Source organism: Panthera tigris, chromosome X, assembly GCF_018350195.1.
Source record: "Panthera tigris isolate Pti1 chromosome X, P.tigris_Pti1_mat1.1, whole genome shotgun sequence".
NCBI lineage: Eukaryota > Metazoa > Chordata > Mammalia > Carnivora > Felidae > Panthera > Panthera tigris.
In genome coordinates, this window is record NC_056677.1 from 79,447,155 (window position 1) to 79,591,333 (window position 144,179).

Here is a 144,179-nt window from a genome sequence, read left to right on the forward strand (position 1 = left end):
TGTGTACTCTTGGCATCCTTGTAAAAAACCATTTGGCTGTATATGTGGGATTTATTTCTGGACTCTCTACTACGTTCTATTGGTCTATATGTCTGTATTTATGCCAGTACCATTCTGTATTGATTACTGTAGTTTCATAATATGTTTTGAAATCAGGAAGTTTGATGCTTCCAGTTTTGTTCTTCTTTATCAAAATTGTTTTTGGCAATTCAAGGTGTTTTGTGGTTCCATAGAATGTTAGGATTGTTTTTCCTATTTTTCTAAAAAAATGCCTTTGGCATTTTGATAGAAATTGCATTGAATCTGTAAATTGTTTTTAGTATTATGAACATTTTATCAATATTAATTATTCCAATCCATTAACACAGAATATATTTTCATTTCTTTCTTTCTTTTCTAATTTTGGTAATTTTCATTGTACAAGTCTTTTACCTATTTGGCTAACTTTATTCCTAAATATTTTTATTGTTTTTGATGCTGTTATAAATGAAGTTGTTTTGCTAATTTCCTTTTTACATTGTTGTTAGTGTGTAGAAACACAACTTATTTTTGTATATTGATTTTTTATCCTGCAACTTTACTAAATTCATTTATTACTTGCAACATTTTTTCTTTGTGAAGTCTTTAGAATTTTCTACATATAAGATTATGTTATCTGTGAATAGAGATAATTTCACTGCTTCCATTTTGTTTTGGATATCTTTTCTTACCTCACCTAATTGCTTCAGTTAGGACTTCCAGGACTATGTTTACCAGAAGGGATGACAGTAGGCATACTTGCCTTGTTCCTGATCTCAGAGGAAAACTTTCCAGTTTTTCACTATTGAGTATAAAGTTAACTATGAGCTTTTCATCTATGACCTTTATTCTAGTGAGATATTCTTCTGAGTTTGTGAATTTTTTGTCATGAATGGGTGTTAAATTTTGTCAAATGCTTTTTTGTAATCTATTGAAACATTTATATGATTTTTATGCTTTATAAAGGTATATGTAGTATATTATTGGATTGAGTGATTTCATATATTGAACAATACTTACATTCCAGGCATAAATCTCACTTACCCATTGTGTATGATCCTTTTACTGTGTTGTAGAGTTCAGTTTGCTACTATTTGTTGAGGATTTTTGCCTAGGTTCATCAGGTATTATGACCTGTGGATTTCTTGTTTTGTACTGATTTTTTTTCTGGTTTTGATATCAGCATAAATATGGACTCATAAAACGAGTTTGAAAGTTTTCTAACAGAGAAGAATTGGAGTAATTCTTTGATTGGTAAAATTCATAGTGAATCCAGCAGATTTGGACCAGTTTTCTGCTCATACTTTTTGAAACTAGAAATTCATTTTCTTCCCCAGATTGGGAAAGGTTTTGTATGTTTGTATGTTCTTTATTTAAATGAACTTTCTTTGCCTCTTGCTCTTTTCTCCTTCTTGCACTTTCACTATATATATATATATATATATATATATATATATATATATATATATATATATTGCTTTATAGTGTTTTATTAAATTCCTTAGACTTTCTTCAAGTTTTTTCATCCTTTTTCTCCGTTTTGTCCCTCTGACTGCATAATTTACAATCATGTGTCCTTGAGTTCACTCATTCTTTCTTCTTCTTCTGCTTGATCAAGTCTGATGTTGAACACTCTGCTGAGTTTTTCAACTCAGTCATTATATTCTTCAGCTCAAATTAAAAAAACATTTTCTATCTTTTTGTTGATATTCATTTTGTTCATGCACGTTTCTTGTTGAGTTTACTGAGCATTACAATTACACTTATTTTGTATATTTTATCAAGTAATTTATATACCTCCATTTTTTCAATATATGAAGTTTATCATCAAATTGGTTTCCATACAACACCCAGTGCTCATCCCAAAAGGTGCCCTCCTCAATACCCATCACCCACCCTCCCCTCCCTCCCACCCCCCATCAACCCTCACTTTGTTCTCAGTTTTTAAGAGTCTCTTATGCTTTGGCTCTCTCCCACTCTAACCTTTTTTGTTATCCCTTCCCCTCCCCCATGGGTTTCTGTTAAGTTTCTCAGGATCCACATAAGAGTGAAACCATATGGTATCTGTCTTTCTCTCTATGGCTTATTTCACTTAGCATCACACTCTCCAGTTCCATCTATGTTGCTAAAAATGACCCTATTTCACTCTTTCTCATTGCCATGTAGTACTCCATTGTGTATATAAACCACAATTTCTTTATCCATTCGTCAGTTGATGGACATTTAGGCTCTTTCCACAATTTGGCTATTGTTGAGAGTGCTGCTATAAACATTGGAGTACAAGTGCCCCCATGCATCAGTACTCCTGTATCCCTTGGGTAAATTCCTAGCAGTGCTATTGCTGGGTCAAAGGGTAGGTCTATTTTTAATTTTTTGAGGAACCTCCACACTGTTTCCAGAGTGGCTGCACCAATTTGCATTCCCACCAACAGTGCAAGAGGGTTCCCATTTCTCCACATTCTCGCCAGCATCTATAGTCTCCTGATTTGTTCATTTTGGCCACTCTGACTGGCGTGAGGTGATATCTGAGTGTGGTTTTGATTTGTATTTCCCTGATAAGGAGTGACGTTGAGCATCTTTTCATGTGCCTGTTGGCCATCCGGAAGTCTTCTTTAGAGAAGTGTCTATTCATGTTTTCTGCCCATTTCTTCACTGGGTTATTTGTTTTTCAGGTGTGGAGTTTGGTGAGCTCTTTATAGATTTTGGAGACTAGCCCTTTGTCCGATATGTCATTTGCGAATATCTTCTCCCACTCCATTGGTTGCCTTTTAGTTTTGTTGGTTGTTTCCTTTGCAGTGCAGAAGCTTTTTATCTTCATAAGGTCCCAGTAATTCATTTTTGCTTTTAATTCCCTTGCCTTTGGGGATGTGTCGAGTAAGAGATTGCTACAGCTGAGGTCAGAGAGGTCTTTTCCTGCTTTCTCCTCTAGGGTTTTGATGGTATCCTGTCTCACATTCAGGTCCTTTATCCATTTTGAATTTATTTTTGTGAATGGTGTGAGAAAGAGGTCTAGTTTCAACCTTCTGCATGTTGCTGTCCAGTTCTCCCAGCACCATTTGTTAAAGAGACTGTCTTTTTTTCTATTGGATGCTCTTTCCTGCTTTGTCAAAGATGAGTTGGCCATACGTTTGTGGGTGTAGTCTGAGGTTTCTATTATATTGCATTGGTCTATGTGTCTGTTTTTGTGCCAATACCATGCTGTCTTGATGATTACAGCTTTGTAGTAGAGGCTAAAGTCTGGGATTGTGATGTCTCCTGCTTTGGTCTTCTTCAAAATTACTTTGGCTATTCGGGGCCTTTTGTGGTTCCATATGAATTTTAGGAGTGCTTGTTCTAGTTTCAAGAAGAATGCTGGTGGAATTTTGATTGGGATTGCATTGAATGTGTAGATAGCTTTGGGTAGTATTGACATTTTAACAATATTTTTTCTTCCAATCCATGAGCACGGAATGTTTTTCCATTTCTTTATATCTTCTTCAATTTCCTTCATAAGCTTTCTATAGTTTTCAGCATACAGATCTTTTACATCTTTGGTTAGATTTATTCCTAGGTATTTTATGCTTCTTGGTGCAATTGTGAATGGGATCAGTTTCTTTATTTATCTTTCTGTTGCTTCATTATTATGTATAAGAATGCAACTGATTTGTCTACATTGATTTTGTATCCTGCAACTTTGCTAATTTCATGTATCAGTCATATCCCTTTTCTTTTTGATAAGCATGGCTAGAGGTTTATCAATTTTGTTTCTTTTTTCAAAAACCAACTCTTGGTTTCATTGATCTGCTCTACAGTTTTAGTAGATTCTATATTGTTTATTTCTGCTCTGATCTTTATTATTTCTCTTCTTCTGCTGGGTTTAGGCTGTCTTTGCTGTTCTGCTTCTATTTCCTTTAGGTGTGCTGTTAGATTTTGTATTTGGGATTTTTCTTGTTTCCTGAGATAGGCCTAGATTGCAATGTATTTTCTTCTCAGGACTGCCTTTGCTGCATCCCAAAGCATTTGGATTGTTGTATTTTCATTTTCATTTGTTTCCATATATTTTATAATTTCTTCTCTAATTGCCTGGTTGACCCACTCATTCTTTAGTAGGGTGTTCTTTAACCTCCATGCTTTTGGAGGTTTTCCAGACTTTTTCCTGTGGTTGATTTCAAGCTTCATAGCATTGTGATCTGAAAGTATGCATGGTATGATTTCAATTCTTGTATACTTATGAAGGGCTCTTTTGTGACCCAGTATATGATCTATCTTGGAGAATGTTCCATGTGCACTGGAGAAGAAAGTATATTCTGTTGCTTTGGGATGCAGAGTTCTAAATATATCTGTCAAGTCCATCTGATCCAATATATCGTTCAGGGCCCTTGTTTCTTTATTGACCATGTGTCTAGATGATCTATCCATTTCTGTAAGTGGGGTGTTAAAGTTCCCTGCAATTACCACATTCTTATCAATAAGGTTGCTTATGTTTGTAATTGTTTTATACATTTGGGGGCTCCGGTATTCAGCGCATAGACATTTATAATTGTTAGCTCTTCCTGATGGATAGACCCTGTGATTATTATATAATGCCCTTCTTCATCTGTTATTACAGCCTTTAATTTAAGTCTAGTTTGTCTGATATAACTATGGCTACTCCAGCTTTCTTTTGACTTCCAGTGGCATGATAAATAGTTCTCCATCCCCTCACTCTCAATCTGAAGGTGTCCTCAAGTCTACAATGAGTCTCTTGTAGACAGCAAATAGATGGGTCTTGTTTTTTTATCCATTCTGATACCCTATGTCTTTTGGTTGGCGCATTTAGTCCATTTACATTCAGTGTTATTCTAGAAAGATATGGGTATAGAGTCATTGTGATGTCCGTAGGTTACATGCTTGTAGAGATGTCTCTGGTACTTTGTCTCACAGGACCCCCCTTAGGATCTCTTGTAAGGCTGGTTTAGTCGTGACGAATTCCTTCAGTTTTTGTTTGTTTGGGAAGACGTTTATCTCGCCTTCTATTCTAAATGACAGATTTGCTGGATAAAGGATTCTCGGCTGCATATTTTTTTCTGTTCATCACATTGAAGCTCTCCCTCCATTCCTTTCTGGCCTGCCAAGTTTCAGTAGAGAGATCAGTCACGAGTCTTATAGGTCTCCCTTTATATGTTAGAGCACGTTTATCTCTAGCTGCTTTCAGAATTTTCTCTTTATCCTTGTATTTTGCCAGTTTCACTATGATATGTTGTGCAGAACATCAATTCAAGTTACGTTTGAAGGGAGTTCTCTGTGCCTCTTGGATTTCAATGCCTTTTTCCTTCCCCAGATCAGGGAAGTTCTCAGCTATTATTTCTTCAAGTACCCCTTCAGCACCTTTCCCTCTCTCTTCCTCCTCTGGAATACCAATTATGCGTAGATTATTTCCCTTTAGTGCATCACTTAGTTCTCTAATTTTCCCCTCATACTCCTGGATTTTTTTATCTCTCTTTTTCTCAGCTTCTTCTTTTTCCATAATTTTATCTTCTAGTTCCCCTATTCTCTCCTCTGCCTCTTCAATCTGAGCCATGGTTGTCTCCATTTTATTTTGCAGCTCATTGATAGCATTTTTTAGCTCCTCCTGCCTGTTCCTTAGTCCCTTGATCTCTGTAGCAATAGATTCTCTGCTGTCCTTTATACTGTTTCAAGCCCAGCGGTTAATTTTATGACTATTATTCTAAATTCACTTTCTGTTATATTGTTTAAATCATTTTTGATCAGTTCATTAGCTGTTGTTATTTCCTGGATTTTTTTTTTTGAGGGGAATTCTTCCGTTTCATCATATTGGATAGTCCCTGGAGTGGTGTGGAACTGAGCACCCTGTGCTGTCTTGAATAACTTGTGTTGGTGGGCGGGGCCACAGTCAGACCTGATGTCTGCCCCCAGCCTACCGCTGGGGCCACAGTCAGACTGGTGTGTGCCTTCTCTTCCCCTCTCCTAGGGGCAGGATTCACTGTTGGGTGGCGTAGCCCTTCTGGGCTACTTGCACACTGCCAGACTTGTGGTGCTGGGGATCTGGCTTATTAGCTGGGGTGGATCTGCAAGGTCCACGGGGTCTGAAGAGGCAGGATCAGCCATTTTTCCCTCGGAGATTCGCTTCAGGAGGGGCCCTGTGGCACCGGGAGGGAGTCAGGCCCACACGAGGAATTGGGCAAGGGAGATGGAGCTGGTGAGCCCCTTTGTTCCCCGCCAAGCTGAGCTCTGTCGTCTGGGGCTCAACGACTCTCCCTCCTGTTGTCCTCCAGCCCTCCTGCTCTCTGAGCAGAGCTGTTAGCTTATAACCTTCCAGATGTCAAGTCCCTCTTGTTGTCAGAACACACTCCGTCCAGCCCCTCCGCTTTTGCAAGCCAGACTCATGGGCTCTGCTTGGCCGGCAGGCCACCCCTCCGCCCTGGCTCCCTCCCGCCAGTCCGTGGAGCGTGCACCGCTTCGCTGCCCTTCCTACCCTCTTCCGTGGGCCTCTCGTCTGCGCTTGGCTCTGGAGACTCCATTCTGCTAGTCTTCTGGCAGTTTTCTGGGTTATTTAGGCAGGTGTAGGTGGAATCTAAGTGATCAGCCGGAAGCGCGGTGAGCCCAGCGCTCTCCTACACCACCATCTTCCCAGGATCCTCTACCTCCATTTTTTATTATCATCTTCTTGGGCTTATTTTTTTCTTTGAGCCATGTTTCCCTGTTTCTTTGTTTTTCTCATAACTTTTTGTTGGGATTTTCACATTTGAAATGTTTGCCCCATATCCTCGTTTTTTACACCCTGTCTTTACAGGGAAAGACCTTCTCCAATCAGCTTGGATACATTTTCTTGGAGTCTCTGTGACTTTTTTTTGGAGGATAGGGCTGTGCAAGAAATTCCTTAATAGAGTATCTTGCTGTTTTTTTTTTTTCCCGCAGCTTGTATCTCTTGCTCCTTTTTTTTTTTTTTTTTCTGCCTGATATACTATTGATTATCTGAGCCTGGGATAAGCCACCCAGCTCTCATATGTTATAAGTAGATCCCACATTTCTAGAATATATTGGACTCCATTTGCACTCCATTCTCTCAGGCAGCCCTCTGAAGAGTCAGAACATTGAATGCGTGTTCCACTTTTCTCTCTCTCCTAGAGAGAGACTATTAAGCTGTATTGGCCTGTATCTGATGTATTGTGTATCCTCTGGAACAGTAGTAAGCAACCCACTCTTCCTTGTTCTTAGTGTCCCCCAGACATCCAAACTATACTGGGTCCATGCATGCTCTGAATGAGCCAAGATAGAAGCCAGTCCTTTGAGTGGATTTCCAAAATGATGCAATATTGGATGCACACTCCTCTCTTCTATGTCCTTTCTTTCCCTCCTCAAGGCAGAATTCATTAGCCAGGGTATTCTCTCCTGCTGGTGACCTATTCCAGCTTGGAGGAAGGCCTTATACAGGTGAAGTAAAATTTCTCTTTTTACGTGTTTCAGTGCAGCTGTTCTCATCTTTGTGCTCACCTGGGATATTGCCACTTCTTGAGTCAAGAGTTCTCATAAGGCCATTTCTGCCAATATATTGTTATGAAATCAATTTATCTGTGGAAAAACAAGATATAAGACTTCCTATTCTGTCATCTTGCTGATGTAACTATAGAACATTACTGGTTTTTATTTTTTTCAGTAGCTTCAGTACCCAATTTAATTTTTTGCACAAGGTATCAAAAAAATATTAAGTGTCAACCTACATATCTTCCTTTTCAGATAGAATCTACATTTACCCAGAAGTGAACCTGAATGTCTAGCCAATAAAAAAAAATAAGCTGGTCACTTTAGAAAACCAAATTGAATAACTAGTAAAAACAAAACAAAATAAAACAAAAACACTAACATATTAAATTAACTTAGTAGTCACTTCCATATTTTTACTTTTTTTCTTTCTCTGTATCCAAATAATATATGCACCAAATTTTGAGAGTCATATGGTAGAGTGACCATAAATCCCAATTTGCCTGGGACAATCCTAGTTTATATCTCTCACCCTAGTCTAATTGTTGAAAACTCTTCATTTTATTTTCTATGATGTCACTTTGTTATGATAAATTGCATGGTCATTTGGACAATAAGACTTATAATGAAAAATTATAGTTTCTGGCCCTGCAACTCCCTATTCCTGGTTATCAACTCCCCAAGGCAAAAACTTTCAGTTTTTTTGGATGTTTTTTTGGTATTTGCTTCCATGAACCAAATAATGTTTCCATTGCCATTGATTGATTTATTAATATTAAACATAATTGACTTTGTACCATAAACAATGTGTAGTTAACTTTCTCATACAACTTCCCTATATCACACATATTTCCTCTTTCTGCATCATATTAATGTAGATATATCAAAACCTGGGACCAAAATAATATTCAAAGTGTTCATATTATTATGACTATGCAAATGTTTTTCACACTGAGATAAGTGGTACCTAATGATTTCACTTCCTTTCTTATACAACATCTCTCCTGTATACATACTCAAAGTTAAGGATTACCTCTATTTGTTGGTTTAGTTTTATATTTAACTATTCTCAAATTCACAAAAAAATATTAAAAATAAAATACTCATATGTTGCCAAGTTTTATTCTAAACATTTTACTTATACTAGCTTGGTCCTCACTATAGCTCTTCAAGGCAAACACTCATACACAGACACACACACACCATGTAGTATACAGTTAAAAAATACATTGTCTAGTATATATTGTTTTTAAATTTAAAGAAGCATATGATGCTATTCTGTAATATTATATTATATCAATAATGTTTATAAATATTGATACAGGTATCTCATTTTTTCTCTCGATTACTGTATAATATTCTATTCTGTAAATAAACCATAATTTATTTACCCATGCTATTACTGATGGATAGTTGCATTATTTTCATAGTTTTGAAATTATAAACAGTTCTGTGCTATGAATAATCTTTAAATATTCTGTTCTGAACATATGTAAGAGTTTTAAGTCTATAATAATGAAAATGCTAAGCTCATATGATATGTGAGTATTTTACTTATAAGATAATATTAGTTTTTCCAAAGAGACCAAACCATCTTACAAATCCCAACAAAAATGTATGTGGCATAGTAGTTGATCCATATCTTCTGCAACACTGAATACTGTTAAGATCTTCTCTTAGTTATTTGTAGATATTAGAGTCTTTTTTAAATGTTTATTTTAATTTTGTTGATGGCTTCTTTTTATGTGGTATCCTATTTTTCTTAAAGATATAATTTTTTGGGCTTTTTGGGGGGTGAGATCCTTGAATTTTCTGTTTCCTCTAATTTTCCAGTTTTCTCTTTTTTGAGTCATGATCTTTCATGATGAAATCCCCTTTTTTTCAAATATACTATGAGCCTTGAGTGTCCATTTTTAGTTAAGACCAATGTAATAAAAACTTAATCAAAAGTTCTGTGTACTTGGGTAGAACATAAGTATTTGTAGGCCTCACCATAGTGAAAATTAGTACAAAACTGGCCATTTCACCAGAGACCTCCAATAATCATTTTTTCAAGGCTTCAGTTTCTTCAGAAAGGAATATTTTATACTTTTGAAATTGAAATCCTGACAATCAGTTTTCTGAGAACCAGAGAGTTGTCATTTTACTATTTAATATGTTGACTTTCACCAAGTTACGTTTCAGTACAGCACCTCTCCCCTCTCTTCCACTATGTTTGCTCTAGTGTCCCTAGCTTCACAGCCTCTGTAATTCTGTTGCTTCAAGAATGAGGAAGGAGGCCTGAAAGTGTAATGGCTCCATAGGCAGATTTTCAGGCATTCCTCCTGTTTGAATCTGTGCCTCACCCTGGCTTCTGAAGTAACTGATGACTTCATATTTTGAGACATTCTGGAATTCAGTAGCCCAAATATAATAGGTTCTGGTTGGCATTTCCCTTTGAAAACTCTTAGATTCTAATGTTCATTTATCTCTTCAGTCATCACCTCTCATATGTCCACTCTGTATCCTCTTCAAATATGTGGACATCTCTTATCTACTACTGTCATTTCCTTTCTCATTACTTATATTGTTGTGGATATATCCTCTTAAAAATCCCATTTTTGCCATTTTAACAGGTTTTCTAGGGGCAGAAAAAATTAACACAATCTCATATATTTAAATAAAAGACGGGGTGCCTGGGTGGCTCAGTCTATTAAGCCCCAAACACTTGATGCCTGCTCAGGTCATGATCTCACAGTTCATGAGATGAAGCTCCACATCAGGCTTTTCACTGACAGCACAGAGTCTGCTTAGGATTCTCTCTCCCTCTATCTTGTCCCTCCTGTATCCGTGCACACACACACACACACACACTCCCTCTCTCTCTCAAAAAGAAACATTTAGAAAGAAAGAAACAAACAAACAAACAAAGAAATGTAGAAATTTATTTCTTTTTCAATTTATATTATTCAGGTATAACAACACCATAGCCAACACAGAATTCTGCATATGGTTGCTTTGGTAGCTGCTGATAAGGTTCAACTGGTCAAATTATGAAATAATTGATTTGGTCAATTATAGTGGTCCAAATAAATGGATCCATCTTGACATTATTTACTCATTTCAAGCTATCTTTATAAAGACATTGAATTGTATTGTAATATTCGATTGCTGCTACAGGTAACCAAAACAAATCACCCTTACTTGATTCAAGTTTGTTATGCAGGCATGATTTTAATTTTATTTTTAAAACAGATTTGACAAAAAAATAACTTCTATCTATGACTGAATTATACTTATTTACCCTCATAAGATTATATTATTACCAAATAAATCACATTTTAAACTGTTCTGAGTATAATGTAAGAAAAGTAGTACATATAGGTAATTTTTGAGTTGTCCAAATGACTAACAATTACCTTTTTGCTCTTCTTATTAAAAAGAACAAAACCAATACAAGTTTTTTTCAAGCTTCAATGTCTGGTAAATCATTGACCAAATATTCAAAAGTACATTTGCATTTAAATGAAGTTAACCTTATCCATTACTGAATTTCTTAAAATTGTATTTAAATAAGATTTAGTAAACAATTGTGTTTTTAAATTCAATTGATATTTAAATATAATTTCTATGGTCTTCTAAAGAAAGGTTAAAATTAAGAGCTAAGAAATGGCTAATCTTTTTTCCTCATCTTACAGTGAGCATGGTGACTTAAGGAAGTTAATCAGCTGAATATATATACTTTTCTCAGTATTCTCTCTCTTAGATGGTTTATCATCTACATATGATATATGGAACATTGATTTTTATAATGATATATGCTTTCTGAAATTTGAAAAAATATCACTAAAAAAATTAAACAGAGTCTTCCAGTTTTGAGAGCAAGTCATAAAAAGAAGTTTTAAATTATGGTGCTGTGATGGTTATGTGTCAATATGACTGGGCCACAGTGCCCAATATTTGATCAAACATTACTCTGGATGTTTCTGTGAAGGTATTGTTTTTGGGATAAGATTAATATTTAAATTAAGGATTTTTTAGTAAATCAGGTTAACTTGTATAATGTGGGTGGGTCCCAATCAATTTATTGCTGGCCTTAGAAAAAACAAAGCCTAACCTGTCTATCAAACAAAAAGGAATTCTTCCAGCAGACAGCTTTTTAACTCAAACTGCAACTCTTCCCTATGTAAGAGTATGTATGTTTGTGCATGTGTGTGAGTATATTTGTGTGTGTATGTGTGTGTGTGTGTGTGTGTGTATGTGTACACATCTTTTTGGTTATGTTTCTCCACAGAGCCCTAACACAGGTGCTTTTTGGTGTATTTAACTTCCCTTTACTCCTGGCTAGCTCAGCTGGTGGAACGTGTGACTCTTGATCTCAGGTTTGTGAATTCAAACCCCACTTTGGGGACAGAGCTTACTTTAAAAAAAAGTTTAGGAAGGAGCCAAAATGGCTGAAGAACATGGAAGTTTTTTTGTGTTTCTAGCATCCAGCCAGACCAACACTAAACCCTCCTACACATCTAGAAAACTGGAGGATTAACACAACAATTTACACAGCTGAACCACAGAATTCATCAGGTATGCGGTGTGGAGAGATGAATTTGGGGAGCGAAAAGCCACAAAAGGTAGGGAACTGCTTTTGTGGGTGGAGAGAAGATGGAGACTGGGGAGAGGGCGAGAATATGGGAAAAGCACCCCACCCCAAAAGCAGCTGGAGAGAAAGTGGAAAATGGGAAACAGCCACAGGGACTAAACTAAAAAGGGAGAAAGGAGAAAGGAGAGGCTTAAATTTCATTAAGACTGTAAACAAGGGAAGCGCAAAGGCTGCAACTGCACAGCTCGATACCTGGCAGTGTTCTGGTGGGAAGGGCAAATCCCCAGGAACAGAGTGGGGTCCGGGAGGTTCTTGGCCCACATGGGGAAAAGCAGTTCCACTGCTGGAAGGACATTTGGTAAAGACTATTGAAGCCACCTGGTCCCAACAGACCCCGGAAGGCGGCCACATTCGTTGGTGCTGGGGCAAGGTCGTTAAGGGTGAAGCCTGGTGCCAGATGTGTGTTGTGATTTTCCATAATCCCTGAAATGCTGCTGCTACACTGTCTCATGAACTTTTTCTGTGGCGGGCTGGCACCTGGCCACAGTCTAGGGGCACTGGCAGCAGCAGGGTCCAGCGGGCGTTCCTGGGTGCAGCGAACATTTGGCCATCGCTCATTCAGCCATTGCTCAATGAGACCCAACCACAGAGGGGTGGAACGGCTCAAAGCCACAGTCCTTCAGAAGTAAGGGGCTGGAGAAAACAGCCGCATCTGAGACAAAACTCAGGAGAGAGGTACTGCCTGGGTCTTGGTCACAGAGAATGAAAACCTGGGAGTGAACAAGAGCTGAAGACAGAGGATGGTTCCGTGATTGCTGATATGGGAGAACAGACTGGGTAGCTAGGTGGCACCATTTTCACTGCTCCCGCACATATGCATATGCACCTAGGAGCCCTGCAACAATCCACCCCAGTAGGCTAGCAGCGCCATCCATGGAGAGCATAGATGTTACACTGAGTGCCGCCCAACTGTGCCTACTTTGCTCTTCAAGAACACAAATCTCACCACTGGCTTAATTTATGGACTATAAAGAGCTACATAGACTGACTTCTAGGAAAAAACAAAGCAATTTCAGTCCTACTTCAATCTGTTAGCAGGTTCATCTATTCAATTTTCCTTCTTTATTTTTTCTTCTTTCCTTTTCCTTATTCTTTGTCTCTTTGGCAATTCTTTTCATTCACTTGAATACAAAAAAATAAAAAAACTCGTTTTTACATTCAATTTTTATTAAAAATATTTTTCTTTAATTTTTATTACTATATTTTTTATTTTGTGTAAAATTTTTCAAAATCTACTTTACCTCCATCATTTTATTTAGTCTGCTTCAGTGTATTCACCTTTTCAAATTTTTAAACAATGTTGCTGTTTTTCTTTCTTTTTATTTTTTCTATTTTTTCTCTTGTTTCTTTCTTTTTTATTTCTTTCTCTTTTTTCTCATTTTTCTCTTGTTTCTTTTCTTTTTCATGAATTCAGAAAAAGAAAAACTTCATTTTTACATTGAATTTCTATTAAACATATTTTATTTAATTTTTATTTTTATATTTTTTGCTTTTATGTAAATTTTTTCAAATACTGTTTTACTTCCATCATTTTAGTTTACTACAGTGTATTTAGTTTACTACAGTGTATTCACTATTTCAAATTTTCAAACTATTTCCTTTTTTATTTACTTTTTTCTTTTTTATCTTTTTTCTCTTTTTTGTTTCTTTTCTTTTTTCTTAAATACAGAAAAAAATCATATTTATGTTTAATTTTTTAAAAATATTTTTCTTTAATCTTTTTCTACTATATTCTTTACTTTTGTATATATTGTTTTCAAATTCTTTTTACCCCCATCAACTCATTTTAGTATACTTCAGTGTATTCACTTATTCAAATTCTCAAACAATTTGTTTTTTCCCCTTCCCTCCCCCCCCTTTTTTTCCTCTAATCTGTCAAACCACTTTCAACACCTAGAGCAAAACACACCTAGGATCTAGCATCATCTATTCGATTTGTGTGTGTGTGTGTGTGTGTGTATGTTTTACTTTTTAATTTTAATATTTTTTAATTTTAACTTTTTTAATTTCAATTTTTCTACCTCATTAATTCATTTCCTCCTTTCAAAATGACAAAACGAAGGAATTCACCCAAAAAGAAAGACCACAAAGAAACGACAGCCAGGGATTTAACAACACAGATACAACCAAGATGTCTGAACCAGAATTTTAGAATCACGATAATAAGAATACTAGCTGGAGTCGAAAATAGATTAGAATCCCTTTCTGCAGAGATAAAAGAAGTAAAAAATAGCCAGAATGAAAATAAAAATGCTAAAACTGAGCTGCAATCACTGATGGATGCAGCGGCAGCAAGGATGGATGAGGCAGAACAGAGAATCAGCAATATAGAAGACAAACTTATAGTCAATAATGAAGCAGAAGAAAAGAGAAAGATTAAGGCAAAAGTGCACAATTTAAGAATTAGTAAAATCAGTGACTCATTAAAAAGGAACAACATCAGAATCATAGGGGTCCCAGAAGAGGAAGAGAGAGAAATAGGGTAGAAGGGTTATGTGAGCAAATCATAGCGGAAAACTTTCCTAACATGGGGAAAGACACAGACATCAAAATCCAGGAAGCACAGAAGACCCCCATTAGATTCAACAAAAACCGACCATCAACAAGGCATATCATAGTCAAATTCACAAAATAGGCAAGGAGAGAATAATGAAAGCTGCAAGGGGAAAAAAAAGCCCCTAACCTACAAGAGGAGACAGATCAGGTTTGCATCAGACCTATCCAAAGAAACTTGGCAGACCAGAAAAGAGTGGCCGAATATATTCAGTGTGCTGAATTAGAAAAAAATGCAGCCAAGAATTTTTTAACCAGCAAGGCTGTCATTAAAAATAGGAGAGATAAAAAGATTCCCAGACAAACAAAAATTAAAGGAGTTTGTGACCACTAAACCAGCCCTGCAAGAAATTTTAAGGGGGACTCTCTGAGGGGAAAAAAGATGAAAATACAAATAAATAAATAAATAAATAAATACCAAAAGCAACAAAGGTTAGAAAAGACCAGAGAACATCACCAGAATCTCCAACTCTACAAGCATCATAATGGCAATAAATTCATATCTTTCAGTACTCACTCTAAACGTCAATGGACTCCATGTTCCAATCAAAAGACATAGGGTAACAAAATGGATAAGAAAACAAGATCCATCTATATGCTGTGTACAAGAGACCCACTTTAGACCTAAAGACACCTTCAGATTGAAAATAAGGGGATGGAGAACCATCTATCATGCTAATAGTCAACAACTGAAAGCTGGAGTAGCCGTACTTACATCAGACAATATAGACTTTAAAATAAAGACTGTATCAAGAGATGCAGAAGGGTATTATATCATAATCAAGGGGCTATCCACCAAGAAGACCTAACAATTGTAAACATTTATGTGCCAAATGTGAAAGCACCCAAATATATACATCAATTAATCGCACCCAAATAATATACATCAATTAATCACAAAAATAAAGAAACTCCTCCATAGTAATACCATAATAGTAGGAGATGTCAACACCCCACTCACATCAGTGGGCAGATCATCTAATCTAAAAATAAACAAGTAAACAATGGCTTTGAATGACACACTGGAACAGATGGACTTAACAGATATATTCAGAACATTTCATCCTAAAGCAGCAGAATAAACATTCTTCTCCAGTACACATGTGAAGTTCTCCAGAATATACCATATACTGGGACATAAATGAGACCTAAGTAAGTACAAAAAGATCTAGATCACACTGTGCATATTTTCAGACCACAACGATATGAAACTCGAAATAAACCACAAGAAAAAATTTGAAAGGTAACAAATACTTGAAGAATGAAGAACATCCTACTAAAGAATGAATGGGCTAACCAAGCAGTTAGAGGAAATTAAAAAGTATATAGAAGTCAATGAAAATGATAACACCACAACCCAAAACCTCTGGGACGCAGCAAACACAGTCATAAGAGGAAAGTATATACCAATCCAGGCCTTCTTAAAGAAGGAAAAAAGATCTCAAATACACAACCTAACGTTTTGCCTTAAGGAGCTGGAAAAAGAACAGCAAATAAAACCCCAAACCAGCAGAAGACAGGAAATAATAAAGATTAGGGCAGAAAATAATGCTATTGAAAGCAAAAAAAAACCAAAACACACTATAACAGATCAATGAAACCAGAAGTTGGTTCTTTGAAAGAATTAACAACATTGATAAACCAGTAGTCAGTTTGATCAAAAAGAAAAAGGAAAGGACCCAAATAAATAAAATCAAGAATGAAAGAGGAGAGATCACAACCAACACAGCAGAAATAAAACAATAACAAGAGAATATTATGAGAAATTACATGCCATTAAAATGGGTAATCTGGAAGAAATAGACAAATTCCTAGAAACAAATACACTATGAAAACTGAAACAGGAAGAAATAGAAAATTTGAACAGACCCATAAACAGTAAGGAAATCGAATTAGTAATCAAAATCTGCCACAAAACAAGATTACAGGGCCAGATGTCTTTCCAGGGGAATTCTACCAAACATTTAAGGAAGAGGTAACACCTATTTCCAAAAAATAGATTGGAAGGAAAACTTCCAAACTCTTTCTATGAAGCGAGCATTACCTTGATTCCAAAAACAGAAGAGACCACACTAAAAAGGAGAACTATAGACCAATTTCCCTCATGAACATGGATGCAAAAATCCTCAAAAAGATATTAGCCAACTGGCTCCAACAATATATTAAAAAAGTTATTCACCACCACCAAGTGGGATTTGTACCTGCGATGCAGGGATGGTTCAATATCCGAAAAGCAATTAACATGATTCATCACATCAATAAAAGAGAAGACAAAAACCATATTATCCTCTCAATAGATGCAGAGAAAGCATTTGGCAAAATACAGCATCCTTTCTTGATAAAAACCCTCAAGAAAGTAGGGATAGAAGGAGCATAACTCGAGATCATGAAAGCCATATATGAATGACCTGACAGTAATATCTTCCTGAATGGGGAAAAACTGAGAGCTTTCCCCCAAGGTCAGGAACGAGACAGGGATGTCCACTCACGCCACTGTTATTCAGCATAGTATTGGCAGTCTTAGCCTCTGCAATCATACAACACAAAGAAATAAAAGGGATCTAAATTGGCCAGGAGGAGGTCAAACATTCACTCTTGTAGATGACATGATACTCTATATGGAAAACCCAAATGATTCCACCAAAAAACTGCCAGAATTGATTTATGAATTCAGCTAAGTTTCAGGATATAGAATCAATGCACAGAAATCAGTTGCATTCCTATACACCAATAATGAAACAACAGAAAGGGAAATCAAGGAATTGATCCCATTTACAGTTGCACAAAAAAAACATAAAATACCTAGGAATAAATCTCACCAAGTGGTGAAAAATCTATACACTGAAAACTATAGAAAGCTTATGAAACAAATTGAAGAAGACACAAAGAAATGGAAAAAGATTCCATGCTCCCGGATAGGAAGAACAAATACTGTTAAAATGTCGATACTACCCAAAGCAATCTACATATTCAATGCAATCACTATCAAAGTAACAACAGCATTCTTCACAGAGCTAGAACAAATAATCCTAAAATTTGTATGGAACCAGAAAAGACCCCCAAATAGCCAAAGCAATCTTGAAAAAGAAAACCAAAGCAGAAGGCATCACAATCCCTGACTTCAAGCTATACTACAAAGCTGTAATCATTAAGACAGTATGGTACTGGCACAAGATCAGACTCTCAGATCAATGGAACAGAATAGTGAACCCAGAAATGGACCCACAAACGTATGGCCAACTAATCTTTGACAAAGCAAGAAAGAATATCCAATGGAATAAAGGCAGTCTCTTCAACAAGTGGCGCTGGGAAAACTGGACAGTGACATGCAGAAGAATGAACCTGGACCACTTTCTTACACCATCCACAAAAATAAACTCAAATGGATGAAATAACTCAATGTAAGACAGGAAGCCACCAAAATCCTCAAGGAGAAAACAGGCAAAAACCTCTTTGATTTTGGCCCCAGCTACTTCTTACTCAACACATCTCCAGAGGCAAGGGAAACAAAATCAGAAATGAACTACTGGGACCTCACCAAAATAAAAAGCTTCTGCAGAGTGAAGGAAACAATCAGCAAAACTAAAAGGCAACTGACAGAATGGGAGAAGATATTTGCAAATGACATATCAGATAAAGGATTAGTATCCAAAATCTAGAAAGAACTTATCAAACTCAACACCCAAAAAGCATATAATTCAGTGAAGTAATGGGCAAAAGACATGAATAGACACTTCTCCAAGGAAGACATCCAGATGGCCAACCGACACATGAAAAAATGCTCCACATCACTCATCATCAGGGAAATACAAATCAAAACCACAATGAGATACCACCTTACACCTGTCAGAATGGCTAACATTAACAACTCAGGCAACAACAGATGTTGGCGAGGATGCAGAGAAAGAGGATCTTTTTTGCATTGTTGGTGGGAATGCAAGCTGGTGCAGCCACTCTGGAAAAAAGTATGGATGTTCCTCAAAAAACTAAAAATAGAAGTACCCTATGACCCAGAAATTGCACTACTAAGCACCTATCCATGGGATACAGGTGTGCTGTTTCGAAGGGACACATGCACCCCCATGTTTATAGCAGTTCTATCAACAATAGCCAAAGTATGGAAAGAGCCCAAATGTCCATTGATGGATGAATGGATAAAGAAGATGTGGTATATATATATAGAATGGAGTACTACTCGGCAATCAAAAAGAATGAAATCTTGCCATTTGCAACTACATGGAAGGAACTGGAGGGTATTATGCTAAATGAAATTTGTCAGAGAAAGACAAAAATGATATGACTTCACTTATATGAGGACTTTAGGAGACAAAACGGATGAACATAAGAGAAGAGAAACAAAATAATTTAAGAACAGGGAGGGGGACAAAACAGAAGAGACTCATATATATGGAGAACATACTGAGGGTTGCTGGAGAGGTAGTGGGAGGGGAGATGGGTTAAATGGGTTTGGGGCATTAAGGAATATAATCCTGAAATCATTGTTTCCCTCTATGCTAATTAATTTGGATGTAAATTTTAAAAAATAAAAAATAAAATTATAAAATAAATAAACAAACATTAAACAAATAAAGTGATACTGCATCTTGGAGGATGGTGCCCCCCCAAAAAAAAGAGTTTAAAGTTACTTAACTTCTATGATTCTCAGTTTAGTCATATATAAATAGGAGCTAACACATTTATATTGCAGGGTAGTTGTGAGAATAAAATGAGATATATATGAACACACTTCATTGAATCATAAAGTACTATTTTGTCTCTTATTCTTCCAGTTTGTCAATATATATATCTCATATATATGATGCAGTGAAATGTCACTACCACGAATTCACACCACAGTACAGGCCACTAGAACATTATCGAATAAATGTCCTTCTTGCATCTTAGTCATAAACTTTCATCTAGCTCTTGCCTCAGTGCTCTAGGATTCCTTCACACTTCCCTTTTGCACTGCAACAACATAATGCCCCAAATTAAGTGGACTGTGTATCATATCATCTTTACAGACAAGCCTGAAAATAAAAATTAACATGCAAACAAGTCACAAAAAGAGCAGTGTCCAAATTGTGATATAATTAAGATTATAAATCACTAAATTGTATACTACTGGTTGGAAAGTCATAGAGTGGTCTAGAAAGTTGGTCAGAATCAGGGGCAAATAGATCCAAATCATATGTAGAAAATACTTCTCTAGCATTACTCTTTAATTTTGAAATAAATTGTGGTAAAATTGAAGAAAGAGTAGTGGACTTAGATTCAGAAGACTTATGGTTGAGTTGGTTCTTCATTTACTAGCTAAGTGACTTTGAGCAAATAATTTCATCTCTTGAAACAACAGTTTTCTTTATTGGATGACTGTGGAGAGCAAAAAATGGGATGAGGCTTTATTTGACACTTACTAGTACATGGTGCATAGTAGGTAATCAATACATGTTTTTTGACATTATAAAAATATATTATATTTTGAATTACAAAAAATAATATATGCTTGCTCTAACAAATATATAAAAACATAGAGGGGTATATAAAAAAATCTCCATTACCTCCAAAAAGATTTATGCCCCACCATTTTTTATGGTATGAATATTTAGCATGAGATGGGGATGTTTATTACCTTCATTTTGGTGATGGTATCATGAGTGTGTGTATATATCTGATATCATCAAAATATATATTAAATACATGCAATTTTTACATATTAAGTATACCTCAATAAAGCTGAAAAAGATAAAATATTTTTCTCAATCTCATGCCTTCTCAGATAAGCAATGCTAAAAGTTACTCTGTTTTTTCCCTCTTATACTTACACAAACTTGTACAGACGTGTATATGTAATGTTTTAATTTTGTTTTGACAAAAATTAAATTATATGTATTACTTTACTTAACCATGTACCATTGCTATTTGTGTCAATACATGTAGAAATTATCTTTCTTTTCAATAACTAAATCATATGGATGCACTATGTTATTTCTAACTGTGCAAACTGTATTTTTTCATAGCTGTTGTATTTCCCTTAAACCCTGGCAAGAATGACCCCTGCTGAGGAAACTGCTTTAAAGGGCCTCTCTCTAGCACTCCTTCTGCCCTTCCACTCCCACAAAGACCATATGTGACCAAGGAGAGGTTCCCACCAAATTCATGAAACATCTTTTAGAAGAAACTTTGTTATTCAGTATCCCAAAATTCCCTTTCCATCTTCTTTGAGCTCTTTTCTGGTCTTGTCCAAGTCTCCACCCTAGATCTGTTCTCCCACTGTATACACCGCTGGGCCAAAGGTGTCCAAGGAACAACTGCTTTCTTCAAATACTAGAAGGAAAGTTCTGTCAACTATGAATTTTATATACAGCAAAAATATCTTTAAGGAAAGAAGGATTTGAAATAAAGACATTTGCAAATGAAGAAAAATTAATTCGTTGGCAGTAAACCTGCCAACAAGAATGGGTAAATGGAAGTATCTAAACAGAAAGGGTATAATAACAGAAGGCCTACAACTTCAGGAAAAAGAAAAATAGTATATTGGATTGAGTAAAAGGAGGAGTAAGTGGAATAAACTATTCTTATGATTTTCTTAAATAATATTTTCTTATGATTTTCTTAAATCACATTTAATGATTGAAATAGAAATTATAAAACCATCTGATATGGTGCTCAGTCTATTTAGAGGAAATATTTAAGATAAATTAATTTAAAATTGGGGAGGGATAGGTCAAAGTACATAAATATAAATAAGGTTTTCATATTTTACTGAAAATTGTAAAATATCAATACTGGTAGATCGTGATGAGTTACATATGTATATTGTACTAACTAGAGAAACCTTTTAGAAAACCATATGAAACATTATATCTTAAAACATTATAAATAAATCCAGATGATATGAAAAATGTTCATGCAACTCACAGGAAGGCACAATAAGCAAACTAGAAGAAGAAGAACTAAGGGAAACAAAAATCAAGTAATATAACTGGAGGTTTTGAATGCTCATATATCAATAATCACATTGCATATAAATTATTTAAATGTACCAATTAAAAGAAATTAGCAGAGTAAATAAATAAAAACAAAACAGAATATAATTTTTATAAGACATTGACTTCAAATATAATAACATAAATAAGTTTAAAGTAAAAAGATTTAGAGGCTCCTGGGTGGCTCAGTTGGTTAAGTGTCTGACTCTTAGTTTCAACTCAGGTCATGGTCTTGTGGTTGTGGGATCAAGTTCCATGTTGGGCTTTGCACTGCGAGTCTGAAGCATGCTTGGGATTCTCTCTCACTCTCTCTCTGCCCCTACCCTACTTACATGCTCTCTCTGTCTCAAAATAAATAAACTTTTTTTTAAAAAAAGATGTAAAAAATATATATGATGATGCAAACATTAATGTAAAAAGTAATAAGTATATGGATATCAGAGTAGATGTTAGAGCAAGAACATGATTAAAGACAAAGAAGAATATCTTATAATGATAAAAAATTAACCTACCATAAAGACTTAACCATCTTAATTGTGTGCCCACCAAACAACATGGATACATGAAACAAAATACATGAAGCAAACTCAATAGAGTTGAAGTGAGAAATAGAAAAATCCAAATTTATGATTATGGACATTAACATACTCCTCTAAGAAATTGATAGGACAACTGGATAGAAAATGAATAAGAATGGAAATACTTGAATAATGTAATGAAGCAGTAAGATCTATTATATATGTATGTATATGATACTAACATTCTGATATATTAATTAATATATAACAATTAATATATAATAATAAAAAAATATTATATAATATAGGAATATTATATGTAATATATATTAATTGATATAATCATATTAATACAATTGTATTGATATATAATTAAATGTTATGTATATGATATATTAATATATAATAATATATTAGTACATATTAATATATATACATACCATTACATCCAACAGCAGAATATACAATTTTTTCAATAGTCCACAGAAAATACATGAAGATACTCTATATTATGGCCCATAAAAATGAAACTCAACGAAATTAAAATAATTGAAATAATACACAGTGTGTTCTGTGACCATTATAATATCAAATTTAAAAAATAACAAGAAAATTAGAAGCATTTGTAAGTTTAAAAATATACTTCTAACTGATCTTTTGGTCAAAGAGGAAGCTTCAATGAAATAATAATAATACATAGAATTGAATAACAAAATCCAACATATCAATATTTTCAGGATGCCTCTAAAGCAGTTCTGACAGAACAATTTTAACACTAAATCCTTATGGTGGAAACCAGGAAATATTTCTAATAAAAAATTAAGATTCTATGTCAAGAAACAAACAAAAGCATAGGAAAATAAATATGTATCAAGCGAAAGGGAGGAAATAAAAATAGGATCAGGCATCAATAAAAATAAAACAAGAAAATGAAACAAGGAAACAAATAACTGGTTCTTCAAAAAAAAAACAGTAAATTTGATTACCCTTTAGCAAGACTGACAAATACAAAAGGAAAGAGAGAGCGGGAGAGAGGAGACAAAAATTACTGATTTCAAGAATGAGATAAGGGATATCATTTTTTAAAAATATTAATTTATTGGGGGTGCCTGGGTGGCTCAGCTGGAGAGACTTTGGCTCAGGTCATGATCTAATGGTTCATGAGTTTGAGCCCCATGGCAGGCTCTGTGCTGACAGCTCAGAGCCTTGATCTTGCTTTGGATTCTGTGTCTCCCTCTCTATCTTGGCCCCACCCCATCTCTCTATGTCTCACTCTATGTCTCAAAAATGAATAAACTTTAAAAAAATTAAATATTTATTTATTTATTTTGAGAAGAAAGCACAGAGGGAAAAGGGGCAGAGAGAGAAAGGGAGAGAGAGAAGACCAAGCAAGTTCTGCCCTGTGAACACAGAGCCCTATGCAGGGCTTGATCTCAGGAAATAGGTGATCATGACCTGAGCTGAAATCAAGGGTTGGACACTTAACCAACTGAGCAACCCAGGAGCCCCGAGATATCATTAAAGCTTCTTCAGCCATTAGAAAGATAATGAAAGAATATTATGAAAAATTATTCACTCATAAGTTCAATACCTTAGAAGAAATTGGACCAACTGCTTGAAAACCACAAAGTATTAAACTTCAAACAATAAAATAGACAATCTGAATAGTCCTATAACCATTATAGAAATTGAGTGTATAATTATAAAGCTCCTCAACAAAAGAAATTCCCAGGCACAGATGGTTTCACTGGAGAATTCCACAAAAGTATTTAGAAGAAAATTAACTCCGGTTTTGTACAACCTATTCCAGAAAATAAAAGATGAAGAAAAACTTCCCAGTTCATCTTTTGAGGTCATTATTACATGGATAAAAAACTACACAAAGATAGCACTGAAAAAGGAAATCTTTAAAAATTTTTTGAAGTTTATTTATTATTGACAGAGAGAGACAGATCATGAACACGGGAGGGGCAGAGAGAAGGGGAGACACAGAATCTGAAGCAGGCTCCAGGCTCCAAGATGTCAGCACAGAGCCCGATGCAGGGCTCAAACTCACAAACTGCGAGATCATGACCTGAGCTGAAGTTGGATGCTCAACCAGCTGAACCACCCAGGCGCTCCGAAAAAGGAAATCTATAAAACAATATCCCTCCTGAACATAAATGAAATGTTAATCTTTCCATAATTTAGATATTGTTGATAGTGAGCCCAAATGTCCTTTGACTGAAGGGGTGTGGGAGGGGTGATGGGCTAAATAGGCAGGAGGCATTAAGGAATCTATTCCTGAAATCATTGTTGCACTATATGCTAACTAATTTGGATGTAAATTTAAAAAAATAAAATTAAAAAAAAGAATGAAATCTTACCATATGGAGCAACATGGATGGAACTAGAATGTATTATGCTAAGCTAAATAAGTCAGTCAGAGAAAGAAAAATACCATATGATTTCACACATATGTGGAATTTAAGAAAAAATACAGATGAACATAGGGGAAGGGAAGGAAAAATAAGAGCAAAGCAGAGAGGGAGGCAAACATAAAAAACTCTTAAATATAGAGAACTAACTAAGGGTTGCTGGAGGGGAGGTGGGTGGGGTTTGGGATAAATGGGTGAGGTGTACTAAGAAGGGCACTTGTTGGGATGAGCACTGGGTGTTATATGTAAGTGATGAATCACTAAATTCTACTCCTGAAACCATTACTACACTATATGTTAACTAACTTGGATTTAAATAAAATTTTAAAAAGCAATAAAATTTATTTTTTTTTAAAAAGTGCAAAGTTACTCAACAAAATAATAGCAAATTGAATCCACTAATGTACAAAAACAATTATACAGAATTATACACCCTGACCAAGTGGGATTTATTCCAGGTATACAGGTCTTGTTTAATATTCAAAAATTGATTAATTCTCCATAACAACAATGTAAAGAAGAAAAACCATATGATATTATCAATTGAGGCAGATACTTTAACAAAAAGAAATGCAGATGGAAAATAAAATTAAAAAAAAATTGGCAACCCCACATTTTCATGATAAAATCTCTCACACTATGAATAGAGTGGAGCTTCCTCAATTTGATAAAAATTATCTACAAAAAACCCCCCATCCAAACCAAGAACTAACCAACCAACCAAACAAACCCTAGAACTAACATAGTACAAAAAACTTTTATGGGGCGCTCTCTCTGACTCTCTAAACAAACAAACATTAATAAGAAAAAAAAAACTCTTAGAATTCATATGTGATTTCATCAAGCTTGTAAGATACAGAATTAACCCACATATACAAAAAAAGAAGTCATTTACATTCAAAAACTAAAATCAAAACATTCAATACTATTTATAATAACTACAAAGATAAAGGAAATTGTTAGGTATAAAATGAACAAAACATGTACAGGACCTTTATGCTGAAAAGTATAAAATGCTGATGAAGGTAATAAAAATAATTAAATAAATGGAGAGACATACCATGTTTGCATATTGGATGACTCAACATAGTAAAGATGTTAATTGTTCCTTAATTGACCTATATACTAATACCATTTTTATCAAAATCCTAATAAGCTTTTGTTTTGTTTTGTTTTGTTTTTCAGATAGGAACAAACTTAAAATTTATACGGAAAGCATCTAATACACATGTACACCCAATTGCTACATATAAAGCTAAAATGGGAGGAATACTCTACCCAATATTAAGGCCTACTATATAGCTACTGTAATCAAAACAGCATGGAATTTTTATAGTGATAGACACATAGGTCAAAGAAACAGCCGATACAACCTAGAAATTGACCCACATAAAGATGCTTAGTGGATTTTTCACAAATTTGGAAAAGCAACTCAATGGAGGAAAGATAACCTTCTCAACAAGTGCTGCTGCAGCAACCAATTAAAAATTTAATCCCTAATTCAAAAATCGACTCAAATGAGTAAGAGACATAAATGCAAAGTTCAAAACTATAAAACATTAAGAAACAAAACATTGGAAATGATCTTTTAATTTAGAGCTAGGGAAAGAGTACTTAGACATGGTACCAAAATCATAATCCATAGAAGGAAAAATTGATATACTGGACATCATCAAAATTAACAACTTTTGCTCTGTAAAGTATCTGTGAAAAGATTGAAAATAAAAGGTACAGACTGGGAGAAAACATATACATATTGCATATCCAACCAAGGACTAGTATCTGGAATATATAAAGAACTCTTAAAATGCAACAGTAAAAAAAATCCAATTAGAAAATAAGCAAAAGATACAAACAGATATTTCATCAAAAGGATATATAGGTGTCCAATGAGCACATGAGGAGATGTTCAACATTTTTACTTGTATTAGTTAGGGCTCTCCAGAGAAACAGAATCAATATGATGTGTGTATACATAGAAAGAGTTATTTTAAGAAATTGGTTTACACAGTTTTAGAGTCTGGCAATTCTAGAATTGGCAGAGTGGGCAAAGAAGCTAGAGACCCAGGGGAAAAAAAAAAAAAAAAAAAAAAAAACCAATGCTGCAGTTGAAATCTCAAATGCTGACAAAATTCCCTCTTGCTCCAGGGAGGACAGTCTGTTCTATTAAGGTTTTCAACCAATTGACTGAGTCCCACCTACATTATGAAGGGAAATCAACTTTACTCAAAGTCCACTGATTAAATGTTAATCTCATCCACCCCACCCCACCCTGAAAAAAGAAAAAAAAAATAGTCTTACAAAGATATCTAGAATAATCTTTGACCAAAAATGTGGGTAATATGGTGCAGCCAAGTTGCAACACAAAATTAACCATCTCATTACCCATTAGGTCAATGAAAATTTGCAGCACAATGGGATATTAATACATATATCAGACTGGATAAAATAAATAATGACAGCATTAAATGCGGGCCAGGATGCAGAACAACTGGAACAGTCACCCATTGCTGATGGCAAAGTAAAATGGTATAGTCATTCCAGAACACAGTTCAACATTTTTTAAAATAATAATAAACATGTAATTACCATAAAACACAGGAATTTCAGTCTTAGACATTTGTGCTAGATAAATGGAAATTTTGTTCACTCAAAAATCTGTACACAAATGTTACAGCAGGCTTGTCCATAATAAGAAAATAAACAGAAAACAACTCAGGAGCTTTTGACAAGTAATTAAACAAATGTGGTATGTCACAAAAACAGACACATACATCAATGGACCAGAATAGAAAACCCGGAAATGGACCCACAACTATATGGTCAACTAATCTTTGACAATGTCTGAAAGAATATCCAATTGAAAATAGACGGTATTTTCAGCAAATGATGTTGGGAAAACCGAACAGCAACATGCAAAAGAATGAAACTGGACCACTTTCTTATACCATACACAAAAATAAAATTCAAAATAGATGAAAGACCTAAATGTGAGACATGAAATGATCAAAATCATAGAGGAGAACATAGGCAGCAACCTCTTTGACCTTAGCTGTAGCAACTTCTTCTAGACACATTTTCAGAGGAAAGGGAAACAAAAGCAAAAGAATTATTGGGACTTCATCAAGATAAAAAATCTTCATGCACCATGAAGGAAACAATCAACAAAACCAAAAGACAACCTTTGGAATGGGAGAAGATATTTACAAATGACATACAGGATAAAGGGCTAGTATCCGAAATCTATAAAGAACTTTTATAATTTAACACCCAAAAAACAAATAATCTAGTTTTAAAAAAAATGGGCAGAAGACATAAATAGACAGTTTTTCAAAGGAGACATACAGATGTCTAACAGACATATGAAAAGATGCTCAAATCACTCATCATCAGGGAAATACAAATCAAAACTACAATGAGATATCACTTCACACCTGTCAGAATGGTAAAATCAACAACACAGGAAACAAGAAGTATTGGTGAGGACGTAGAGAAAGAGGAACCTCTTGCACTTTCAGTAGGAGTACAAACTGATGAAGCCACTCTGAAATATAGTGTGAGAGTTCCTCAAAAAGATAAAAATAGAACTACTCTACCATCCAGCAATTGCACGACTAGGTATTTACCCAAAAGATACAAAATTATTAATTCAAAGGGATACATGAACTCTGATGTTTATAGTACCATTATCAACAATAGCCAAATTATGGAAAGATCCCTAATGTCCATTGACTGATGAGTGGATAAAGAAGAGGTGGATGGGGGTACCTAGGTGGCTCAGTTGGTTAAGCGGCCGACTTCAGCTCAGGTCATGATCTCGTGGTCTGTGGGTTCAAGCCCCGCATCAGGCTCTGTGCTGACAGCTTGGATCCTGGAGCCTGCTTTGGATTCTGTGTCTCCCTCTCTCTCTGTTCCTCCCCTGCTTGTGCTCTGTATTTCTCTGTCTCTCAAAAATAAATAAATGTAAAAAAAAAAATAAGAGGTGATACACACACACACACACACACACACACACACAATGGAATATATGTGCTGCCAAAGCGAGCACACACACACAATGGAATATTACTTGGCCATAAAAAGAATGAAATCTTGCCATTTGCAAGGACATGGATAGGACTAGAGAGTATTATATTAAGTGAAATAAGTTATTCAGATAAAGACAAATGACATTATTTCACTCATATGTGGAATTTAAGAAACAAAATAGATGAACATAGTGGGAACAAAAGAGAGGTAAACCAGGAAACAGACTCTTAACCATAGAGAACAAACTGATGGCTACCAGAGGAGAGGTGTGTGAAGAGATGGGTTAAATAGGTGATGGGTATTAAGGAGGGCACTTGTGATGAGCACTGGGTGTTTTATTTAAATGAAGAATCACTAAATTCTATACCTGAAACTATTATTACACTATATGTTAACTAATTGGGATTTCAATAAAATCTTGAAAAACAAGAAATAGAAATATTAAGTGAAAGAACAACAGAAAAAAAAACAAATGTTGTATATACATATCATGAAACAATAGTCAGCAGGAAAAAGTAATAAGCTATCAATACATGCAATGACATGGATGAATCTCCAAGGATATTCTGAGTGAAAAAAATCAAGCCAAAAAGATTATATACTGTATTATTCCATTTGTATAACATTTTTTAAAAGACACTTATAAATTGAGAAATGATTTGTGGTTGCCAGGGATTAGAGAATAGTGTTCAGGAGTTCAAGAAGGAGATGTCTGTGATTATAGAAAGGCATCATGAAAGATCCTTGTGGTGATGGAACTCTTCTTGAAGTTGACTGTGGTGAAAATGTACCTATACAATTATATTGCAGTAAGCACTTACCCGCCCCCCCAAACTCATACATAGAGTACAAGTGGGGAGGTCTGAATTAAGATCGGTGGATTGTGTCAATGTCAACAACTTGGTTGTGCCATTGTACTATAATTTTGTAAGACTTTGTTTTTAATTAATCTTTACACCTAATGTGGGGCTCAAAACCATGACTTGCGATCAAGAGTTGTATTCTCTTCTGACTGAACCAGCCAGGCACCCCTGTTGTGTAAGATATTACCATTAAGTGAAACCGAGTAAAATGTACATAGGATCGTTCTGTATTATTTTTTCACAAAATGTAGATCTACAGTAATTTCAATGTAAAACTTTTAACTTAAAAAAACTGCACAAGGATATTTTCAGATAATCAAAGGTTTAGAAAAATACAATAAATGGGTGTATTGCATGATATTTGAATTATATTTCAATAAAACTATTTTCAAAAAGTATTGGAATCTGTAAAATTAAATTTACTCCAGAGCTTATTTTAATTGTCTTGTATATAAATTAAAATGAAGATTTAAAGAAAAGAGAAAGCATGGTGGTGAGTATTGAAATCTACTAAACCTATAATTAAATCATATTAAGAATTGTGACAAAACAAAGCAAATGCCAAAAATATCTCTTGACTGCAAATTTTGAAAAATATAAATTTAATGTGTTATATTTCTCAAATTTCTAAGGTATATTAACAACAACAACAACAAAACACAGAGGAATTTTAAAGAAACAAGTGGATAAAGTGTTTGCATTCAAATATCCTCCATTTTTATATCCATGTATTAAACAGCCTTTCATTCTAGATAGAATATAATGTGTTAATATTTCAAAAAAGGATCTATACTGACAAATCACAAAAGAGATTTTTTAAAAACAATAAAGAAACCATAGTTCGTATATCAAAAATAGGAAAAAAAGTAATCTTAGGGAAAGACAAATTCAAAATGTATAAAATAAGATTACAAAAGTAAAACTCTAACAGAGAAATTGTGAAAAAAATGTAAATGGGTTGAACTGTCTCATTCAAAGACAAAACTCCAAATTTAATAAAACACAAATTTCTATTATAGATCTTTACAAGATATGCAAAATACAAAAATTGCTTTAGAAAACTGAGATTCAAAGAATGGCCTATTCTATGTAGGAAAACACAAATAAAATAGCTCACAGATCACAATGGGTTTTAAACATAATAGTATTTGAGGCAAAATATAATAAATAGTGGAAAAGTGGATGTATGTTTATAATGAATGAGTTTTGATCTTGGGCAAAACACGAACACAAAAGGTGAAAATAATTCAATAAATTAGAAACAGTGGAAATTGTAAAGGATACATGATTTGAATGTAATGTAAGAAAGCTTAAAAATTAGCAAAATGATACAAAAAATTGAACATTTCAAAACATTTCCCAAAATAGCCTGTGTGTATGTGTGCATGTGTATGTATGCAATCAAACTAAGGATGGATAGACTCCAAACTGTTATATGTATAGAGGTGGGTTTACACAAGGCTTTAGTTTTCTACTTTGCAAATTGGAAATGTATGAATTTTAATATCAGCTTGTATTAATTTTATTTTATATTGATTTCTACTTTATTAATTCTGTTTTAAATTTTCTAGCTTTTTGAGTTATTGGTGTAGTTTAATTTCTCAAATATATTATACATTTAAAAATTTAATTAGTTTTAATGACAAGGGTAACATATATTGTAACATGTCAAGCAATTCAGAGGTGTATAAAAAACCTAATGGTCTGCTTCTACTCCCTCATGATAATAGTAATGTAATCTTACCCCTCTGAGGCAACTTATGTATACACTTAGTAGCTATTCCTCTATGTTTTTATATATGTCTATATTGCTAGGTATTTATATATGTCTATCTTCAGAGATATATATAGTTCTTAGAATAGAATCATACACAATATATACATAGTTCTGCAACTAAGTTTTCTCAATATACAATAGACATGTTTCCATAACAATATATATTATGCTATTTATTTTAATACTGGAAAACCTTATAAAGCATATGATATATCACAACACTCCCAGTGATTTCTTTGTTGAGGAACACTCAGATTAATTTCAGGATTTGCTAGTACAAAAATATTATTGAACATACACCCATAGTACTGGTACTTTTATTTCTTTAATAAAATGTATTAGATTTTTATTGCTACATTACAAATTATCACAAATTTAGCAGCTTAAAAAAAGGACCACTTATTAGTTCACAACTCTGTAGGTAAGAAGCCCAGCAAGGTGTTGCTTGATTCTCAACACAAGATATTTCAAAACCGAAATCAGCGTATTGGCTGTGTTCTTGTATGGAGGCTTGGCTATGGATTTATTCATTTCTGAGCTCATTTATGTTGTTGGGATAATCCAGTTTCTTGAGTTGTAAGATCAAGATTCCTGTTTTCTTGGTATAGCAGGAAGGTTCTCTCATCTTCTAGAATTCATTCGCATTACTTGCCACATGGCCCCCAACATCTTCGAAGTCAGAATATTGACACATTTTCATGTTTTGAATATCTGAATTCTGTCTCTGACTCAGATGTAAAGGGCTCATGTGATTAGCTCAGCCTCCAGCCAATACTTCCATTTGATTAACTCAAAAGCAACTCAATAAAGAATTTAATCACACCTGGAATATCACCTTTGCTGTATATGTAACATAATTATGGGAGTGATCCCCCATCATATCAACAGTTTAATTAATCAACAAAAGGAGAGAGATTCCGGAAGATGGCGGCGTAGGAGGACGCTGGGCTCACCGCGCGTCCTGCTGATCACTTAGATTCCACCTACACCTGCCTAAAGAACCCAGAAAACCGCCAGAGGATTAGCAGAACGGAGTCTCCAGAGCCAAGCACAGACGAGAGGCCCACGGAAGAGGGTAGGAAGGGCGGCGAGGCGGTGCGCGCTCCACGGACTGGCGGGAGGGAGCCGGGGCGGAGGGGCGGCTCGCCCGCCAAGCAGAGCCCCCGAGTCTGGCTGGCAAAAGCGGAGGGGCCGGACAGACTGTGTTCCGACAGCAAGCGCGACTTAGCCTCTAGGAGGTCATACGTTAACAGCTCTGCTCGGAAAGCGGGAAGGCTGGAGGACAAAGGGAGGGAGAGCTACTGAGCCCCCAGACGGCAGAGCTCAGCTTGGCAGGGAACAAAGGCGCCAGCGCCATCTCCCCCGCCCATCCCCCAGCCAAAATCCCAAAGGGAACCAGTTCCTGCCAGGGAACTTGCTTGCTCCGCACAAACACCCAACACTGTGCTTCTGCGGAGCCACACCTCCTGGCAGCGGGTCTGACTCCCTCCTGCTGCCACAGGGCCCCTCCTGAAGTGGATCACCTAAGGAGAAGCGAGCTAAGCCTGCCCCTCCTGGCCCCGTGCACCCTGACTACCCACCCCAGCTAATACGCCAGATCCCCAGCACCACAAGCCTGGCAGTGTGCAAGTAGCCCAGACGGGCCACGCCACCCCACAGTGAATCCCGCCCCTAGGAGAGGGGAAGAGAAGGCACACACCAGTCTGACTGTGGCCCCAGCGGTGGGCTGGGGGCAGACATCAGGTCGGACTGCGGCCCCACCCACCAACTCCAGTTATACACCACAGCACAGGGGAAGTGCCCTGCAGGTCCTCACCACTCCAGGGACTATCCAAAATGACCAAACGGAAGAATTCCCCTCAGAAGAATCTCCAGGAAATAACAACAGCGAATGAACTGATCAAAAAGGATTTAAATAATATAACAGAAAGTGAATTTAGAATAATAGTCATAAAATTAATCGCTGGGCTTGAAAACAGTATACAGGAGAGCAGAGAATCTCTTGCTACAGAGATCAAGGGATTAAGGACCAGTCACGAGGAGCTGAAAAACGCTTTAAACGAAATGCAAAACAAAATGGAAACCACGACAGCTCGGCTTGAAGAGGCAGAGGAGAGAATAGGCGAACTAGAAGATAAAGTTATGGAGAAAGAGGAAGCTGAAAGAAAGAGAGATAAAAAAATCCAGGAGTATGAGGGGAAAATTAGAGAACTAAGTGATACACTAAAAAGAAATAATATACGCATAATTGGTATCCCAGAGGAGGAAGAGAGAGGGAAAGGTGCTGAAGGGGTACTTGAAGAAATGATAGCTGAGAACTTCCCTGAACTGGGGAAGGAAAAAGGCATTGAAATCCAAGAGGCACAGAGAACTCCCTTCAGACGTAACTTGAATCGATCTGCACAACATATCATAGTGAAACTGGCAAAATACAAGGATAAAGAGAAAATTCTGAAAGCAGCAAGGGATAAACGTGCCCTCACATATAAAGGGAGACCTATAAGACTTGTGACTGATCTCTCCTTTGAAACCTGGCAGGCCAGAAAGGCTTGGCACGATATCTACAGTGTGCTAAACAGAAAAAATATGCAGCCGAGAATCCTTTATCCAGCAAGTCTGTCATTTAGAATAGAAGGAGAGATAAAGGTCTTCCCAAACAAACAAAAACTGAAGGAATTTGTCACCACGAAACCAGCCCTACAAGAGATCCTAAGGGGGATCCTGTGAGACAAAGTACCAGAGACATCACCACAAACATAAAACATACAGACATCACAATGACTCTAAACCCGTATCTTTCTATAATAACACTGAATGTAAATGGATTAAATGCACCAACTAAAAGACATAGGGTATCAGAATGGATACAAAAACAAGACCCATCTATTTGTTGTCTACAAGAGACTCATTTTAGATCTGAGGACACCTTTAGATTGAGAGTGAGGGGATGGAGAACTATTTATCATGCTACTGGAAGCCAAAAGAAAGCTGGAGTAGCCATACTTACATCAGACAAACTAGACTTTAAATTAAAGGCTGTAACAAGAGATGAAGAAGGGCATTATATAATAATCACAGGGTCTATCCATCAGGAAGAGCTAACTATTATAAATGTCTATGCGCCGAATACCGGAGCCCCCAGATATATAAAACAATTACTCATAAACATAAGCAACCTTATTGATAAGAATGTGGTCATTGCAGGGGACTTTAACACCCCACTTACAGAAATGGATAGATCATCTAGACACACGGTCAATAAAGAAACAAGGGCCCTGAATGATACATTGGAACAGATGGACTTGACAGATATATTTAGAACTCGGCATCCCAAAGCAACAGAATATACTTTCTTCTCGAGTGCACATGGAACATTCTCCAAGATAGATCATATACTGGGTCACAAAAGAGCCCTTCATAAGTTTACAAGAATTGAAATTATACCATGCATACTTTCAGACCACAATGCTATGAAGCTTGAAATCAACCACAGGAAAAAGTCTGGAAAACCTCCAAAAGCATGGAGGTTAAAGAACACCCTACTAACGAATGAGTGGGTCAACCAGGCAATTAGAGAAGAAATTAAAAAATATATGGAAACAAACGAAAATGAAAATACAACAATCCAAACGCTTTGGGACGCAGCGAAGGCAGTCCTGAGAGGAAAATACATTGCAATCCAGGCCTATCTCAAGAAACAAGAAAAATCCCAAATACAAAATCTAACAGCACATCTAAAGGAAATAGAAGCAGAACAGCAAAGGCAGCCTAAACCCAGCAGAAGAAGAGAAATAATAAAGATCAGAGCAGAAATAAACAATATAGAATCTAAAAAAACGGTAGAGCAGATCAACGAAACCAAGAGTTGGTTTTTTGAAAAAATAAACAAAATTGACAAACCTCTAGCCAGGCTTCTCAAAAAGAAAAGGGAGATGACCCAAATAGATAAAATCATGAATGAAAATGGAATGATTACAACCAATCCCTCAGAGATACAAACAATTATCAGGGAATACTATGAGAAATTATATGCCAACAAATTGGACAACCTGGAAGCAATGGACAAATTCCTAAACACCCACACTCTTCCAAAACTCAATCAGGAGGAAATAGAAAGCTTGAACAGACCCATAACCAGCGAAGAAATTGAATCGGTTATCAAAAATCTCCCAACAAATAAGAGTCCAGGACCAGATGGCTTCCCAGGGGAGTTCTACCAGACATTTAAAGCAGAGATAATACCTATCCTTCTCAAGCTATTCCAAGAAATAGAAAGGGAAGGAAAACTTCCAGACTCATTCTATGAAGCCAGTATTACTTTGATTCCTAAACCAGACAGAGACCCAGTAAAAAAAGAGAACTACAGGCCAATATCTCTGATGAATATGGATGCAAAAATTCTCAAAAGATACTAGCAAATCGAATTCAACAGCATATAAAAAGAATTCTTCACCATGATCAAGTGGGATTCATTCCTGGGATGCAGGGCTGGTTCAACATTCGCAAATCGATCAACGTGATACATCACATTAACAAAAAAAAAGAGAAGAACCATATGATCCTGTCAATCGATTCAGAAAAGGCCTTTGACAAAATCCAGCACCCTTTCTTAATAAAAACCCTTGAGAAAGTCGGGATAGAAGGAACATACTTAAAGATCATAAAGGCCATTTATGAAAAGCCCACAGCTAACATCATCCTCAACGGGGAAAAACTGAGAGCTTTTTCCCTGAGATCAGGAACACGACAGGGATGCCCACTCTCACTGCTGTTGTTTAATATAGTGCTGGAAGTTCTAGCATCAGCAATCAGACAACAAAAGGAAATCAAAGGCATCAAAATTGGCAAAGATGAAGTCAAGCTTTCGCTTTTTGCAGATGACATGATATTATACATGGAAAATCCGATAGACTCCACCAAAAGTCTGCTAGAACTGATACATGAATTCAGCAAAGTTGCAGGATACAAAATCAATGTGCAGAAATCAGTTGCATTCTTATACACTAACAATGAATCAACAGAAAGACAAATGAAGAAACTGATCCCATTCACAATTGCACCAAGAAGCATAAAATACCTAGGAATAAATGTACCCAAGGATGTAAAAGATCTGTATGCTGAAAACTGTAGAAAGCTTATGCAGGTAATTGAAGAAGATATAAAGAAATGGAAAGACATTCCCTGCTCATGGATTGGAAGAATAAATATTGTCAAAATGTCAATACTACCCAAAGCTATCTACACATTCAATGCAATCCCAATCAAAATTGCACCAGCATTCTTCTCGAAACTAGAACAAGCAATCCTAAAATTCATATGGAACCACAAAAGGCCCCGAATAGCCAAAGTAATTTTGAAGAAGAAGACCAAAGCAGGAGGCATCACAATCCCAGACTTTAGCCTCTACTACAAAGCTGTCATCATCAAGACAGCATGGTATCGGCATAAAAACAGACACATAGACCAATGGAATAGAATAGAAACCCCAGAACGAGACCCACAAACGTATGGCCAACTCATCTTTGACAAAGCAGGAAAGAACATCCAATGGAAAAAAGACAGTCTCTTTAACAAATGGTGCTGGGAGAACTGGACAGCAACATGCAGAAGGTTGAAACTAGACCACTTTCTCACACCATTCACAAAAAGAAACTCAAAATGGATAAAGGACCTGAATGTGAGACAGGAAACCATCAAAACCTTAGAGGAGAAAGCAGGAAAAGACCTCTCTGACCTCAGCCGTAGCAATCTCTTACTCGGCACATCCCCAAAGGCAAGGGAATTAAAAGCAAAAGTGAATTACTGGGACCTTATGAAGATAAAAAGCTTCTGCACAACAAAGGAAACAACCAACAAAACTAAAGGGCAACCAACGGAATGGGAAAAGATATTTGCAAATGACACATTGGACAAAGGGCTAGTATCCAAAATCTATAAAGAGCTCATCAAACTCCACACCCGAAAAACAAATAACCCAGTGAAGAAATGGGCAGAAAACATGAATAGACACTTCTCTAAAGAATACATCCGGATGGCCAACAGGCACATGAAAAGATGCTCAACGTCGCTCCTTATCAGGGAAATACAAATCAAAACCACACTCAGATACCACCTCACGCCAGTCAGAGTGGCCAAAATGAAGAAATCAGGGGACTATACATGCTGGAGAGGATGTGGAGAAACAGGAACCCTCTTGCACTGTTGGTGGGAATGCAAATTGGTGCAGCCGCTCTGGAAAGCGGTGTGGAGGTTCCTCAGAAAATTAAAAATAGACCTACCCTATGACCCAGCAATAGCACTGCTAGGAATTTATCCAAGGGATACAGGAGTACTGATGCATAGGGGCACTTGTACCCCAATGTTTATAGCAGCACTCTCAACAATACCCAAATTATGGAAAGAGCCTAAATGTCCATCAACTGATGAATGGATAAAGAAATTGTGGTTTATATACACAATGGAATACTACGTGGCTATGAGAAAAAATGAAATATCGCCTTTTGTAGCAACATGGATGGAACTGGAGAGTGTTATGCTAAGTGAAATAAGCCATACAGAGAAAGACAGATACCATATGGTTTCACTCTTATGTGGATCCTGAGAAACGTAACAGAAACCCATGGGGGAGGGGAAGGAAAAAAAAAAAAGAGGTTAGAGTGGGAGAGAGCCAAAGCATAAGAGACTGTTAAAAACTGAGGACAAACTGAGGGTTGATGGGGGGTGGGAGGGAGGGCAGGGTGGGTGATGGGTATTGAGGAGGACACCTTTTGGGATGAGCACTGGGTGTTGTATGGAAACCAATTTGACAATAAATTTCATATATTAAAAAATAAAAAAAATTAAAAAAAAATCAACAAAAGGAGATAATGCAGGGTAAAAGTCATTAATAACAATTGTAGACTTTGATATACTACATATAGATTCTCAAGTGGAATTGCTGGGTCTGTTTTGGACATTGATCAATTGAACTTTATTTTCACTATTTTCTCATTTTCTCAGAATCAGAATCTATTGGAGCGAGGTTAAGAATAGTTTTCTTTCTTAAAATTTGTGGGTTTTTTTTACCACATAATTTCCACCAAGTGATACCTACATTTCTACTACAAATTACTATAAATACTCAAGGAACATCAAAGACAGTACATTCAAATCTCAGCTTTCCTGTCTAATAGATTTGTGATCATAGAAACATTACTTAACTTCATTTACAATATAAAAATAAATCTTTCATAAAGTTGTTTATAATATCAAAAGAGAGGTTGGTTAAAGAGCTTTAAAAAAGGGCCTTGTATTTAGTAACTACTCAATAAATGTTAATTCTTTTCTTCTTTGTCTCATTGTCCTTGTATACTCAAGGGATGGGCATGGACATGTACTTTAGCTCAGCAAATGGGACACGCTTTCCTGGGACCATGATTCCTTAACAATTGATATAAGCACAGAAAAAAGTAGTTGTTTTCTTCTTAATATATTTCGGAGCAGTGGTAAACTGATCTGACATTGCTACAGGCTACGTTAAGATTCTTGATTTTAAACAATACATTATAAATTCTTGGTAGTTTAAGAAGAAAACAATTTAGTTAAAAAGCATAATATGGATTTTCATATGTGTATTTGCCATCTGTATATCTTCTTGGTTGAAGTGTCTGTTAAGGTCTTTAGCCCATTTTTTAACAGAGTTGTTTATTTTCTTATTGTTCAATTTTGAAGTTCTTTGTGTATTTGGGTACCAGCCCTTTAGTAGATGTGTCTTTTGCAAATAATTTTCCCCCTTTTGTCGCTTATCTTCTCATTCCTTGACATTGTTTTTTATAGAGCAAACATTTTTAATTCTAATTAAGTCCAGCTTATGAATTATAACCTTCATGAATTATATCTTTGGTGTTGTATCTAAAAGGGCATCATCACACTCAAAGTCATCTAGGTGTTCTTTATATTATCTTCTAGGAGATCTATAGATTTGCATTTTCAAGATTCATTTCATGAATCTTGAACTATTTTGAGTTAATTTTCATTAAAGTGGAAAGATCTGTGTTTAGGTTCATTTTTTCTACATATGGAGGTACAGTTCTAGCACCACTGGTAGAAGAGATTACCTTTATTCCAATGTATCAAATTTGTTCTTTGCAAAAGATTCATTGACTAAACTTATGGGAGTCTATTTCTAAATGCTATATTCTGTTATTTGATCTATTTTCTAACTTAATATGGTACTGGAATAAAGTACAACACATAGATTAATGGAACGAAAGAATCTTTGTGGAGTGTCTGGGTGCCTCAGTCAGTTAAGCATCCAACTCTTCTTTATTTTGTTTTTGTTTTTGTTTTTTCTTTGTTTTTTGTTTTCGTGCATGTGTCAGAAAAAAATATTTTTTAATATGAAATTTATTGTCAAATTGGTTTCCATACAACACCCAGTGCTCATCCCAACAGGTGCCCTCTTCAATGCTCATTGAATTGGGCACCCTCTCCCACCCTCTCCTCCCCCCTCCATCAACTCTCAGTTTATTCTCAGTTTTTAAGAGTCTTTTATGGTTTGGCTCTCTCCCTCTCTAACTTTTTTTCCCCTTTGCCTCCCACATGGTCTTCTGTTAAGTTTCTCAGGATCCACCCAGAAAACCGCCAGAAGACTAGCAGAATGGACTCTCCTGAGCCAAGCGTAGACAGGAGCCAACTCTTGATTTTGGCTCAGGTCATGATCCCACGGGTTGGATTCTGTGCTGACAGCAAGAAGGTTTCTTGGGAATCTCTCTTTCCCCATCTTTCTGTCTGCCCTCCCCTGCTCGTGCGCACTGTCTCTCAAATGGGTAAACAGCCATTTTTTTTTTTTAAAGAATAGGATCTTTGATTCAAAACAATAGATTTCAACTCTGTGTAGGTGAAGCAAAAAAAAATTGAGTCAAAAACCATCATATGACTTCCAGAATCAATGCCTAGAATAGTGAGGATTAGGACACAGACAGAAACAAAGGGAACATGCCTACAGCAAGGCTTTCAACAAAGGAACAGTTTCCAAAGGTCACTGCCAATGAAAGAAACACTTACTGCTACCTCTGCTAGCATCACTGCTGTAGAACACTTCTATACTTTCAAATTCATTGTAGCAGCTATGGAAAGTTATGAGAACATTCGACTGTCCAGTCTAAGTAAAGTTCTTATGTCTTATCTGTCATAGACATGGAAAGGGGAACATCTGCTCACATACCCCACTGTCGGACTCTGTTGTAGGATGTCAAATTCTGCATTTTATCTTGTTTTCCTGAAAATTCGAAGTGAATTGGATACTAAAAATAGAAAAAGGCCAATATCTACTGCATGGAAATTGATATTAAAAGATTAGATATCATCTTTCATATTAGCAAAAATAAAAGTCTTACAAGATAAAGTACTGGTTGAAATATAGGGAAAGAAGGATGCTCATACATACTCTGGGAGGAATGCAAATTGATGCAATCATTTATAATTATAATTTAGTATTACAAAATAAAGTTGAAACAATGCATATCACATAAGCCAGGTATTCTGATGAGAGATGTATATTTTAGAAAAACTCTTGTAATTGTGTAATAGGAGACTTGTAGAAGTATATAAATTATAAAAGTTAAAAGTTGGAAAATAGATAAATAAATTATGGTTTACTTTATTGCTGAATTACCTGATACTCTTACAATGAATGAACTTGATCTAACAGTATCAATAAAGATAGTAATAAAAATGTGATTTTGAATGAAAAGCTGGTTGTAGAATGATATTAGAGTGTGATGACATTCGTATAGTTTTTAAAAATATACCAAGCGGGGGACCAGCAGAAGATGGTGGGTAGGAGGACGCTGGGCTCACCGTGCGTCCTGCTGATCACTTAGATTCCACCTACACCTGCCTAAATAACCCAGAAAACCACCAGAAGACTAGCAGAATGGAGTCTCTGGAGCCAAGCGCAGATGAGAGGCCCACGGAAGAGGGTAGGAAGGGCAGAGAGGGGGTGCATGCTGCAGGGACTGGCAGGAGGGAGCCGGGGCAGAGGGGCGGCCCACCAGCCAAGCAGAGCCCCCCAGTCTGGCTTGCAAAAGTGCAGGGGCCATAGGTAGTGTGTTCTGAAAGCAAGCAGGACTTAGCATCTGGGAATTGATAAGTTATCAACCCTGCTCCAAAAGCGGGAAGTCTGGAGGACAAAGGGAGGGAGATTTGCTGAGCCCCAGGACGACAGAGCTCAGTTTGGTGGGGAACAAAGGCACTATCCAGCGCCATCTCCCTCGCCCATCCCCCAGCCAAAATCCCAAAGGGAACCAGTTCCTGCCAGGGAACTTGCTTGCTCCGCACAAACACCCAACACTGTGCTTCTGCGGAGCCACCCCTCCTGGCAGCGGGTCTGACTCCCTCCCGCTGCCACAGGGCCCCTCCTGAAGTGGATCACCTAAGGAGAAGCGAGCTAAGCCTGCACCTCCTGCCCCCGTGCACCTTGCCTACCCACCCCAGCTAATACGCCAGATCCCCAGCACCACAAGCCTGGCAGTGTGCAAGTAGGCCAGACAGGCCACACCACCCCACAGTGAATCCTGCCCCTAGGAGAGGGGAAGGGAAGGCACACACCAGTCTGACTGTGGCCCCAGTGGTGGACTGGAGGCAGACATCAGGTCTGACTGTGGCCCTGCCCACCAACGCAAGTTGTACACCACAGCACAGGGGAAGTGCGCTGCAGGTCCGCACCACTCCAAGGACTATCCAAAATGACCAAACGGAAGAATTCCCCTCAAAAGAATCTCCAGGAAATAACAACAGCTAATGAACTGATCAAAAAGGATTTAAACAATATAACACAGTGTGAATTTAGAATAATAGTCATAAAATTAATCACTGGGCTTGAAAACAGTATAGAGGACTGCAGAGAATCTATTGCTACAGAGATCAAGGGACTAAGGAACAGTCAGGAGGAGCTTAAAAATGCTTTAAACGAGATGCAAAATAAAATGGAACCGACCACAGCTCGGATTGAAGAGGCAGAGGAGAGAATAGGTGAACTAGAAGATAAAATTATGGAAAAAGAGGAAGCTGAGAGAAAGAGAGATAAAAAAATCCAGGAGTATGAGGGGAAAATTAGAGAACTAAGTGATACACTAAAAAGAAATAATATACGCATAATTGGTATCCCAGAGGAGGAAGAGAGAGGAAAAGGTGCTGAAGGGGTACTTGAAGAAATAATAGCTGAGAACTTCCCTGAACTGGGGAAGGAAAAAGGCATTGAAATCCAAGAGACACAGAGAACTCCCTTCAGACGTAACTTGAATCGATCTTCTGCACAACATCTCATAGTGAAACTGGGAAATACAAGGATAAAGAGAAAATTCTGAAAGCAGCAAGGGATAAACGTGCCCTAACATATAAAGGGAGACCTATAAGACTCGTGACTGATCTCTCTACTGAAACTTGGCAGGCCAGAAAAGGATTGGCACGAGATCTTCAATGTGTTGAACAGAAAAAAATATGCAGTCGAGAATCCTTTATACAGCAAGTTTGTCATTTAGAACAGAAGGAAAGATAAAGGTCTTCCCAAACAAACAAAAACTGAAGGAATTCGTCACCACTAAATCAACCCGACAAGAGATCCTAAGGGGGATCCTGTCAGACAAAGTACCAAAGACATTGCTACAAGCATAAAACATACAGACATCACAATGACTCTAAACCCGTATCTTTTTCTATAATAACACTGAATGTAAATAGACTAAATGCGCCAACCAAAAGACATAGGGTATCAGAATGGAGAAAAAAACAGGACCCATCTACATGAGTCTACAAGAGACTCATTATAAACCTGTGGACACCTTTATATTGAGAGTGAGGGGATGGAGAACTATTTATCATGCTACTGGAAGCCAAAAGAAAGCTGGAGTAGCCATATTTATCAGACAAACTAGACTTTAAATTAAAGGCTGTAACAAGAGATGAAGAAGGGCATTATATAATAATTACAGGGTCTATCCATCAAGAAGAGCTAACAATTATAAATGTCTATGCGCCGAATACAGTGGCCCCCAAATATATAAAACAACTACTCACAAACATAAGCAACCTTATTGATAAGAATGTGGTAATTGCAGGGGACTTTAACACTCCACTTACAGAAATGGATAGATCATCTAGACACACGGTCAGTAAAGAAACAAGGCCCTGAATGATACATTGGAACAGATGGACTTGACAGATATATTTAGAACTCGGTATCCCAAAGCAACAGAATATACTTTCTTCTCGAGTGCACATGGAACATTCTCCAAGATAGATCATACTGGGTGACAAAACAGCCCTTCATAAGTATACAAGAATTGAAATCATACCATGCATACTTTAAGACCATAATGCTATGAAGGTTGAAATCAACCACAGGAAAAAGTCTGGAAAACCTCCAAAAGCATGGAGGTTAAAGAACACCCTACTAAAGAATGAATGGGTCAACCAGGCAATTAGAGAAGAAATTAAAAAAAAATGGAAACAAATGAAAATGAAAATACAACAATCCAAATGCTTTGGGATGCAGCGAAGGCAGTCCTGAGAGGAAAATACATTGCAATCCAGGCCTATCACAAGAAACAAGAAAAATCCCAAATACAAAATCTAACAGCACACCGAAAGGAAATAGAAGCAGAACAGCAAAGACAGCCTAAAACCAGCAGAAGAAGAGAAATAATAAAGATTAGAGCAGAAATAAACAATATAGAAACCAAAAAAACTGTAGAGCAGATCAACGAAACCAAGAGTTGGTTTTTTGAAAAAATAAACAAAATTGACAAACCTCTAGCCAGGCTTCTCAAAAAGAAAAGGGAGATGACCCAAATAGATAAAATCATGAATGAAAATGGGATTATTACAACCAATCCCTCAGAGATACAAATAGTTATCAGGGAATACTATGAGAAATTATATGCCAACAAATTGGGCAACCTGGAAGAAATGGAAAAATTCCTAAACACTCACACTCTTCCAAAACTCAATCAGGAGGAAATGGAAAGCTTGAACAGACCCATAACCAGAGAAGAAATTGAATTGGTTATCAAAAATCTTCTTAGAAATAAGAGTCCAGGACCAGATGGCTTCCCAGGGGAGTTCTACCAGATGTTTAAAGCAGAGATAATACCTATCCTTCTCAACCTATTCCAAAAAATAGAAAGGGAAGGAAAACTTCCAGGCTCATTCTAGGAAGCCAGTATTACTTTGATTCCTAAACCAGACAGAGACCCAGTAAAAAAAGAGAACTACAGGCCAATATCCCTGATGAATATGGATGCAAAAATTCTCAATAAGATACTAGCAAATCGAATTCAACGGCATATAAAAAGAATTATTCACCATCGTCAAGTGGGATTCATTCCTGGGATGCAGGGCTGGTTCAACATTCGCAAATCAATCAACGTGATACATCAGATTAATAAAAGAAAGGAGAAGAACCATATGATCCTGTCAATCGATGCAGAAAAGGCCTTTGACAAAATTCAGCACCCTTTCTTAATAAAAACGCTTGAGAAAGTCAGGATAGATGGAACATACTTAAACATCATAAAAGCCATTTATGAAAAGCCCACAGCTAACATCATCCTCAATGGGGAAAAACTGAGAGCTTTTTCCCTGAGATCAAGAACACGACAGGGATGCCCACTCTCACCGCAATTGTTTAACATAGTGTTGGAAGTTCTAGCATCAGCAATCAGACAACAAAAGGAAATCAAAGGCATCAAAATTGGCAAAGATGAAGTCAAGCTTTGACTTTGTGCAGATGACATGATACTATACATGGAAAATCCGATAGCCTCCACCAAATGTCTGCTAGAACTGATACATGAATTCAGCAAAGTTGCAGGATACAAAATCAATGTACAGAAGTCAGTTGCATTCTTATACACTAACAATGAAGCAACAGAAAGAGAAATAAAGAAACTGATCCCATTCCCAATTGCACCAAGAAGCATAAAATACCTAGGAATAAATGTACCCAAGGATGTAAAAGATCTGTATGCTGAAAACTGTAGAAAGCTTATGCAGGTAATTGAAGAAGATATAAAGAACTGGAAAGACATTCCCTGCTCATGGATTGGAAGAATAAATATTGTCAAAATGTCAACACTACCCAAAGCTATCTACACATTCAATGTAATCCCAATCAAAATTGCATCAGCATTCTTCTCGAAACTACAACAAGCAATCCTAAAATTTATATGGAACCACAAAAGGCCCCAAATAGCCAAAGTAATTTTGAAGAAGAGGACCAAAGCAGGAGGCATCACAATCCCAGACTTTAGCCTCTACTACAAAGCTGTCATCATCAAGACAGCATGGGATTGGCACAAAAACAGACACATAGACCAGTGGAATAGAATAGAAACCCCAGAACTAGACCCACAAACGTATGGCCAACTCATCTTTGACAAAGCAGGAAAGAACATCCAATGGAAAAGACAGTCTTTTTAACAAATGGTGCTGGGAGAACTCGACAGCAACATGAAGAAGGTTGAAACTAGACCACTTTCTCACACCATTCACAAAAATAAACTCAAAATGGATAAAGGACCTGAATGTGAGACAGGAAACCATCAAAACCCTAGAGGAGAAAGCAGGAAAAGACCTCTCTGACCTCAGCCATAGCAATCTCTTACTCGACACATCCCCAAAGGCAAGGGAATTAAAAGAAAAAATGAATTACTAGGACCTTATGAAGATAAAAAGCTTCTGCAAGCAAAGGAAACAACCAACAAAACTAAAAGGCAACCAATGGAATGAGAAAAGATATTTGCAAATGACATATCGGACAAAGGACTAGTATCCAAAATCTACAAAGAGCTCACCAAACTCCACACCCGAAAAACAAATAATCCAGTGAAGAAATGGGCAGAAAACATGAATGGACACTTCTCTAAAGAAGACATCCGGATGGCCAACAGGCATATGAAAAGATGCTCAACGTCGCTCTTCATCAGGGAAATACAAATCAAAACCACACTCAGATATCACCTCACGCCAGTCAGAGTGGCCAAAATGAACAAATCTGGAGACTATAGATGCTGGAGAGGATGTGGAGAAACGGGAACCCTCTTGCACTATTGGTGGGAATGCAAATTGGTGCAGCTGCTCTGGAAAGCAGTGTGGAGGTTCCTCAGAAAATTAAAAATAGACCTACCCTATGACCCAGCAATAGCACTGCTAGGGATTTACCCAAGGGATACAGGAGTACTGATGCATAGGGGCACTTGTACCCCAATGTTTATAGCAGCACTCTCAACAATAGCCAAATTGTGGAAAGAGCCTAAATGTCCATCAACTGATGAATGGATAAAGAAATTGTGGTTTATATACACAATGGAGTACTACATGGCAATGAGAAAGAACGAAATATGGCCCTTTGTAGCAATGTGGATGGAACTGGAGAGTGTGATGCTAAGTGAAATAAGCCATACAGAGAAAGACAGATACCATATATTTTCACTCTTAGGTGGATCCTGAGAAACTTAACAGAAACCCATGGGGGAGGGGAAGGAAAAAAAAAGAGGTTAGAGTGGGAGAGAGCCAAATCATAAGAGACTCTTAAAAACTGAGAACAAACTGGGGCGCCTGGGTGGCTCAGTCGGTTAAGTGGCCGAATTCAGCTCAGGTCATGATCTCACGGTCCGTGAGTTCGAGCCCTGCGTCAGGCTCTGTGCTGACAGCTCAGAGCCTGGAGCCTGTTTCAGATTCTGTGTCTCCCTCTCTCTGACCCTCCCCCATTCATGCTCTGTCTCTCTCTGTCTCAAAAATAAATAAACGTTAAAAAAAATTAAAAAAAAAACTGAGAACAAACTGAGGGTTGATGGGGGGAGGGAGGGAGGGGAGGGTGGGTGATGGGTAGTGAGGAGGGCACCTTTTGGGATGAGCACTGGGTGTTGTATGGAAACTAATTTGACAATAAATTTCATATATTGAAAAAAATAAAAATAAAAATAAAAAAATAAAAAAAAATAAAATATACCAAGCAACATTGCATTGCTCTCAGATACATATATCAAATAAAAGTTGAAAAAAATATTTGGGTGGTGCTTTAGTGGCTCAGTCAGTTAAGCATCCCACTTTGGTTCATTTCATGATCTCCAGGTTCGTGAGTTTGAGCCACGCTTCGGGTTCTGGGCTGACATCTCAGAGCCTGGATCCTGCTTCAGATTTGTTGCCCCCCTCTTTCTCCGCCCCACCCTTGCTTGTGCTCTGTCTCTGTCTTTCAGAAATAAATAAACATTAAAAAAATTTAAAAATATATTTGGTGAGTCACCTGAGTGACTCAATCTGTTAAGCATTTGACTATGGGTTTTTTTGGCTTAGGCCATGATCTCATAGTTCGTGACATCAAGCCCCACGTTGGGATGGATCTAAATAAAAAAATTAATTAATTAATAAACAAACTCTTAAAAAGTCATTAAAAAAACAATTGGTAGGTGTAATGGTAATTTCATATGTCATCTTGACTGGGCCATGGAGTACTGGGTATATGATTTAACACCATTCTGGGGATTTTTGCTGGGGTGTTTTTGAATGAAAGTAGCATTTAAATTCATAGATTGAGTAAATCACATTGTTCATCCTAATATAGGGGATTTTCATCTAATCACCTGAAGGCCTAACTACAACAAAATCTCTGACCCTTTCTCAAATAAGACAGAATCCTTTCTGTCTGATGAACATTGGCTTTTCCCTGTCTTCAGACTCAAATTGAAACATCACATCTCCCTGGGTCTTGAGCCTGCTTGCCTTCTGTCTAGGACTAAATCATTAGCTCTCTTGGGCCTCCAGCTTGCTGACTCACCCTGCAGATCTTGGGGCTTGCCATCCTCCATAACTACTTGAGTCAATTTCTTGTTTTAATTCGATCAAAGGATGAATCTCTGTATCTATAGGCAGAGGTAGATTAGAGGGAAAGAGAAATATATAGAGGGATAGAGATAATAGAGATAGAGATAAAGATATCTTATTGGCCCTGTTTTTCTGGCAAACCCTACTACTTTTAGGATACATAAGTATAAAATCTCCATTCATGAGAGAAGATGATGCCAGGAAGGTAGGGAGGAATATGGGATTGGTGAGAAGGAAAAGGAAAACCAAATTTACTTCCTTGAACTTTGCTTTTAAATTAAAAAAAAATAAAGAAAAATGATAAAACATTAACATTTTAATAATGAAACAATTTGCTGTATTATTTTATGTATATTTCTGTATTTTAATGCTTTCCTTAATAGCCAGTTTCTCTGCATAGTATTTTAATTGATATTCAATTATGAATATTCTATCATTTTTATCTTTAAATTGTGAGTTTTTAGTAATGCATTTGGGAATTTAAAAATCTTTAAATGTTACTTTCTGATTTATTTACATCCTAATCAGAACTGTTGTGTGAATGTTACCTATTATTTGAATTCTGTTAGGGATTTTGTAACCTGGTATGCAGTCACATTTGTAAATCTTCCTTGTGTACCTGAAGATAGTTTTTGTTATCTACTTGTTGAGTGTTTGACAAATATTATTACTGTTGTTCTAATGCTGCATATCTACCAAGTTTTTGTGTGATTCATTAGTTTCTAATGAAAATCTATGAAAATCACCTACTGTCTTTTATGATTTTGGTGTGAGGGCATCCATAGATCCAGAATTATTCTTATTGTTCTGTGAACACTAGAATGTTTTCCATATTCATGGGCAAAGAAACTTCACCATTTTGACCATATTCCAAGTAGTAGAATAAAAGAAAAAAGAAGCAGGGGTGGGGGGTGTCTGCTAAGTTTAAGAATATGTTCCGGAAATTTCACACATCACCTCTCATTCTATGTCCTTGGCCCAAAATTGGTCCTATGCCACACAGTGATATGAAGAAGATTGAGAACGGTAGAACTGACCACCTTATTCTTGGGGGTCATGTGTAGAGTTCAAGTTGGTGGTAGTAACGCTGAGAGAGATGGGAATCTAGGATTCAGGAAGCAAGTAGGAGTTTATGTAAGTCATATCAGTAAGCCATTTCTGAAATAGATTAATGCCAACTATTTTAAGTGTCTTTGTCCTTCATCTCAAGATTCAACTTCACGGAAGGAGCATATAATTGCATAGCATGTGCTTATTCATTGGCTAGGGGTGGAGTGGAGATGGATGCTGATTACTTTCCCACCAGATTGCTTTAAATGGGGAAAAAGCAATTGATCAAAATGAAATTGGAGTACTCTTTGGAAGAATTAATTCATGCTAAACAATAAAAAAATCCAGCAAATATCCATTACAACAACAAATATGAAATTTATTCAACCATAATGATTCATTTGTTGAGCTACAGCTATTCACCAGGGATTATGCTATATACTACAACTATAAAATGAATAATGTGCCACCCATATCTTCATAAAACTCATAATCAAATGGAAGAGCTCAGAGTTCTACAATATAATATATATGGAATTTTATAAAGATAAATAGTCTGGGCGTGGCTCAGTTGGTTAAGCATCTGACTCTTGGTTTTAGCTCAGGTCATGATCTCACAGTTTTGTGGGATTGAGCCCCGTGTGAGGTTCTGCACTGACAGCACAGATCTGCTTGGGATTCTCTCTCTCCCTCTCTCCCTCTGCCCCTTCCCCACTAAGAAAGACAAATATAATAAATACTAAAACTCAAAAAGAAAAGATAGATAATGTGAATACATTTGTCTTGCATAATGCCTCAAAGTAAGCTTTCTAACAATATTATAAAATCTACGAGACAAAAAACCATTTTGAGTTTACTAAAAAAATCCAGTTGACTCATTTCCTCAGCATCTTTGTCTCTGTAAGTCATAAATAATTACAGATATTTCTTGAAATACAAACACTCTATTTTTCAGCAGAAATTATTTTCCCTTTATAAAGTTTTTTTTAATTTTGAAATAATTTGAGTTGCAAGAAGTTGCAAAGCCAGTGCAGAAAACTTCTGTGTACTCTTACCCCAGCTTCCTCCAATGATAATCATTTACATGACCATATTACATTGCCCAGACATCTCTTTAAAAACCTATTTTTATTGTCAAGGTTATGCATGTATACACATATGCCTGTGTTAGGGTTTTCCAGAGTTACAAGACAAATAAGAGAAAATTTGTGATTATAGAGGCTGAGGTATGTGACAATATGCCATCTGCAAGCTTAGAATTAGGAAAGCCAGTGGTATGATTCAGTCTGTGTCCAAAGGCCTAAGAACCAAGGGGCTGCTGGTATAAGTCTTAGAGTCCAAAGGTCACAAAACCAGTAGCTCCAATGTCCAAGGGCATGAGAAGATGAACTTTCCAGCTCAAGAAGAGACAGAATTCTATTTGAGAACTGTAGAACTGACCTTTCGTTCTATTTTATTCTATTCTGACCCTCAAGTATTAGATGAGATGATGATTGCCCACTTAGTTGAGGGTGAATCTTCTTCACTCACTACTGATTCAAATGTTAATCTTTTCCAGAAAAGCCCTCATAGACACACTCAGAAATAATAATGTTTTACTAGCTTCTGGGAATAATCTTAGCCTAGTTGAATTAACACATAAAATTAACCATCACAACACCTTTATTGTGTTATCCTACTTTTCTCTTACTAATCCTTCTGTGATCAACTTAAATTACCTTAAGTGGCATGGTTAGATATTTAAGAGCTGCATATTGCATTTCACAGTTTTAAGAATTTTTGAAAGAAAAGCAGTTAGCATAGTTTAATTGTCTAGCCTGTAGGTCTCCCATTTAGCATGTGCACATATGTTTGTGTGCACACTTGTGTGCGTGGGTGTGCCTGTATGGGTGGAGACAGAGAGAGAGATAGAGAGAGGGTTCATAAGCACTAGTAAGTAGCTTACATAAGTCTTCCCTAAACTTTATAAATGAATCCATTTCATTTCCTAGGTTTTGGAACAAGAATTAGATTCCTTTTCTAACATCCAAAGTTTGCTACTTAAGAAAAAATTTTTCTAATGGAACATAATAAGCACAGATGGTATAAGCTGTCTAATTTTTATTTTTTTCCTGGCCAACAGTTTGTGTGTTGCCAAATACTATCAGGAAAATAATTGTTTCTTCTTGAACCAAAATGTATAGAGTAAGATTGGCTAGTGACTAAACCGTTTTTAGGAAATCACCTCCCCTGTTATAGTAAATCAGGGCCTGTGGCAGTAAATAGTAAAAATAGCTAATATAATTATATAGGTACTTTTATACTCATTTGACTCCCTCATCCATTTACTAACTTACTTATATATAAGGGGGAAAGTGTAGCTGGGAGAACAGTGATCCCTTAAACACTTTTCTTGAAGAAATGTTATAGCTAGTAGTTAAAAAAAGTCCTTCTACTAATGGAAATGGGCTGACAAAAATTAATATTAACCTTCCCTCCCCTCCACCCCTCTATGAATTTAATATGGACTAAGGGAAAGAAAAGTTATCATTTAAATGCTTTCTGGATGCTTTAGTGGTCAAAAGGTAGACTACAAAGGTTGATAGTTCTGTTATTTGGAACAGGAATAGTAATGAGGCCCATTTCTTATTGATAGACTTTTGGTATGGATTATATACCTCTGTCTCTATCTATCTCTATCTTTACCATCTATATCTATATAATCTATATTTATAGCTATACCTACACCAAATTTACCTAAATGAGTATAAGGAGAGGTGACACTATTCTTTTTTTTAATGTTTATTTATTTTTGAAGGAGAGAGAGACAGAGCATGAGTGGGGGAGGGACAGAGAGAAAGAGGAAGACACAGAATCTGAAGCAGGCTCCTGTCTCTGGGATGTCAGCACAAAGCCTGATGTGGGACTGAGCCCACGAGCCCTGAGATCATGACCTGAGCCAAAGTTGGACACTTAACTGACCGAGTCACCCAGGTGTCCCAAGAAGTAACACTATTTTGAATAATAATGTAACAAGTTTTCTGTACTATAGGTAGAGTATATCTATGCTAATTCTTAATATAAACCTAGACTCTCTTGACTTTAATAATTATGATTTTTCCTTGGTAAGTATACATGTGTGTGTGTGAGAGACAGAGGCAGAGACAGAGAGAGAGAGAGAGAGAGAGAGAGAGAATAAACTTTGGATGATCATAAGACATAAGTTTAGAGGAAGAACTATCCTCATCTTCCACTCAGAGAAAGAATTTAAGCAAGTGGATCTTTGAGAATCAAAGTCCATATTTGAGTATTCTGGTAAAGAGTTAATTTTCCTTCCCCAAACATATTTATGACTGTAGTTTCTTATTCATAACTCAGACTTTGGAAATGCACTGTTCCATGTGATTGTATCCTATGGATTGCACTTGGTGGTAGTGTTTATAGGGGTGGATCCTGAAGAAAATTTAATCCCTGTACTTAGAACAGGATTTCCCAATGATTTAAAGGGTAATTGAAAACTGGTACTATAGAATTTTTAAGAAGATAAATTTCTCAAAAGAGAGTGGAACGATTAGATCTTTATAGAGGGGAGCAAGGCTAGGAAGTATTGGGTTTCATGAGTAAAAACTACATGAAGAACTTAAGATATTTTTCCATTGGGGGAGACTTGTGGTTCAGTCATTTGAGCATCTGATTCTTGATTTCAGTTCAGGTCATGATCCCAGCGTCTTGGGATCAAGCTTTGCATTGGGCTTTGCACTGAATGTGGAGCCTGCTTGAAGTTCTCTCTCTCTCTCTCTCTCTCTCTCTCTCTCTCTCTCTCCCTGCCCCCTTTGTCACTCTCCCCCTCTCATGCTCTCACTCTAAAATAATTTTTAAATTATTTACAAATGTATTCCTTGAAATACTGGTACAATCATAGTTAGCATGCAGTTTTACATTTTTCTGACATTGTATTTTTTTTTATTTTTTGGAATATTTTATTAAATATTATTTTTGTATGTTTTAAATCCTTACCACCACTATACTGTGCATAAGTAACAAAGACAAAGGTGGCCATTACCACACCACTGCTCCATACAAGCAAATGTATTGGTAGCAGAATAATATCAAGAAGTAAATTTTCTCAGAGTTCCAGACAGTGATGTGCACCAAAGGAAACAGAGGTCTTCAATGAAGGTAAAAGCAACAAGGAAGAACATATCAGATTGACAAAGAGCTATCAAGTGAATAATTCATAAACAAATGTGAGAAAAAAACTATTTTTCCCATATATGTTAGATGCAGGTAAGTCTTGGGGGTAGGGAAAGAATATTTTGACTTTATATTACTACAATTATATTAATGCATTTTCTTCAATAAACTTAGGTTTATTAAGACAGTGACATTAACAGTGAAGTATACTTTCTGTTCTTTGAAGCTTCCCACAGTCAAGAATAAAATGGTCTCTCTTGTGAGAGTCAGCGAAACTGGCACTAGGGCTATCATCAGTGCAGTGGAAACTTTCTATCAGTCAAGAGCTGGAAACCAATGGGTAAGGCAGGGTCTAAGGTTGCCTACTTTTGTCAGAACTATATATTTTTTTTAAGTTCCCTGTTATGAGTTCAAAGAACTAAATACTGATTATGGTGACATTAGTTCTGATCTTGTACTAAATGATATTCAGATGGCTAGCAGTTCACCAGTAATGGAATTCCTTTTTGCCTGGTGCACAAGTCCCCTCACTTATTACTCATTTTGAAACACTAAAGGATTGAGTCACTCTTTTCATTAGTTGTTGACCATCATTATTGCATTCTGCATTGCCATTTAGAGTAAAACCAGGATTAATAACAGCCTAATGAGTTAATGCCTACATTTAATTCAGTTTTTTTCTATGATCTTTGTTTATGAAAAAGAAACAAATTGCAAGAAAATAAGTACATATTAGGGCTTTGTAAGTTTTTTATTATTATTATTTGTTTCTTATATAGCCCTCTTGTCCTGGATAGATCCACTCAATTTGAGTTTCTATACCTTTTGTACTTAAGAAAGGAAAATCCTTTGAATAGAGTATGTAATAATTGCCTACATAATACAACCAACTACCAGTAATTTTACTGTTATGTTATCTCTTTAGGCCCTTTCTTATCTCTTTTTTTTAAGTTTATTTTTATTTATTTTGAGAGATAGAGAGCAAGCTGGGGAGGGGCAGAGAGAGAGGGAGACAGAATCCCAGGCAGGCTCCATGCTGTCAACACAGAACCAGATGCAGGGCTCGAGCTCACAAACCACGAGATCATGACTTGAGCAAAAGTCAAGAGTAGGACACTTAACCGACTAAGTCACATAGGTGCCCCCTCTTCTTTTTTATGAATCCCCTTTTAACACTGAGAGAAGCTGCCTTAAGTTGGTTGTTTTCTAACACACTAATTAATAGGTATCAACTGAGTTAACATAGGTGACAATAGACACTGCCTAGAAAATAGGCAATTGGATAAGTAGAAGAGCATGCCAAAAAGGAGAAGATGCTGATGGAGATCAAGGATGTAGGAAAATAGCCAAGGACAAATTTGGCTTCCCTCACAGTTTTTGTTGGCAGCTAGGCCTTATTTATATTATCAAGGGTTAGTGTTAACAAGGATTAGCCTACGGCAATAGAACAATCTCAACCCATTAATGAAAATATTTAATTCTGTTGATTAGGTTGTAGTTACTAAGGTAAAAGAATGGATACATGACTTTTAGTAAGTGAGTCACAAGCCAATTCACAAGAGACAATATAATTCAAAATGAAGCTAAACTAACATTGCCAGTTTTGTTGGGGCATGGATATATAATCTCTGGTTTTTTTTTTTTTGTCTTCCCTTTGATCTCTATTTCATGTGTCAAGTAAGTTTTCAAATATTAATTACCTGATATGTGTACATAAAAATATTTAACAAGTCCTACAAAAATACAGTCAATACCCATTTTTCATGTTAACTTAACAATTCCAGAATAAATGAGTTCTAGAAAATAATTATATATGTAATACAAAGAAAGAATTTATCACTCTACATTTACAACATTTTTCGCATCCATTATTTTATTTGAGATAGAAGAAATATGTCATCATTCCCCACTTTTTAGATGGTGATACTGGGCACAGAAATGTTTAATAACTTGTTGAAACTCACTGTGCTAATAAGTAACAGAATCAGATACCAAACCTCAAATCTTTTTCCTCCAAACTCATCCACTTTTCATCATACTTTGCTTTTTAGGTTAATGGTAAGAGCTTATCAGAGGAAGGTACTTTAATTTTTTTTTTTAACCAATGTCATTTTTTCCTAGGTTGGTCTGGAGAAATATGCAGTTATCAGAGTGAAATGATACCCCATGAAACCTGCTTCAGGGCCTTCAGTAACTCACTTAAACATGTTCTTTTTTGAAAGACAGATTGGGAGTTGGTGGCTAAGCAATGATCTTTGGGACTAAAAACCAAACTGGAAGTATTATCAGAAAACAACATCCATATTAGTTATTGCCTTATCTTTAAACTTATCACAAAGGTTAAGTTTTACTAAGGCCCAGTCCTTGATTTCCATTGTCATCTTGTTAAAACATTGCCTATCCTATTAGAAATCAAGTCCCTTAAATTTATGCTTAATTATAAAAGTCAAGTACATTTTCATTTACCAACAGCTACTGATACTTCTAATGAAGTCAGGTGACTGCAGTTCAAATAAACAAATGATTATGGTTGACAGCAAAAGTGTAAACAAGGTCCTAATTAAATTAATGAATATGCTAACTGCTGTGGTTGTCCCCTGGGACACAACATGTATTTAGTTATCATGATTCCCACACAAAGGGAAAAAAATGAATGCCTGTAGTTAGAAAGTTAAAGTCCATAGGCTGGTGAACAGTAAAATAGGAATCATTGGCATTTTTTCATTTTATACTCCTTCTACATGCAAAACAGATACTTATATTACTTATATTACAGATACTTATATTACAGATTATTATTATCTGTAATAACAGATAATAAATTCTGTAAAAACAGAATTAAAGGCATCCCTTCAGACTTACACTATAGTTGCCATTCAGTGTTAGGAACAAAGCTCATTACACAACTCTATTCTCACATTCTAATAAAACTTCTGGGTTTTGAACAAAACTTCTGGGTTTTGAACAAAATGCTCTATATAGGTTTAAATAAACATGCAATTTATAATGGAAAAATTGATTATCATCAGATTTTTTGCAATACTTTATGTCACAAGTAAATGAGGTGACATATTTAAGGTACCCAAGAAAAGAAAATATTACTCAAAATTTTGTATCCAGTAGAACTGACTTTTGACTTAAAGACTCATAGAAATAGAAAAACAGCCCCAAAACTCATAGACAATTACAAAAGACCTCAAATAATCTAAGCATTCTTGAGAAGCAACAAAGCTGAAGCATCATACTTCCTGATTTCAAAATATATTACAATGCTATAATAATCAGAATACTATGCAAACTGTATTACAATGTTGTAGCAAAGAGAATTGTATGGTACTGACATACAAACAGACACATAAACCAGTGGAACAGAACCAATAGCTCAAAAATAAACCCATGCATATGTGGCCAACTAATATTTGAAAAGGGAGCCAAGGATATTCAATAGGGAGAGGGTACTCTCTTAAATAAACAGTGTTAAGAAAACTGGATAACCACATGCAAAATAATAAAATTGGACCCCTATCTTATATTCACAAAAATCAAATCAGAATGCAATGAGTTAAAGACCTAGAACCATAAAACTCCTAGTAGAAGCATATTTAAAAGCTCCTTGATATTAGTCTTGGCAATATTTTTTTTTTAATTTTTAAATGTTTGTTTATTTTTGAGAGAGAGAGAGACAGACAGACAGACAGACAAAGTGCAAGGAGAGGAGGAACAGAGAGAGACACACACACAGAATCTGAAGCAGGCTCCAGGCTCTGAGCCATCAGCACAGAGCCTGATGCGAGGCTCAAACCCATGAACACTGAGATCATGACCTGAGCTGAAGTCAGATGCTTAACTGACTGAGCCATCCAGGCGTCCCTATGATTTTTTTTTTTTTTGGAACCAAAAGCATAAGCAACAGAAGCAAAAACCAACATGTGGGACTACATAAAAAAAAAAAAGCTTCTGCATAGCAAAAGAAACCAGCAGCAAAATAAAAAAGCAATTACAGAAAAGGAGAAAATATTTTCAAGCCACATATCAGATAAGGGGTTAGTAGTCAAAATATATAAATAACTCTTACAACTCAATAGCAAAAATTAAGAAGAAAATCTGGTTTGAAAACAGGCAAAGAACCTTAAGAGAGATTTTTCCAAAGAAGACATACAAATAATGAACAGGTACGTGAAAGGTACTCAATGTCACTAATCAGGAAAATAAATGTGAATCAAAACCACAATGAGATATCACCTCAAGCTATTATCAAAAAGACAAAAGAGATACTATGGCGAGGATATGGATAAAAGAGAACCCTAATGCACTGTTGGTGAGAATGCTAATTGGTACAGGCACTATGGAAAATAGTATGAAAGTTCCTAAAAAAATTAAAAATAGAACTGCCATATGATCCAGCAATCCCATTTCTGGGTATATATCCAGAAATGAAATAATTACCTTGGAGTTGTATCTGTACTCCCACATTAATTGCAGCATTATTCACAATAGCCAAGACATAGAAACAACCTAAGTGTCCAATGAAACGACTAATAAGTGGGTAAAGAAGATGGTGGTATATAAATACAATGGAATATTATTTAGCCATAAAAAATAAGGAAATCTTGCAATTTACAATAACATGGATGGACTCTGAGGGCATTATGCCAAATGAAATAAATCATACAATGTAAGACAAAACTGTATGATCTTAATTATATGTGAAAACTTAAAAGAAAAAAAAACTTATAGAAACAGGGATTGCAAGGGCTTAGGGTAGAGGGAAATGGGGAGATTTTGGTCAAAGGGTACAAACCTTCAGTTATAAGATGAATACGTTTGGGTGATCTAATGTACATCATTTTGGTTCGGTTATTTTGTATATATGAAAATTATGTAAGAGTAGAGCTTTAATATTCTCACCCTAACAACAATGGCAAAATGGTAATTATATTAAGTAAAGTATGTGTTAACTAATCTTATTGTAGTAATATATTATCACATTGCATACCTTAAAATAACACAATGTTAAATGTCAATTATATTTCACTAAAACTTGAAAAATGGATGAAAGGTGTAAATGGCAAAAAAAAAAAAAAAAGTCATTCACACTCAAGAACTCAAAAAAAAAAAAATCTTTCCCAAGATCATTTTCTAAAAAATCTAGAGAATAAGCTAAAAACAACCGAAATGACTAGAGGTTATGGCAACATAAAAACTAGTAGTGACCAATACTTTTATAATAATTGTGGAATTGAGACTAGATGAATGCCTTAATAGGAAAAGTATGTATTTAAATGGTTTGTTTTATATAAAAGTAGATGTAGCACAGTTATAAAAACATGAAAAGGCACAGGGAGAAAGCATATGCAAAAAATTTAACTGTTGGGGCGCCTGGGTGGCTCAGTCGGTTAAGCGTCCGACTTCAGCTCGGGTCACGATCTTGCAGTCCGTGAGTTCGAGCCCCACGTCGGGCTCTGGGCTGATGGCTCGGAGCCTGGAGCCTGCTTCGGATTCTGTGTCTCCCTCTCTCTCTGCCCCTCCCCCGTTCATGCTCTGTCTCTCTCTGTCCCAAAAATAAATAAACGTTAAAAAAAAAATTAAAAAATAAAAAATTTAACTGTTGTCAGTAATAATATTGGGACAATAGCTTTAGTATTGTCATTCTGGGACTGTTCTGTGTGCTATCAGATCAAGAAAGTGAACAGTTGTGTTATAATTGAATTCTATCATCCTCTGTAGTTTTGAGAAGCAGGGTTCTTCATGTAGAAAGGAAGAGATTTAGACGTAATATAGTGAAAGATAAGTAAAAATCTCATACTACTGTATTAGAAATACAAATATTAATGTGGATTCATAATTATATACAGAGATAGGAGATTATATATGCACATATAAGTTATATGTAAAATTATTGTGATATAGTATGCATGTTTTATATATATAATTTTATGTTACATTTCATATATTATAAACATATCATTTATATATAATGTATATATTCTATAAAATATATATGTACAATTATAATTTTACATGTAATTTATATATCATGTATATACATAAAATAATATTCTGATTTTGTTTATTGAAATGCCTAGAAACAATGGCTAACCCTGAACAATGGTCTTTAAATACCATTTTACATGAAAGTAAAACAGGTCATTTTGGAAAAATGGCTGATTCTATTTCTCTACAGAGAAAAGATCTGGGGTGAGAAAAGTACATGATGAACTTGTAACATGTGATTATATCAGATAGCAAAGAAGTTATAAAAAAACTACTTTGGTCCCAAATTGAACTCATGAGCAAAATTAAAGAGGCTCCCAGGGGTCAGAAGTGGATAGATTTAAGCTTCAATGGGAATAACAATTAAAGTATGAGGCCCATCAAATATGTTTAAACATACAACTTCATAATGATATTAATATACAGTAATTAGTAACCTAAATAGGATGATAGTTAACCAATTTCATTTTCAAGTAAAGAAAGGGAAAAACATACAAGCATTTATTCTACCTTTCCCATATAATTTTTACTGTTGGGTAACCCATTAGTATATGTAGAAAAGTGTTTATGAAAGTATTCCAAGTAATAATTAAAACAGAAATGATAGATTAAAATATCACCATATTCCAAATGGAATCAATTAATAAATGTAGGCAGTGAGCTTTACTTGTTAGTAGCTTGAAGTGTTACTAAAAATAAGAGAGATAACCAGGGGTCACCTGGGTGGCTCAGTTTATTAAACATCTGACTCATGATTGTGGCTCAGATCATGATTTCAAGTTTGTGAGTTAGAGCCCCATGTAGGCTCTGTGTTGATAGTGCAGAGCCTGCTTGGGATTCTCTCCCCCACCCTCTCTCTCTCTGCATTCCCCCTGCTTGCACATACTCTATCACAAAAATAAATAAATAAAACTTTTAAAAAAAGAAAGAGATAGCCGGATCTTATGTGTCTCCTGAGAAAATAATACAATATGATCCTATTTTTTAAATGAGAGACAGAGAGAGACAGAGAGAGCTCAAGGCTCTGAGCTGTCAGCACAGAGCCAAATGCAGGGTTCCAACTCACAAACTGTGAGATCGACCTGAGGCAAAGTTGGGACACTCAACCAACTGAGCCACCCAGGTGCCCCACAGTATGATCCTATTTTGCAAAAAGGATCAAATTCGAGTTTATCAAACTGTGGATACAGTTGCCAACTTGCAAGAAATGTCGAGGAGAGAGGAATATATTAAACAGCACCATAATAATGCGATCGGGAGAGTCCAAACCGTGGAAAACTGTAGGTAAAATGGCCCAAGTTGGTAACCAATAAATCACAAGGGAGTTTTTTTTAAATGAAAGATAAATTTGAAGATTAAAAAAGGCCTGAAGGACATATCAATTGAAAAAATGAGAATGATTAAACTATGATATCTAGGGATTCACATTTGTGCCATAAAACTACAAAGAAGTGTGAGGAATCATTTTACTGTGTGGTTACTTGGAGTTTAGGGGGATTGTGGTTAAGTAGGGATGCACGGAGGGTGGATTTTTGAGTGGCTAATGAAATTCTGTTTTTGGTCCTAGATGGTGGTTACAAGGATGTTTGCCTCATAATATTTTTTTTGAGCTACGTGTGTGTGTGTGTGTGTGTGTGTGTTGTATTTATGTTTTGTTTTCCAATGAAAATATTACTTCAAAAATAATTGCAGTCTATGTGAATGAAAGATCAAAATATGATGAAATTGAGATATCTGGAAATAAATTTGACATAGCTAACAGTCTCAAACCAAAATTAAAGTAGCAACCTCTAAGGTCAAAGGAAGAGTTTTGTTGGGACTGGGCACATGAATGGGTTCCCAGGTGGGGGGGGGGTGGGGTGGGCAGAGACAGAGATAGGTTAATTGGAGAACGCTTTTGGGATCTTCACCCATGAAAGGGAAGGGAAGAAAGTAATATTGGGAATGAGAATTTGGGCTGTGAGAGAGTCTCAGGGAAGTTCTTAGCTGACTCCATGGGAATTCAAAATTAAATGTGGCTCTGGAAAGTTGTGGCAGCTTGGACAAAGGGGCCAGAATTTTCTATTCCTCCCCACTGGATGATAAGTTTCTCTGGGATGTGTATAAATTGAACAGAGCCAAGGCAATTCTGAAGAAAGCTGAAAGCTGAGAGACATCTGCTCACAGCAGTTCTAGAAGCTGGAGGAATAACTTCTTCAATTGCAAAAGGGATATGAGTGGTGTAGCACTTCACCTTCTACAGTGACTCTTTTCTGCCCCTGTTTCCTTTCCTGATTCCTTCTATATGCATCTATATTTTAACTATTCTATTCATATTACAAACACAAGGTTATAAATCTCAGCATACTTGTGACTTGGAGAAATCTTGTTCCCATTTAACAAATAATGAAAAGCGGTTCAAAAAAGTTAACAGACATAGTAACCCTGGGTTCTGAGCCACCTTTGGATCAAGCATGTTACCTTCGTTATTTCATTTGACTATGTTAGTAAACTTACGAGTTAAGCACACTCTATTTCCTTATTTTACAGATAAGGAAGATGAAAGCCATAAAGGTTAAATTTTTGCCCAACTAATCAGTGGTGGAGCCAGAATTCTAATTACATCTGTATGAATCCAACACTCCACTCTCAACCAATATAGCATGCACCACTGCAGAAATCATCTAGAAATAAGGAAAAAGATAATCCAGGAATTTAATTCTGATTCCCATTTTTCAGTCCTTCTCCAATAACTTCTTCAAACGTATATAATTTTCCCTGTGGGAGGCCGGGCCCCGGTGCCAGGCTGAGACTGGGTCGAGCAACGGTTCCCTGTTGACTCAGCCAACCCGGTGGTTCCCCCTCCCATTCCCCCACTTTCAAGGGCATACGAAAGCCTTGTCAAGTCTGAGAAAGTTAATTCCTGAAGCCTGTGGTCTGCGGGTGTTGGCAGTAATGTTACCTCCCCTTTTTCTACCCCGAGTCAAATAGAAACAAACATGGGAACTGTGTTTTGCTAGCAATCTTATCAACAAGGTCTTGCTGTTACCCATTTAGAAAATTCACAAGGAACACAGAACTAAATGTTTTGGTTGGTAGTGATTATGTGAAACCTGTTTATTCTTAGAATGGCCTGACCCATAAGAGTCTTGATATAAAAGATTGTGTACAGCAACAATAAAGCCGTCACTTGGGCCATCAGCCCATGGGACCCTCCTGTTCCCAAACTGTCTTCTCTTCTCTCTTTTTTTCTTACATTCCCCTACCCTCAGGACCCTGATCTCGGTGTTTGTTGCACCAGTCGCAAGATTTTCCCTCAAAAAAAGTTTTATTGAAGGAATTAATGGTTACCCCTTTTAGGTAGCAAATAAGCATTTTCTTTTTCTTTTTTTAAAATTTACACCCAAGTTAGTTAGCATATAGTGAAACAATGATTTCAGGAGTAGATATCTTAATGTCCCTTACCCCTTTAGTCCATACCCCTCTCACAACCCCTCCAGTAACCCTGGGTTTGTTCTCCATATTTAAGATTCTCTTATGTTTTGTTCCCCTCCCTGTTTTTATATTATTTTTGCTTCCCTTCCCTTGTGTTCTTCTGTTCTGTGTCTTAAAGTCCTCATATGAGTGAAGTCATATGATATTTGTCTTTCTCTGACTAATTTTTCTTAGCATAATACACTCTAGTTCCATCAAAGTAATTGCAAATGGCAAGATTTCATTCTTTTTGATTGCCAAATAATACTCCAATGGACATTTGGACTCTTTCCACACTTTAGCTATTGTTGAATGCGCTGCTATAAACAGTGAGGTATATATGCCCCTTTGAAACAGTACTCCTGTATCCCTTGGTTAAATTCCTAGCAGGGCTATTCCTGGGTCATTGGGTAGTCCTAATCTTTAATTTTTTGAGGAACTTCCATACTGCTTTCCAGAGTGGCTGCACCAGTTTGCATTCCCACCAGCAGTGCCAAAGAGATCCACTTTCTCCACATCCTTGTCAAAATCTGTTGTTGCCTGCATTATAAATGTTAGCCATTCTGACAGGTATGACGTGATATCTCATTATGGTCTTGATTTGTATTTCCCTGATGATGAGTTATGTTGAGCATTTTTTTCATGTGTCAGTTGGCCTTCTGGATTTCTTCTTTGGAGAAGTGTATATTCATGTATTTTGCCTATTTCTTCTCTGGATTATTTGTTGTTTGGATTATTTGAGTTTGATTCTTTATAGATATAGGATACTAACCCTTTATCTGATATGTCATTTGCAAATATTTTCTCCTGTTCCGTCAGTTGCCTTTTAGATTTGCTGATTGTTTCCTTCGCTGTGCAGAGGTTTTTTGTTTTTGTTTTTGTTTTTGTTTTTTTTTTTTGATGAGGCCCCAATAATTTATTTTTGCTTTTGTTTCCCTTGCCTCTGGAGATGCGTTGAGTAAAAAGTTGCTGTGGCCAAGGTCAAAGAGGTTTTTGCTTGCTTTCTCCTTGAGGATTTTGATGGCTTCCTGTCTTACATTTAGGTCTTTTATCAATTTTGAGTTTATTTTTGTGTATGGTGTAAGAAAGTGGTCCAGGTTCATTCTGCATGCCGCTCTCCAATTTTCCCAGTACCACTTGCTGAAGAGACTGCCTTTATTCCGTTGGATATTCTTTCCTGCTTTGTCAAAGTTTAGTTGGCCATACGTTTGTGGGTCAATTTCTGGGTTCTCTATTCTGTTCCATTGATGTGAGTGTCTGTTTTTGTGCCAGTATTATATTGTCTTGATGATTACAGCTTTGTAGTACAGCTTAAAGTCCGGAATTGTTATGCCTCCTTCTTTGGTTTTCTTTTTCAAGATTGCTCTGACTATTTGAGATCTCATCTGGTTCCATACAAATTTTAGGATTGTTTGTTCCAGCACTGTGAAGAATGCTGGGTTTTTTTTTCATAGGTATTGTTTTAAATATGTAGATTATTTTGAGTAGTATGGACATTTTAACAATATTTGCTCTTCCTATCCAGGAGCATGGAATCTTATTCCATTTTTTGTGTCTTCTTCAATTTCATTCATAAGCTTTTGATACTTTTCAGTGTATAGATTTTCACCGATTTGGTTAGATTTATAGGTATTTTATGGGTTTGGGTGCAATTGTAAATGGGATCGATTCCTTGATTTCTCTTTCTGTTGCTTCATTATTGGTGTATAGGAATGCAACCTATTTCTGTGCATTGATTTTATATCCTGCAACTTTGCTGAATTCATGGATCACTTCTAGAAGTTTTTGGTGGAATCTTTTGGGTTTTCGATATAGAGTATCATGTCATCTGGGAAGAGTGAAAGTTTGACCTCCTCCTGGTCAATTTGAATGCCAATTTTTTCTTCGTGTTTACTTATTGCTGAGGTTAGGACATTAAATACTATGTTGAATAACAGTGGTGATAGTGGACATCCCTATCTTGTTCCTGACCTTAGGGGGAAAGCTCTCAGTTTTTCCCCATTGAGGATATTAGCATTGGGTCTTTCATATATGGCTTTTATGATCTTGAGGTATGATCCTTCTATCCCTACTTTCTTGAGGGTTTTTTTTTTATCAAGAAAGGATGCTATATTTTGTCAAATGCTTTCACTGCATTATTGAAAGAATCATGTGGTTCTTGTCCTTTCTTGAATTGATGTGATGAATCACAGTGATTGTTTTGCAGATAATGAACCAGCCCTGCATCCCATGTATAAATCCCACTTGGTCGTGGTGAATAATTTTTTTAATGTATTGTTGGAGCCAGTTGGCTAATATCTTGTTGAGGATCTTTGCATCCATGTTCATTATGGAAATTGGTCTATAGTTTTCCTTTTTAGTGGGGTCTCTGTCTGGTTTTGGAGTCAAGGTAATGCTGGCTTCATAGAAAGAGTTTGGAAGTTTTCCTTCCATTTCTATTTTTTGGAACAGTTTCAAGAGATTAGGTGTTACCTCTTCCTTACATGTTTGGTAGAATTTCCCTGGAAAGCCATCTGGCCATGGACTCGTTTTTTGGGAGATTTTTGATTACTAATTTGATTTCTTTACTGGTTATGGGTCAGTTCAAATTTTCTATTTCTTCCCATTTCAGTTTTGGTAGTTTATATTTTTCTAGGAATTTGTACATTTCTTCAAGATTGCCCATTTTATTGGCATATAAATGCTCATAATATTATCTTATTATTGTTTGTATTTCTGCTGTGTTGGTTGTGATCTCTCCTCTTTCATTCTTGATTTTATTAATTTGGGTCCTTTCCTTTTTCTTTTTGATCAAACTGGCTAGTGGCTTATCAATTTTGTTAATTCTTTCATAGAAGCAGCTTCTGGTTTCATTGGTCTATTCTGTTTTCTTGGTTTTGATAGCATTGATTTCTGCTCTAATCTTTATTATTTCCTCTCTTCTGGTTTTGTTTTGTTGTTGTTTTTTGTTTGTTTTTTTGTTTGTTTGTTTTCTCTCTCTCTCTCTTTTTTTGTTTTTCTTTTTCCAGCTCTTTAAGGTGTAGTATTAGATTGTGTATCTGAGACCCTTCTTCCTTCTATAGGACGGCCTGGATTGCTATATACTTCCTTCTTATGACAGCTTTTGCTGTGTCCCAGAGGTTTCAGGCTGTGGTGTTATCATTTTCATTAGCTTCCATGTACTTCTTAATTTACTCTTTAACTCTTTGGTTAACCCATTCATTCTTTAGTAGGATGTTCTTTAGTCTCCAAATATTAATTACCTTTCCAAATTGTTTCTTGTGGTTGATTTTGAGTTTCATAGCATTGTAACCTGAAAATATGCACCATATGATCTCTATTGTTTTGTAGTTATTGAGGGTTGATTTGTGCCCCAGTATGTGATGTATTCGGGAGAATGTTCCTTTTGCACTGGAGATACATGTCTTTTCCGTTGCTTTAGGGTAAAATGTTCTGAATATATCTGTAAAGTCCATCTGGTCCAGTGTGTTATTCAAAGCCATTGTTTCCTTGTTGATTTTCTGAATAGATGATCTGTCTATTGCTATATGTGGTGTTTTGAAGTCCCCTACTATTTTGGTATTATTCTAAATGAGATTCTGTATGTGTGTGATTAATTGCTTTATATATTTGGGTGATTCCACATTTAGAGCATAAATGTTTACAATTGTTAGGTCTTCTTGGTGAATAGACCCCTTAATTATGATATAATTCTCTTCTTATTTTAAAGCCTAGATTGTCTTATGTAAGTGTGGTTACTCCGGCTTTCATTTGTTGACCATTAGCATGATAGATGGTTCTCCATCCCCTTATTTTCAATATGAAGGTGTCTTTAGGTCTAAAGTGCATCTCTTGTAAACATCATATGTATGGATCTTGTTTTATTATCCATTCTGCTACCCTATGTCTTTTGATTAAAGCATTTAGTCCATTGATGTTTAGAGTGGGCACTGAATGATATGGATTTATTGCCATTATGTTTCTTGTACAGTTGGAGTGTCTCTAGTTGTGTTCTCTAGTCCTTTCTAGTATTTGTTGCTTTTAGTATTCATTCATTCATTCATTCATTCATTCTTGTCTTTTCTCCCCTCAGAGAGTCCCCCTTAAAATTTCTTGCAGGGCTGGTTTAGTGGTCACTAACTCTTTAATTTTTGTTTGTCTGGGAAACTTTTAATCCCTCCTTCTATTTTGAATGACAGCCTTTCTGTATAAAGAATTCTTGGCTGCATATTTTTCTGATTCAGCACATTGAATATATCCTGCCACACTTTTCTGGTCTGCCAAGTTTCTGTGGATAGGTCTGCTACAAATCTGATCTGTCTTCCCTTGTAGGTTGAGGACTTTTTTCCCCTTGTTGTTTTCATGATTCTTTCCTTGCCTGAGTATTTTGTGAATTTAATTATGAAATGCTTTGTTGATGGTTGGTTTTTGTTGAATCTAGTGGGAGTTCTCTGTGCTTCCTGGATTTTGATGCCTGTGTCTTTCCCCAGGTTAGGAAAGTTTTCAACTCTGATTTCCTGACATAACCCTTCTATCCCTTTTTCTCTCTCTCCATCTTCTGGGACCCCTATGATTCTGGTGTTGCTCCTTTTTAATTAGTCACTGAATTCTCTAATTCTTAAATTGTGCTGCTCTTTTGCCTTAGTCTCCCTCTTTTATCATGCTTCGTTATTCTCCATAAGTTTGTTCTCTATATCAATGATTCATTGCTCTGCCTCATCCATCCTTGTCGCTGTGGCATCAGTTCGAGATTGCAGCTCAGTTATAGCATTTCTCATTTCATCCTTACTAGTTTTTAGTTTTGTTTTTTTTTATCTCCGCAGGAAGGGATTCTAATTTATTTTCGCCCCCAGCTAGTATTTTTATTATCGTGATTCTAAATTCTTGTTCAGACATCTTGCTTTTATCTATCTTGCTTAGTTCCTTGGCTGCTGTTTCTTCTTGCTCTTTCTTTTGGGGTAAATTCCTTCATTACTTCATTTTGAAAGAAAAAAGGAATTAATGAGGTAAAAAATAAAATTAAAAAAATAAAACTAAAAAATTCAAAACAACACACACATACAAATCAAATAAATGATGCTAGATCTTAGCTGTGTTTTGTTCTGGATGTTGAAAGTGGCTTGATAGATTAGAGAAACTGGGGGGGAGGAAAACGTTGGAAATTTGAAAAATGAATACAATGAAATACAATAAAATGTAATGAAGGAAGGAAAATATAATTTGAAAAATTTACAAAAAGTAAAAAATATAGTAGAAAATATTAAAAAAATATTTTTAAAGAATTTAAAATAAAAATATTTTTGTCTTTCTATATTCAAGAAAAAAATGAAATTGCCAAAAAAAAAAAAAAAAGAAAATTGAATTGAAGGACCAACAACAGACTGAAATAAGATTGAAATTACATCATTTTCCCCTAGAGGTCAAACTATGAAGCATTTTATCGTCTGTAAATTAAGCAGGTGGAGAGACTTGTATTCCTGAAGAGCGAGGTTGGACCAGTAGGGTGGGGCTTAGTGTAATGGCTCCCTTCGCCACTAGATGGCACTGCTTAGCTTACTGGGGTGGATTGTTGTGGCACTTGTAGTTGTGCATGCGCATGCATGGGAGGGATGAAAATGGCCTCGCCCAGCTACCTAGTGTCTAGTATCAGAACTCTGTTCTCCCAGATCAGTAACTGTGCATCTGTTCTTTGTCTCCAGCTTCCATCCGCTTCCCACTTTTACTCTGTCCTTGACTAAGCTGTCAGGTGGCCAGGAGTCACCTCCCTCCTGAATTTTATCTTAGATATGGCTGCTTTTCCCAACCCTTTACTTCTGAGGGGCTGCAGCTTTGACCTGTTCTTCCCCTCTGCGGGAGGGTCTCTCTGAGCAATGGCCATGTGCCAGCCACACCCAAGGACATTCGCAGGATCTTGCTGCTGCTGCTGCTGCTGCTGCTGCTGCTGCTGCTCAGGGACAGTGGCTGGGTGCCAGCCCACCCCAGAAAAAGTTCATGCGATTTTGTAGCAGCAGGGTTTCAGAGAGTATGGAAAATCACAACACACATCTGGCACCAGGCTTCACCCTTCACGACCTTGTTCCAGCACCAGCAAATGTGGCTGTTCTCTGGGGTTCACTGGGGCCTTTGCCTGTGGGGCAGGGCTGCACAACCTCTACCAAATTTCCTCCAAGCATGGGAACCGCCTCTCCCCATGTGGCCCAAGGAGCCCCAGACTTCACTCTTCTCCTGGGGATTTGCCTTTCTCACCAGAGCACTGCCAGGTATCAAGCTGCAGTGTTTCAGATTCTGCACTTCCACTGTTTATAGAGTCTTAATGGAATTTAAACCCTCTCCTTTCTCCTTTTTCCCTTTTAATTCAATCCCTAAAGCTGTTTCCACTTTTCCATTTTCTCTCCAGATTCTTTTAGGGGACAGGGGGGTTCTTTTCCCATACCCTCCCCCCATCTCTGTCCTCTCTCCACACACACACAAAAAAAGCTCTGTGCCCTCCGTGGCTCCTCTCACCTCTAGTTAACCTCTCTGTGCCATGTACATGCTGTGTTCTGTGGTTCAGGTTGTGCAGATTATTGTGTTAGTCCTCAAATCAGTTTTCTAGGTGTGCAGGATGGTTTAGTGTTGATCTGGCTGTTATTTCATGGACTTCAGACCCAAAAAAACTTCCATGCTCTTCACCATCTTGGTTCTTCTGCAAATAAGGGTTTTCAGTCAATCCAAAGAAGTCACAAAGGTAAATGTTGTATGTAAACTGTTGAGTTAATGGGGACACGTGTTTGGGGGAATGGATGCCTTTTGGACCTCTAAGATGCCACCACACACTCTATACCAATTCTTCTTATGTGGAGGTCAAGTCTACAGGCTGTAGAATATTAAGGGGATAGAGGGCATAATCAATAATAACAAACTAAAAAAGATCAAAAGTCTTCAGATTGGATGACATTAAGATTAAAGATCAATTTTTCTAAGGTAAGAAAAATTCTACATTGTGTAGAAAAGATGAAAGCAGACATCACATGTCTCAGAGCATTAAGAAGTAAAAGTCAACTTTTTAAAGACTCACAGAGGTCAATTTTAGGAAAATAGAAAGGAAAAATTACTCTAAACTGTGGGTAGTTAACTACTGAAGCTTATTCACCTTAAAAAGCAATATAAGCTGTCATAAATTAGTTCAGGATGGTTTTAGTCAATTTATAGATGAGCAATTCAGAATAAGATAAAGGCCACAGATGGCCCTGTGTATGGATTGTGGAGGAAAACTTTTTTCCTTTCTCATGTTGTCCTTTGGTATATCTTTCTGAAATGCAGTTCTGGGATATCTGGACTATGACCCTGATTTCTGCTACATTCAGGCTTCCTTTATCTTCTCTGAAACTACCAACTCTTGTTCCTCAGGGCAGTTACGAGTATTTGGAATGTTCTTCCCTCTACTTTTGTAAATCTGGCTCCTTCTCATTCTTTGCTTCTCAGTTTACAAATTACCTCCAGTTCCTACTTTAAGTCCTGTCATTTTCACAGTCTGTCATTCAAGTTGTGTATTTATCTGTTTACTTATTTTTTATCTGTTTCTACAATTAGAAGGTAAACCTCATAAGGACAGGGCACTTAGAAATTTTTGTTCCTAACAATAATTCCTGCATCTAACCTAGTACCTGTTACAAACACATATAATTATTGAGTGAATGCTGGGGATCCTGGGTGGCTCAGTGGGTAGAGTACCTGACTCTTGATTTCAGCTCAGGTCATATCTCATGGTTTTGTGAGTTCAAGCCTGTCGTTGGGTTCTGTGCTGGCAGTGCAAAGCCTGCTTGGGATTCTCTCTCTCTTTCTCTCCTCCCTTCCCTCTGTCACAGTCTCTGTTTTACTTAAAAATAAATATATAAACTTAAAAAATAATTATGGAGTGAATGAATGAGTAAATATATAAATGATTCAAGAATCTCATTTTGAGTAAAGTAAAAATCCTTCCCCTTAAAATAAGGTGCTATCACTTAGGATTTTTATTTTAATTTTTTAATCAGTTTTATTTTTTAGATGTGCTCTTTTTTGTACTTTTACTGATAAGCTTCTAAGAAATCATTTAATATATTAGCATGGACACACATACACAAGAAAAAGAAAGAAATCTTGCCTCTTTTCCTTATGGAGAGTCTTGATGGGGATGAACAAATATGCATGCATTAAGTATACATATCCTGGGGTGCCTGAGTGACTCCATCCATTGAACGTCCAACTCTTGGTTTCAGCTCAGGTCATGATCTCAGGGTTAATGAGATTGAGCCCCGGCTGGGCTCTGTGCTGACACCATGGAGCCTGCTTGGGATTCTCTCTCTCTCTCTCCCTTATTTTTTTTTTCTCTCTCTCTCTCTTTCTCTCAAATAAACTTTTTTTAAAGTATGCATATCTGGTCTTGGGTGCTTTGCTCATCACTTTTTTCTGGAACACATATTCAAATCAGCCTTACACTAGCAACATCCCAGGCCCATCTGATTGCTCAAGGACTTACATACATAGCATGTTACTGCAGAGCATGCTGTACTTCATGGCAGTCTCTTAAAGTGCAACACCTGGAATGCTAGGAAATCTGCTTCCTCTGAAGAATCCTTCATGAATTGGAATAGACACCCCATTACTATGGTTTCCAGAATGCATGCATCATCTGGTAGCAAAAGATGGCTTTGTAAAGTGATAGTCCCTTCAATTTAGAGCAAGTAAGTAACTACGAAGATAAGTAAGTGAACTACATAGATGAAGTAAAATAATGAGGATCCTAGTACTTTACAATCAAGTCTAGAGATCTAAATGTTTGTGACTTGTAAAATCTGGAGATTTTGATTTTTCAGTGAATTCCAATATTCTATTCTCCTTAGGATTAAACAGCTCTTAACTTTGCAGTCCCTCCAGGGTACTGCTCACTATAGATAACTCACAGTTTTCCAACTTATCAGAAGTGTCATTTCAGAGTTTGTGTTGATTTAGACATGAATATTGAGGAAGAAAAGGCCTTAAAGGGCTCTCCTTGTAATTTGTTCTGTAACAATAGGCTAGACATGCTCCTGTGGGTTCCTTTTTTTCTGTAGATTCTACAGCCCCACAATGCACTAAGAGGTATCTCAGCACCTTAATGGTGTACAGCCAGTGTGCAACTGTGAGCATTGGGCCAGTTAGGATATTTTAGGCTCTGCTGCTGGGAGTGTTAGCAACTGATAATGTAAAAATGGATCATTAAGATTCAGCTGGAGAAAATGAAACCCATTATAAACCTTCTTGGGAAAGAAATTATAGCACCAGTCTGCTGAAATCCAACTACTTCAGGAAATAATTTTAAAAAGTCTGATGGGGGGGGGGGGCTCCTGGGTGGCTTACTGGTTTAAGCATCCTACTACAACCCAGGTCATGATCTCAAGGTTTGTGGATTCGAGCCCTGTGTCAGGCTCTGTGCTGTCAGCTCAGAGCCTGGAGCCTGCTTCAGATTCTGTGTGTGTGTCTCTCTCTGCCCTTCCCCAGCTCTCTCTCTCTCTCTCTCTCTCTCTCTCTTTCAAAAATAAATAAACATTAAAAATTAAAAAAAAAGAAAAAGTCTGATTATGGGAATGGGATACAGGAGAATAGGATATAGAAAAGGGAGTTGATTTCTGTAAGACATCTGTGTTTTGTTATCATTGCTTTTTGTACTTTACATCACAAATTTTCATTTCAAATACGTTATGCCCTTGAACCTAAATTCCTAAGTCTATAACAAACTAGGGTTTCATTTTTCATAAATTCAAGAATCATTACATTGTTAGTGGATCGTCTTTTAATAAAAATAATGAGAAATTCAGACAACTATACTCTAAATATGACAATTACGGGAACACCTGACAACACTTGACCAAACAGATGAGAGTAAGTGGGAAATTTCTGCCAACACTTTTCTTTTGTTGATACACAGCTCTGCTGCCCCTTTCAGAGAATCACTTCAAGCTTTCACAGAAAGGCAGGAGGCAAGCAAGGATTTGGAAGAGTAATAACATAAACAATGTAAGCAGCTGGATGCCAACAAGAGTTCGCTCCTAAAAATAATTTTGTAATTAAACCCCACTTAATTCCTGTTTCAGTTGAAATTTACTTAAGAAAGTATTTCATTTACTTTATCCCTCAAATAAACCATATTATATAGAGCATGAATAAAAAAAGTAACCAAGATGCCATGTAGTAAACACCCATGCCACTGATAAGACTAGTCAGAAGGTTTTGATCTTTTTAGTAAGAACTCAAGGTATGAGGACTGCTCCAGTGTGGTGCAGTGCTTGAGTTTGAACCTATTCCAGAATGTTATTAAGATGTCAAATGCCATAAGAAGCAACAATGTGACACTGGAGACATAACTTTTCTAAATCACTCTCAAATGACTCTTTCATAAATGCAAACCAAACAGCACAACAAAATAGGAGCAGCATAAACTGCTTCAGTCCCCTATAAGCACCAACTTCTGTCCTTTTGAAAAGCTTCACACATGTAAAACTAAATTTGTAAATTTGGTGAATTTATTTTTATATTTATTCCAGTGCCAGATAAAACCCTGGGTTCAGATAAAGCTTTTACCTCTATATATTCATAGATTTCTCACCTTATGGGGAGTCAATATTGAGGTGAGGACAAAGAGCTCATACATGTAAAATGAAATTAATTACATCTGGGTAACAATCATGATAAACACTCTTGTCCCCTCTACCAGAAGGTATTTTCAGTAGCCATTTCTATAATGCCATCTCTGGAATATTAATGATGAGCTTAATTCTTCTTTTTCTATGTTCTGTCTCCTCATCCTCCCAACACACACACACACACACACACACACACACACACACACCTGCATCCTTGAAAAGGAATGTGTTTTCTCTAAAGATCAAGGAAATTTCACTATTCTTTTTGGCTGCAGTAGGACAAATTTCTCTCCAAAGAACCTATCTACAGCTTCCAGTTTAGAACTTATCTCTCTGCTGTCGAGAACTTAAACTTCAAAAGAGTTGGTGCTGAGGGAATGTTGCTGCACCTTCCAGAGAGGTAAAGTACCTAATAAGTGATCAGCAGGAGGCATGCATTCTTCTTCTTTTTCTATTACCATATAAAGGGAGCTGAATTTTCTCACTTTGGTCTATAGTTGTATAGCCTACTATCTAGACTATGGGGAGGAGAATCATAAAGATTTTTTTCTTACTCAGTTAATGAGGAAAACAATGATGATGATAATGACATTGAAGACATCAGAGACCAAAAGTCTTCAAACCACTATATATGCAGCATTTTTCAAACCACACAGAGGTTAGAACAGGAATGCACATGGCTTATCTCATGACTCTCTTCTTTCGTCTCTAATAAAGATCTGCTTCCATTGGTTCCTAAATTGGCTTGCTCCCTGGGTTTGGTATTTAAGATAACAACTCTTATTTTTTTCCTGAATCTTTTCTGAGTATTTGCTCTCTGTCTCAGATTCTGCGTCTGGGATTGTGTTCTAACTTCACACACATGCCATGACCTGGTATGCTTCTAGACTCTTCCTCTGCCAATTTATGCTGATCAGACTGAAGATGCTAGATCCTCTTGCTTGTATTGATGCCAGGCTCTGCTTGGGAAAGTATTTTTTTTAACTTTTATTCATTTTGATAGACAGAGAGACAGATCGTGAGCAGGGGAGGGTCAGAGAGAGAGGGAGACACAGAATCCGAAGCAGGATCCAGGCTCTGAGTTGTCAGCACAGAGCCCAATGTGGGGCTTGAACCCATGAACTGTGAGATCATGACCTGAGCTTAAGTCGGACACCTAACTGACTGAGCCACCCAGGCACCCCGGGAAAGTATTTTTAAGATGCAATAATGTCAACCTCATGCTTATGGTTAAAGGCTCCTCCTTATAAAGGTAATACAGAATAGTGTTCCCTGAAGATGCATGCATGCCATTTCAGCGGTATTTCAGGTTCACAGAGCACTTCCCTGAGAATTATTATGTCTACATCCTTGGAGCCTAGAGCTCTATAATCAAATGCTATTGTGGAAAAAGATATATCCATAACATTCTGAGGGAGTCAGCTAACTGTGTTGTGACTTTTCTGTTACCCCATCTATAAACCACAGGGTTTACACATGTCACTTCAGGAAGGTATTATGGGAGTTAATGAACCAGAGGTTGTAAGGGGGATTTAGCCTGTCAGATGAAAGGTGCTGCTTAAGTATAGAGAATTCCAGTTTTATTCAAGGCCAAAGCAACAAATCAGGAAGTCATGGTACTTTTATGAAAGGGCAGAGGGCACCATCAGTACATTCTCAATGTAAACTGTGAACAATCTCCAAAGAGAGTGATTTGGGGTTTACAAACTTATGGTTCAGTGCTGGCTCCTTTTTTCCTGCACCTGCCACATCCTGTGCATGATAAAATTAGTTTCATTTTGTCCAATTTTCTCTTGGTTCCCTTGACACAACATGCATTCCTTTAAAATCCCTTCTCGATGAAACTACGGTACGGAAATATAATGTGTACAAATACATCAGCTAAAATGGATGATAAAAGGGCAAACCTGCAGGACAAGCAATGCCTCTGGTATGTTTTTAGCTGTTCCTTTTGAGATATACAAGCAAGAAGACATCTGCAGCTAAAATACTTTAAAGAGTTTTTGTTTATCACATTGGTGAGAGAAGGTACAGAAAGGCAAATGGGGGAAAGATAATATGCCACCTTTTGTAGCATTTTTGAGATTTTTCACACAGAGGAAAAAACACTTGGATTACAAGTCCTTTCCACCCATTTTAATTGGATTACTTGTTTTTTTTGGGAGGGTGTTGAGTTTCATAAGTTCTTTATATATTTTGGACACTATCCCTTTATTGGATATGCCATTTGCAAGTATCTTCTCCCATTCAATAGGTTGACTTTTAGCTTTGTTTGTTGCTTCCTTCACTGTGAAGATTTTTATCTTGATGTAGTCCCTATACTTTCTTTTTCATTCTGTTTCCCTTGCCACAGGAGACCTATCTAGAAAGAAGTTGATATGGCTGATGTAAAAAAATGGCCAGAAGACATGAATAGATGTTTTTCCAAAGAAGACATCCAAATGGTCAAGAGACACATGAAAAGATGCTCAACATCACTCATCATCAGGGAAATACAAATCAAAACTACAATGAGATATCACCTCATACTGGCCAGAATGGCTAAAATTAACCACACAGGCAACAACAGATACTGGAAAGCATATGGAGAAAGGAGAGCTTTTTTACACTGTTGGTGGGAATGCAAACTGGTGCAGCCACTCTGGAAAATGGTTTGGAGGTTCCTCAAAAGTCAAAAATAGAACTAGTCTATGATCCAGCAATTGCACTACTAGGTATTTAACTAAAGAATTAAAAAAAATACTAATTAAAAGGGATACATTCACTCTGATGTTTATAGCAGCATTATCTACAGTAGTCAAATTATGGAAAGAGCTCAAGTGTCCATCTACTGATGAATCAATAAAGAAGATAAATGGAATTTACTCAGCCATAAAAAATAATCAAATCTTACCATTTGCAATGGTGTGGATAGAGTTAGAGAGTATTATGCTAAGTGAAATATGTTAGACGAAGACAAATACTATATGATTTCACTCATATTTGGAATTTAAGAAACTAAACAAAACAAACAAAGGGGGAAAAAAGAAGCAAACCAAAAAACAGATTCTTAACTATAGAGTACAAACTGATGGTAACCAGAGGGGAGGTGGGTGGGGAGATGGCTTAAACAGTTGATGGGGATTAAGCAGTGCACTTGCTGTGATGAGCAGAGTGCTGTATGGAAGTGTTGAATCACTATATTGTACACTTGAAACTAATATAACACTATATGTTAACTAACTGGAATTTACATAAAAGCTTAAAAAAAGAAGTCCTTTCTAAAGACTCTCGTTCAGTTTCCATAACATTGTGACAATTCTGCAGGGCTCATTTTATTTGACTTGGGGTTTGCTTTCTGCTGAGCTGATTCCCCTACTGACCACTTCAATTCTCATCTGCTTTGCGTTCAGCCATTTCTGTCCTCCACTGCTTGCTATCAAAATGGTCCTGCCGAAGCAACTAGAGTCACTGTTTTGGGGAATATTTATTTATTCACATTTTAAATTTAGTGTGTTTTGAATATATTCTTGCCTACCATTGAAGAAAAGTTCACATAATGATATTAGCTGTAAGGAATTTAGAATGCATTTCATTTTGTTTGTAATTTCAGCAGACACTTCTCACTTTCCATAATAAAGCTGGTTTTCCTAACCAGGGGAAAAGACCATAAATATTCACAAGTTTGATATATATTTGAGTAATGAAAGAAAAACCAGCAGTGTGAAAATAGAAGTCAGGGAACTGTGTTTCATGCTTTGTCCCCCTCTGTGCAGGCTTCTTGCATTCTTTCCTTAGCCCTACCCTCCTTGTAAGAATAAGAAACATAGAAATAAAAGACTCCTTCTTGATTTTCCCCGACTCTGAGATACCCTAAGGCTTACAAGATGATACTTTCTCCATTATAGTCAGCCAGTCTTGTAAATCAGCTGTGTGATTAAGAACACTTGAATCCTTCTAGAACTGTTTGTTTACGAAGTTTTACAAGCTGGAAAGCATGGGCTCTTTGGGTACTAGGGGGTGTTTTAAAATTAAAGTAGTTCTGCCTGATGCTGTGAATACAGCTACCAAAAAAAAAAACAAACAAGAAAACAAACAAACAAAAAAACAAAAAAACCCACAGAAAACAAAACACAAAACACAGTTTTCTCTTTCCTTTGCCCTAGAGCTGGGACGTTTCCCAGGAGTCTTTGACACGTTCTGTTTTATGCACCACTTCCTCTGATAGTGTATCCTCTCTTTCATTTTCTTTCTTGAAATACTTTAGCGTTCAGCATTCATTCACATTTCAATGGGAAGACAACAAAGTTTTTCATGGTTTTGAAGACTGACAGTATTTACTCCCGATGATACATAGTTAAACCACTTTGGTTACTGCCTACATTTGGTCTCTGCTTCAGAGGCAGGGGAGATACCCATGCTGTTACATCTCAACTCTTCAGGTACCTGTTCTGCTTTGAGAAAAGACTTCAGGCCACTGAGATGTATATGGAATGGCATAGTGAAACTCGTTTCTTTTGTAGGGCATGAGACTTAAAGAACCTGAATTTTCAGTGAGTCAAATATCAAGAAAAATGTTTATTTCATTTTCCTTTGCACTAGTTAATTTGCAGAGGAGTTGATTTTTCTCTTCAGATTTATAAAGCTGGAGACACATTTCTGAAATTGCACAAAAGAATCATAAGGGAGAAAACTGTATAACAGGAAGGAAGAGAGTCAGATATATCCTAACAGGTAAATTCTAGTGGGTGTTTGGTTTTGTTCTGTTTTGCCTCCATGACTACTCAAGTTTGAGTCTACAAAGATACCCTGTTGCTTTTAAAGTGTAGATCAAAGGGCTGATTTATTTGCACCTTTGCCATTTGGTGCCATACATGAAATATCAGCAAAGGTCTGTCATGTTGTGTGTATAAGTTCTTTGCTGAATTTAACTTCAAATTGAGCATTGTGTTATTGGCTTGGAAATGTTTTCTTCTAAAAGTGCGACAAAAAGAAGTTATCTTTTGACAAATAATATATGAAATAAATGAGAAGTTTCATAGCATAGATCATTAAATGAATTCAAGGACCGATTTGCACTAGGGAATCTTGTCATTGAATAAAGAGGTTCAAAAGTTCTTGGGTGGTTTATTTCAAAATTTAAGCTCTATAAGAATCTTTGAACTATAGAATGCCCTTTATGATCTAGAAGTAAGCATCTGAGGAAGAAATAAGTTCTTGTAAAGTTCAATTAATTAATTACTTTCAAATGAATCTGTTTTTATGATATGTCAATGCAGAATGAACAAACCTTTTAGAATTTGTTCTTGAAGGAAAGAGTTTCATTTGAGCCCAAGTGAAGACATCTGCCAGGTATACACAATCTTCTCAAAGAAGAGAGTGCTCCAGAAAAGGAATGTTAAATACAAGGATATATATTTTTTTGTTACATTAAGAGTTACAAATAATCATGATGAAGGACATTTCAGAAAATTACAAATATTATCTTATGCTTTTGTATGTACAAGGTTGCAGGCTTCAGAGGTATGGGATTGGAACTTAGGGAGGTTTTTACTCTTTAGTTTGACATGTTTCTTTCAGGGTATTTGCTAAAGAAGCAGATGTACAGTGTGTGCTCAGGGCAGAAATAGAGCTCATGCTTTGAAGTTTGATGAAGTCATTCTGACGTTGGTAGAAGTATAGCTATCCCAGAAACCCAAGAACAGGGCTCACAAATACTAAAAGTTGAAATTTTCCTTCATCAGATACTACCAGGAGTTTGTGAACATGTTCTAGTGTTCACGCACTGTGTCCAAGAAAGAGGATATAAAAGCAAAACCCTAACTCCATAATAACAATGGTCAAACTTTGAATCTGAAGAGAATATTTCTTATTGAGTCCACACTGAGCTTTGCGTCTTTCCTCCTCCTCTGCTTTCCTCCATACCTTCTATCATTTCCTTCCTTCTTTCCCTTTCTTATTGTTATATGCTGATACCTAACTTCACTCACTACCTTCTCAATTCTATTGAGAGTATTTATTCACCTCAGAGGATGTAGGTAAGAAAAGACATTAAGTTGATAGGCAAATACATATAATTCATTTTTCATTGTCACCATTTTACAAAACTCTCACATTTTTTTCTACTTTCTATTTTGTATACAAAGTCTCTGTCACTATAACTCCTGAGGTGCACGAGCTGTATGTCTATGTGTGAGGGTCAATGATGAGAACAGATTGAGAGAACACAACCTATTTTAGCTCTATCAGTATGCAGTTGAATGCTGCCAATAAGATCAGTCATAGAAATCTTTTATCATAGTTCCTGGAACATGGTAAGCATGCAATAAATGGTAGTAGATGTTCCTGTTATTGCTGTTGTTTTTATGATCATTATGCTTATTCACTAACACATAGCACTTTTTATTATAGACGTCCTTGGAGAAAAAAAATCTACCTTTTTATAGACATACCAGTATGCGACATAAAGTTACTCTCTCTTTTCACCCATTGAATATACCACCTCAAAGTTCTTTATTAGTGAAATTCCTGGAAACCTGTATTCACACTATATTTTTCCTTTCCCATCCTTATTTTTGCTCTCCTCTTATCCTATTTTCACACCATAGGCCTTACCATGGTGAGATGGCAGGTACACATGATACAGAAACTGCCCTGAGTCCTCACACTTAAATAATATTTTCTATTTCTTATCAAATTTTCAATTAGAAGGGTCAAAACATTTCCAAACTCTTTGATGTATAGTGTATTTTAAATTAAATATTAAAGGGGCCCCAGGGTGGCTCAGTTGGTTAAGCGTCCGACTTTGGCTCAGGTCATGATCTCATGGTTCGTTGGTTCAAGCCCCACATCGGGCTCTGTGCTGACAGCTCAGAGCCTGGAGCCTCCTTTGGGTTCTGTGTCTCCCTCATTCTCTGTATCTCCTCACTTGCACTTTGTTTCTCTCTCTCTCTCTCTCTCTCAAAAGTAAATAAACATTATTTTTTTAAAAAAATAAATTAAATACTAAATTAAAAATTATCATTTTGATGTTAAAATATATGAAAACATGGTGAGTTTTGTTTTTCTATAAAAGATCCTCTTAATAGCTAGAATATCCTGACAAATGTGATCCATAGAGTTTATTCAATAGAACCAGAAAACTAGGGTTCCAACAGGAAAATTAAGGTCACTCTTGGATTCAAATGAATTCATACTAAGAATTGCATTTATTATTTCATGCTACTCTGTTTCCAACCACTGTTGAATATTTGTTAAGAAGTCCATAAGGGCTTCTGCAGAATTATATCATCTACATATAAACCCAGCAATTTTTTTTTTTTTGCTTAAAATATCACCTTGCATTTAGTACAGGTATTTCTGCAATAGAGAAAATGTATCATGATTACAGAAATACTGTACCTGTACTAAGTAATCAGAGCAGACATCAGGGGGGAAGGACTTTGAGTGCATTTCTGCTGATGTCTAACTATGAGCATTGATATTCTTTTCCTGAGTACTCTTCTCAGGAAACAAACATTTATTTTTTTCCAAGATTGGTATTTGGAGTATGTTTTACACATTTTGAGAAGTAAGGCATTAAGGAAATGATAGAAAATGATTGTACTTCAAGTAGGACATTTGTCATACCTACTAGGCCTCAGAGTAGTTATGCCTACTCAAAAACCTTATTAAATGTGGTCTGGCTTAGACAAAGTGGTGAACACTCTAACCTCTAGAAAACTCAAGGCTTTCCACCTTTTCACAGGCCCTATAACCCTTCAGGAATAAAATTCAACAACAGAACCAGGAGGTGTGGCTTTCAGTGAATGGGATAAATGAATTCTAAATAGAACTTAAAGCCAGAAATCTTTTGGTTTTGAATTTGCTATTGAATTTCATTGAATTGTCGTCTTCTTCCTTCTCTCTTATGAGAAACTGATGTAATAAGATAAGCCCATGAAAAAAGATGTCCTCCTAATTTCCCACTGCTGCCCTTAGAGTAAACTGAGATCTAAGGAAGGCCCCCCCAAAAAAGTAGAACAAGGGGCCACAAGACCACTGGACTTACTTTGTCACTGACTTTCACCAATAATTATTGTGTACCAACTCTGTATCAACAACTTCTTTAGGCACTGAGAGACAGCAGTGAACAAGATCAACAGGGTCCCTGCCATCCTGAAACTTAAAGTATACTTAAGGGAATAGGCAACTCAAATACTTCTAGTCCAGTTCTAAGACTAGAGGAGGAAAAAAAAATAGTTCCATGCTCACATTTATTCTTAGAGTTTCAAGTCAAATTTTCAGCTAGTAATAAGTATTTTTTTTGTATTTTTAATTTAAAGAGAATTTTTTGTTAGAGAAAAGCTGGATATCTCTGTAACCCTAAGCCTATGGTCAGAAATTTGGGCATTTTGGATCTTGGCTTTTCCCCCCAAATATTGTGACTCTTAGTGTGGGTTCTGCACCTGCTGAGACTGGAAGGAAAAAAAATGGGCATCTCTTTTTCATTTAATGATGATGTACAGAAGAGAAAAGGTTGAACAGAAACATCTCATTTTTATGCTACCAGGGGTTTCTCCCTGTGCTACATTTGGTCAATATTCTCTCAATCAGGGTAATACAGAGAAAAATGTTTAATTTTTAACACTTTAAGACCATTTATTGTCATACAAGGAGAATGGAATTTTATAGATGAGTTTTCCAGATTTTTATTTTCTGTTCCCTTTTTTAGTCTTTTTTTATTTACATTTTTACTTTCTTTTTTCCTGAAAAGCATATTTTGAAAGCTAAAAAAAGGTCAAACATGTACTTAATTTTATTAGACCATCAATCTTCTATTCTATTGCCCTTATTCTTCTTTTTTTCCTTCCTTCCTTCCTTCCTTCCTTCCTTCCTTCCTTCCTTCCTTTTCCTTGTCTTCCTCTTGTATTATCTGGTTATTTTATATTTATATGTTTTTAGATATCAGAGGAACCCAACTAGAGATTCCCTTTTCTAGTGCATTCTTATAAAACGTATTCATGTGCAATAGTTGTAACATTAGTACAGACTCTTGCCTCTTTATAGTTACAGATATGAGAACCTAGATGATATTTGCTTTACTCCCATATCTGCCATATTTCAAACAAAAATCTTGTTTTTCAAAGCATGCAACTTTTGTTCCTTTAAGTTTCCTAATCTTATACATACTGGTCTTCTCATCCGACTACTAATATGAGACTGTTTCATGGGGAATTTTGACATTAGAATTTCCACAAAAAAAATCATCATTTTCTCAAGCTCAATCATTAGATAATTTACTGTATGACTTAATTTGGCTTTTTTCCTATTTGGCTTTAAAAAAGAGTAAGTGGGCGCCTGGGTGGCTCAGTCGGTTGGGCGTCCGACTTCGGCTCAGGTCACGATCTCGCAGTCCGTGAGTTCGAGCCCCGCGTCGGGCTCTGGGCTGATGGCTCAGAGCCTGGAGCCTGCTTCCGATTCTGTGTCTCCCTCTCTCTCTGCCCCTCCCCCGTTCATACTCTGTCTCTCTGTCTCAAAAATAAATAAATGTTAAAAAAAAATTTTAAAAAGAGTAAGAACATGACCTCTCTCAATTGCTAATATAAAATTTTGATTTGGGTTTTAATAGATGCACTTGTGCATTTACAAATAGTTGGAAAAAATTAAGTAAATAGGAAGATGAAATAATCTTCTACACATTATAGCTTGAGAAATGTTATTTAGATACCCATACCCAAAAATATCTCCACATACAGAAGTGGAGTTTCAACTTCTTGTCTTTAATTCATTTAATGACCTTTTATTGAATTATGGGCCTACTCTGTTCCTGTACTTGTTCTAAACATTAGAGGAAATACAAACAGGAGAAAAAAAAAAGAAAGGAAGGATGAAGGAAGGAAGGAAGGAGGGAAGGAAAGAAGGAAGAAAGAGAGAGAGGTAAACAAATAATGATTCCACAGTGTAAGTACTATGATATAGAAGTAAGAACAGTTTTACAAATTATGGTGGGTAGGGGACAAGAGGAAGAAGAGGAACTTGGGGGATTTTGATAGGAAAATATTCAGGTAACTTAACCATAAAATTAGTTGGTACAATATAATTTAATTGGTACATATGGAGTTCCTCATTCAACTCCACCCTGACCCACTGTAACCTTTATTTAATTAGCACTAAATGTATTAAAAACTATTAACCAAATATTTTCATGTTAGAAGTTATAAGTTATTCTGTACCTACAGAGACCTACAGAATTATAATTACCCCAAGTGGTGGGAACCAACAATCTCATATTAAATCTTTGGTATTAAAATATATCATTGGAGAGAAAGAATGAAATATGGCCCTTTGTAGCAACATGGATGGAACTGGAGAGTGTTATGCTAAGTGAAAAAAGCCATACAGAGAAAGACAGATACCATATGGTTTCACTCTTATGTGGATCCTGAGAAACTTAACAGAAACCCATGGGGGAGGGGAAGGAGAAAAGAAAAAAGAAGTTAGACTGGAAGAGAGCCAAAGCATAAGAGACTCTTAAAAACTGAGAACAGAATCCTGGGAAGATGGCTATGTAGGAGGATGCTGGGCTCCCCGCGTGTCCTGCTGATCACTTAGATTCCACCTACACCTACCTAAATAACCCAGAAAACCGCCAGAAGACTAGCAGAACAGAGTCTCTGGAGCCAAGCGCAGATGAGAGGCTCACGGAAGAGGGTAGGAAGGGTGGAGAGACAGTGCGTGCTCCACTGATTGGCAGGAGTGAGCCGGGGCAGAGGGGTGGCCCACGGGCCAAGTGGAGCCCATGAATCTGGCTTGCAAAAGCGAAGGGGCCGGATGGAGTGTGTTCCGACAGCAAGCAGGACTTGACATCTGGAAGGTTATAAGCTAACAGCTCTGCTCGGAGAATGGGAGGGCTGGAGGACAACGGGAGGGAGAGTTGTTGAGCCCAGGACCACAGAGCTCAGTTTGGCGGGGAACAAAGGCACTCGCCAGTGCCATCTCCCTCGCCCATTCCCCAGCCAAAATCCCAAAGGGAACCAGTTCCTGCCAGGGAACTTGCTTGCACCACGCAAACACCCAAAGCTGTGTTTCTGTGGATCCATCCCTCTGGCGGGTCTGACTCCCTCCTGGTGCCACAGGGCCCCTCCTGAAGTGGATCTCGGAAAAGCAAGCTGAGCCTGCCCTTCCCACCCCTGTGCACCTTGCCTATCCACCCCAGCTAATATGCCAGATCCCCAGCACCACAAGCCTGGCAGTGTGCAAGTAGCCCAAACAGGCCAGGCCACCCCACAGTGAATCCTGCCCCTAGGAGAGGGGAAGAGAAGGCACACACCAGTCTGACTGTGGCCCCAGCTGTGGGCTGGGGGCAGACATCAGGTCTGACTGTGGCCTCGCCCACCAACACAAGTTATTCAAGACAGCACAGGGGAAGTGCCCCGCAGTACCACACCACTCCAGGGACTATCCAAAATGATGAAATGGAAGAATTCCCCTCAGAAAAACATTGAGGAAATAACAACAGCTAATGAACTGATCAAAAAGGATTTAAACAACATAACAGAAAGTGAATTTAGAATAATAGTCATAAAATTAATCGCTGGGCTTGAAAACAGTATAAAGGACAGCAGAGAATCTCTTGCTACAGAGATCAAGGGACTAAGGAACAGCCAGGAGGATCTAAAAAATGCTATCAATGAGCTGCAAAATAAAATGGAGACAACTATGGCTCGGATTGAAGAGGCAGAGGAGAGAATAGATGAACTGGAAGATAAAATTATGGAAAAAGAAGAAGCTGAGAAAAAAAGATAAAAAAATCCAGGAGTATGAGGGGAAAATTAGAGAACCAAGTAATGCACTAAAGAGAAATAATATACGCATAATTGGTATCGCAGAGGAGGAAGAGAGAGGGAAAGGTGCTGAAGGGGTACTTGAAGAAATAATAGCTGAGAACTTCCCTGATCTGGGGAAGGAAAAAGGCATTGAAATCCAAGAGGCACAGAGAACTCCCTTCAAACGTAACTTGAATTGATGTTCTGCACAACATATAGTGAAACTGGCAAAATACAAGGATAAAGAGAAAATTCTGAAAGCAGCTAGAGATAAACGTGCTCTAACATATAAAGGGAGACCTATAAGACTCGTGACCAATCTCTCTACTGAAACTTGGCAGGCCAGAAAGGAATGGCAGGAGATCTTCAATGTGATGAACAGAAAAAATATGCATCCGAGAATCCTTTATCCAGCAAGTCTGTCATTTAGAATAGTAGGCGAGATAAAGGTCTTCCCAAACAAACAAAAACTGAAGGAATTTGTCACCACGAAACCAGCCCTACAAGAGATCCTAAGGGGGATCCTGTCAGACAAAGTACCAGAGACATCACTACAAGCATGGAACCTACGGACATCACAATGACTCTAAACCCATATCTTTCTAGAATAACACTGAATGTAAATGGACTAAATGCGCCAACCAAAAGACAGGGTATCAGAATGGATAAAAAACAAGACCCATCTATTTGCTGTCTACAAGAGACTCATTTTAGACCTGAGGACACCTTCAGATTGAGAGTGAGGGGATGGAGAACTATTTATCATGCCACTGGAAGTCAAAAGAAAGCTGGAGTAGCCATACTTATATCAGACAAACTAAACTTAAATTAAAGGCTGTAACAAGAGATGAAGAAGGGCATTATATAATAATCACAGGGTCTATCCATCAGGAAGAGCTAACAATTATAAATGTCTATGCGCCGAAAACAGTGGCCCCCAAATATATAAAACAATTACTCAAAACATAAGCAACCTTATTGATAAGAATGTGGTAATTGCAGGGGACTATAACACTCCACTTACAGAAATGGATAGATCATCTAGGCACAAGGTCAATAAAGAAACAAGGCTCTGAATGATACATTGGATCAGATGGACTTAACAGATATATTTAGAATTCGGCATCCCAAAGCAACAGAATATACTTTCTTCTCGAGTGCACATGGAACATTCTCCCAGATAGATCACATACTGGGTCACAAAACAGCGCTTCATAAGTATACAAGAATTGAAATCATACCATGCATACTTTCAGACCACAATGCTATGAAGCTTGAAATCAACCACAGGAAAAAGTCTGGAAAACCTCCAAAAGCATGGGGGTTAAAGAACACCCTACTGAAGAATGAATGGGCCAACCAGGCAATTAGAGAAGAAATTAAAAAATATATGGAAACAAACGAAAATGAAAATACAACAATCCAAACACTTTGAGATACAGCGAAGGCAGTCCTGAGAGGAAAATACATTGCAATCCAGGCCTATCTCAGGAAAAAAGAAAAATCCCAAATACAAAATCTAACAGCACATCTAAAGGAAATAGAAGCAGAACAGCAAAGACAGCCTAAACCCAGCAGAAGAAGAGAAATAATAAAGATCAGAGCAGAAATAAACAACATAGAATCTACAAAAACTGTAGAGCAGATCAATGAAACCAAGAGTTGATGTTTTGAAAAGAGAAACGAAATTGATAAACCTCTAGCCATGTTTCTCAAAAGGAAAAGGGAGATGACCCAAATAGATAAATTCATGAATGAAAATGGAATTATGACAACCAATCCCTCAGAGATACAAACAATTATCAGGGAATGCTATGAAAAATTATATGCCAACAAACTGGACAACCTGGAAGCAATGGACAAATTCATAAACACCTACACGATTCCAAAACTCAATCAGGAGGAAATCGAAAGCTTGAAGAGACCCATAACCAGTGAAGAAAATGAATCAGTCATAAAAAAATCTCCCAACAAATAAGAGTCCAGGACCAGATGGCTTCCCAGGGGAGTTCTACCAGACGTTTAAAGCAGAGATAATACCTATCCTTCTCAAGCTATTCCAAGAAATAGAAAGGGAAGGAAAACTTCCAGACTCATTCTATGAAGCCAGTATTACCTTGATTCCTAAATGAGACAGAGACCCAGTAAAAAAGAGAACTACAGGCCAATATCCCTGATGAATATGGATGCAAAAATTCTCAATAAGATATTAGCAAATCGAATTCAACAGCATATAAAAAGAATTATTCACCATCGTCAAGTGGGATTCATTCCTGGGATGCAGGGCTGGTTCAACATTCACAAATCAATCAACGTGATACATCGCATTAATAAAAGAAAAGATAAGAACCATATGATCGTGCCAATTGATGCAGAAAAGGCTTTTGACAAAATTCAGCACCCTTTCTTAATAAAAACCCTTGAGAAAGTCGGGATAGAAGGAACATACTTAAACATCATAAAAGCCATTTATGAAAAGCCCACAGCTAACATCATTCTCAATGGGGAAAAACTGAGAGCTTTTTCTCTGAGATCAGGAACACGACAGGGATGTCCACTCTCACTGCTGTTGCTTAACATAGTTTTGGAAGTGCTAGCATCAGCAATCAGACAACAAAAGGAAATCAAAGGCATCAAAATTGGCAAAGATGAAGTCAAGCTTTCACTCTTTGCAGATGACATGATTTTATACATGGAAACTCTGATAGACTCCACCAAAAGTCTGCTAGAACTGATACATGATTTTAGCAAAGTTGAAGGATACCAAATCAATGTACACAAATCAGTTGCATTCTTATACCCTAAGAATGAAGCAACAGAAAGACAAATAAAGAAACTGATCCCATTCACAATTGCACCAAGAAGCATAAAATACCTAGGAATAAATCTAACCAAAGATGTAAAAGATCCGTATGCTGAAAACTATAGAAAGCTTATGAAGGAAATTGAAGAAGATATAAAGAAATGGAAAAACATCCTGTGCTCATGGATTGGAAGAATAAATATTGTTAAAATGTCAATACTACCCAAAGCTATCTACACATTCAATGCAATCCCAATCAAATTTGCACCAGCATTCTTCTTGAAACAAGAACAAGCAATTCTAAAATTCATATGGAACCACAAAAGGCTCCGAATAGCCAAAGTAATTTTGAAGAAGAAGACCAAAGCAGGAGGCATCACAATCCCAGACTTTAGCCTCTACTACAAAGCTGTCATAATCAAGACAGCATGGTATTGAGACAAAAACAGACACATAGACCAATGGAATAGAATAGAAACCCCAGAACTTGACCCACAAAAGTATGGCCAACTAATCTGACAAAGCAGGAAAGAATATCCAATGGAACAAAGACAGTCTCTTTAACAAATGGTGCTGGGAGAACTGGACAGCAACATGCAGAAGGTTGAAACTAGACCACTTTCTCACACCATTCACAAAAATAAACTCAAAATGGATAAAGGACCTGAATGTGAGACAGGAAACCATCAAAACCCTAGAGGAGAAAGCAGGAAACGACCTCTATGACCTCAGCCGTAACAATTTCCTACTTGATACATCCCCAAAGGCAAGGGAAGTAAAAGCAAAAATGAACAACTGCGACCTTATGAAGATAAAAAGCTTCTGCACAGCAAAGGAAACAACCAACAAAACTGAAAGGCAACCAACAGAATGAGAAAAGATATTTGCAAATGACATATCGGACAAAGGGCTCGAATCCAAAATCTATAAACAGCTCACTAAACTCTACACCCAAAAAACAAATAACCCAGTGAAGAAATGGGCAGAAAACATCAATAGACACTTCTCTAAAGAAGACATCCGGATGGCCAACAGGCACATGAAAAGATGCTCAACATCGCTCCTTATCAGGGAAATACAAATCAAAACCACACTCAGATATCACCTCACACCAGTCAGAGTGGCCAAAATGAACAAATCAGGAGACTATAGATGCTGGAGAGGATGTGGAGAAACGGGAACCCTCTTGCACTGTTGGTGGGAATGCAAACTGGTACAGCCACTCTGGAAACAGTGTGGAGGTTCCTCAAAAAATAAAAATAGACCTACCCTATGACCCAGCAATAGCACTGCTAGGAATTTACCCAAGGGATACTGGAGTACCCTAGGGATACAGGTTGCATAGGGGCACTTGTACCCCAATGTTTATAGAAGCACTCTCAACAGTAGCCAAATTATGCAAAAAGCCTAAATGTCCATCAACTAATGAATGGATAAAAAAAATTGTGGTTTATATACACAATGGAATACTACGTGGCAATGAGAAAGAATGAAATATGGCCTTTTGTAGCAACATGGATGGAACTGTAGAGTGTGATGCTAAGTGAAATAAGCCATACAGAGAAAGACAGATACCATATGGTTTCACTCTTATGTGGATCCTGAGAACCTTAACAGAAACCCATGGGGGAGGGGAAGAAAAAAAAAAGAGTGGGAGAGTGGGAGAGAGCCAAAGCATAAGAGACTCTTAAAAACTGAGAACAAACTGAGGGTTGATGGGGTGTGGGAGTGAGGGGAGGGTGGGTGATGTGTATTGAGGATGGCACCTTTTGGGATGAGCACTGGGTGTTGTATGGAAACCAATTTGACAATAAGCTTCATATATTGAAAAAAATAAAATAAAATAATAAAATTATATATATATATATATATATATATATATATATATATATATAATTGGAGTCCAAAGGTAGTTCAGGCTTTAGTTCTATGTCTTCCTCAACTCTCAACATGATTAATACTCTACTTTTACCTATGGGGAAACTTCTGTTAGGATTTTGGATGTAACATGATTATTTGCTTCTAAATCCTAATAGTCTCCTGCATCTAAAGGATTCATTTAGCATTTAATACTGGTAAAATGTATTATGTATTGTTTTTCAGGAGCACATGTCACATCCAATATAAACTTGAGATTTATAAAGCCAGAGCCTGTGAGTAATACTTATTTTTGCCCCTCAGTGATTCAGTCGTAGTCCCTTTTATATACTAGACTTGAAAAAATACATTGTTTTTTAGTAACCTGGAAAAAGAGCATCCCAGGAAGTATGGTATAGGAGTAAAAATCTATGCTCTAAAGGCAAAAAGACAAAAGTAGCTGCCAAGATTGCTGCTTAAAAATATGGAGGCAGCATTTTGACTATTCCAAGATTAGTGTTTACATTTATCACATATTAACAAAAAATATCTTTACTCTGCATCCACTAGAGGGCAATCAATACATTAGACACAAACATTCCCCCTCCTGCCCCCCCCCCCCCCCGGCCCTGACAGGGAACCTAGTAACTTTAAGGGGTTCAGGGAAACACAAAGAAGAAGGAGGTATGTATGGAACTCTCCTCACCAGAAATAGCAGTCGTCTCTATTGGACTGCCTTCATGGATAGTGGGACTGAAAGAGCCAACTAAAAGTGAGCTAGACCTCTTCTTTTGGTGTTACTTAACTACGGTCTTCCATAGATTTAATGTAGCTCACAAGTAACTTACTTGTGGGTAAAGAAGCATTTACCTGAAGTAAGTGAGATTTCACTCTAAATGAAGTTGGTCACAGAGTTCACTATATCCACTGCCCCTACCAGGAAGCAGTGGTAATACACATATGGATACAAGTATTGTATAAAATTCTTGTCTAGCCATCTTGGAGATTAGACTATTTCTCTTCTGAGTTCTCTGCTAAAAAAAAAAAAAAAACCTCTCTCTAGCTTTTATTAACACTGTTATCATGAGTACGAAAACAGTTTAAGGAAGAGAACTTCAACACTTTTTATGATGAATAGAATACTGAAAGGACTTGGAATCAGAAAAAAAAAACATAAACTGCTTGTACAGGGAGCACTCACATCAAGTATGGTTGACACTGTGGACAGTTTTTCTGGAGGCTTTAGTATTTTAGGAAATCTTCTATTAATTCATTGTAGAAGCAAGGTCCCAAATCAGTTGTAGGCCACTAGTTTCTGTTGTATGAATGGGTATGATACCTACTCATTTCATGCATAGGACTTCATGAATTTGTCACACACACACACACACACACACACACACAAGATTCTCTAGCATACCAAGGATATCTTCCTTTGAAATTGACTATGAAAACATATGTGCACATGGTATTGGTCCACTCATTTGCATATTATAAAGTTGTAGATGTGTTCCTCCACAAATAAAAGGCACCATTATAGAGTTAAATCTTTCTTAGGAATTTAACAAAACTGTAAAAAATTTGTTTATTTCTTTTGAGGGAGAGAGAGAGCACAGAGGAAAAGCAGACAGAGAGGGAAAGAAAGAATCCCAAGCAGGCTCCATGATGTAAGAACAGAGCCATATGTGGGGCTCAGTCCCATGAACCATGAGATTATGACCTGATCTGAAACCAAGATTCAGACACTTAACCAATTGAGCCACCCAGGTGCCCACCAAAACTTCTAAATGTGAGACAGGAAACCATCAAAATCCTATAGGAGATAACAGGCAGAAATTTCCTTGACCTTGGTTGTAGCAACTTCTTACTTGATGTGTCTCCAGCGGCAAGGAAAATAAAAGCAAAAATAAACCACTGGGACCTCATCAAGATAAAATCCTTCTGCACAGCAAAGGAAACAATCAACAAAACTAAAAGTAACTGATGGAATGGGAGAATATATTTACAAATGGAACATCAGATATAGGGTTAGTATCCAAAATTTATAAAGAACTAACCAAACTCAACACCCCAAAAATGTGAAGAGATGGGCAGAAGACATGAATACTTTTTCAAAGAAGACACCCAGGTGGCTAACAGACACATGATACGATGTTCAACATCACTCATCATCGGGAAAATAAGAGTCAAAACCTCAGTGATATACCACCTCACACCTATCAGAATGGGTAAAATTAACAACTCAGGAAATGACAGATGTTGGCAAGGATGAAGAGAAAGAGGAACACTTTTGCACTGCTGGTGGGAATGCAAACTGGTGCAGCCACTCTGGAAAAGTTTTGAGTTTCCTCAAAAAATTAATAATAGAACTACTATATGACCCAGTAATTTCACTACTAGGTGTTTATCCAAAGGATACAAAAATGCTGATTTGAAGGGACATGTGGACCCCAATGTTTATAGCATTGCTATCAACAATAGACAAATTATGGAAAGAGTCCAAATGTCCATCGACTGATGAATGGATAAAGAAGAGTGGTACACACACACACACACACACACACACACACACACACACAATGGAATACTACTCAGTGACCAAAAAGAATGAAATCTTGTCATTTGCAAAAATGTGAATGGAGATAGAAGGCATTATGCTAAGCAAAATAAGTCAGTCATAGACAAATAACATGATTTCATTCACATGTGGAATTTAAGAAACACAACAGGTGAATAAAGGAGAAGGGAAGGAAAATAAGATAAAAATAGAGATGGAGGCAAACCATAAAAGACTCAAAAACACAGAGCAAACTGAGGAGCATTGGAGGGGAGGTGGGTTGGGGATCGGTTAAATGGGTGATGGGCATTAAGGAGGGCATTTTTAGGGATGAGCACTAGGTGTCATATGTAAGTGATGAATCACTGGATTCTACTCCTGAAACCAAAGCTACCCTGTATGTCAACTAACTTGAATTTAAATTAAAAAATAATAAAATTTTTAAAAGTGTATATACATATTCAGAGTATATTAGGTTCACTGAAAATGAAAATTAATCATAATTCTCAAATAACTTTACAAAATAAAGACACTAGAATCTATGGAAATTGCTTTGTGAGACTAGTTCTTAATGTTTTCTTGATTTAATGATAGTGGTTATTCAACCTGAGCTGGTTGACACCTCCTTAGATACCTTAGGACTCTTTTCTTAGGGAACACATACTAAAATTACTGCAGCAAACTTGTTTCAGGATTTCCATTGATATAATATGAATTTCTAAGCTCTTCCTTTCCTCTAGATTTAATTAATGTATCTAATCTCTGGAACTACAAGCATACACTAATACATTGATTTATATTCATTCCTAACTTCCTCAATTCTTCCAATTTTAAATCGAAGGTAACCCTCCCAATATTATTTCTAAGGTAAACACTTAGAAATCACTTTTGTTATCACTTGTATATAGTGACCTCTTTCTAGATAGTTTTAAGCTCCCTGGTTAACTTAGTGAGATAAAAAGACATCTGTGTTATACTGGAATAAACATTGGACTTGAAATCAGACACATGGGTTTGACTCTTGGCACTTCATTCTTATACTAACTTAGTGAACTTGAGCAAGTGTTCAACCTTTCTGAGATTCCCATTTTCCATTAAAAAAATGAAGATAACAGCAGTTATATCCTTGGGATGTTGTGGGGATTAAAAATATATAATACACAATTAGTGGTGACTTCTTCCTTTTAGCTAAACCTACATGTTCAAGTATGCCAACAAAGATTTTGTTTGCCTCTTGGTACTTTCCTATCCCCTCTTTACCATCCAATAAAATCTTAGACAAACTGCTTTTTAAAAAAAAAATAACGTTCATTTATTTTTAAGAGAGAGAGAGCAGGGGAGGGACAGAGAGACACACACACAGAATCTGAGGCAGGCTCCAGGCTCTGAGCTGTCAACACAGAGCCCGATTTGGGGCTCGAACCTTTGAACCATGAGATCATGATCTGAGTTGAAGTCAGATGCTTAACTGACTGAGCTACCCAGGTGCCCCATAGACATACTTTTAAATTTCCTATATCTTCTTTTTTGTTTAAAACTAGAAAACATTGGGGTGCCTGGGTGGCTCAGTCAGTTAAGCATCTGACTTCGGCTAAGATCATGATCTCATGGCTTGTGAGCTCGAGCCCTGCATAGGGCTCTGTGCGGACAGCTGAGAGCCTGGAGCCTGCTTTGGATTCTGTGTCTCCCTCTGTCTCTGCCCCTCCCTTACTTGTGCTCTCTCTCTCTCTCCTCTCAAAAATAAATAAACATTAAAGAAATTATAACAAATAAAACTAGAAAGTATATGTTATTAGGTGTCAAAGAAAAATAATTACAATATGGTAAATACATCTTTTTTTTAATTTTATAATAACTTAGTTTAATTCTATGAACTTTAGTGTCTATGATGTACAAAAATGCTGTGCTGGGCTCAGGAGAAATATTAAGTTATTTCTCTGTTCTTGAGGAACATGTGATCTAGTTGGGGAGACTGACATCTGCGTCATGACTCTGGCTCAAGGTTGACTGGAATAACCATTATCATATGGGTGTAAATGAAGTGTTTAGGGCTATGTGCCTTCATCCATTTTGAATTTGTAGTGGTACAAGTCTGAGAAAGGACAGAAAGTAGGCTTTCTTCTGAATTAGAGACACAGAAATTTCTATGAGGAGTTAGGCAAATATAAGATTTCATCAGTTTCTTTCTCTAAGCCCTGCATTAGTGTTTAATTAAATTGTCTAAACAACAGAACATTTTTAATGCTATGCACTGTTCCATCAATTTTAGTACAATGTTTTTCCCCTACCATATTCCCATCAATGTCCAAAGCCATACTGCTTTCATTTCAGTAGACATCTCTGTTGGTGCCTATTCTAGGTGGCACAGAGCACTCCTGCAGTGAATTGTCATTGTACTACAATCCTATCTTCCCCTATAGTCACTATTACAGAAAAAGAAAATACCTAGTGCAGAAAGCTAGTGATAGCCTTAGGGACACCTAAAGAGGAAGTCATTAAATCTGAGCAGTAATCCAGGGAGCAGTGGTAGGTGGCATTGAGGCTGGTAAAGCTGTTAGCTACTTAAGTGTATTGGCAGTCTCCAAAATTGGCTTGGACTCCACAGGTTACAGAGAGTAGAGGTTCTTTTTGCCTTCACAAAATTTTTCATGCTACACTAAAAAAAAAAGCATACACTACACTCTACGTACCATACACTAAATATAGTGTATATTACATTTAAGAAAATAGTTAAATTTAAGTGTATTTCCCCTTTCTTTTCATGTAATGGTGATCTACTGGTTTGAGCTTTTCTCAGAAGGAAGGGTGCTTAGAAATTGTGTTTTACTTTGGTTTGGATTTCCCTTTAGGAATTTACTTTGATAATAAAAGTTTTTTTATATGTCACATTCACATTTATGTAGAGGTGTTGAACCATTATGAAAGGCATTAGCATTGTGCTTTTTTTTAAACTTAAGAAATTATTGAGGAAAACATGTATCTAAATAATATATATATAAATGTTTATTTATATGCATTTCCACATGTATTGAAAACAATGTTTGTTTTCAGGCCAGAGATATTTCTCTTCCAAAACCTAATAGTATGCTGGTAGTATGTACTATGAGTCTCCATGGACGTAGTGACTTACATAAATCCACTGATGACTGGCTATATGAGCTTTCATTTTCTAATCTGTTGATGATTTTTGGCCTAACTACCTCATCAGGGTGTTAAAATCAACCAAGTAATATGAAAATATTTCAAAAATATAAAGCTATGCAAAACTATAATATAAAAATATGATATATATAAAAATATAAAGCTCTGTAAAAAGTGAACAGACATAAAAGGAATAACTACTTTGTGCCACAGGCAATTATATTTTCCCACTCTGCACAATAACTCTGTAAAGTAAGTACTGTTATCTTCATTTACAGTGAAGAATTGAGAGTTTAACTCATGCAGTTCGAACAGCTAGGAAATGAAAGAGCTGGGCTTCGACCCCAGGTGGAGCTGATTACAAAGCTAGCTAACACTGCCTCCCAGCAACCAAAAACATTAACTTTTTCTGAAGAGCAAAACAAAATCTACTTTTTGTTACCAAACTCTGATCTCTGTTGATTTTGGTGACATATGACAGGGGGCAAGGGTTAGTTGATTATCCAATCATTTGAATGGCATTTAGCTTCAAAGGGTACTGTGGTTATGAAATGTCTACAAAATTCAGATTAAATTGTGCAGATTGAAATATGATACAGGTGTGGCAATGACACAGTGTCCAGCATGTCTTGGTTTTAGAAGGATGGTGAAATATAACTTATCAGTATATCAATTAACTTAACACAAAAAAACTTTTTTTCCCTTTAAACAAATGCTTAAACACCCAATCTCACTCAAACACACACACACACACACACACACACACACACACACACACACGGGTGCGTGCACACACACACGTGTGCACACACACACACACACACACACACACACTGCTTTTTAATATATGGATGTGGTTGCTCTGCAAATATGACCAATGCAATAAAGAATAAAAACAGACTTTTCCAATATATCTCAACATTCTTGATATTAATTTAAATGCAATAATTATGGGCTCCTGGGGGGCTCATTTCATTGAGCATCTGATTCTTGATTTTGGCTGAGGTCATGATCCCAGAGTTGTGGGATTGAGCCCATGTGCTAAGTGGGGAGCCTGCTTAGATCCTCTCTTTTTCTCTGCCTCTCTCTGCCCCCTCTCTATAAAAATAAATAAATGCAATAACTATGAACATGGTTTCTTATGAACGTACAGTATGCCACATCTACAGTATCTTAGCAGTACTAAAGCACAGTGGCTATGTGCTCTCAATGTTAGCAAGATACATTCAAAGACATTCTAAATATATGCATGGTGCCAATGAGTTGGATAGCAGGAAAGTAGGAGAAAAATAATTTTAAAAAGCAAACAGAGAAAATATCCTTATTATCCTTGCTCGAAAAACAAGTAGAAATCTGAAACTGCTATTTCTTGCATAGTGACTCAATATATGGGGATGAGTATTAATTCACAGAAGAACTCCAGATTCTTCTTGGATATATTACCTCTTTGGGATTATTTTTTTTTTAATTTTCTTAAGTGAGGAGTAAGTACACATAGAGAACATCATTCTTAAGCATTTCACTGCATCAGAATTCACTAGCGGAGATCTGAAGATTTCATTATTCTTTAAGAGTACATTAATAAAATCACCACACACTTATTTTTAATACTATGTATATGCATTGTCCTGATAGTCAGATACAAAGCCAACATATCAATCCTGCAATTAAAAATGTAATAGGACATACTGGTGGGTTGTAGCCACCACAGGCCAAGCCAGATAATATACTTTCTATATACTTTCATCCAAGCTACTTAACAGATGAAAATGATAGCAGCCACTGAAGTGGCAAGAAGCTAGATCCTAATTGTCATTTGAATAAAAAGAATACATTTCACATACCAAATATTATTTCTTTCCAGCCCTGTAGTTTCTTGTTCCCTACACAAGTATCCCCTCCCAAAAGCAAGCTTTCAATCATGCCACCTGTGCTTACAATGTCCATTTGTGAAAATCATTACAAAATATTTATAGCTCAGACAACACAGAACTGGCAGAGGCATTCTTTGTATTTAGTTTTCCTTTATGCAGATATAACAAGCCATATTTAAAAAATACTTGGAATCAAAATGTGTTGCTAACTTATTGCTTCATGAAGTAACATACCACACTAGATTGCATCAGTTTTCCAGGCCTAATCCAGCTTCCCTCAGTGGCCCTTGTGCTCAGGGGAGAGATACTGTATCTGTTTCATTTATGAGTAGAAAGATAAATGGTTTTGCCCTTAATAAATGTAGAGGACTAGATGAAGAGCTCAGGACAATATGCTTTTTAAGCTGCAAGACCTTTTTAATCCTCCTCATTCTCTCCCCCACTAATTTTGCATGAACTATGCTTAAACCACATAAGATGATGAATGTTTGAAATAGTCCAATAAGGCTGAGCTAATGAGAGTGTTGTCATTAAAACTGTGCACTATCGCTAAGAGGCAGGACCCAAACTTCTGAGAACAGTTTGGTTTTATACTTTTTTTCCCCACTTCTGCTGATGTAGCAGTACAGATTTAGTCCTTTTCAGCATTGGGGCTTAGTCAATGAAGACAATTTCTCATTTAGTGTCGATGATATTTTTAACTACCCTTAGGGTTTTAAACATTTCCTCTGTTGCTGCAGGTTTCTGAGCGTTCCCTGTGCAGCAGCTGCATGTGAAGCTGTTCACACTATGAACTATGACTGTTAATAAACTATATGCTGTGTGTCCTTTTACAAGTTACTACATTTTTTTTTCAAGTAAAGAAGAATACATGGAAGGGTCAGGTATAAAGTTAAAATGTTTTATATCTTATTAGGGAAAATCATGTAACTTCCAGAGAGGCAGTTTCTAAACCTTGCTTTAATCAACTGGGACACAGGGGCGCCTGGGTGGCTCAGTCGGTTAAGCGTCTGACTTCAGCTCAGGTCACGATCTCGCCGTCCCTGAGTTCCCTGAGTTCGAGTTGGAGCCCCGCATCCGGCTCTGGGCTGATGGCCTGGAGCCTGCTTACGGTTCTGTGTCTCCCTCTCTCTCTGCCCCTCCCCTGTTCATGCTCTGTCTCTCTCTGTCTCAAAAATAAATAAACGTTAAAAAAAATTTTTTTAAATAAAAAAAAAATCAACTAGGACACATAAAAACATAATAGACTAAAATTAGTTGATCAGTGGTAATTACATTCATCAATTATATTGGTTTATATATTTGTTTTTCTGAGTTTATAAAAGGTGCTCATCATTGCGCACTTTGGGCACAATTAAAAAAGTTAATTAAAAGTTTGGTGTAGTAGAAGATTTATAGAAGATTTCAATAAATCCTTACTATTCAAAATAGATTGGTGGTGCAGTTCAATATTAAGTTTAAATGTCTACTATATGGTTCCTCTTTTCTATCTAACACAGTGGTTAGCAGCATATGTGGATGCCCTTGATAAAAGTCTATGAAACCATGAGGAAAACCAAAAGGAATATTGCCTCAGCTTTATATGGGACACCAAATGCCATTAGTGTAAATATTCCAGGTTTTGTAGATTAGAATTTTCACAAATATTGCAATTTTAGTATTTCTGTAAAGATCTCTTTTAAAAAATTTTTATGTATTCAGTTTCTGAAAAGGACAATTGGTAATTTACTGCAGTCATATCTTCATTGTCTTCATGATAAAGAGTAATTATCAAAAAAGCAAAAGCAACTAAAACAATAAGCAATCCATGGCAATCTGTATTTCTAATTTTAAAATTGCATACTTGGGGCACCTGGGTGGCTCAGTCAGTTAAGCGTCCGATTTCGGCTTAGGTCATAATCCCGCAGTTTGTGAGTTATATCCCCACGTTGGGCTCTGTGCTGACAGCTCAGAGCCTGGAGCCTGCTCCCTATTCTGTGTCTCCCTCTCTCTCTGCCCCTCCCCCACTCACACTCTGTCTCTCTCTCTATCAAAAATAAACATTTAAAAAATTTAAAAAAATAAAATTGCATAGCAATTCCAGGATCTGTTTATTATATCCGCTGGTTTGGATGATGCCAATCTGACATCAAATTACTGATTGATTCATCAGCTCTGTCTAGCAATCATTTATCTAGTGGAATAATTTGTTGTAATAGTTGATGGACTGAGTTGACAATTAAATTCCAGGCAATATTTAATCACTTCAGTATCACCATTTATATACAACAACTATATTTTAGGTGTAATTCCTAAATTATGCCCATGAGGGAAAAAAAAAGAAATAAAATCTGTCATTCTAGTATTTTTAGCTGCCTTAGGTATTGAGGAATATCTAATCTAGAGTCATTAATATGACTGAATTGTGGATTAACCAGAAACTGGCAATATAGTCAAACATATGGCCAGTAATGTCATAGTGTCAGAAAAGAATACAAAGAAAGGGAAAACTTATATTTTTAAGAAGATAACAACCAGATTTCTGACTCATGATATATATCACATATAACATGTATGACTTAACACATATACAGTTTTCATTTTGTTCAATTCGGTACTTTCTTATAAAATATCATGAATAATTTAATACTCAGAATAGAAAAGATTTTTAGTTTATCTAAAGGATACTTCCCTGCATGATTTTGAGACTTTCCATCTCATTAAAATGAAAAAAAAAAAAACTTGTAGCACTTATCATCTTGGAGAGCAAGGAAATAACCACAAAACCATAGAATATAGGCTTATTGAATAATACATAATAAGGTCAGTTGAAAATTGATGTCACAGTCTATGAAGTTAGCCATTGCATATAGATCGTAGTAGCAGTGACACAAGCAGAATTAGGTATTTTTCCATTGAGCCCCATTCTAATGTTCTCAAATGACTTTGTTTTGCTGGACCAAGCTACTATCCTGGCCTATATGATAGTTCATGTCTCTTATGTATTACCAAAATAGCCAGGGATGCTACTAAGACAGCTGTGGCTGGTGATGGTAGCATGGCAATTTAATAAGAATTCACTACAAATTCAAATGCACAGAAAATTTTTAAAGCTCAACTTCCTTGCATTTGTTACACTATATACCAGCAGTTACTGCACTTCAAGTAAGGTAAAAAAGAGATTCTAGACATCACATAGATTGATTTTCTTTTTCCAGTAAACAGAAACAGCCACCAACAAATACATTGATAGCTAAGCCTATACCTGAAAAGTTGAACCAAGTATTTTGCCCTCTACCTTCTATTTCATTCTCAGAATTAATGCACTGTAACTAAAAAATGATACAGCTAATAAAAGATTAATCTAGAGCCAATAATCTTTTTTTTTCTTTTTTTAAGACTGCATTTTAATTCCAGTTGGTTAACTAACAGTGTAATATTAGTTTCAGGTGTACAATATAGTGATTTAACACTTCCATACAACTGGTACTCATCACAAGCAGACTCCTTAATCTCCATCACCTATTTAACTAATCCCCCCCACCCAACTCCCCTGTGGAACCATCAGTTTGTTCCCCATTGTTGAGAGAGTCTATTGCTGGGTTTTTCTCTATCCTTTTTCCCTTTGTTTGTGTGTTTTGTTTCTTAAATTCCACATATGAGGGAAATCATAAGGTATTTGTCTTTCTGTGACTGACTTATTACACTTAGGGTAATACTCTCTAGTTCCATCTGTGTCATTGCAAATGGCAAAATTTCATTATTTCTAGGGTTAAGTAATATATACTTATATATATATATATATATATAATCACATCTTCTGTATCTATTCATCAACTGATGGACACTTGGGCAGCTTCCATATATTGGATATTGTAAATAATACTGCTGTAAACATAGTAGTGCATGTATCCCTTTCAACAATTGTTTTTGTATTCTTTGGGTATATACATAGTAGTGCAACTGTAGGATCATAAGGTAGTTCTGTTTTTAACTTTTTGAGGAATCTTCATACTGTTTTCCAGAGTGGCTGCACCAGACTACATTCCCAATAACAGCACAGGAAAGTTCCCCTTTCTCCACATCCTCCCCAACACTTGTTGTTTCTTATGTTGTTGATATTAGCCATTCTGACACATGAGAGGTGTTATATCATTATAATATTGATTTACATTTACCTGATGGTAAGTGGGATGAGCATCTATTCATGTGTTTGCTGGCCATCTCGAAGTCCTCTTTGGAGAAAGTTATGTTCATGTGTTCTGCCCAGTTTTTAATTGGATTGTTTGTATTTTGGGTGTTGAGTATTATTAATTATTTATATAGTTTGGATATTAACCCTTTATCAGATATGACATTTGCAAATATCTTCTACAACTCAGTAGGTTGCCTTTTAGTCTTGTTGAGTGTTTCCTTTGCTGTGAAGAAGCTTTTTATCTTGTTGTAGTGCCAATAGTTTACTTTTGCTTTAAAAATTGTTTTTGATGTTTATTTATTTCTGAAGGAGAGAGAGACAGAGCGTGAGGGGGAGGGGCAGAGAAAGACAGAGACACAGAATCTGAATCAGGCTTTTGGCTCTGAGTTCTCAGCACAGAGCGTGATGCGGGGCTTGAACCCGTAAACCACAAGATGATGACCTGAGCCAAAGTCGGAGGCTTAACCAACTGAGACACTCAGGCGCCCTTACTTTTGCTTTTATTTCCCTTACCTCAGGAGACTTATCTAGAAAGTTGTTACAGCTAAAGTCAAAGAAGCTGCTGCCTGTGTTCACTTCTAGTATTTTTTTGGCTTTTGTCTTCTTTTTTCTTAATTAATTTATTTTTAAAATTGGCATCCAAGTTAGTTAACATTTAGGTAAAAATGATTTCAGGAGTAGAATTTAGTGCCTCATAACTTACATATAACACCCAGTGCTCATCTCCTTAATGCCCCTTTCCCATTTAGCTCTTCCCCCCACCAAGCACCCCTCCAGCAACCCTCAGTTTATACTCTGTATTTAAGAGTCTTTTATGGTTTGTCTCCCTCCCTGTTTTTATATTATTTTTGCTTCCCTTCCCTTATGTTCATCTCTTTTGTATCTTTTTTTTTAATTTTTTTTAACGTTTTATTTATTTTTGAGACAGAGAGAGACAGAGCATGAACGGGGGAGGGGCAGAGAGAGAGGGAGACACAGAATTGGAAGCAGGCTCCAGGCTCTGAGCCATCAGCCCAGAGCCTGACGCGGGGCTCGAACTCACGGACCGCGAGATCGTGACCTGAGCTGAAGTCGGCCGCTTAACCGACTGAGCCACCCAGGCGCCCCTCATCTCTTTTGTATCTTAATTCCATATATGAATGAAGTTATATGTTATTTGTCTTTCTCTGACTGACTAATTTCACTTAACATAATGCCCTCTAGTTCCATCCATGTTGTTGCAAATGGCAAGATTTCACTTTTTTTGATAGCTGAGTAATATTCTATTATATATACACACACCACCTATTCTTTATCCATTAATCAGTCGATGGGCATGTAGTCTCTTTCCATAATTTGGTTATCATCGATAGCACTGCTATAAACATTGGGGTGCATGTGCCCCTTCAAAACATCACTCCTATATCCTTTGGATAAATACCTAGTAGTGCAATTAAGGAAACTCCATACTGTTTTCCAGAGTGGTTGTACCAATGTGCATTCCCTCCAGCAGTGCCAAAGAGTTCCTCTTTCTCCACATCCTCACCAACATCTGTTGTTTTCTGAGTTAATTTTGCCACTCTTATAGGTGTGAGGTGGTATCTCATTGTGGTATTGATTTGTATTTCTTACATGTAAATATTTGTGGAGTGATGTTGAGCACTTTTTCATGTGTCTGTTAACCATATGGATGTCTTCTTTGGAAAAGTGTCTCTTCATGTCTTTTGACCATTTATTCACTGGATTATTTGTTGTTTTTGGGTGTTGAGTTTGGTAAGTTCTTTACAGATTTTGGATAATAACCTTTTATCTGATATGTAATTTTCAAATATCTTCTCCCAATCTGTCAGTTGTTTTTTAGTTTTGCTGATTGTTTTCCCTCACTTTGCAGAAGCTTTTTATCTTGGTGAGGTCTGAATGGTTAATTTTTGCTTTTGTTTCTCTTGACTCTGGAGATATATCAAGTAAGAAGTTGCTGCATCTGAGGTCAAAGTGGTTGTTTCCTCTTTTCTCCTCTAGGATTTTGAGGGCTTCCTGTCTTACATGTAAGTCTTTCATCCAATTTAAGTTTATTTTTGTCTGTGGTGTAAGGAAATGGGTCAAGTTTATTCTTCTGCATGTTGCTGTCCAGTTTTCCCAGCACCATTTGTTGAAGAGACTGTATTTTTCCATTGGATATTCTTTCCTGCTTGTCAAAGATTAGTTGCCCATATGTTTGTGGGCCCATTTCTGGGTTATTTATTCTCTTCCATTGATCTATGTGTCTGGTTTTGTGCCAGTACCATACGGTCTTGATGATTACAGCTTTGTAATACACCTTGACATCCAGAATTGTGATGCCTCCAGTTTTGGATTTCATTTTCAGGATTGCTTTGGCTATTCAGGGTCTTTTCTGGTTCCATACAAATTTTAGGAATGTTTGTTCTAGGTCTGTGAAGAATAATGGTGTTATTTTGATAGGGATTGTATTGAATATGTAGATTGCTTTGGGTAGTATCAACATTTTAACATATTTATTCTTCCAATCTATGAACATGGAAAGTTTTTCTATTTTTTTGTTTGTGTCTTCTTAAATTTCTCTCATAAGCTTTATATAGTTTTCAGAATATAGATTTTTCATCTCTTTGGTTTGGTTTATTCCTAGGTATTGTATGGTTTTTGGTTCAACCATAAATGGGATTGATTCCTGGATTTCTCTTTGTGCTGCTTCATTATTGGTGTATAGATCTACAACTTATTTTGGTACATTGATCCTGCATCTTTGCTGAATTCATGAATCAGTTCTAGCAGTTTTTTGGTGGAGTCTTTAAGGTTTTTCACATAGAGTATAATGATATCTGCAAAGAGTGAAAATTTCACTTCTTCCTTGCCTATTTGGATGCCTTTTATTTCTTTTTGTTGTCTGATTGCTGAGGCTAAGACTTCTAGTACTATGTTAGTAATGGTGACAGTGGATATTAGGTGTGTGTCTTTCATATATGGCTTTTGTGATGTTGAGGTATGTTCTTTTTATCCCTACTCTCTTGAGGATTTTTATCAAGAAGGGATGATATTTTTTGTCAAATGCTTTATCTGTATCTATTGAGAAGATCGTGTATAGTTTTTATGCTTTCTTTTATTAATGTGATGTATCACATTGATTAATTTACAGATATTGAACCAGCCCTGCATCCCAGGAATAAATCCTACTTGATCGTGTTGAATAATTATTTTAATGTATTGTTGGATTCCTTTAGCTAGTACCTTGTTGAGAATTTTCACATCCATTTTCACCAGGGAAATTGGTCTATAGTTCTCTTTCTTAGTGGGGTCTTTGTATGTTCTTGGAATCCAGGTAAGGCTGGCCTTGTAGAATGAGTTTGGAAGTTTTCCTTCCATTTCTATTTTTTTGAACACCTTCCAAAGAATAGATATTAAGTCTTCTATAATTGTTTGCTAGAATTCCCCTGGAAAGCCATTCGGCCCTGGACTATTATTTGTTGGGAGACTTTTGATTACTGATTCAATTTCTTTACTGGTTATGGGTCTGTTCAAATTTTCTATTTCTTCCTGTTTCAGTTTTGGTAATTGATATGTTTCTAGAGTTTGTCCATTTCTTACAGATTGCCCAATTTATTGGCCCAAAATTTCTCATAATATCTTCTTCTTCTTGTTTCATTTCTGCAATGTTGGTTGTGATATCTCCTTTTTCTTTCATGATTTTATTTATTTGGGTCCTTGCCTTTTTCTTTTTTATCAATCTGGCTATGGATTTATCAATTTTTTAATTCTTTCAGAGAACAAGCTTCTGGTTTCATGCATCTGTTCTACTAATTTTTTTGATTTTTATACCATTGATTTCTGCTCTAATCTTTATTATTTCCCATCTTCTGCTGGGTTTGGGCTTTATTTGCTGTTCTTTTTTCAGCTCTTTTATATGTAAGGTTAGGTTTCGTATCTGAGAACTTCCTTCCTTCTTTAGAATGGCCTGGATTGCTGTATACTTCCCTCTTATGACTGTTTTTGCTGCATCCCAGAGGTTTTGTCCTATTGGGTATTCATTTCAATGGCTTCCATGTACTTTTTAATTTCCTCTTTAATTTTTGGTTAACCCATTCATTCATTAGTAGGATGTTCTTAATCTCCAAGTATGCATAGCCTTTCCAATTTTTTTTCTTGTGGTTAATTTCAAGTTTCATAGTGTTGTGGTCTGAAAATGTGTGTGGTATCATCTCGATCATTTTACTTATTGAGGGCTGATTTGTGTCCCAGTGTATGATCTACTCTGGAGAATGTTCTATGTGCACTTGAGAAGAATGTGTATTCTGCTGCTTTAGGACAAAATGTTCTGAATATATCTGTTAAGTCCATCTGGTCCAGTGTGTCATTCAAAGCCATCATTTCCTTGTTGATTTTCTGTTTAGATGATCTGTCTATTGCTGTAAGTGGGGTGTTAAAGGCCCTACTATTATGGTATTATTATCAATGAGTATCTGTATGTGTGTGATTATTGATTTATATATTTGGGTGTTTCACATCGGGTGCTTAAATGTTTATAATTGTTAGGCCTTCTTGGTGGATAGAACCCTTAATTATGATATAATGCCCTTCTTCATCTCTTGTTACAGTCTATTTTAAAATCTAGATTGTCTGATATAAGTATAGATACACCACCTTCCTTTTGGGGACCATTAGCATGTTAGCTGTTTCTTCATCCCCTTACCTTTCTTTTTTTTTTTTTTTTTTATTCTGAATCTCTGAACATTTTTATTTTCAATTTATTTGTTTTTTTTTTTTTTAATTTTTTTTTTTTAATATATGAAATTTACTGTCAAATTGGTTTCCATACAACACCCAGTGCTCATCCCAAAAGGTGCCCTCCTCAATACCCATCACCCACCCTGCCCTCCCTCCCACCCTGCCCTCCCTCCCACCCCCCATCAACCCTCAGTTTGTTCTCAGTTTTTAACAGTCTCTAATGCTTTGGCTCTCTCCCACTCTAACCTCTTTTTTTTTTTTTTTTCTTCCCCTCCCCCATGGGTTTCTGCTATGTTTCTCAGGATCCACATAAGAGTGAAACCATATGGTATCTGTCTTTCTCTGTATGGCTTATTTCACTTAGCATCACACTCTCCAGTTCCATCCATGTTGCTACAAAAGGCCATATTTCATTTTTTCTCATTGCCACGTAGTATTCCATTGTGTATATAAACCACAATTTCTTTATCCATTCATCAGTTGATGGACATTTAGGCTCTTTCCATAATTTGGCTATTGTTGAGAGTGCCGCTATAAACATTGGGGTACAGGTGCCCCTATGCATCAGTACTCCTGTATCCCTTGGATAAATTCCTAGCAGTGCTATTGCTGGGTCATAGGGTAGGTCTATTTTTAATTTTCTGAGGAACCTCCATACTGTTTTCCAGAGCGGCTGCACCAATTTGCATTCCCACCAACAGTGCAAGAGGGTTCCTGTTTCTCCACATCCTCTCCAGCATCTATAGTCTCCTGATTTCTTCATTTTGGCCACTCTGACTGGCGTGAGGTGGTATCTGAGTGTGGTTTTGATTTGTATTTCCCTGATAAGGAGCGACGTTGAACATCTTTTCATGTGCCTGTTGGCCATCCGGATGTCTTCTTTAGAGAAGTGTCTATTCATGTTTTCTGCCCATTTCTTCACTGGGTTATTTGTTTTTCGGGTGTGGAGTTTGATGAGCTCTTTATAGATTTTGGATACTAGCCCTTTGTCCGATGTGTCATTTGCAAATATCTTTTCCCATTCCGTTGGTTGCCTTTTAGTTTTGTTGGTTGTTTCCTTTGCTGTGCAGAAGCTTTTTATCTTCATAAGGTCTCACATTCAGGTCCTTTATCCATTTTGAGTTTATTTTTGTGAATGGTGTGAGAAAGTGGTCTAGTTTCAACCTTCTGCATGTTGCTGTCCAGTTCTCCCAGCACCATTTGTTAAAGAGACTGTCTTTTTTCCATTCATCCCCTTACCTTTCAATCTGCAGGTCTCTTAGGTCTAAAATGGGCCTCTTGTATGCAGCATATAGATGCGTCTTGTTTTATTATCCATTCTGATACTCTATGCCTTTTGATTTGAGCATTTAGTCCATTGACATTTAGAGTGAGTACTGAAAGATATGAATACTGAAAAATATGAATTTAGTGCCATTGTGTTGCCTGTAGAGTTGGAGTTTCTGCTTATGTTCTCTGGTCCTTTCTAGTCTTTGTTACTTTTGGTCTTTTTTGTTTCATTTCATCTTTTCTTATCTCAGAGAGTCCCCCTTAAAATTTCTTGCAAGGCTTGTTTTGTGGTCACAAACTCATTTAGTTTTGGTTTGTCTGGGAAACTCTTCTCTCTCCTTCTATTTTGAATGACAGGCTTGTTGGATAAAGAATTCTTAGCTGCATATTTTTTTTTCAATTCAGCACTTTGAGTATATCCTGCCACTCCTCTGGACTGCCAAGTTTCTGTGGATAGGTCTGCTGTGAACCTGATCTGTCTTCCCTTATAGATTAAGGGTTTTTTTTTCCCTTGCTGCTTTCATAATTCTTTCCTTATCTGTGTATTTTTTGAGTTTGACTATGATATACTTTGGTGATGGTTGTTTTTTGTTGAATGCAATGGGAGTTCTGTGTGTTTTGTTTATTTTTATGTCTGTGTCTTTTCCCAGATTAGGAAATTTTTCTGCTCACATAAACATTCTGCCCATTTTTTCTGTCTCTTCATCTTCTGGGACTCCTATGATTCAGATGTTATTCCTTTATAATAAGTCACTTAGTTCTCTAATTCTTGTATCATGCTCTTTTGCTTTAGTTTCCTTGCTTCATTATTCTCCATAATTTTGTCTTCTATGTTGCTGATTTGCTGCTCTGCCTCACCCATCCTTGCTGCTGTGGCATTCATTCAAGATTGCGTCTCAGTTACACCATTTTTTATTTCCTTCTGACTAGATTTGACTTCTTTTTTCTCCATAGAAAGGGATTCTATGTTTTTTTTTTCAACCCCAGCTAGTTTTCTTAGTATCATTATTCTAAATTCTAGTTCAGACATATTGTTTAAATTTGTGTTGATTGGCTGTCATTTCATTCCTGTTCTTTCTTTTGGGTGAATTCTTTCATTTTGTCATTTTGGAGGAAGAAAAATAACAAATTAAAAAATAAATATTTAAAAATTAAAAACAACACAAAAAATAAAATAAAGGTAGGTTATTCCTAGATGTGTTTTTGTCTGGTTGTTGAAAGAAGCTTGATAGAATAGAGAAAAAAGGTAAAGAAAAGAAAGAAAAGAGAAAAATAGGTTAAAAATTTTTAAAAATGTATATAATAAAAACAAAAAAAAGGAGAAAATAAAATAGAATAAAAAAATTTACAAAAAAATTTAAAAACATAGTAAAAAAATTTAAATGTTTTTTCTAATAAAAAGAAAATAGGAGCGCCTGGGTGGCTCACTTAGTTGTGTCTGATTTCGGCTCATATCATGATCTCATTGCTTGTGGGTTCGAACTCCATGTCAGACTCTGCACTGATAGCTCAAAGCCTGGAACCTGCTTCAGATTCTGTATCTCCCTCTCTCTCTGCCCCTCTCTTGAGAGCCTCCCCCCTCAAAATAAACACATTAAAATAAATTCAAAAAAATAAAAAAAAATAACGAAAAGAAAACGATTTTTTTCTCTTTCTGTATCCAAGACAAAGAAAAGAAGGGAGATAAAATAAAAAAATTAAACAAAGACAGAATTTAAAAAAAAAAAGATGATACAGCAAAGAGAATGAGACCTAAATGAAGTTACATCCAGTTTTCCCTAGAGATCAAACTATGAAGCACTCTATATAGTCTGTATAGTAAGCAGGTGCAGCCACTTGTGGTGATCTTCTGGGGTATGTGCTTCACATATGCAATTGGGTAGGGCTTGGTGTAAAGACTCCGTTCTCCACTAGGTCATGCTACTTAGTTTACTGCAGTGTATCAGTGTGGTGCAAATGCACAATTGTGTGCATATGCATGGAAAAGGTGGAAATGGCTTCACCCAACTTCCTAATCTCTGGCATAGGAACTTTGCACTCTCACTGACCCACAATCAAGCACCCCTCCTTTGTCTCAGGCTTCTGTCCATTCCTCACTTCTACCCTGTCTGTGTCCAAGCTGTCAGCCTTCCAGGTGGCATGTCCCTCTAGGATTTTATCTCAGATGGGGTTGTGTTTCCAAACCCCTCACTTCAGAGAACCTTGTAGCTTGGACCCTCCTCTGGGGGAGGGCCTCGCTGAGCAAAAGGCAGGTGCCAGTATGACTCAGAAAATGTTCCTGTGATCATGCAGTGGCAGAGGTTCAGAGATTATGGCAAATCACACACACACATGGTGCCAGATTTTACCCCACTCTGGCATCTTTGTTCCAATACCAGCAAATGATGGTCCTCTCCAGGGTTCACTGAGACGTTTGCCTGTGGGAAAGCTGTATGGACTCTACCAAATGCACTCCAAGCAGGATAACTGCTTCTTCTGTATGGCCCATGGACCTCTTGGACCCTGCTGCCCACTTCTGGGGATTCACCCTGCTTCTTCACCAGAGCACTGCCAGGTATTAAGCTCCAGAATTTCTGACTCTGTGCTCCACTGTTTATAGAATCCTTTTTGTATTGAAACCCTCACTGATAGTTTCTCCCTATCAATGGTTTTGGGGAACATATTTCCTGATCAGTCCCCTATGAGTATCTCACTTCTTCTCTTTCTCTACAGCTACTTTCAGGGTGAGTGCTTTTCCTGTACTCTCCCAATGTGCCAGCCTCTTTCCCCCTTTCTCTGCCCTCTCTCTGCAAAAACAGCTCCCTAACCTCCAGGGCTTTTCTCTCCCCAAATTCACCTCTCCACACCATGTACTTGCCCAATTCCTTGGCTCAAGTTATGCAGATTGTTGTGTTAGTCCTCATATCAGTTTACTAGGTGTGCAAAATGGTTTGGTGCTGATCTAGCTGTGTTTCAGAGTTGAGACAAGCTGAGAACTTCTATGCTGCTCCACCATCTTGGAAAAAAAAAAACATGTATAGCATTTTTATGGTTTCAGGACTCCTATTTAGGTCTTTAATCCATTATTTATTTAAAGCTTTATTATTATAGTGTTTTTTTTATTTTAGAGAGAGGGAGCATATGTATGATTTGAGGAGAGGAACAGAGAGAGAGAAAGAATCTTAAGCAGGCTCCACACTCAGCAAGGAGGGGTTCACTGTGGGGCTCATTCTCATGAATCTGGGATCATGATCTGAGCTGAACTCAAGAGTTGGGTACTTAACCAACTAAGTCACCCAGGCACCCTTAGGTCTTTAACCCATTTTGAATTTACCATTGTGTATAGCAAAAAAAAAAAATGTCAAGTTTCATTCTTTTGCATGTTGCTGTACAGTTTTTCCAATACCACTTGTTGAAGAGACTTTCATTTTACCTTTGGATATTTTTTCCTGCTTTGTCAAAGATTAATTCACCAAACATTTGTGAGTTCATTTCTGGGTTTTCTATTCTGTTCTATTTTTCTCTGTGTCTGTCTTTGTGCCAGTACCGTATTGTCTTAATCACTACAGTTTTGTACTATAACTTGAAGTCTGGAATTATAATGCCTCAGTATCGCTTTTCTTTTTCAGTATTTCATTGTCTATTCGAGGTCTTTTGTGGTTCTATACACATTTTAGTATTGTTTGTTCTAGCTCTGTGAAAAATGCTGCTAATATTTTGGTGGTGGGTTGCATTAAATGTGTAGATTGTTTTGGGTAAGATAGACATGTTAACAATATTTGTTTTTCCAGTCCATGAGCATGGAATTTCTTTCCATTTCTTTGTGTCATCTTCAATTTCTTTCATCAGTGTTTTATAGTTTTCAGTGTATAGATCCTTCACCAGTTTGGCTAGGTTTATTCCTAGAAATCTCATTGTTTTTGGTGCAACTGTAAATGGAATTGATTCCTTAATTTCCCTCTCTGTTGCTTCATGATTGCTGTGTAGAAATCCAACAGATTTCTCTATGTTAATTTTGTATCCTGTGTGACGTTATTGAATTGTTTATCAGGTCTAGCAGTTTTTTGGTGTTGTCTTTGAGGAGTTCTATATAGAGTATCACGTCATCTGCAAATACCAGAAGTTTTACTTCTTCCTTACTGATTTGAAATGTGTTTTATTCCTTTTTCTTGTGTGATTATTGTGACTAGGACTTCCAGTATTATGTTAAATAACAGTGGTGAGAGTGGAAATCCCTGTCTTGTTCCTCACCATAGAGGAAATTCTTGCAGTTTTTCCCTGTGGAGAATATTAACTGTGGGATATATATATATATATATATATATATATAGCCTTTACTGTGTTAAGGTGTTTTCCCTCTGATCCTTTGTTGAAAATTTTTATCATGAATAGATGTTGTACTTTGTCAAATGCCTTTTCTGCATCGATTGACAGGATTATATGTTTCTTCTCCTTTCTTTTATTAATATGGTGTATCATTTTGATTGATTTGTTAACACTGAACCATTCATGCAACCCAGGAATAAATCCCTCTCGATTTTGTTGAATTATTTTCTAATGAATTGTTAGATTTGGTTTGCTAGTATTTTATTCAGAACTTTTACATGTATGTTCATCTGGGATATTGGCATGTAATTCTATTTTATTGGAGTCTTCAACTCATTTTGGTGTCAGGATAATGCTGGCCTCATGGAATGATTTGGAAATTTTCTGTCCATTTCTTTTTTGAAACAATTTGAGATGAATACATATTAACTCTTTAAATATTTGGTGGAATTTGCCTGTGAAGCCATCTGACCCTGTCCCTTATTTGCTAGGTGTTTTTTGATTACTGATTTAATTTCTCTGCTGGTTATCAGTCTGTTCAAATTTTCTATTTCTTCTTGTTTCAGTTCTGGGAGTTTATATTTTTCTAATAATTTATCCATTTCTTCCAGGACGTGCAATCTGTTGGCATATAGTTTTTTGTAACAGTCTCTTATAATTATTTGTATTTCTGTGGTGTTGGCTGATATTTCTCCTCTTTCATTAGTGATTTTATTTATTTGGGTTCTTTCCTTGTCATTTTTGATAGGTCTGGTGAAAGTTTTATCAATTTTATTAATTTTTTAAAGAACCATCTCTTGGTTTTATTGATCTGTTATTTTTTTTTTTTAGTTTCCATATCACTTATTTTGTTCTAATATTTATTGCCTTATTCTTTCTGCTGGCTATAGACTTTGTTTTTCTTTTTCTAGCTCCTTTACATGTAAAGTTAGGTGGATTATTTGATATTTTCCTTTCTTCTTGAGGTAGACTTGTATTGTTATATATTGCCCTCTTAGTACTGCTTTTCTTGCATCTTAAAGGTTTCGAACCATTGTGTTTTCATTTTCAACTGTCTCAATGTACTTTTCTAATCTCTTCTTTGACTTCCTTGTGACCCATTGATTGTGTAGTAGCATGTTGTTTAACTGCCATGTATTTGTGGTCTTTCCACATTTTTTCTTACAGTTGACTTTAGTCTCATAGTGTTGTGGTCAGAAAAAGTGCCCGGTATTATTTCATTATTTTTGTATTTGTTGAGGCCTAATTTGTGACCTAATATGTGATCCATTCTGGAGAATGCCCCATATACACGTGAAAAGAATGTGTATTCTAGTGTTTTTGATGGAACGTTCTGAATATATCTTTTAAGTCCCTCTGGTTAAGTGTGTCATTCAAAGCCATTCTTTTCTGGTTTATGTTCTGTTTAAATGAGTTGTCCATTGATGTAAGTGGGGGTGTTAAAGTCCCCTACTATTATTGTGTTATTTTTAAAGATTTTCTTTACATATTTGGGTCCTCACATATTGGGTCATAAATATCTAAAATTATTAAATCTTGCTGGATTGTTCCCTTTATGATTATATACTTTTTTGTGTCTTTTCACAGTCTTAGTTTTAAAGTCTACTTTTTTCTGATATAAGTACTGCTACTCTGGCCTTTTGACATCCATTTATGTGACAAATGTTTTTCTATCCCAAAACTTGATCTGTAGGTGTTTTTAGGTCTAAAATGTGTCTTTTGTAGGCAGCATATAGATGGATCTTGTTTTTGTTTTTCTTCTATTATGACACCCTGTCTTTTTAGTGGAGCAGGCAGTCCATTTACATTCAAAGCAATTATTGACAGATATGAATTTAGTGCCATTTTATTACTTGTTTTGTTATGGTTTCAGGACTATTTCTCTGATCTGTCTTGCCTTTGTCACTTTTTGTCTCTCCATTTGCATTGAAGGACTCCCCTTAATACTTCTTGCAAGGCTGGTTTAGGAGTCATGAACTCTTTTAGCTTTTGTTTGTCTAGGAAACACTTTATGTCTCCTTCTGTTCATACTGATAGATTTGCTGGATATGGTATTCTTGGCTGCAGGCTTTTCCCATTCAGTACTTTCAATATATGATGCAACTTCCTTCTGACTTGCCAAGTTTCTGTTGAGCAATCTCTAGCTAGTCCAATGAGTCGTACACTGTATGTTAAGAACTTCTTTTTTCTTGGGGAACCTGGGTGGCTCATTCCGTTCAGCATCCAACTTCAGCTCAGGTCATGATCTTGCAGTTTGCAAGATTACACCCTGCATTGGGCTGTCTGCTGTCAGCATGGAACCTGATTCCGATCCTCTGTCCCCCTCTTTCTCTGCCCCTCCCCCACTTGTGCTTTCTCTCTCTCTCTCTCTCTCTCTCTCTCTCTCTCTCTTTTAAAATTAAAAATAAACATTAAGAAACTCTTTACTGTTTTTAAGATTGTTTCATCCTCACTATGTTTTACACATTTAATTACAATATGTCCTGGTGCTGGCCTGCTTTTGTTGATTTTGATGGAAGTTCTCTGTGCCTCCAGGATTTAGATTAGGGAAGTTTTCAGTTATTATTTCTTCGTATATATTTATTGCCCCATTTTCTCTTTCTACTTTTGGGATTCCTATAATACAAATGTCATTCATTTGAGGAGTCACTAAGTCCCTCTATCTATTTACATTTTAAATTCTTCTTCTCTCTTTTGTTCAGCTTCACTGTTTTCCATTACCTTGTCTTCATTCTTCTGCTACTTCCAGCCTGCTGTTCCTTGCATCAAGTATGTTTGTAGTCTCATTTATTGTATTCTTCATTTCTGATTGATTCTTTATTTAACTTGTTTATCTCTGTGGTAAGGGTCTTACTGATGTCTTCCATTCTTAATTCCAGCAAGTATCCTTATGATTGTTGCTTAAAATTATCCATCAAGCATGTTACTTATATGTGTTTCAGGCGTGCTACTTTTATATGTGTTCACTTAGATATCTGGCAGTGGCTTTGTCTTCTTTCATTTAGGATATGTTCTTCTGTATTGGCATTTTGTCCAGGATCTGCCTTTTTTCTGTGTTAGAAAAACCAGTTTTGTTTCCTGCTCCTGAAAGTAACAGCCTTTTGAAAGAGAGGTTATGTAGTGCCCAGAGTCTGGAGCTGCAGGGAGTATCTTTGGTGTTTTCTGTGCACACTCTGCTGTTGTATTCTTGCTGTTCTATCTTACAAGCCAGTGGTGTGGAAAGGCTTTCTTTGCTTTTAGTGGGTAATGTTTAGTCCCTGATCAGGATGCGGTGAGTTTTAGCTATATGTACTCTGGTCTTCTTATGAAATGAGACCTGACACCTCCTCCACCAAATCTGAGGCCCTTACAGAACTCTCTGGTAAGAACATGTGGTGTGGATAAGGTTTTATATTTGTTTTCTGACAGGGGCCCACCATGCTAGATTAGTGGAAACTTGACTGAGAAAGCAATCCCCACAAAGTGCAGGGGGTGCACTTGGTATAAGCAAGTTAAGCACAGTGTTCATGCTGTGCTGCTTCCTGCAGGTGGTTCTGTGTGTATGCTGAAGGGCTCAGAGGGAAATGGGTTTTACAGTATCTTTGTTCCTGGAGAGGGGTCTCTTGTTAAAGCTTTCTGTCAGGGAAGATCTGAGAAGAATGAATAATTTTCCTGCTGTGTGCCTCAGGCATTCTTCAGGTTGCTGTTTCCTTGCTCTCTGCCCTTGGGTTGTTTGCCTGCCTTTAGTTCAGGAGCACCACAGTGCCCTCTGGGCTTTATCCCAACCAACCCTGTTGACCTTTAAAATTCCAGGCTGCTTTGTCAAAGATGAGTTGGCCATACGTTTGTGGGTCTAGTTCTGGGGTTTCTATTCTATTCCATTGGTCTATGTGTCTGTTTTTATGCCAGTACCATGCTGTCTTGATGATGACAGCTTTGTAGTAGAGGCTAAAGTCTGGGATTGTGATGCCTCCTGCTTTGGTCTTCTTCTTCAAAATTACTTTGGCTATTCGGGGCCTTTTGTGGTTCCATATGAATTTTAGGATTGCTTGTTCTAGTTTCGAGAAGAATGCTGGTGCAATTTTGATTGGGATTGCATTGAATGTGTAGATAGCTTTGGGTAGTATTGACATTTTGACAATATTTATTCTTCCAATCCATGAGCAGGGAATGTCTTTCCATTTCTTTATATCTTCTTCAATTACCTGCATAAGCTTTCTATAGTTTTCAGCATACAGATCTTTTACATCTTTGGTTAGATTTATTCCTAGGTATTTTATGCTTCTTGGTGCAATTGTGAATGGGATCAGTTTCTTCATTTGTCTTTCTGTTGATTCATTGTTAGTGTATAAGAATGCAACTGATTTCTGCACATTGATTTTGTATCCTGCAACTTTGCTGAATTCATGTATCAGTTCTAGCAGACTTTTGGTGGAGTCTATCGGATTTTCCATGTATAATATCATGTCATCTGCAAAAAGCGAAAGCTTGACTTCATCTTTGCCAATTTTGATGCCTTTGATTTCCTTTTGTTGTCTGATTGCTGATGCTAGAACTTCCAGCACTATATTAAACAACAGCGGTGAGAGTGGGCATCCCTGTCGTGTTCCTGATCTCAGGGAAAAAGCTCTCAGTTTTTCCCCGTTGAGGATGATGTTAGCCGTGGGCTTTTCATAAATGGCCTTTATGATCTTTAAGTATGTTCCTTCTATCCCGACTTTCTCAAGGGTTTTTATTAAGAAAGGGTGCTGGATTTTGTCAAAGGCCTTTTCTGCATCGATTGACAGGATCATATGGTTCTTCTCTTTTTTTTTGTTAATGTGATGTATCACGTTGATCGCTTTGTGAATGTTGAACCAGCCCTGCATCCCAGGAATGAATCCCACTTGATCATGGTGAATAATTCTTTTTATATGCTGTTGAATTCGATTTGCTAGTATCTTATTGAGAATTTTTGCATCTATATTCATCAGGGATATTGGCCGTAGCAATCTCTTACTCGGCACATCCCCAAAGGCAAGGGAATTAAAAGCAAAAGTGAATTACTGGGACCTTATGAAGATAAAAAGCTTCTGCACAGCAAAGGAAACAACCAACAAAACTAAAAGGCAACCAACGGAATGGGAAAGGATATTTGCAAATGACACATTGGACAAAGGGCTAGTATCCAAAATCTATAAAGAGCTCATCAAACTCCACACCCGAAAAACAAATAACCCAGTGAAGAAATGGGCAGAAAACATGAATAGACACTTCTCTAAAGAAGACATCCGGATGGCCAACAGGCACATGAAAAGATGCTCAACGTCGCTCCTTATCAGGGAAATACAAATCAAAACCACACTCAGATACCACCTCACGCCAGTCAGAGTGGCCAAAATGAAGAAATCAGGGGACTATACATGCTGGAGAGGATGTGGAGAAACAGGAACCCTCTTGCACTGTTGGTGGGAATGCAAATTGGTGCAGCCGCTCTGGAAAGCAGTGTGGAGGTTCCTCAGAAAATTAAAAATAGACCTACCCTATGACCCAGCAATAGCACTGCTAGGAATTTATCCAAGGGATACAGGAGTACTGATGCATAGGGGCACCTGTACCCCAATGTTTATAGCAGCACTCTCAACAATAGCCAAATTATGAAAAGAGCCTAAATGTCCATCAACTGATGGATGGATAAAGAAATTGTGGTTTATATACACAATGGAATACTATGTGGCAATGAGAAAAAATGAAATATGGCCTTTTGTAGCAACATGGATGGAACTGGAGAGTGTGATGCTAAGTGAAATAAGCCATACAGAGAAAGACAGATACCATATGGTTTCACTCTTATGTGGATCCTGAGAAACGTAACAGAAACCCATGGGGGAGGGGAAGGAAAAAAAAAAAGAGGTTAGAGTGGGAGAGAGCCAAAGCATAAGAGACTGTTAAAAACTGAGAACAAACTGAGGGTTGATGGGGGGTGGGAGGGAGGGCAGGGTGGGTGATGGGTATTGAGGAGGACACCTTTTGGGATGAGCACTGGGTGTTGTATGGAAACCAATTTGACAATAAATTTCATATATTAAAAAAAAAAAATTCCAGGCTGTAAGTCCCACCTGTTGCAAGAACTCATAATTCACCCCCTCTCATTTTCCAAACCAAAAGCTTTGGGAAAACATTCTCCTTGTGCATTATCCTGCATGCTACTCTTTCTTTCTCTCTTGCCCTTCTCTGCAACCACAGCTCCCTCCCTTCTGCAGCACCCACAATCTGTTTCTCCCCTAAACCATGTCTTTGCACTTACTACCTTCTTTGATGTGACCTCTTCTCTCCCTTTAGTTTTGGCATTTGTTCTGTTTGTCTTCAGGTCGATTTCTGGGATATTTAGGGGTATTTAGGGGTATTTAGGATACCAGGGGTACTTAGGATGATTTGATAGTTATCTAGTTGTGTCCATGTGATGAGAAGAGACTAGCATCCTCCTACTCCACTGCCATCTTCCTCTCTTCTCCAGCCAATCATTTTTAAAAGACACTCCCTGTTCTTGATCTGTAATTCTAATTTTTCACTAATGACCTACACAAAAACCAAGGGTAACAGGATATAACCCTATTATTATTTGCTTACATTCTAAAATATATAAAATTTCCAAAGTAATTTTTAAATCCGGAGCTATTGACTCCTATTTTTACAGAGAAAGATTTCCCTTCCTCCTGCCACCAACATCTGTAGTTACACGTGTTTGATAATAAAAATTCATATGAAATGCAAGTATATTAATGAATAGCTCTTCCTAACTTTTAACTCTTGAAGAATTTCTAAGTGGATTTGATGTGGTACCTTTTACTTAACGTAATTGTTAAAAATTTTTCAGTTAAAAAAAATTAGTGGAATTGCTTGGAATTTAATGGCTTTATATTTTCATGCTGATATTGGTTTTAATTCATTTCTTAAGCAAATTAAAACTCTTACTTGTATAGTTATTATTCAGATAATCCTAACCTTTTTCCAATTGCTAATTCATTAAAACAAAACACAGGTAGAACATATTCTAATGTTATTTTCAAATGGATAACTGACTCCTAGTGAGCCTGAATTTTTCTAGGTAACCTGGGAATAAGTAAGGGCACTTTATCAGTTAATTTACACTCTTTGATAAAGTATTTTTTGCAAATCATCATTTGTTAGCCATTACATTGTGTTTAGGTGGATCTATAGCAATACATTTTGTCATGCTACTGACTCATTAATATGTGTAGCTGTCACATTTAGACTGCATTCTCCATAAACCTGTATTATTTATTCTTCCTCTGATGCTATTATTGGATATCAGGTATATGCCCATAGCATTTGGTGGGGCACTAGTTTTGGAAACACACAATATGCTTCTTTTAGAATCATTGTTTTTTTTCTCAATATAAACATATTTATGGACATTTTATAAAATAATATTTTGGATAGGGGCATTTGGGTGGCTCAGTCAGTTAAGTGTCCAACTCTTGGTTTCGAATCATATCATGATCTCATGGTTTGTGAGCTCAAGTTCCACAATGGGCTCTGCGCTGACAGTGCAAATCTTGCTAAAATTCTCTCTCTCTCTCTCTCTCCCTTTCTCTCTACCCCTTCCCTGCTTGTGCTCTCCTTCTCTCTCAAAATAAAAATAAACTTAAAAATATTAGAAAATATTTTAGATAAAAGAGGCTCTAATGGCTTGTTTAGAATCATCATGGACCATCAAGTCTCAATGTTTCCTACATAATAAAGCCACTTCTTTTTTCTCAATTGCCTGATCTTTTATAGCCCCATGCTGTAGAAGATGGATTCAAGCAAATGATAGATTTTTTGTTTGTTTTCATATTCTTGAATCAACACATATTACAGCATGATATTTGGTGTGTGACAAAGTTAACAACACTCCCACTTCTAGTTCTCTAGAGTGGCAATATTTACAGTAATGATTGAACAAGCATTCTGAAGTCCAGAGTTCTTAGACCCAAATCTTGGCTCTATCATTTATTAATTTGATGACCTTAAGCAAGTTGCTTCAGTTCTCTATATTTTAATTTGCTCATTTATAAAATACGTATAGTAATAGTGTTACTCTCCCAGTTTGATTTAGTGAATATCCAATAAGTTAATAACCTGGGAAAGTTAGGGCAGTAACCGATATAAAACAAAGGACTCAGTAAATATTAACTATCATCATCATTATTAACTGTACATAAAGTGAAGACTAGACAAGAGAAACTTTAATAAAATGGACTGATGCTGGTTGAGTAAAACATGAAACTTGATCATATGTCTAATGGCCTTCTTTACTACCTGATGCAAGATGCCAAGAATATTGAGTTTGGATTCAGGAGAATACAGAGGTTGAATGGTAATTAATTTGGAACATAATCCACATATCCTCTCTGAATTTCAGTTCTCCTTCTCTCTCATAAAAAAAAAAACAAAGCATAATTTGTACTGTCTTCCTTCAAGACCTCTTGGGAAAACCACATTAAAGTATGTCTTTGAAAACTCTTTGCATACTGAAAAGCTCAACACAAATTTGAAGTGCTATTTTCAAAATGACCTTAAGCTCAATTGCTCAAAGAACTATTAAGCCATACTATGAATTACAACATTTGGATGCCTGTTATTGCACTTCCAGTTTGAAGTGTCTTCCTTTTTCCAAAAAGAGTAGGAAAATCACTGACCTGAGAGTCCATTGATTGAGATTCTCTTTCTTGGATTGCTATCTATTACTTATGCAACCTGGGAGTAGTCATTCCTTATTTCTGTGTCTCAGTTTCCTCATGTAAAATTAATACCTGGAGTCAATTGATCGTTAAGGTGCTTTCCAGTTCTGACATCCAAGAACATTAACTAATACCTGGAATTAAGTCTGATAGGTTTCCTGAGAAAGAGGAAGGGCATGTATCACTGAGATGCTTCTAAAGCCAGCAGTGAAATTGTATTTTTACTTGAGATCTTGAGTTCCATCAATATTAATATCCACAGGGGAACACACAGAATCAGGCTCTGATTATAGTCCAAAATTTGACCAGAGCATAGGTAATGTGGCTGGTGTAATAAATCTCCAACAAATTTCTTATATTGGAAAGAAATCATAAAGTCATTCTTAGACTTTATTTGTGGACTGGTAAAGATGTGTGATCCCCTTGGTGCTTTCCTCATGGAATGAAAACCAGATCTTATTTAGAACTACTCAAGCTATATTCATGGGAGCTCATTATGTGCCATCCCCCCACCACCACCCCAGAACAGTATTTCTGTCTGAGACTTCAAGTAGTAGGGAACTTAAATGAGGAAGTTAAATATCACTGACTGCCCTGCTGTAGCTTTCCACAGTGTATGGGGTAAGTCATTTGGAGACTTTAGGCTTTCAGTCATCCTGTTAGAATTGTTGGAGCAATTACTTAAGAGGAAAACATGGACTAATCATTTTGAAATTTCAGTTTAAGCCCACAGTCTTTTTGAGTTACACAAGCACTAAAACGATCACAAGAGATTCTTGTCTGAGGGCCTGGTGACAGCCTACAGCCTAGCACTGCTGGCAAATCTTTCAGTACCACACATGTATAAAAGTGCTTTCCTGTACTTCCCCACTCTTAAAAGCACATTGCCAGAGAATCAAGTAGCTTTTATAATGTAGATAATACAATCCTTAAGACTCAAAGATGACTCCAGACTTGAAGAGAACATTCTCATTCTTGAATAGTTATTAATAGCAAAGGGACAGCCAGACATATATTTAGCACCGATGAGGCTCATCATTCACGTCTATGAACTTACAAAATGTATCATTTGATTTATGAACTTGGGAATAATCTTACATCTAGAAAAGTGACATCAGTACCTATTGTTACAGTACTCAATATCGAACAGTGATGTTAAGGTTAATTATAAGCAGTTCAACATGAAGTCCCCTTTTGACTTAAAAAATGTCATGGTAGGTGACATTCACATGAGCGAAGCATATAGGAATAAACATGCTGGCAAATTAAATTTGCATTTCCATTGGTTGTCTGGAAAAGAATCATTCCTGTCTTAGACACTAGAATCAGAACTGGAGAGTACTACTAAAGTGTTTCCAGTTCTTAAAATGGGTATTTCAAGGCTAAGCTGGCCAAGTGAAAAATAGAGTGGGGCCTCCATATGCGAGCTGTGCTACAAATTTATTTTCAAGCTTTAGAATATTTTCTTAGCCAAACCTAAATAAATTGGAAAATGCACAGGGCCTTGCTTCTTGAGGGGATCTCTCCACAGTATTTCTTCCGCAGAATATCCCCTGACAATCCAAGTACACAAGAAAATATGCTTTCTCTAACTCTGGTTTAAAGTCTCATCTCTATTACCCAAGGGTTATTTAACTACATTTTATTTTGTTATTTATTTAATGAATTAGTTTTCATTATCTCAGTAGAGCCTAAATACCTTTCAATCAGGGGACAGGCCATATTTCACTTGCACCCATGCCCCACTGGTGCTGGAGCACATTCTTTTGCACATGGCAGGTGCTCAATAAATCACTTCTGGGTGATTGCTTTTCTTCATGCATACAAACTAGGAGCTATATCTAATTGGATAACATAGAAAGTTTATTTAATTCAAAAATATTAATTTCTCAGCTAATTCTTACTCATATTTGGCTTCTTTGATACTGTCTACTAAGGAGAGAAGACAAACTGCTTCTTCCTGGGGTCATAAGATTTCACAGTATACTTATTCCTGAAACAATGTAGTTGACACTTTTTTATCTGCCAGTCTTTCTAAATGCTAACAACTTGTATACAGTTGTACTTAATATGAAACACCCTGTCTTTTGAGGAGAAGGCTCTCATTCTAATTCTGCACTAAGGGGGGCAAGATCAAGTTACCAGATCATTTAGTACACTCACTGTAAGGCATTCTGTTACTGGCTAGATCTCAGTGACTGAGAATGAATGGCAAACTGAATGTCATCTACCTCACAAGCTTCTAATCATGACTGGCTGGTGTTTATAGATCTTATGCCAATGAAGGTGTCCAAAAATGACAACGTAACTGGATCAGAGAGCATTTGGCTACAACTCACTGTCAATTAGAAATAAAATGAGGGATTCCAGATCATTAGTTTTTTTTTTTTTGAATTGGTGTGTATATCAAATTTCTACCCCCAAACAAATCTCTGCAATGCAGCAGAAAAGACCATCATTTGAAAAGCTCATTCAGGATGAGAAGAGACAACTTCATTTTCTCACTGTTTTCATTTCTAAATGGTTCCAGTTTTTGTGTTCTTCCTTTCCAAATCTTAATACTGCCCTACCTAATGGAAAAAGACTTGAGTAGAGAAGAGGAAGTGTTGTATTTTAACTTGGCTTCTACAGGCAGAAAAACAGCATGAAGAAAAATGGGTGAAGGAGATAAGCTCTCTATGAAAACTGATTTCATATCTAAATGTGGAATCTTTCAAATTCTTCCCTTTATGTCACTGACTGGTTAAAAGTCAATGTTATCTTTTAACTGCATATTCAATGATAAACATAGTCCTAGGTGCTATAGAGCAGCACTAGAGGAATAAAAGATACTCTCTATTCTAGAAGAATAAATGATGGGATTTGAGAGAGCCAGGAGAGACATTTTAAGACTGCCTAATCAATAAGTACAGATCCACATTTGGAACTGAGAAATGAGTACCAATAGAGTTCTTAGTGAACAGAAGGGGGAATCAATCACAGAAGGTTTCTAGAATATCTGTTGGAATTATTAACTTCCATCCAAACCTATCACCAGGATTCTAGTCTAGTAAGCCATGGTCTCTCAAATGGACTCTGAAAGACATGCCTAACTGGTTTCAATTCTTCCTGTCTTATACCCTTCCTATCAATATCCCAAGTGGTAGTCAAAATGACTTTTCTAAAATGCAAATTTTATAAATCTGTCATTCATTTCCCAAAGTTCGTATACAGCTTCTCATTTCTTTCAGGATAAAGTTCAAGCTACTTATCATTTGCCTAATAGAGGCCCCTAGAAAAGTTTTATGATCTGATCATAAAAAGTCAATTTCTTTCTCATTTCTTATTATTCCCATTGCTATAATCTATGAATAATTCACTCATTCATGTATTTATTCAATAACTACTGAGCACTATTGAGCACTATTTATATCAGGCACTATGATAGGTACTGATGATACAATAAAAGGTATTAAAATTTTTCAATCTTCACTAATATTACATTCAAGTGGGAGCTACAAATTAAAAATATCTAAGGCAGAGCCTTTTATGATGTATTTAAAAAAAGAGCAAGAGACCATGTGGTTGGAAATGTATGAGTGAGGGGAAAGTAATAGGTGAGGGATTCAGAGAAGGGGAAGTTTGTGTAGGCCTTGTGTACCATTATTGAGGACTTGTTTTTTTTTTTTCCTAGCGCACTGGGGAACCACTGTACACTTTGAGCAGAGAAACAAAATAGTCTCACTTGCTTTTCAAAATATTCAAATTCCTTGGTTTCCTATTATTTTCCTTTTTAAAATTGATTTATAATATATATACATTAAAATTCATTTCTTCAAATGTACAGCCTTGAGTTTGAAAAATACACACAATCATGTAATTACCATGAAAATCAAGATACGGAAGAATTTCATCACTTCCCCAAATTCTCTGCAGCCTATTTGTAGTCAACACCTGGCCTCATGCATAGCAACTGGTAACCACTGATCAGTTTCCTACTTTGTAATGTTGCCTTTCCCATGTGTTATATAAGTGGGATAATACTATATATAGCCTTTTGAGTATGCCGTCTTTTACTTAGCAAATGAATTTGAGATTCAGTCATGTTGTTGTATGTGCATCAGTGATGCATTCTCGTTTATTGCTGAGTATAATTTCATTATATAGATGCACCTGTTTGTTTTTCAATTCATCTTTGGAAAAAATTTTGGGCTGTTTACACCTTTTGTCTATTATAAATAATAAATAATGTTATGGACACACATAAAAGTCTTTCTGTGGACATGTTTCCATAATCTTGGATAAATACCTAGTAGTGGGATTGTTGGGTATTATGATATATATATGGCAAATTATTTTCCAAAGTAGTTGTAATACTTTACATTACTATCAACAATGTATTAGAGTTGTTGCTTATCATTCTAGGCAAAATTCAACAGTTTTTTTTTCACATTAATATGCATATACTGGTATCTCTTTATGGATTTATTTTGCTTTTCCTTAATGAGTAATGACATTGAATATCTTCTCATATGCTTATTTGGCATATATATATATATAAAATCTTTTTTGGTGTAATTTCTATTCAGATCTTCATCCTGGTTTGTTTTATTCAGTTGTTTTCTTAATATTGAGTTTTGAGAGTTCTTTATATATTCTAGGTTCAAATCTTTTACCAGCTATGAATTTTGAAGGTATTTTCTCCCACTTTATTGTGTACCCTTTCATTTCTTAACAGTTTCTTTGCATTTTATAGCTTATTGACATATAATGTACATCCAATAAACCGCACATTCTTGAAGTATACAACTTAATAACTTGATAAGTTTTGACATATACATACATGCATGAAATCATTACCACATTTTAGATGGTGAACATATCCATCACCCTAAAAGATTTCCATACCCACTGCAATTCATCCCCTCTATCCCTCCATGCTCTTCATTCCCAAACACTGATCTACTTTCTGTCACTGTTGAATAGTTTGTGAGTTTTAAAATGTTATAAAGTGGAATCACACAATATTTACTTTTTTATTGTGTGGCTACTTTGATAATTATTTTAAGCTTTTCCCAAGTTATTCTGTGCATCAATTGTTTATTCTTTTTATTAGTTTTATTTCATTGTATGAGTACACCACAATTTATTCAATCATCTATTGATAAACATTTAGATTGGGAGCAGTAACTTTTGAAGAACAAACATAAATTTTGAGGAATTCAAATTTTCACTTTTATTGTATCTTAGGAATTTTATATTTTGTTTTGTATCTAAAAAATTATAGACCCTTGCAAGGTTATGAATGCATCCTCTTACATTTTACCTTAGAAGTTTGATGGTGTTTGATTTTACATTTAATTCTATCTCATTTTGGTATATAATGGAAGGTATGAATTGAGGTCATTATCTTTTTGCATATTTATTTCCAAATACTATGCACCCTTTGTTGAATAAAGTATGCTTCAGGGCACCTGAGTGGCTCAGTGGTTTAAACATCTGACGCTTGATTTTGGCTTAGGACATATCTCATGGTTTGTGAGTTTGAGCCCCACATGGGGCTCTGTGTAGACAGGTCAGAGCCTGCTTGTGATTGTCTCCTTCTCCCTCTCTTTCTACACCTCCGCCATCACTCTCTCTTTCAAAATAAGTAAACTTAAAAAGTAAAAATAAATTAAATAAGAGTATGTTTCGACATTTAATTGCCTTTGCATTTGTGTCGAAATTCAATTGACAGATACAACACTAAAGTAAACAGTGTATCTCCCAACTTCACTTTCCTCTTCTAAAATTGTTTTGGATATTTTAGATACTTTGTCTTTCCATAAATTGCATTGAATTTATATATCACCTTGGGAGGGAATGACATATTAACAATATTGAGTCTTCCAAACCATAAGTACAACATATAGTATATCTCTCCAATTACTTAGGTCATCATTGACTTTCCCCTCAATGCTTTGTGTTATTCAACATACAATTATTGCACACATTTTCAAAATTTTACATCAAATTAACTCAAAGGGCATTATATTTTATTTATTTTTTAAAGTTTTTTTTTTTTAAGTTCTAGTTAGTTAGCTTTTAGTGTAATATTGGTTTCAGGAGTAGAAATTAGAGATTCATCAATTACACATAACCCCCAGTACTCATCACAAGTATCCTCCTTAGTGCTCATCACACATTTAGACCATCTCCTGTCCACCTCCACCTCAGCAGTTTGTTCTCTATAGTTTAGAGTCTCTTATGGTTTGCCTGCCTCTCTTTTTACCCCTTCCCATATGTTCACGTGTTTTTTTTCATCAATTCCACATATGAGTGAAATAATACGGTGTTTGTCTTTCTGACTGACTTCTCTGCCTTAGCATAATACACTCTAGTTCCATCCATGTCATTACAAATGGCAAGATTTAATTCTTTTTGATCACTGAGTAATACACACACACACACACACACACACACACACACACCACATCTTCTTTATCCATTCATCAGACAATGGATGGATGTTTTGGCTCTTTGCATAATATGGCTATTGTTGATAATGCTGCTATAAACATGCAAACCTTCAAATCACATTTTTTAATCCTATGAGTAAATACCTAATAGTGAAATTGCTGGGTCATAGGTTAGTTCTATTTTCAACTTTTTGAGGAATCTCCATACTGTTTTCTATCATGGGTCCACCAGTTTGCATTCCCACCATCAGTGCAAGAGGGTTCCCCTTTCTCCATATCGTTGCCAACATCTTTTGTTTCCTATGTTGTTAATTTTAGCTGGCAGGTGTGAGGTGATACCTTATTGTGGTTTTGATTTGTATTTCCCTGATAATGAGTGATGTTGAGGATATTTTCATGTGTCTATTGGCCATCTGTATGTCTTCTTTGGAAAAAAATGTGGAGTCATGACTTCTGACCATTCCTTAACCGGATTATTTGTTTTTTGGGTATTGAGTTTGTAGAGATTTTGCATACTAACCCTTTATCATATATGTAATTTACAAATATCTTCTCCCCTTATGTAGGCTCCCTTTTAGCTTTGTTGATTGTTTCCTGTCCTGTGCATAAGCTTTGTATCTTGATGAAGTTTCAATAGTTCATTTTTTATTTTGTTTCCCTTGCCACTGGAGACGTATATATGAAGAAGTTGCTACAACCAAGGTCAAATAGGTTACTTCCCACATTCTCCCTTTTGATTTTGATGATCTGCTGTAACACATTTATGTCTTTCATCCATTTTAAATTTATTTTTGTGGATGGTATAAGAAAGTGACACTTTCATTCTTCTGCATGTTCCTTTCCAGTTTTCCCAACACCATTTGTTGTAGAGACTTTTTTCCAATGGATATTCCTTCTTGCTTTGTGAAATATTAACCATATAGCTATGGGTCCATTTCTGGGTTTTCTATTCTGTTCCATTGATCTATGTGTCTGTTTTTGTGCCAGTACCATACTATCCTGATGACCACAGATTTGTATTATACTTTGAAGTCTGAAATTGTGATGTCTCCAGGTTTGGTATATTTTTCAAGATTGCTTTGGCTATTCTGGATCTTTTGTGTTTCCATACAAACTTTAGGATTGTTAGTTCAAACTGTGTGAAAAATGTTGGTGGTATTTTGATAAGGATTTCAGTAAATGTGTAGATTGCTTTGTGTAGTATAGACATTTTAACAATGTTTTTTCATCTAAATCATTAGAATGGAAAGTTTTTCATTTCTTTGTGTCATCATCAGTTTTTTCATAAGTGTTCTATAGTTTTCAGAATACCTACATTTTACCTCTTTGGTCAGGCTTATTCTTAGGTATCTTATCATTTTTGGTGAAATTGTAAATGGGATTGATTCCTTGATTTCTCTTTATGCTGCTTCATTATTGGTGTATAGAAATACAACAGATTTCTGTAACGTTGATTTTGTATCCTGCAACATTCCTGAATTCATGTTTCAGTTCTAGCAATTTTTTTTGGTGGAGTCTTTCAGGTTTTCTACATAGAGTATCATGTTTCTTTGAATAGTGAAAGTTTGACTTCTTTGCTGATTTCGATGCCTTTTTTTCTTTTGATTCTCTGATTCCTGAGGTAGGACTTCAGGACTATCTTAAATAAGAATAGTGAGAGTGGAAATCCCAGTCTTGTTCCTGACCATCAAGGAAAACCTCTCAGTTTTTCCCCATTCAAGATGATATTAGCTGTGTGTCTTTTGTATATGGTCTTTATGATGTTGAAGTATGTCCCCTCTATTCCTACTTCTTTGAGGGTTTTTAGTAAGAATGGGTACTTTATTTTGTCAAATGCTTCTTCTGCACTTATTGAGGGGATCATATGTTTCTTACATATCCTTTATTAATATGGTGTATCACATTGACTGAGTTGTGAATATTGAACACCCTTGCAGCCCAGGAATAAACCTTACCTTGCTTTAATTTACTGTTGGATTCAATTTACTAGTATCTTATTGAGAATTTGTGCATCTATATTCTTCAGGGATACTGGCTTGTAATGCTACTTTTTAGTGAATTCTTTGTCTGGTTTTGGAATCAAGGTAATGCTGGCTTCATAGAATGAGTTTGGAAGTTTTCCTTCCATTATGTTTTTTGGGAACAGTTTGAGAAGACTAGGTATTAACTTGTCTTCAGATATTTGGTAGAATTCCATGGGGAAGCTATCTGACCTTGGCATTTTGTTTTTTGGGAAATGTTTGATTACTGATTCAATTTCTTTGTTAATTGTGTGCCTGTTCAAATTTTGTGCTTCACCATTTTTCAGTTTTTGAAGTTTTAAATCTAGAAATTTATACCTTTCTTCCACATTGCCAAATTTGTTGACATATATATTTTCATAATAGTCTTTCATAATTCTATGTATTTCTGTACTTTTGGTTGTGATCTCTCCTCCCTCATTTGTGATTTTTTTTTTAATTTGTGTCTTTTCTCTTTTTTTTTTTTGATAAGTCTGGCTAGGTAATTATCCATTTTAGTAATTCAAAGAACCAGCTCCTAGTTTCATTGATCTGTTCTACTGTTTTGTTGTTTGTTGTTTGGTTGTTTTTTTGTTGTTTTTTTTTTTTTTTTTAGTTTCTATATCACTTATTTCTGTTGTAATCCTTATTGTTTTCCTTCTTCTGCTGACTTTAAGCTTCATTTGCGGTTCCTTTTCTGACTCTTTTAGGTGTAAGTTAAGTTGTATATTTGACACTTTTCTTGTTTCTTGATGTAGGCCTGTATTGCTATGTATTTCATTTTTATGACCACTTTTGCTGCATACCAAAGTTTTTGACTGTGTTTTCACTTTTCATTTGCTTCCATGTATATTTTTTAATTTCTTCTTTAATTTCCTAGTTAACCCATTAATTCTTTAGTAGGATTTTCTTTAGCCTCCATGTATTTTTGGTCTTTCCAACTTTTTTCTTGTGGTTGACTTCAAGTTTCATAATGTTGTGTTCTTAAAATATGTATGGTATGATTTCAATCTTTTTGTACGTGTCAGGCCTGATTTGTTACCCAATAAGTGATTTATACTGGATAATGTTCCATGTGCACTCAAAAAGAATGTGTATTCTGCTGCTTTAGGATTAAATGTTCTGAATATATCTGTTAGTCCATCTGGTCCAGTGTCTCATACAAAGATATTGTTTCCTTATTGATTTTCTGTTTAGATGATATGTGCTTTGCTTTAAGTGGGGTGTTAAAGTACCCTACTATTTTCATATCATTATCAATCTGTTCCTTTATGTTTGTTATTAATTGATTTATATATGTTTGTGTGCTTCCAGGTTGCAGCCATAAATATTAACAATTGTTTGATTTTCTTACTGGGTAGATTCTTTTATTATGACATAACTCCCATTTTTATCTTTTTTTACAGTGTTTATAATATAGTTTGTCTGATGTTAAGTATAGCTACTCCAGCTTTCTTTTGATGCCAGAGAGCATGATAAATAGCTCTCTATACACTCAATTTCCGTCTTTTAAAATTTACTTTACTATTATTTTATTTTATTTATTTTGAGAGAGAGTGTGTGTGAGTGGGGGAGAGGGGTAGAGACAGGAAGAGAGAATCTCAAGCAGGCTCTGCACTGCCAGCTCAGAGCCCAACGTGGTGCTCCATCTCACCAATTGTGAGTTTATGGCCTGAGCTTAAATCAAGTTGGACACTGAACTGATTGAGCTACTCAGGCACCCCTCCATCCATTCCCTTTCAATCTGAAAGTTTCTTTAAGTCTAAAATGAGTTATTTGTAAGCAGCATGTAAATAGGTCTTGTTGTTGTTTTTAATCAATTTTGATACCCTGTGTCTTTTGATTGGAGCATTTAGTCCACTTACATTCAGAGCGATTATTGATAGGTATGAATTTAGTGTCATTATATTACCTGTACAGTTGGAGTTTCTGGATGTTTTCTCTGTTCTTTTCTAGGCATTGTTGCTTTTGTCTTTCTTTCCCACTCAAAGAGTCCTCTTTCTTTTAAGTCTGGTTTGATGGCCACAAACTCCTTTAGTTTTTGTTTGGGAACTTCTTTATCTCTCCTTCTATTCTGAATGACAGCCTTGCTGGATAAATATATATTTTTTCTTTATCAGTATATTTTGCAAATTTAATTACAATCTGTCTTGGTGTTTGCCTGCTTTCATTGATTTTGTTGGAAGTTTTCCATGCCTCCTGGATCTGGATGTCTATTTCCTTCCCCCAAATTAGGAAAGTTTTCAGCTATAATTTTCTCAAATATATCTTCTTCCCACTTTTCCCTCTCTTTTTTTGGGACTCCTATGATAAATATATTATATACTTTATGGAGTCACTGAGTTCCCTAAGTCTACATTTGTGATCAAAGATTTAGTAGAATTTTCTTTAGCCTCCATGTATTTGTGGTCTTTCCAATTTTTTTTCTTGTGGTTGACTTCAAGTTTCATAGTGTAGTCTGAAAATATGTATGGTATGATCTAAAGATTTTTTCTCTTCTTTTCAGGGTCATTATTTTCCATAATTTTATTTTCTATATCACTTATTCATTCCTCTGCTTTTTCTATTCTTGTAGTCATTTACATGCAGTCAGGTTTGAATCAGTTATTGCAGTTTTCATTTTGACCTGACTAGTTTTAGGTATTTTATCTCTATGATAATGGTCTCCCTCTTCTATGCTTTTCTCAAGCTCAGCTAGTATCCCTATGATTGTAGCTTTAAATTCTCAATCAGGCATATTTATTTTTTTCTTTTTTGATCAGATCTTGGCTGTGACCTTTTTTTTGTTGTTGTTGTTGTTGTTATTTCTTTTGGGATAAATTGCTCCATCCTGGCATTTTATATAGGTTTTTCTTCTATGTGTTAGGAAACTTGATGTGTTTCCTGCTCCTGAGAGTAATGGCTTTATGAAGAGGTTATATACTATCCAGGGCCTGGCACTTCAGAAAGTGTCTCTGGTGTATGCTCTGTGCATTCTGCTGCTGTGTATTGACTGCTCATTTCCCCTGGTCAGTCCTCTGCAGAGTTTATCCTGTCTGCAGTGGGGAGTGTTTGAACTTTGACAGACTGTAGTGAGGTTTAACTAGGTGTGCTCTGGCTTGCTTTTTAACAGATACCTGATGCTATTTCCACTAGAGCTGAAGCTTGCAGAACTGTATGTCAGTAGACATAATGTGTGCAGGGCGTTTGTGTTGGTCTTCTGGGGCACGAGTCTGCTACACGTGTTCTCAGGCACACTTGCTTGAGAAAAGCAGCACCAACAGAGTGCAAGAGGGTGGGGCTTGGTGTAAGTAGTTCAGACCATCAGTGTTGGGGCTATGCTGCTTTCTGAAATTAGTTTATGCTGAGAGTTGGGGGGGACAAATTATGCCAACCAGCCCTCTTTTCCTCAGTGAAGGGATTTCATGCCCACCTCTAAGAAATCTGTCCAGAAGAGTGAACCATCTCCCATCCAATGTCCCAGGCATCCCCAAGATTGCTGCCTTCATCCTGTTTGTGTATAGTCCATTTGCCTGCCTGGAAGCACAGTGTATCTTGGTCTCTATCCCAGACAGGCCATCTGAGTTTAAAACTCCAATGTTTCGGGACCTGATATTATGGAGACCCTCTTTTGGAGGAGGGTCCCACGACCTTGGGACTGATGAAGGTTTGTCCTAGAAGGGAAGTTGTACCAAAGCCCAGGGTCACGGATTTTGGAGTAAGAGCCAGTGTCCAAGTTAGCTGCCCACAGCAGTGTCTCTGCACCTATGTTGAGGGGTAAGGAAGGGAAATGGAGCATGCCAGTTCTTTTGTCCAATGCCATATCTCCCAGATTCACTCCAAGAAGAGGAAACCGTTTCTCCCAGTGTATCCCAGGGTATTTATTCTATCTTCCCTCCTTTCCACAGGAGCACTGACATGCCCTCAGTGCTCCACACCAGCCACACCACATACCTCTAGAACTTGTCTTTGCCCTGCTGGTTGTAAAACCTCATGAACATCAGTCCCTCTCATTTTTCCAGTAAATAGCTTTGGAGAAGTGCTCTTGTGTGATCCCCTGTAAGCTCTTCTCCCTCCCCCCGCCTCTCTCTTTCTCTCTCTCTTTCTCTCTCTCTCTCTCTTGCTCCATATCTCTCTCACTTGCTCCATCTCTTTCTCACACTCTCTCCTGTCTCTGATTTCAGGGCTTCCTCCCTTCCACAGCACCGTGATCCATTTCTTTCCCATGTCTCTGCACCTTCTAACTTCCACAATATGGCCTCTTCTCTCTCTCTCTCTAGTTTTTCAGTTTGTCTTGTCACTCCTCAGATCGATTTCTTGGGTATTCAGAATGATTTGCTATTTATATAGCTGTGTTTGAGGAATGAGACAAGCATAGTGTCCTCCTACTACTCTGCCTTCTTAGCTCCCCCTGAAAAATTGTGATGATTTAAAAAAAAAATTGTGATAGTGCTGATAGAATCAGACAGATTCTGAATATATTTTGAAAGTAAAGTTAACAGAATTTATTTACTGGTTGGATGAAGAGTGTGAGAGAAAAGGATCAGTCAGAGATTTTTCTAAGATTTTGTTTTTTCAGTAAGTAGGACATAATTGTCATTTATTGAAATGGGTAAGTCTATGAGTAGACTTGATTTTGGAAGAAAATCTAGGAAGATTTTTTTTTTGAGCAGGCATGTTATGTTTGAGATGTCTGTTATATATTCAAGTAGGATATATGTCTAAGAATATAAGAAAGTATGTTCAAATAAGTCTAGACTAGATATATTAATTAAATAAGTCTAAGCTAGATATATTAATTTGATATAAATTATCATAATATGGATAATGTTTAAATCCCCAAGACTGGATGAGGTCCTCAAGAGAATATGTAGGCATCAAAAAGATAAGAGGTTTAAGGACTGATGCCAGGGTATTTTAACATGAGGTGGTTGAGGAGATAAGAAATTACTAAAAGAGACTGAGATGGACAAGCCTAAAGTGTAGAAATTTTAAGTGTGAAGGGGCGCCTGGGTGGCGCGGTCGGTTAAGCGTCCGACTTCAGCCAGGTCACGATCTCGCGGTCCGTGAGTTCGAGCCCCGCGTCAGGCTCTGGGCTGATGGCTCGGAGCCTGGAGCCTGTTTCCGATTCTGTGTCTCCCTCTCTCTCTGCCCCTCCCCCGTTCATGCTCTGTCTCTCTCTGTCCCAAAAATAAATAAAAAACGTTGAAAAAAAAAATTTAAAAAAAAAAAAAAAGTGTGAAAAGTTCAGGATTAAAAAAAAATGTTTCAAGAAAAAAGAATGGGTTAGCTATAGTAAATTCTTCTTATATGTTGAATAAGATGAGAACTGAATATTGACCAATGCCCTTGATTAGGCAGGAGGGGGTAGAATTTTTCTCATACATAGAGTGTTGCACCTTTGGTAAGTATAGATAAATGTCATACATCACACATTATAGGAGGGAAAACAACAAATATGTACTATAGCTGCTGGGAGTAGTTAGAGGCAGTATAATCATGTGGGGTGTATGAGTGTGTGTGTGCGTGTGTGTGTGTGAGAGAGAGAGAGAGAGAGAAAGAGAGAAAGAGAGAAAGAGAGAGAGAGAGAGGGAGAGAGAATTAAGAAATAAAATCATCAGCAGGGAGTAAATACTAGAAATAGTAATTTGAAGATTTGAGGAGAGAACAAAGTGTGAAACAGTCATCTAGATGACTGAATAGATTAGGAAACTAGATTCAGATTTATAAGCATATAAGGATTTTCTGTGTGATTTAAGTTAGTTAATTGTCCTTGGAGAAATCTTTGACAAATGAAAACATAAGTTTATGGATAAATTCATTTTGCTTCCTCCAAGAAATAGATTAAAAATAGCCTATATTTTAATTTTTTCCATCAGTAATAGTCTATTTTTTACCCCTTGCATCTGTGTTGCTCTTGTGACTTACTTTCACCAATTGAATGCAACAGAAATGAGGTTGTGTAAGGTCTCAAGAAGCTTGCAGCTTTCACTCTTAATTTCTTAGAATATTGTTGCCATGTGAAAATTATCATAAGGTTCCTTGAGGATGAATGACCATGTGGAGACAGAGGCACATTCAATAATGTCAGCTGTATCAGCCTTTCCAACCTTCCCAGAAGATTAATCTAGCTGTCCTTTGTGTAAAACCAGTGGATACCATGTGGAGCAATGATAAACCTATTCAGCTGGATACAACTCAAACTGGTAACCTATGAAATCCTGAGCAAATAAATTCTTGTCATTTTAAGCCACAGATACAGCAGAAATAAAAAGAAACACCCCCACCCAAGAAAAATTGCTCTTGGACATAACAACAGTTCAAGTGGTTTCCTCCAAGACAGTCTTGCAAGATTAAATAATTGTTATACTTTATATCAAGTGATGATTAGCTCTTTAAGAAGCTGCCAAGGACCTCACTGCAGTGCTTTAAGTGACTGTGATATGTGATTTTGTAACTATATATATATATATATATATATCCCACTTTCACATAACTTAATTGTAGCAACTACTTCTTTTTCTCCCAACAGACTGAAAACCCAGTGAAGGAAGAGTGATTCTACACTGCTCATTGTTACATCTGTTACATGAATAGTGTCGGATATGTTTCATATGTATGGTATTTGTTAAAACAAAGTAAGTTAATAAGCATTGTCTTTCTCTATACTTTTCTTCTTTTTTCTGAATTATTTCAAAGAAAAGTTTTAGAATTTAGGAGTACAAACTCCTAAGTTGTCACAAGAGCAACTTACCTTAGTTTTCCTGGAATAGTCTTGGTTTTATTACTAGAAGTCCCATGTCACCATAACCCACTCAGTCCTGGACAATCCTGGATAATTGGTTACCCTGTTAATAATGGATATTATAAATATTATTCTACTTAATAATAAGAATTATTTTTAAAAGTAATTGTCTATCTTGTGAGAGTTCTCTTGCACTAGAAAAGTATGAATAGAAAGTGGTGAGTACAGTCCAGTCCAACAGTTACAGATATTATAATTAGACATTTATATATCTAAGAGGAAGCCAATTTCTCAAGATGTGGCTTGTGGTCCTGAGTACTTGTCTAAAATGCCTAAATACAGGCTTACCCCAGATCTGCTCAATAAATACCTTTAGAGATAAGGCTTGAGCTTCCACTTTTTAATTAGCTGCATAGGTTAGTTTGATGCACAGTAGAGTTTGAAAGTTGGAGTTTAACACTGGAATTATCATGTGAGAAACAACAACACAATTACAGCAATGTAATCACATTGTTACTGAACATGGGTTGATTTTCCTGAGGGAAGGAGGCAATATGAGGAAGGAAATAAATTATATTGTCACCTACTAACAATAATAAATAACTGTTGGAGTATTTACAATATATTGGGTTCTGAGAAAAGTGCTACATTTGTAGTCTCACTGAGGGTCTGAAATTTGATCAAGTTAAACAACTAACCCCCAAATAAATTGAATTCTTCATTTTTCAAGTCCTATAAACTGGGGGTAAACATAAATAAAATGGAGGAAAGTTGCTATAAGATATATTAGAGAGTAAAAAAAACTAACACATATTCCAGAAATTTTAAGCAGAAATGTAACAACAGGAAATTGGAAAATATATCAGGAATACTGTCAAAACATTTTGACATAGATCACTTGGCAACAAACCACACAAGATCGGGGATAACTAGGGCTCAGAAGCAGGAATAGAATTACTGGATGTAGGAAATAAAGGGCCATGGGAAAAAAAAATCATATCATCAAATGACAGTCTTTGCAAACTTTGTAGTCATTATTATACCCTCCCTTTATCTTCTCTTTTCCAGGTAAGAATCCACTATTTTTTTTATTGCTATTCATATCACTTGGTTTCCAGACCCTATTTGCTCTCTGCAAATTTGTGCTTTTCCATTTATTGTTATATTAATTGTAAACTGTATTTTTTTTACTGTTTTTAAAATAAAGGAAGTAATTCTATCTCAACACATGCCTGATAGTTTGGCTGCTTAGAGACTTTTACAATAAAATCATTTTCCCTCAGATATTTGAAGGCATTACTGCATACCCTTCTGGAACCTAGCTTTGTTGAGGATAAATCTGAAGCCAATCTGATTCATATTTCTTTGGAGGTTATCTCATATTTATTTTAAACTGTGGAAGCTTTTAAGATTTTATTTTTATTCTTAGTATTATAAAATTTCATTAGGAAATACCTACATAGGTCTTTTTATTTTTTCTCCCTTTCTGAAAGGCATTTGCTCTTTCAAGTTGACAATTTTAGTCTCACTTAAACTCTGAGATATATTGTTCTATTATTTGTTCCATTATGGGGTACCTGGGTGGCTCAGTGGGTTAAATTTCTGACTTTGGGTCAGGTCATGATCTCACAACTCGTGAGTTGAAGCCCCACGTCCGGCTCTGTGCTGACAGCTCAGAGCCTGGAGCCTGTTTGGATTCTGTGTCTCCTTTTTTCTATGTCCCTCCAACGTGATCTCTCTCTTTCTCAAAAATAAATAAACATTAAAAAATTTAAGTGTAAATATTTGTTTTATTAATTTCTGTTGGATATCTTGGATTTCTCTTCTAAAACTTCTTCTTTCAGTGTATATCTCTATATCATGGGATTTACCTACACAGATAATCCTTCAACTATTTTTTTTTCTGACCCACAGGAGACTGACACAATAATGCCATAGAGAATGAATACAACTCAAATCAGGGAGGTGACCATAGAAATGGAAAAGAATTGGTACATCTGAGAGTGAGTTTAAGACTTAACTCACGATTGTTGGGGGAAAATAAACTGAAGACAGCAGCGTAGGAGGACAGTAGGCTCACCTCATCCAGCTGATTGTGTAGATTACACCCACGTTGGCCTAAATAACCCAGAAAACCACTGGAAGACTAGCAGAATGGACTCTCCAGAGTCAAGCATAGACAAGAGACACTTGGAAAAGGGTAGGAAGGGTAGAGAGGCGGTGTTTGCTACACATACTGGCAGGAGAGAGCCAGGCGGTAGAGGGGCAGCCCACTGGGCAAGGCAGAGCCCCCAAAGTCAGCTTTGCAAAAGCAGAGGGGCCAGAATGCATGAGTTTGGACAGCCAGTGGGACTTAACATCTGTAATGGTAAAAGTCAACATCTTTTCTCTGGGAGAGTGGGGAGGGTGAGAGAAAATGAGGAGGGAAAGTTGGTGAGTCCCAGAAGGACAGAGCTTGGCGGGGGACAAAGGTGTTGGAAAGCAACATTTCCCTCTCCCATCCCCCAGCTGAAATTCCAAAGGGAACTAGTTCCCACAACTGAACTTGCTTGCACCCCGAAAAAGCCCAAAGCTGCGCTTCTGTGAATTCATCCCTCTGATGGGCCTGCCTCCCTCCTGGTGCTGCAGGACCCCTCCCACAGGGAACCACCTATGGCAAAGCTAGCTAAGCCTGCCCCTCCCTCACCTGTGGACCTTGAAGTTCCACCCTGTCTAATACTTCCTTGGCCAGATCGCATCCAAGAAGCACGAAAAGCCTGGCGGTGTGAAAGTAGCCCAGACAGGGGCCACACCACTCTGCAGTGAGTGCTGCCCCTGGGAGAGGGGAAGATAAGGTACACACCAGCCTGACTGTGGCCCCAGTGGTGGGCTGGGGGCAGACATCAGATCTGACTTTGGCCCTGCCCACCAAGACAAGTTACTCTGGACAGCACAGGGGAAGTGCCCTGCAGTTTGGAGCTACCACAGGGACTACGCAAAATGACAAAATGGAAGAATTCTCCTCGAAAGAACCTCAAGGAAGTAGCGACAGCTAATAAATTGATCAAAACTGATTTAAGCAATATAACAGAAAAATAATTTAGAATAATACACATAAAATTAATCGCTGGGATTTAAAAAAGCAGAGGACAGCAGAAAATCTATTGCTACAGAGATCAAGGGACTAAGAAATAGTCATGATGAATTTAAAAATGCTATAAATAATGGGCAAAATAAAATGGAGTTGGCTGTAGCACAGATTGAAGAGGCAGAGGACAGAAAATGTGAATTAGAAGATAAAATTATGGGAAAAGAGGAAGCTGAGAAAAAGAGAGATAAAAAAAATCCAGGAGTATGAGGGAAGAATTAGAAAACTAAGTGATGCAATCAAACAGAACAATATACATATCATAGGAATTCCAGAAGAAGAAGAGAGAGAAAGGGGCTGAAGGTGTACTTGAACAAATCACAGCTGAGAACTTCCCTGATCTGGGGAAGGAAACAGGCAGTGAAATTCAAGAGGCACAGAGAACTGCCTTCAGACATAACTTGAATCAATCTTCTGCACCACAAATCATAGTGAAACTGACAAAATACAAGGATAAAGAGAGAATTCTGAAAGCAGCTAGGAATAAATGGGCCCTAACATACAAAGGTAGAAACATAAGAGTAGTCACAGACCTATTTACTGAAACTTGGCAGGCCAGAAAGGGATGCCAGGAATTCTACAATGTGATGAACAGAAAAAATATGCAGCTGATAATCCTTTATCCAGAAAGTCTGTCATTCAGAATAGAAGGAGAGATAAAGGTTTTCCCAAACAAACAAAAACTGAAGGAATTCATCACCACCAAATCAGCCCTACAAGAAATACTAAGGGGGACTCTGTGAGTGAAATGTTGCAAGGACCAAAAAGTACCAGAGACATCACTACAAGCATGAAACCTACAGACATCACAATGACTCTAAACCCATATCTTTCTATAATAACACTGAATGTAAATGGACTAAATGTTCCATCCAAAAGACATAGGGTATCAGAATGGACAAAAAGCAAGACCCATTTATTTACTGTCTACAAGAGACTCATTTTAGACCTGAGAACACTTTCAGATTGAAAGTGAGGGGATGGAGAACTCTCTATCCTGCTACTGGAACTCAAAAGAAAGCTGGAGTAGCCATACTTATATCAGACAAACTAGACTTTAAGTTAAAGGGTGTAACAAGAGATGAAGAAGGCCATTATATAATAATTACAGGGTCTATCCATCGGGAAGAGCTAACAATTATAAACGTCTATGCACCGAATAGGAGAGCCCCCAAATGTATAAAACAATCACAAACATAAGCAACCTTATTGATAAGAATGTGGTAATTGCAGGGGACTTTAATACTCTACTTACAATGGATAGATCACTGAGACACAGGATCAATAAAGAAACAAGGGCCCTGAATGATACAATGGATCAGATGGACTTAACACATATATTTAGAACTCTGCATCCCAAAGCAACAGAATATACTTTCTTCCCCAGAGCACACGGAATATTCTCCAAGATAGATCAGATACCGGGTCACAAAACAGCCCTTCATAAGTATAAAAGAATTGAGGTCATACCATGCACTCTTTCAGACCACAATGCTATGAAACCTGAAATCAACCACAGGAAAAAGTCTGGAAAACCTCCAAAAGCATGGAAGTCAAAGAACACCCTACTAAAGAATGAATGGGTCAACCAGGCAATTAGAGAAGAAATTAAAAAGTATATGGAAACAAATGAAAATGAAAATACAACAATCCAAACGCTTTGGGATGCAGTGAAGGCAGTCCTGAGAGGAAAATACATTGCAATCCAGGCCTATCTCAGGAAACAAGAAAAATCCCAAATACACAATCTAACAGCACACCTAAAGGAAATAGAAGCAGAGCAGCAAAGACACCCCAAACCCAGCAGAAGAAGAGAAATAATAAAGATCAGAGCAGAAATAAACAATATAGAATCTACAAAGACTGTAGAGCAGATCAATGAAACCAAGAGTTGGTTTTTTGAAAAAGAAACAAAATTGATAAACCTCTAGCCAGGCTTCTCAAAAAGAAAAGGGAGATGACACAAATAGATAAAATCATGAATGAAAATGGAATTATTACAACCAATCCCTCAGAAATACAAGCAATTATCAGGGAATACTAGGAAAAATTATATACCAACAAACTGGACAACCTGGTAGAAATGGACAAATTTGTAAACACCCACACACTTATAAAACTCAAACAGAAAGAAATAGAAAATGTGAACAGACCCATAACCAACAAAGAAATTGAATCACTTATCAGTAATCTCCCAACAAATAAGAGTCCAGGACCAGATGGCTTCTCTGGGGAATTCTACAAGACACTTAAAGCAGAGATAATACCTATCCTTCTTAAGGTGTTCCAAAAACTAGAAAGGGAAGGAAAACTTCCAGACTCATTCTATGAAGCCACCATTACTTTGGTTCCCAAACCAGAGATCCAGCAAAAAAGAACTACAGGCCAATATCCCTGATGAATATGGATGCAAAAATTCTCAACAAGATACTAGCAATTTTTTTCAACAGCATACAAAAAGAATTATTCATCATGATCAAGTGGGATTCATTTCTGGGCTGCAGGGCTGGTTCAATATTCACAAATAAATTAATGTGATACACCACATTAATAAAAAGAAAATAAGAACCATATGATCCTGTCAATTGATGAAGAAAAAGCATTTGACAAAATCCAGCATCCTTTCTTAATAAATATCCTCCAGAAAGTCGGGATAGAAGGAACATACTTAAACATCATCAAAGCCATTTATGAAAAGCGCACAGCTAATATCATCCCCAATGGGGAATAACTGAGAGCTTTCCCCCTGAGATCAGGAACACGACAGGGATGTCCACTCTCACATCTGTTGGTTTTTTTTTTTAATTAGTAAAAAAAAAACATTTGTTAAATAGCTGGAGGCATTACGTTAATATTATTATAAAATAACCTCATCTCTAGGGTCTCTTTTTCCTTCATATACATACCTCCAAAGTGCATATACAGAAGAGTTTAAAGAGACATGGATTAAAGGTACATGAATTTGTCAGAACATATTTTGAGCGTTCTTCTTCTTTCTAGATATGGCAGTGCTTAAATCATTAAAACTTTAAAAAGTGCTCTTTTTACAAGGTTATTGACAGAGAATTTCTCTTAATTTTCCTGGCATGGTAGTTATATATTTAAATTCCAAAAGGAAGAGAGAAATGTGACAGACATTTGCCATTATCTGGGACATATAATGAACTGTTTCAGGTCTCCCAAGCTTAATGAAACAGAAATAAATACCATGAAATCAGAATCTCTAGTGCAGGTTTTCTTTTTTTTTTTTTTTTTTTTTGGTACTCTCTTGTGTATTATGTACATTTGTAAAATATAATAAAATGAGTTCTTATAAAAATGACTTATTGATCTTTTGCCCTATCCCTAGAAAATATAGAGTGAAAAATTATTTTAAAAAATCAAAATGTAAGCCCAAATATCTTATTATTAGGTTGAGAAGATATAAAATAATGCCAAATGGCTATAGTTTCTAAATACGCACGATTTCTGCATTAATCTCTTTATGGACTGGTAATGGTTTGTGGATCAGCATTGCTGTGGATCATACTTTGAAGAGCTCTGAAATATACAGTACAAATATGAAAAAAAACAAGAGAATCTCTTTTCCTGTTTTATTTGCCTTATCTGGCTTGCAATTTAAACACTTACAGTTGTAGGGGCGCCTGGGTGGCTCAGTCGGTTAAGCGTCCGACTTCGCTCAGGTCATGATCTCACAGTCCGTGAGTTCAAGCCCCGTGTCAGGCTCTGTGCTGACTGCTCAGAGCCTGGAGCCTGTTTCAGATTCTGTGTCTTCCTCTCTCTCTGACCCTCCCCCATTCATGCTCTGTCTCTCTCTGTCTCAAAAATAAATAAACGTTAAAAAAAATTAAAAAAAAAACACAGTTGTGATCTCTATTTTTAGGGGATTATGGAAGAATCTGGGAATTCTAAAAATAAGAAAAAGCCAGTGGATGGGAAAAAAACAGTTTTCATAAATATATGTTATAACAATTAGAAGTGTTAAACATGGGGAAAAGAAGAGAATACTTTCTTCAGAAATACAATGATTTGTTTGCTTTAATTTTTACTTTTTTGGTGAAAATAAAACAAAAGCAAAAAAAAAAAACCTACACTAAACAAATTTATAGCTTACCTTATTTGTTTTCAAAGTAGGGTCCATGTCCAGCATGGGGCTTAAACTAACAACCCTGAGATTAAAGGTAAATGCTCTACCAACTGAGCCAGCCAGACAACCATGTAGCTTACCTTATAATGAGGCAAACACCCTTGTAACCACCACCCAGATCAAGAAATAGAACTTTGTCAGCCATCCCAGAAACATCTCTATGTGCCCTATTCATATCATAGCCTCCTTCCTCCTTCCAAAAGTAACCACAATCTTGACTTTTAAAAGCATCTGGCTTAAATTTCTTCATGGTTATGTCACTAAATTTTCCCTCCATCTCTTTCTTTTCCTTATAATTTATCTGCTGATTTACCTGTATTTTGCTGGTTTCAGACTCATAAACAGTTCAAGTTGTTCCTCTTATCTTTGTGTTCTGCAAACTGCTGGATCCAGAAGCTTCATCCGATTCAGTTTTGATCCTTTTGCAAAAGATGTAGGAAGTGATGTAAGATTTTTAATGAGGAGATATAATATTTGATTTCATTCTTTTATTTAATTGTGGATTAAAAATGGTGATAATCTATTATCTTGTTTTATTTTTTTAGCTGGATTAGTTTTACATAGAGACATTTCCCTTCATATAATATGGGTTAGCCAGTGGCACAGAACATATATAAATGGCAGGAAAAGTGTTTATTTTTTACTTTTATTTAGCTAGTTTTCAAGATAATGAATTAGCTCCCCATCCTCTTCAAGTAACAATTTAGTTTTTTTTCCTTTGAGTTAATAATTTCCCAAGTTTAAATTCAAGACTAAAAATTTTTACTTAATCTCTTTCATATTAAATAAATTTTTTTACTTATTCTTTTTCATATTAAATACATAACTATTTTCTTCCACACCAAGAATCCTGATTCTCAAATACACAAGGAATGATATAAATATAACAATCCATAATTACTCATTTGTTTTATCCCAAAGGACACATGAAACAGTCTCAGAGTAACAATACTATTGCTAGTACTTATTACTGAAGATTAAGGGGAAAGGAAAGCTTGCATATGCTTTCTATAATCTTATATTTTTAAGGTTGCACTATATCTACATTGTTAGATCATATAGCCATATTGTATTATAAATGCTACCTTTAACTCTCGTTTAGTTTTAATTTTGCATATAACTATGCATTTAATTCTCACTA